General features: G+C 28.7%; 6 protein-coding genes and 1 long non-coding RNA gene across 15 annotated transcripts in view; 4 read left to right on the top strand and 3 right to left on the bottom strand.

The window, feature by feature from the left end:
• LOC114126877 (ceramide transfer protein) overlaps nucleotides 1-8124 on the top strand; it is a 12199-nt gene extending 4075 nt beyond the window's left edge. The window contains exons 3-9 of the mRNA XM_027990920.2: nucleotides 4512-4636; nucleotides 4699-4851; nucleotides 5845-6045; nucleotides 6170-6395; nucleotides 6483-6691; nucleotides 6876-7008; nucleotides 7907-8124. Of these exons, the coding sequence (XP_027846721.1) occupies nucleotides 4512-4636; nucleotides 4699-4851; nucleotides 5845-6045; nucleotides 6170-6395; nucleotides 6483-6691; nucleotides 6876-7008; nucleotides 7907-8034 (1175 nt within the window). The 3' untranslated portion in view covers nucleotides 8035-8124. The remainder of the gene's footprint in view (nucleotides 1-4511; nucleotides 4637-4698; nucleotides 4852-5844; nucleotides 6046-6169; nucleotides 6396-6482; nucleotides 6692-6875; nucleotides 7009-7906) is intronic.
• A 359-nt stretch (nucleotides 8125-8483) lies between these two features.
• Nucleotides 8484-17800, top strand: LOC126554663 (tubulin polyglutamylase complex subunit 2-like). Of its 2 annotated transcripts, none has more exons than XM_050209724.1 (5): nucleotides 8484-9035; nucleotides 9302-9555; nucleotides 12334-12501; nucleotides 15914-16389; nucleotides 17509-17800. In XM_050209724.1, exons 2-5 carry the CDS (start codon nucleotides 9474-9476, stop codon nucleotides 17686-17688), a joined length of 906 nt encoding a protein of 301 aa, XP_050065681.1. In that variant the 5' UTR covers nucleotides 8484-9035; nucleotides 9302-9473; the 3' UTR covers nucleotides 17689-17800. The 2 variants fall into 2 exon arrangements, with proteins under 2 accessions (XP_050065681.1, XP_050065677.1); XM_050209720.1 differs by having other exon boundaries at nucleotides 15896-16389.
• Nucleotides 17801-23061: 5261 nt separating this feature from the next.
• On the bottom strand, nucleotides 23062-33251 carry LOC114126879 (uncharacterized protein DDB_G0283697-like). Its single transcript, XM_050198166.1, has 4 exons — nucleotides 32343-33251; nucleotides 29782-29886; nucleotides 24513-26125; nucleotides 23062-24448 (listed from the first exon to the last, which is right to left on the bottom strand). Exons 1-4 carry the CDS (start codon nucleotides 33136-33138, stop codon nucleotides 23321-23323), a joined length of 3642 nt encoding a protein of 1213 aa, XP_050054123.1. The 5' UTR covers nucleotides 33139-33251; the 3' UTR covers nucleotides 23062-23320.
• Nucleotides 26161-35186, top strand: LOC126549331 (uncharacterized). Of its 4 annotated transcripts, none has more exons than XR_007603478.1 (8): nucleotides 26161-26297; nucleotides 26538-26709; nucleotides 27190-27324; nucleotides 27565-27804; nucleotides 31519-31998; nucleotides 32478-32717; nucleotides 32958-33077; nucleotides 35086-35186. It is a non-coding gene; the product is annotated as an uncharacterized LOC126549331 (long non-coding RNA). The 4 variants fall into 4 exon arrangements; XR_007603475.1 differs by lacking the exons at nucleotides 32958-33077; nucleotides 35086-35186 and adding exons at nucleotides 33489-33728; nucleotides 34208-34276; XR_007603476.1 differs by lacking the exons at nucleotides 32958-33077; nucleotides 35086-35186 and adding exons at nucleotides 33489-33728; nucleotides 33969-34069.
• Nucleotides 35187-35206: 20 nt separating this feature from the next.
• LOC114128176 (uncharacterized protein MAL13P1.304-like) lies at nucleotides 35207-42529 on the bottom strand. Its single transcript, XM_050198243.1, has 2 exons — nucleotides 42368-42529; nucleotides 35207-39292 (listed from the first exon to the last, which is right to left on the bottom strand). The coding sequence occupies exons 1-2, from the start codon at nucleotides 42428-42430 to the stop codon at nucleotides 35207-35209; spliced, it is 4149 nt and encodes a 1382-aa protein (XP_050054200.1). The 5' UTR covers nucleotides 42431-42529.
• An 11794-nt stretch (nucleotides 42530-54323) lies between these two features.
• Nucleotides 54324-77550, bottom strand: LOC114126372 (uncharacterized). Of its 2 annotated transcripts, none has more exons than XM_050197298.1 (10): nucleotides 77296-77550; nucleotides 72045-72193; nucleotides 71635-71831; nucleotides 68834-69021; nucleotides 68306-68535; nucleotides 66341-67021; nucleotides 62729-63398; nucleotides 59714-59935; nucleotides 59116-59309; nucleotides 54324-55135 (listed from the first exon to the last, which is right to left on the bottom strand). In XM_050197298.1, the coding sequence occupies exons 1-10, from the start codon at nucleotides 77441-77443 to the stop codon at nucleotides 54680-54682; spliced, it is 3135 nt and encodes a 1044-aa protein (XP_050053255.1). In that variant the 5' UTR covers nucleotides 77444-77550; the 3' UTR covers nucleotides 54324-54679. The 2 variants fall into 2 exon arrangements, with proteins under 2 accessions (XP_050053255.1, XP_050053254.1); XM_050197297.1 differs by having other exon boundaries at nucleotides 54324-55144; nucleotides 77296-77543.
• A 10788-nt stretch (nucleotides 77551-88338) lies between these two features.
• LOC114128982 (uncharacterized) lies at nucleotides 88339-113445 on the top strand. Of its 4 annotated transcripts, none has more exons than XM_050202831.1 (6): nucleotides 88339-88652; nucleotides 88866-89007; nucleotides 91219-91306; nucleotides 91407-91527; nucleotides 99313-99546; nucleotides 107330-113445. In XM_050202831.1, exons 2-6 carry the CDS (start codon nucleotides 88881-88883, stop codon nucleotides 108020-108022), a joined length of 1263 nt encoding a protein of 420 aa, XP_050058788.1. In that variant the 5' UTR covers nucleotides 88339-88652; nucleotides 88866-88880; the 3' UTR covers nucleotides 108023-113445. The 4 variants fall into 4 exon arrangements, with proteins under 4 accessions (XP_050058788.1, XP_050058794.1, XP_050058781.1 ...); XM_050202837.1 differs by having other exon boundaries at nucleotides 88835-89007; XM_050202824.1 differs by having other exon boundaries at nucleotides 88829-89007.
• The last annotated feature ends 20015 nt before the right edge of the window (nucleotides 113446-133460 follow it).

The following is a 133460-nucleotide window of genomic DNA, read 5'->3' as shown; positions in this document are numbered from 1 at the left end:
ATAACATGAAGCTTATATAATGTAGATATTAATTTGTTGTAAATAATAAAAATTGATGAGTGTTATAAAGTATGTATAATTAGAGTAAGGCAATAACCATTAAGGAAGTAAATGTGTTTATAGGAACCTATTGTCTTAATCTTCTTATTGGAGTTTCATTTATTATTTTTTTAAATAATGTTAAATGATTAAAATAATTTTTATAATATAGTATCATAAAATATGAAAACCCGATTTCTGATATAACTTTAATAATATAGTGTTTAAAAGTTGCTAACTAAATATTCAAGCATTTTGAAAAAGAAGTTAAATATTTTTATTAAGACGGGTATTTTTGAATATGATGAATCAAAAAATGCTTAATAGTTAATAAAAAAATATTTGGTTTAAGTATACCAATAAATTGTTTCATCACTTACCTATTTACTTTTATAGTAAAATGTTTTTTAATTTTTCATGTGTACATATCTACTAATGTAGTATGTAGGTATATTTAATTAACATTTTTTAAAGAAGGTAATTGAAGAGTAGACTTTGTATACCATTAATAATGATAGCCACTATATTTATTATATTATATCGAATACATGATATAAAATACCAAATTTTTTAAAAACCTATCCAGATGTTTAAAATTAAACAGTAATAAATTATTTCTCAAATATATTAAAGTTTAAAATAATTCAGTTATTTTTTACTAACGATAATAAACAATATTGATTACAAAATAAAATGCTATTATAGTATTTTAATTTATAACAGATTTATAATTAATGGTAATTATTTGAGTAAATTTACTAATTAAAAAAAAAAAAATGGATTCATTTTCAATTAAAAGAGTGATAACTTCTACTTCTTCAAAAATATTGATGCTCATAAATCATTTTTACTTACTCTTTGATAATCTATCAAGAAAAACAATAAATAATTTAAATAGTTTAAAGTACCATTTATGCTTCGATTTTTGATCTTTTAAAATGTTACAGATTTAAATTAGTTTGACCATATTATAATTTATTCAAAAACTAGTTAACTAAAAAAAAAATATTATTGTTAAAACAAAATAATATATTCCTTATTTTGCTCAACATTTAAAACATGTGATTATTTAATTGTAATTAAATAATAATTATATATTTATTTTATCAATTAAAAATATTTAATAATAAAAAAACATAAACGAAGTCTACACAATACCTCCTCTCTAATGATGTAGCATGTGTTTAATGTGAGGGAATTCAAATAAAGACGAAAAAAATAAGTTAAATATGGATGACACAATTTTCTGAAAAATAAATATAAAAGTAATAGGTACATAAAAAAAAATATATATATATATGTATAATTGTTAATAATTTGTAATATATAGATTAGTATCAATACATTATACTGAGAGAATATAAAATTTTATCTTTTTAAAATAGTTTATTAACATTTTCTTATTCTTAAATTGTGTTCATTTTACCAAATTATTTGTTAACTTTTATGATATTTAAATTACTTTTAATTTTTTAACATTTATTATATTTGTGTTATGACATAAATAGAGTAACATCTATTTTTAACAAATGTAAAATTACATTTTTATAATAAATAGCTATTAAATCCTTATATAAATTGTTCGTTGGGCAAGACCTGGCTTCTTAAGTATAATTTTAATTTATATGTTTATACTTTATAGTAACCTCAAAGTTAGTCAAATATATATTATAAGTTTTACCCCAAACTTCTATACCGTAACTAATTATAGATTTAGCAAGAGATAAATAAACCATTTTTAACATTTGTTAGTTGACTTAACAATATAAAATAGTTTTTGAATTGGAGTTGTAATATGTTTAACATGATTGGACCATTTAAACTTTTCACTAACAATAATGCCTGAAATGAATAATCACTTATTGTAGATAGCAGAACCCATTAAAAAGAATACTATTACCTATATTCCTTTTATATTCTTTTGCATAAAATAAAGAATTTTATAGAATTATTAACTCATGTAGACATTATATTGTCATCATTTTCAGCTGTATTTATAAGTTATATTTTATTCTTTATGATATTGTTATGTATTATTGCTGGTATTTATTTTCATGATATATACTACATAGTACTTTTAAATAGTTATTATCAAACAACATATTTCAGTTAAATTTTTATTTGTGACCTTTTTAAGTTAGAAATGTTGAGCTCTAATACAATAATAGACAATAGTATTTGTCATATAGAAACATTATGCTATGTAATAATGTTAGATAATATGCAAATATAGTTTGTTTACATGTCCTTAAAAAAATATATATATAAATTATTCAGTAACATAAATTAATTTAAATACAACGGTATTGTTACACTAAAGTTAAATAAAAACAGTTAAACATTACTAAATATTTTCATATTAAGTAAGTATGTATGATGATTGATTATTTTTAAATGTTTTATTTTAATTATTCTACTATTACTTTGAAAGAAATTTGGTTGTTCAGTTTCTGAGAACTTGTGTAATGAAGTATGAATAGATTAGATAGGTTAAGCCTTGGTTATGTAGGTAAAAACTCTTGTTAGTATTGCACTTACCTGATATTTAATATGTCATTCGGTTTATTAGAAATTTTTTCTTATTCTTTTATTACTAATTATTTCACACAAATTGAGGTAAGACAATTAATAATTCTCACCATTACTATGTTTTTAGAAATATTATGATCTAAATACATTAATGTTATCTAATTTATTTATAGTTGGTTTAATTTAACATTAAATTTAATGGCCTATTTGTTATATTTATAAATATAATTTAATGATTATTTCCTTATGAAATTAACTTTTAATCTACTAGTTTTATGTTTTAGTTTTTTAAAATATTTGGTTTAAATAATTGTAGAGCTATGATAGTTTATACTAAAAGCTAATAAAAATAAAAACAAAAAAAATATTTGGTTTTACTCTTAATTGTTTATATTTAAAATTTTAAATAAAGAACTAATTAGTTAACACAATATAGTGTATTAGGTATTTATATATTCATTTTTAAACTTTTAACTAATTATTACCATACATGTTCTGCTGGCCATGATATTTTAAACATATTACAATATTTTAATTATGCGTTAACTGTTTATTATTATGGAATATATTGAATTTAACTTAAAACTCCTAATCTCTTATTTAACTTCATATATATATATATATAATTGAAGTATTTAAAAAGTAAATAGTAAGTATTTTGTTGTTAAGATTTTGTTCATTTTTATTACAATTATTTATTTATGTAACCAATGGAAAATATATTTTTTATATAATTTTCAATCGAAATAAAACAACATTTAGAAAAAAAAAACAACTATATTTTTTATACTTTTGATCCTTATATTTTATATTTTATTTTTTGAAAGCCAGCATACATTTTTAATTTCATATTCTGAAGCTGAATATTTTATATAGACAAGCAAAATTGTAGACCAGCATTTTGCCGTGAATCTTGTACTATACTCCGCTCACCCAAACTTACTGATAATTTATACTTATACTTATAACTTATAAATTACTTTTGAATCTTAAATTTTATATATCAAAATATTCCAAAACATATTCTGCTTCAGAATAATAAATTAAAAATATATGTTGTCATTCAAAAAAGTAAAAAACTTAAAAAATACAATAAAAATATAATTTTGTTAAAAACTGTATAAAAAATGTTTTATTTAGATTGAAAATTATGTAAAAAAATATATTTAAAAAATATTAATAAATTTTGAAATAATGGGTAGTTCATGATGAAAGAACCACTTTGTATATACTTTATATACTTTCTACATTATACAATTGTCATTAGTCACATGCAGAACAACTGATTAAATTATTGTTACATAAAGATAAACAATTATAATATTATGTTTTGTTATATATGTTCAAAACTAAAATTATTATTTAAAAAAAAAAAAAAAATTGTTAGAATCCACACAATATAGGTCAATGGATATTACTACAATTATTAATGAGTTATTATTATGAAACAAAACTACTGATTAAATATAAATTAGGAAATAACGTTTAAATATAATTGTTGAGATGTTTTGCTTTTAGTAATAGAATAAAATTGTTTTATTAGGTATTAATTTTAAAGTATTAAAATAAAACGATTATCAAAAAATAATTTTAGAATTTCTTGAAAATAAAAAAGTGCTTGAATAATTGGTGAAATAAAGCTAAACAAATTGTTTTACTGCTTTAAAGAATTTATAGTACCTATTATAATTTATTTTATAACACGTTTCAACTCATAAACAGACACAATCCATTTTGTTTAGGCATGTGCATTATATTTGGTACCAACTTTATATTCTATTCATTCAACTTGAAAATTTAGCAACAATATTCATTAGTTTGTTAGTATACTTATTCATGTGTACACGTATATCTACTGTATGTATCAATTTAAATGTTTATTTTATTTATGTTCTTAATACTACTTAAAAATAAATATTTTTTATTGTTTTTTTTTTTTTCAGAAGGTGTATCAAAAAATGAAGCCTATCAAAAATATACTTGTGAAGCTTTAGATTTTAAAGGTGAAGCAGTAGCATTTAAAGCAACATCATCTGGAATTTTAGAAATTTTAAAACATTGTATTGAAGTATGCAATAAGTTAAAAATAAAATATCTATTTCATTTTTTATCAACTAATTATTTGTTCAGGTTATGAATCAAAGAGAGACAGCGTGGGAATCTATGTTGGAGAAAGAAATAAACAACCGGAAAGATTTAGAAGAAGTAGTGCGAACATTATCTCTAGTTGATGGGCTCACAGATCAGGAAAGAGCCCAAGTACTTGCTGGAGCTGATTTAACTGTATGTATAATTAGCTGCTTACCTATCTGTTTAGATTTTCCACTATTTATTTATAAATCATACATAATTGCATTATAAGTAAAATTATTCAAATTATAATATATTGTAATGAATGGGTATCAGAAAATTAATTCCATGTTATCATAATTATAAGGCTTAGAAAAATTTCTCAAAAAGTTATCCATAACAAATAATGTTTACAAAAATAAATCCATTATTAATTATTCATAATGAACTTGTATTTTAACGGGGTCATATTTATTGAACTGGTCATAGTCCAAATATTGTATTATCAAAATATGATAAAAGTAGATATGGAACAATGTTAAGATAAAAAAAAATGAATTGCTTCTTCTATAAGTTAGTCAATCATTAGTTATTACTTATAATCAGTACCTAACGTAGACTTAACGTTAACTGTTATAGACTAAATTCAACCATTTAATTTTTTTTAAGTTGCCGGTTTTTGTGTAAAGTTCATAATGAGTTCTATTTCTAAAAAGGTAATATTATAAATTAAAATATTTAATATAGTTTAAGATTAATTTTTATTTAAGAATAAAATGAGTATTTGCAACAAAAGTTTGAGCATTTTTTCTACTATAAAATATCTAGACAAAAAATATATAAATCTCATGTAAAACCAATACTGTTTCATTCAGTTAAACTATATGGATTGACACAAAATGTATTAATAATAATGTTTTGTTAATTATATAGTATTAAATTAAAAATAATGTAACAACTTTAGTTTATAATTTCCTAAGAAAAAAATTATAATTTATATATTTAAAAAGTTAATAAACTTATTTTATTTCATTAAATTTAAACTGTTTTTTTTTCTGATTTATTTTAAATTAAAATTTATTAAAAGAATCTATTACACAATTAAATTATATAAGCTTTGTCATATATTATTTGAATGTTTTGGTTTACAAATTTGCAATTATTGTTTTCTTAGCTCAATAATACATTTTTTGTTCCATTATACAGGAACATTCAACTTTGGCTGAAGATGAATTTTATGACGCTGTTGAATCATCTAATGATAACTCTGCTGAGGATGCCAAACAAAGAAAAGATCAGTTATTACAATGCACTAAAAATAATGCTCAAACAACTCAGACCAATTGGGGTGAACTGATTAGAGCTGCTGCTACAAATGCTTCTTTGAAACATACATATTGGCCTGAAGTAATGTCAATTTTTGATATTATACTTATACATTGATAAATGTATATTTTATTTATTTTTGTATTAAATTTTAAATTTAAATTTAATTGTACAATTAAGGTAATCTATAATTTTATGTAATAAGATTGAGCGGGTAGTTGCCGAACAAATTAGATCAGCTCGCATGGGTCTTGGCAAAGGAGCTTGGCAATTATTTGTCGAAGATGGAGAAATGAAGATGTATCGGAGAGAAGTTGAAGAAGATGGATTAGTTGTCGATCCTCTGAAAGCAACTCATCAAGTGAAAGGAATCACAGGTCGAGAATTGTGTCATTACTTTTTTTATCCTGAATACAGATATGATTGGGAAGGTATTAAAATATTTCAATTTATACATTTTCTAACCAACTAAAAATGTAAGATTTTTAAAACTAAAATATTTTATCTAAAATCTCCAGGTACATTAGAAACAATGAATGTTGTTGATAAAATTGCTGAAGACACAATAGTATTCCATCAGATACACAAACGTATTTGGCCAGCAGCGCAACGTGATGCTACGTTTTGGTCACATCTTACACATGTTCCTGATGAAGAGAATAAGTCTGAAGACAGCCCTCATATATGGGCAACTGTCAACAGTTCAGTAGAATTGCCATCACACCCTGTATGTTATTAAGCTATTAAAAAGTTTCTTGTATCACATTTCTATGTAATATATTTTTTCTTATCAGTATTAACTTGTTATATTACTAAATTTAATATAATATTTTTGAAAACAATTTAATTTAATAACATGACATTCAGTAGGTTATTGAAATTTTGAATACTCATGTTTTATTTATTTTCAGCCCAATGGAGGTAAACAAGTTCGTATTTATCTGACTATTATTCTTATGGGTCAAACAATCATATCTCCTGCAGCAAAGGGTCGTGAGTTAAAACGAGATGATATTACATGCAAAATTACCTATTGTGCTGTTGGTAAGAACATAATATTTTTATAATAATTTTGTAGTTAAAATACAATAGATTTCAGTGGAATTGTAATTAATAGTATTATTGCTTAGGTCTAAAAGTACAATTTTGACTCGAAAGTCTTGGCTATAAAAATGTATTTTGTTTTTGGAATTTTCAAATTTTCTTTTAAATGTTAAGTATATCAAATCAAATCAACCACATTTAAATTAAGTATCACTTATTTATTGAGTAAATTTTTCATTGGTATTAGTTTTAAGAGAAGTCATCATAATTAAGAAACTTATGATTGATTATCTACCTCTAAATCAATAATATCGGTTTGGTCAGAATACACGTTTTAAATTAAATAATATACTCAGTGGAAAACTTATGTGTGGTAGTAGTACATAGCAGGCGTACAGAACACATATGGTTTATTTGGGAGGAGTTAGTTTTGATTATTCTTGCTTATACTTCTTATTTTTAATAAAGTATATAATAGTATATTTTTACATTATTTGATCAAAAAATAATGTGAGCCAAGAATCTTGATAACAATATTGTAAGGCAATTTTCAGCTATTGATGGTCAATATATATTTCCAAATGTTATGTTATGTATTATTTAGTATTTCCATTTACATAATATGTATATTTTTATTGTTTAGTTAATACAATGCTAAAATTAACTCTGTTTTGGAAATATAAGAATAAGAAATGTATTTTCATCTATTTTTAAATAATTTTTAGTTTTATACAATTATATTTATATTATATATATATATAATATATTATACATAGGCCTTGAACTTGATTATTCCGAAAAGTTAAATCGGTCATTTTTAATTCATAATACAGCATAATACCAAATATTAAATTGAATACTATTGCTATAAAATTGTGCAAACTTTTTTTGTTTACAGTGAATCCAGGCGGTTGGGCACCATCTTCCGTTCTCAGGGCTGTGTACAAACGAGAATATCCAAAATTCTTGAAACGTTTTACTGCTTATGTGATAGAAAAAACAAAAAACTTGCCCATAAAACTTTGAAATGAGATAATGATCATATCATTGAACTATTTTGTTCTGCAAATCGGTTGAATTCTTTATTTATTTATTTATTGTTTTATTACTAGTAATGTTTTTCTATTCTTGCCTTCACTGTGTTGTATGGTATATTTGTATACATATATGCTATATAGTATTTACATTCTGTATATAATATGTTAAAGACGAACCCGGGATTCATAATAAGCTATTATGTTATTAATTAATTATTATAAGCATGTTATATTGTGGCTTCCTAATTATACCAAACACCATACAAATTATTTAGTTTATTTGAATTTTAAGTTTTGAAAATGCAATTTTCATTGTAATCTGTTTTTTTAACAATGTATTTACTACATATTCAATGTAATATTATTATAAATTTTTTTTTATATATATTAAATATAAATATAAACAATGTCTCGTAATATGTTAAAGATGAACCCGGGATCCATTATGAACTATTATTATTTTATTAATGAATTATTGTAAGCATACAATGTGGCTTCCACATTATATCATAAACCATTCAAATTATTTAGTTTATTTGAATTTTAAGTTTTTAAAATACAATTTTCATTGTAATTTGTTTTTTTAATATGTATTTACTACCTACTCAATAATATGCATTAAAAAAAAAAAAACTTATTACATACATATATATATTATAAATGGTGTCATATCATTTTAACATGCGTCAAATGAACTCAGTCGTTTGGATGATCGACAATGGACTCTTGTTGTAAATTACATATAATATTCGATATAAACATAACATCTTTGTAAACTGCTATTATCTTTATGGTGTTTGTTACCATAGAAATGCTTGAACATGACAATAATGTCAATGAATTAGATATAGGACTTAATATTGTTTTCTAGCTTGTTTAATTTAATTTTTTGTTATTCATTTTTATATTTATACTGCCTAAAAATGTGGATAATATGCATAATTGCGGTTTTGACTTGTGTACCTACATGATAACTGAAGATTTCCTGTAGTATGTATAATTTATATCCATTTTTTATAATAAAAAAAAAAAAAAATAAATAAAAAATGTGATTTGGATCACTTGCTATGAATAATAACACTATTGTCATCACTCATCAGTCTAATATACCTACCTACCTACCTACCTACGTTTTAAATAATAAATTCACACGATGCGGTTATCCAAAACATCACAAGCGTGTATTTTTTTTTTTTTTGCCTTTATATCGTTTCTTCTCACATAATACCTATTATATTAACAATAAAGTGTTATAGATTTTTATCACGTTTAAATGGTTTTGTGTGTGGTTGGGGTTGTTGATAACGATTAGTATATTTTCGTTGCCCTAACAACCCGCATAGCGGATAATAACTAAACGTCTATGCGTAGCTGGTACCTACAGTAAAGCTGTGAAAGTTGTTGCCGTCTCAGCAGTTCGACCACGATATGGCCAATAATAATAAACTGGATTTGGTCACTTCAGATTTGTTCAACGACCAGGTCACCTTAGGTCTGTTGACCGTTCTCGGTGAGTAGAGTCCAAAAAAACATATTAAAATAGGTACCTACCTACAATTTTCGCTCGTTATATAATTTACTGTTATTCATATTTTAGCTCTCATATCGGCAGCTCCGCTCGGACGTACGACACCCATCGATTTTTACGCGTATTTTATACACACATTGCACATATTATTTACTAATTGTTAATAAGTTAAATAATCAGATATCAATTTCTGAATTATACTTTAAAGTCTTAAAAGGGCGAAATAGTAAAAAAATAAATTATAAGAACATGGTTTCGTACTTCAACTGCAGTTAAACTACTTATTATAAAAAATGTAGAGGACAATTTTATTTAGAATCATTAGAAATCCGATTTTTGATATTTTTATTAATTCGTTAAATAATTAAACAATAAAAAGTAGGTCAGCGCATTTCAGTGGTGGATGTTTGTTCATCGTCCCTTCGGTCCTCGGACAGGATATTGTAATTTTACTGTAGGTATTCGATTTGAATGCAATATGATTGCATTCGATAAAAAACGATTCTGAGCGGACGAGGGGATCTTTTTTATTTAATTTTATTCGTTTCTATGGTGATAAACAAAGCCGTAATTATTTTATATTTCCTACATAATCGTGAAATTGTACATTTTTTCTCCTTTAACTGCTTTTATTTCGAGTAAAATTTCGAAAATCGAAAAATGACCTGTTTAAAGGGGTGATCTACTTTTCCGCCAAAATCGACCTTTCCGTTTACCGCCAAGTCCGTTTACCGCCAATACAAAAATATATATTTCCTTTTACCGCCACCACAAATTTCAGTTTCTATATTTTGGTAACCCCTTGGTAATGATTTTTAAAATAACAAAAATAATCAATTTTTAATTAAATATATGATTTTACAAAAAAAACATTCAAGTGATACTTATAATTAAAATTATATAGAATATTGTATAATATATTACAAAAAAGTCAATATTACGACGTAAAATAGTAAAATAAAATATCACAGTCAAACATTTATACTATTTATTTATTTCTCATAGTTATACGCAATTGTTTTACAAATGTATATCGACATATTTCTCCTCTTTCATACTTGTCAATTAAATTCTGGTTTTTTATTTGTCTTCTTAAAATTTGATATTTGAATTGAATTTTGAACATAATCTTTCCTCTCTTTTGTATTAATAGAGAAAAAAATATGATTGTGAAAATGTTATCTGCATGATAAATATACGTAGGTATATAATATAATATTTTAATTCTTTCAATCAACGGTTTGGTTAGGTTTTAAAAATCATTACCAAGGGGTTACCAAAATATTGAAACTGAAATTTGTGGTGGCGGTAAAAGGAAATATATAATTTTGTACTGGCGGTAAACGGACTTGGCGGTAAACGGAAAGGTCGATTTTGGCGGAAAACGGTGACGCCCGTTTAAAGTACCAGCTCAAAAACATTACCTTTCAGCCTTCAGGAAATATGCTACACTTGTACTTTTGTGCAAGTTCGGGGGGAGAAAAAGTGTTTACAGAATAAAAAAGAAATATACATCATTGTAATACCAATACATTCTTCGCTCCGCTCAGAATCTTAAAGTAAAAAAAAACTTGTTCATTTATCATGAAATATTAGACGATCGGAATACGATATCAAAAAATAGGGCCTTTTAAGATTTTAAAATAAAATTTTCCCTCTGATTTTCATAGTAGGTATTATTACTGTAATTCTCGTCTATAAGCCATATTACTTGAAGTATGAAACAATGTTTTTCGGTAAAAATACGGTTAATTATTACGTCTGACATGTACTGCGCTTGTAAAAAGCGGCAGCCTTCGATACTCGGCGTCTACATACCATCACCCCTCGCGTGACAACAACATTATTGCATCATAAGTCAAAACAGGTTTGCTATCGCAGCCGTGCATAGTTAATAATAACAATTTTTATTTTATATCGACTATACTTGTACTACCTATAAAGTCTTGTCAATTATACATCACTTCTTATTATAATGAACTATAAAGTATTATTTTCATTAAAAAACAAAATTAGTTTTATAGACACTTAATGTCTACGACATAATAATATAGCTAATACTATAGACGTGTCCAGGCTGCATTCGCAGGTCGTGCACAACAGTATCGTAACTATTAGAAAGTCCTGAGTGGGTTACAGACCCCCTAAATAAGTTATTGTTAAGTCATGTAACCCCTAATTTTCGATATAAGCTTTATCATATAATAATTAAATCAATTTTTATATTTTTTATTAGGAATTAAAACAATTTTCCTTTTATTAGATAAATAAATAATACTTAAATAAAATTGTATTTAGTGTTTGAAAACAATTTTTAACGATGAGTACCATTATAAGGTACATATTATAGAATTTTGGGTATGTTTGTATCAATTTCGGGGATATAAAGTACCCTCGAATTTTTCCTTTTGTGTATACCTTGTAGGCAATAGAAGATAAAACAAAATTGAATTGACTTTACATGACTTGTGCAGTACTTATGAAAACTAATATACTAATAGTTAAATAAGTACTATTACTTAATATTTTAATAATGTACCTATCTAATATGTTTTCTAAGCTTTAAAATTATATAGTATCAAATTGTTGGTTATCCATTGGAGCACCTAAACCAAGATTTAATTTTTGGTAGTCAGATATGTGATTTACCACAATATGTGTGATTTGATAATATGCCTTATATTATGTAGTATCGCCAATTAAACGAATTTTGTTTGTTGCAGCAGGGTTAAAACTTAATTTGTTTTTTTTTTTTTGCAGAGAACACTGCTGGCGTGAGAAACTTGACGGTCAAACAGAGTTTACCGTGCGATAAGGCAAAAATAAGTCTATGGGAACAACGGAATGGGTGTCAACTACCAGACGACGTCAAGTCGTTTTACTTATCTTGTGATGGATTCAAGTTGACTTGGTCGTATAGAGTTGAAGGTATTTAATCTTAAATACGGTTCATGGTTGAGTATTTTTAATTTTTTTTTATTTCGCTGGAAAAATTATTACTTGAATGCGTACTTAATTAAGTATTAATAATATTATGTAAGTACATAATATACAACATTCTAATATGATAAATTCATATTTTTATATTATATATAGCAGGGGTGGACAAACTTTTTTTGGTCACTATCTTCTAAAAATATACTTCACTTTTAAGAATCGACTTCCATAGAAAATTAAAATTTTTTTTATTATTGAATAACTATAATTATAAGGAAATATATAATTAATTATAGTATAATAGACTTTGAAATTGTCCGCGATCAACTATTTGGCCGCCCTGATAATATATATGAGTAGTATACTAATATAGCCATATGGAAACACGATGTGTATTACCTAAAATATATAGTTTAAAATTTCAAAATTTCACGTATACGTAATAACTAATAAGTAATAGTTTCTATAGGTAATCTAAAACTAATTCATAATATTGCCCTGCCCGCCAGTGGCGCTATTAGAATTTTTTTTTTTTTTTGGGGGGGGGTTACATTATTATTTATTACAGTATATATTAATCGATAGCATTGCTGTATTATATAGGTTATTAAACTAAGCCTCGGAAAAATTTAGTATTTGTGGAATATGAACTTAAACTAATAAAATATTAAAAATTTTAATTCAATATATTAATATTATTATTACTATTATCGTCGATTTTAATATAAGATTTTAAAATACAATATAGTGATGTGCACATTCCCAGAAATTTATTAAAAATATGATCTTAAGTATTCTTTTTACGTTTCAACTTTTAATTTTCAGTTAAATGTAATGTCATTTTTCAATGAATTTAAGTATAATTTTCTCATGTTAATATGACCAACTCTCCAATTTTATTTTTATCACCAGGCATTTCAAAACCACCTGATTAGAGTATTTTCCCATTTATAGTAAAAACTAGTGCTCTAATACAATATTATTGAAAGCAGGTAAACCCTCCAAAGTATCTTATGAACTATCATTCCACTTACAAGTTTCAATCATTTTCGAGCATCAAAAACTATTTGAATCTTTCAATCCAGCTATCTGTAAATTCATCTTTGATAGAGGAGCTTCATGGGTTTCGACCAGGTCAATTAACTGTTACGTGTAATCTGGTTATCAACTCATTTATTTTCAAGACGTTCGTACAATTGTACAGCACGATCAAGTTGATACTATATACACAGATTTTACTAAGTCATTCTACCAAATAAACCATAATATTCTTATTAAGATTTTATCTAACACCGGATTTTGTGAAGTAATTCTTTCTTGGTTATAATCCTATTTAAAAAATCGGAAATAATTTGTTTGATTACATGATAGTGTTACCCAACATCATTAGCCCATTATCTGGTGTGCTACAAAGTGCTATTCTTTCATCTTTATTGTTTTCTCTGTTTGTTAGTAGTGCTTAAACTATGCATATTCACAATAACAATGATGCTACTTTTTTCCAATCAGACCTTAACCGGTCAGCATGTTAAGGTGAATTCTTGAATCAGTCACTCAATATTTCTAAATTCTTCAAAATCAAAATGTTTTACTTTTGTACGGCCTTTCCAATTACGTAATCTAGGCTTTCATTTTCTCCTAAATGTATCTCCTATGATTTATATTTTGGAGATTTGCAGTAAGGCGCTAAAAGTACTTGCATTTAAAAACGCATCTTCTGAATTCTAATTGGACCGTTCATTAAAGATTCTTTTTTGTTCCTTAATCCGATCTATTTTAGAGTACAGATTTATTATTTAGGTTATTCAGTTATCTATAGACGATTTAAAGGTAGAAAGAGTTCAACTTAAATGTTTATCATTTGCTGAACTTTTACTCCATCACATGATTACCTGTTTGTATTGCGTTAAATTTACCCAATCTTACTGATTGTAGATTAGCGCTAATATTTCATTTATTAAAATGTCATTTAATGTAAATAACACTCTAATTCTACTTAACTTCTTCAAATACATTTTGAATGTCCATTACTTCCCATTAGAAAAACTCCTTCAACTATATACTCTTTTACGCGCATTTCTAATGAAAACTCCACCTTTAATATTATCCTTTTATTAATTCGTTCAACGTAAAATTTACTAAGATTATTTATAATTATTATTATCATTAATTTATTGTTAATATCTATTTGTTTCGGCTACAGCCTGTATCTTGTTAAAAATAAAATAAAATATCAATTTAGTTAGAAATGTCTGTGAAATATGAATAATGAACATATAATTTTTAACTAAGAAAATAAACAATGATACTTTCTATAATTAATTATAAGTTATAACCTAATATATTTCTTATCAATATTATGTTAATAACTAGACACATTTTTAAAGAGATAAATTAGTGTTTTTATTTGGATTCATCTATTTTAAGTGCGTAATTTGTGTCACATTATCCTAATGATGGGTCACGAGATGGGAGACACTGGTATATAGGCAGCTGCAACCTAGGCAGGTGCATGCATATTGTATATGTGTTTTTCATGAAAAATGTATTTTATTTAAAATTTTATTATACGTTGTATTAGATAAAATGAACGAATATACGACCTCAAGAGCCCTTCGAAGATTACGGAGGACGTCAATGTAGGAATTTTAATATTTGTATCTGGTAGGTGATAATATTCTTTAGCACTTATAAATGTAAGGAAGAATCTTCTAGGGCTTACAAAATTAATTAATAAACGCCTCATTATCTAGTTTTAGTAATCTAATATTCTAGTATTGGTTTTTGTACAATCTGAAGTAAACCGTTGACGGCTTGATATTCAGCAATCGTACAACTTTGGTCGAGAAAGTAATTTCGATTTTAGTAGTTTATAAAGGAAATTTATTTGAACATTCGGACCAAATTAGTATGTTAGGTTAGGTACCTTTAAACCAACTGAGAACAAATTCGGTAATTCTTAGGAATCAATGTAAACGCATCAGATTATTCAGGTCAATGAAGACAATTTTGTTGTTTTCTGGACTTCCCTCCCCCCCCCCCCAAAAAAAAATAAATAAATAAACAACTAGATTAATATATAACTAATTCAAGCAACGGATAGCAAACAATATGCATCCATATTATTTTTAAGTTATCTTTGAGTTACACTACGAAAATCAAGTTATTACTTATTACATCATATTTACACAATTCTTGCTGTAGGAATAGTTATTTTTTTAAATAAAAGTATAAAATATATTATGAATTTTAGAATTAAATGTAGAATAATATTCTAATAATATTATTTTATACCTTTTTAAAAAAGGCTTTTTTAAAATAAACTTTAACTAACGAAAACAAGTGACTCTGTTTACTACTCATCTTGTAACATTTGTAATAATAGTACATCTAATGTACCCAGGCATCACGTCTGATGTGACAGCTGCTGCTGTTGGTGGCGCGTCCAATTTGCCCATTGGAAACATCACCGTGAATCCGCTGTCCGACCTGGTCCGGCTGTGCGACGTCAAATCGGACACGGTCAATGTAAACGTGATGCGTGACCTGCAGTTACTGGACCGTCTGTCCGACAGGAACACGCCAGACTTCACGGATAACTCGAAGATATTTGAACTGGACTCGAGTTCGGACGTAGGCCATGTGTGCCTGGTGTACTTGGATAGCCGGGAGCCGGTGGGGTGTGTGGCGGCGAACCGGTCGGACGTTCATCCACGCGAAGAGAACAGCAGCGCGTCAATTTGGCTATTGGACACCACATACCGCTGGCACAAGCTCGCCCCGAACTTCAGCAACTATTTCAGAAAGGCTCTGGTCCACATGGGCCTTCCCCACTGGCAACTCAAGTTTACCGACATGGGACTCACGTCCATCGGTGAGGTAAGTAATTGTCAATTATTATCATGTTATAAACATCTACACGGCAAACTAAATCTAAAAAAAAAAACAATTAAGTTGAAACGAATTCACGAGATTCAGGCTGATGTTCTATTGGACAACGACTGCAACGCCCGCCTAGAGGTCGGGATACTGCCTCACGTATCGTTCAAAAATGTTCTGTGTTCATCAAATTTGGAATTCGTACCTAGTGTCTCGTAATTTTTTCAATATTTAGCCTTTCGTAAAAATATTATTAAATTTAAATTAAAAAAAAAGTATAACAGTTTTGTAGATATACCATATTATACACTCGTATTAGTAGTAGTTTAGTGGTTAACAATAATCTATTAATTATTATAAATGGCTATCAACCGTTCACAGATGTTTCTTATTTATCTTTTTAGATTCTGAATGGAGTGATGAATGTATTAATTTTACAATGATGTGTTTTTTCTTTTGTTTTATTTTTGTGTCAGTGTACACCATAATTTGTCGAGATATTAATTCAACTTTTAACTTCTTGGATAGTTTCCGGTGAAAAATTAAATATTTTTGGTGCATTGTATAGGTCAAAAGTAAGAAGTTTCCAGTAGTTTTAAAAAAAAAATCGATGCTTTTTGAGCTATTTATAGACAAATGAAATTTTCGATATTTTTTTTTCAAGTATTTTTTTTTTTTTTTTTTGAAACGTTATTAAAAACATTGACAATTTAATACAAGATTTCTTATAAGTCGTTATTATTGTGGTTAAAAAAAAAATCAAAAATATCAGTCACATTTTTTTTAAGCGTTTAAAGTTCAATTTTTTTTACGAAATGTCAAATTTGCAAGTAATTTTGTAGTTGAAAATTTTTTAAAATTTTTAATACTTATTTTTAAGGTTAAAAAATTCAACACAAAGCTTACCATAAGTTTTTCTTTAAATAACTACCTATAATAAAGAAAACTCGAAGCATCTACAAAAATATTACGATAATTAATTACCTTCATGATTATTTCATTCCAAACATGGAATAACAATTAAGATATTATATATTCGCAATTTTAGCTGTTTACGAGTATACTTGAAAACTGTACAAATACGAGTAACTCAAAATAAAATGGCTTTTTTATTTTCAGTTTTTCATGAATTTGGTGGCCCCTCAATTGAATGTGACCGATCGAGTTCCTATAATCGGCCAATTAGACGATGACGAGCAGTCTACCATAGATAACGCTGCACCGCTAAACCACTTTGATCCTAGTATTTTAAAAACCACGTTCAAAATGTCCAAAAGTAAAAAAAATGCAATCAAATAAGAGTTCCTACTTGAATTAAGTTATTTATTTTATTTAATGGACAATTAATATAAAACAAAATTGTTTGAAAAATCATTAATTATATTAAGTTTAAAATAAAAATATTTATTTATGCTTGGATTTGATCATATTATAGTACTAACTATAGTCACACCGTCGCTGACTCGAAAATGAGCACTTACTGTTATGCGTGTTTGTTACTTAATAATAATACTAATTTTATTATTATTGATTACTTATTTAAAAATTAATAATTTTTAATAATAAATTTAATTTAATAATATATTGAATTGTTGAATGAAATATTTACTTAATATATCGAAATAAATAAACAAGATATAATATAATAATATAATATAATCCTGACACGAGAAAAAAATATAATATATACGAATATATAGTTATCATATTTATTCGGTATTATGATACTATAAACCTTCATAAATTTAAAAACCAGATCCACGCAAGTTTTCGCAGATGATGCTACAAGAAGTAATAATCATAAACGTAAACTTATAAGCTTTTGGCATAAAAGCTTGTTTTTGTATTTCTAGGAATACGTGTACTGATGATAAGGGTACAGTAAAAATATAATTAAATAAATTATTAAGAATTATCTAGAACCGTAAGAAATTTGATTTTTAATATTTTTTTTAAATTATTTAAATGAGTAATAAGAAAATAAAAAATAAAACAGGAAATTTGTAATGAAATAGGTATTAGAAATGAAAAGCAGGATAGCAAGACAGACTTTTTACGAATCTAGAAGAAAATATTCACCTACAATTTTTATAAAAAGCAGTATTCATTGAAGACCGAAAGGGTTATGTTTAAACCTAGTTATCCTTTAGAATAAAAAAAAAGTTTAATGATATATTCCACATATTGTTTTGCATCCATGTTGATCTATATTTACTAAGGTTGGAATATGGCTTCTTATTCCAAGAAACGATGTAATGAACTAATGACCAGTTAACAATGCTAGTGAGTTTCATGTTCACGTGCATTTTAACTGAAATCTGAAAACTTAGGACTAAACCATCAAACAAATATGCATCTAGAAGCGAGCTGAATATAGTTAATTTCACGGAAAATTGGAAAATTACGGGTAACTGCAGCGCTCCCAGAACCCCAATGGGAGACTCACCCAAAAACATTGGTTTTCATTATTTAGTTAGGTATCAATAAATGATATTTTTAATCATACAATATAAAAAAAATGATGTATTACATACATACAGTTTTATTTAATTTTAATTCAACAATAAATATGATAATTGAAATAATATTAGGTAACAATCTCACATATTCAAGAATCCCGCTAATATTTTAATTATTCTAACAACTTCATTCGAATTTTAAGCTTTGTTAGTGCTACAATAATTTTTCAAAAAATGTTCATGAAATGGACTATATTAAAGCCATTTAGGTTCAATACATAACTTTATGACGTATATAACGCGTAATTGTTGTTCGATAGACGGGGATCTTAACCAGCCCCGACAACTAGCTATTAAGGACTCGGGAGAATTATAAATTACATAAATAAAAAGAATGAAACATAAATAAAATAAACAAACCGAAATTAATAATAACAATTGTTAGATTTTGAATATTTATAATACGATCGAAATAACAATATTAAGCAATACAAGTATAAAAATAATTAACAATTTTTGTCAACTGAAGTAATCCTACCACATACCTTCAAACCAACAACCGTTTCGTGACAACTTCATAGAGGGTGTTGAGGCAACTTCCTAGTGTGAGCAACTTCTCTATTGATGTGTTTGACCACAGTTAAAAATATGGATATATAATATTTCTGACAACTGACGACTGAATTTTTAATAATAATTAGAATGTTCTCGAGAACGCGAAAAGTACACACAAAAAATAAAAACGAAAACAACTCAATAATAACAACACGTGACGCCGGCCGTTACATCAACAACAACGCGGCACGATGGGGCTCAGGGGGGGGAATGCAGATACAAACATCAGCACTACCAATTGCTGCGCAGCGAATACTATCTGGAGCGAACAATTGTCGATCATAATATATCTTAGTTTGTTGGTCAATGTAACAATCAAATTTTAAATTTATCAAATCATATCAACATATCATAGACAGCAGCTATAGGACTCACCGAATAGGAAACAATGAAGATTCATAACAAACAAAGATGTGCTGAGAGACTGAATAAGACCAGCTTTAAGTAACACCAGCATGACACCAGGCTGGTACTCGGGTTTGGTGCCGCCATAGGACCGGTATGTATAGCGAACCCCAAACCATCATCCATAACTACAACAGTTAGATTTGGATCGCTTAGATACTGCAATCAATCAATGAGAGTAATTTATCTATATATTCATTGTGTTTTTTTTTAGTGTTATTTTTTTCGTCCATTTGTAATCCCTAAATCTCCTATATTTTGTAAGGTATTTAAAGTGTTGTTCAATTTTATTGAAAAAATAAAATGTATTAGAACTAAATATTAACTCTTTTAAAGTATCATAAAAATAAAAGTTAACAAAGAAAAACATGTAACTTTAAATCATTGTATTTAGAACATGGGCTAAAGGACTTGATAAAAAATACTACAACAAAGATGACAGCATACGATTAGGTTTTAATGGAAAGACTGAAAATATTAACAACGCAGTTTACAACAAATAGAAAGAAAAAGCAAAGCAAAAGAAAATATAGTAAGTTAGGCATAATATAATAATAAAGGTACTTAAAATAAAAAATATCCACTTTGCCATCGGAAACCACCTCTGAAGTTTGAAATTTAAGCATTATTTCGACTAGTTGTGCTGTACAGTGTACACAGACACAAAAACAAAAAAAAAAACTTCACTTTGTTTAAAATCTAAAATTATGGTAAATTAATTATACCTATAATACTATTGATCAAAAAATTCAGCAGAATCAATAAAGACAAATATCGGTTGGAATCTATAGCCAGTAGAATTGATAATAAAACGGCGGAATTGATAAAACCTCTGTCAATAACCCGTAACACAATTAACGTTTGGGTACATAAGTGAACACTTATGATAATTGTTTAAAAATAAAACCAAATGGTTTGAAAAATTAATTTTTCTTGATATACCTAGTATATTTTGAATTTTTGAATTATTGATTTTTTATAATCATTCATTCTAGAACGTCTTCTTTTAGTTCCACAAAATGTTTATTAATTGTATGTTGTGACTTGAAAAAGGTTAAATATTTTATAAGATTTTAAGGTTTGAGATTTTTACTAATAGACGGGTTATTTTGGGTGGGTGATGCGGTCTTTCTTAACTGTGATAGTACGCGGTGTGTATATTGATAAATAGCAAGGAGCACGGTTACAATAATAAATTGTACAATCCCGTAGTTCTGGTGGGCATGTGTGGTGTACTATGTACTATCTTGATCAGCGCTCTCACGTGTGGACGCTAGAACTACTATCACGTACTGTCTATTAGTATAAGGTCCAGTGGCGGTTTTGGTTGTATTTTTTTAGTGAGGCAACTTTTTTATTACTTCCCCTCCCTTCATAAAAAAAAATTAAACTTATATTGAAATCTGTTTCATTAGGCTCTGTGACATTGTGACAATAATAACAGTTTATAATTATTATCTATATCTAGGTATATGTTATTGTTGATAGTGCCGCAATTACAGCTGCAGGCTGACCATATTACCTACTCATCTATTTTTAGTACTCAGAGGCGATGAAAAACGAGCCTCACGATGATCATTGCACATGCGCAAATTTTGCTTATTTAATAGTCGTATACTTACGTGTGTGTGTGTGTGTGTAATTCATGTCAAAAGTAACAATTCAGAGGTGACGTTAAACGGTGCCTCTCCGACGTCATCGGAATATTGCCGCCGATTGAAATATGAGGGTTTGTTTACGTAATAATTATTTCGTATAGTTCTTATTGGTTTTTCACTATTTTTGGTAATAAACACGGAATAATATTATACAATAGTAAAATAAATGATAATTCAATGATTAAACTTCGTAAAGAAGAATTGTTTTCAAATAAAACCATAAATACGTCAAACTTTTTTAGCGAAATGTGTGCTATCGGTGGACTAAGAATTATACTTTTTGAGTATTATTTACCACAAAATTTTAGGTGAGGCGTCGCCTCACTTGCCTCACCCTCTGCACCGTCACTGGTAAGGTCTATGGTCTGAACCCAAGCCTCAACACTTAAAGCATCAATAATATAATAATATACAGCTTTGTTAAGTATTAATTATAATGACCATGAAGTTAGCCTCCCCACTTTGACGGATTCACTTCAAACCAACGCCAATATTTAGCAAACTAATTGCAAATAATTGCACAAAGTGGGGGGGGGGTGACCAAATTTGCAAAAAAATTCGCCAAAATTCCAATTTTGATTTGCAAATTCTAAAAACCAATTTGCAATTATTTGCAATTAATTTGCTAAATATTGGCGTTGGTTTGGAACTGGTGGGACAAAATGGGGGGGGGGCTGCATTAAGTTAGCCCCCTAAATCATTTTTTTAGTTTACGAGCGTGCACTAAATTCGCAAATTCTAAAAACCAATTTGCAATTATTTGCAATTAATTTGCTAAATATTGGCACTGGTTTGAAGTGAATCCGCCAAAGTGGGGGGGGGGGGGGCTAACTTCATGATCATTTAATTATAAACGATTTGATTACGAATTGATGATCACTATCACCGTACACAAATTTTCATCTATTATTATATAGTTTAAATTTATTTTTAAGAAGTTGACTTGAGATTAAAAATATAATAAAGTCATTAAGTTTGGAATAATTCTTATACTATCATACTTGGTATCTATCATTGCCGTTATTCACAAACGTTCAATTATGATAATAAAGAATACTGATTTTATTTATAAATTAATCTGTAGTATTATTCATCACATGCCTGCATATCTTTTTTGGTGAAGTTATAAGTTACCTCTCTTTAATTTTTTTTTAAGATTCATTCTCAAATACACTCATGCGGTGGAGCAACAATATAGACCAAATAATTATTTACATGCAATATTTTTTCTGTGACCATATTTCGACGATGTAGTGTATTTGGTGTACCTTAATTAGTAGGCATTGAGTAACAAGTATTAATTCAGTACAGTGTATATAGGGTAATTAGTTGTCATTTTTTGATTTTTTGATACATAACGATATTAATTTTTTTAATTTTGTTAAATTCACAGATTTAATGAATGTTAACAAGGTGACATAATGGAAAAACAAAAAAACTCATATAAGAGTACTATGAATATTAACATCAACGTTTTAAAAAAATATAAAAATATAATCATTAATAATATTATGGCTTTTTATATTACAAAATAATTAAAAAGCCGCAATATTTTTATTCAATAAAATATCAATTATATAATAAATTGAATTATTTTTCATACAAAAGTTACATATTTTTAACGATTTCATTATGAATTAAGAGTTAAAAATATTCACCATATTAAATACAAGTTTTATCATTTCTTTAGCGTGATAACAACATTTTTATCAATAATAATATAGAAAACATAAGTTAATATTTATAATCGTAAATAATATAATCAACTATTACTCAAATTTTTGATTATTTCATCTACCATTTCTTTTTGGTCATTCCATTTCTTTCAGCTTTTTTCTTCACATCCGCAACCATGGCGTCGATTAATCGTTTACTATTCAATTTTAAAAATTTAGGATGCTTATTTTTAGATTGCAATTTGTATTTTTTCGTTTGGTCTCCAACGAATTTTTTCAGTTGCGATGTGTCAGTAACTTCTTTGTACTCTATCTGTTTGTCCGGATGCACAACAATAACACCTAACGGCTGTCGCTTGTTTGGGACTTTTTTTGGTATGGGTATATTATCGTCTAGGTCAGGTACAGTTTTTAAAAATTCTTCATTTTTCTGAGCAACTTCGTCAGGATCTTCATCATCATCATCTTCGTCACTTTTAGTGGTTCCATCAGAAGGTGTCAAGGTTGGTGTAAAACTATCGTCGTTATTTCGGATTTTTTTACCTGCTTTAATTATTCCAACCGCATCTCTCAATATTTTTGCCCTGGGATGTTTATCACTCATAATTACTTTACCGGATTTCAACAGTTTTAATGTGTCTGCTCCAATTCCTACGGTGGACATTGCGGACAGCACAAAGCAGTCAATATTGCTTATTGCCGTGTCCATGTTCTTTGACAAGTCAATAAGTTTTCTTTGAGCTTTGATCTTTTTCTCTTTCAACGACTTCGCAGTACATGGTTTTTCAAAGATATTATTTATTAATTCATCGACGTCAAACTGTGGAGAAATGAGTCTTAATATATCTTTTGCTGATTCTGGAACGGTCGACTCATTTTCTAGAATGTTTGTTAACATTTTGTGAGTGGACTGCGGACCTCTCTGATACAATTCTTTGAGGTTTTCTGCAGTTTTTAGAAAATCTTTAGCTAACGGAATCACTTTAATTACTAAGTCACTAACAGTTTGTTTCAATCCAACCTTTAGGGAGTAACTTACTGTCCTTAAACTTTGATCAACATCATTGAATGTCCGGGAGGCTTTTACATTACTTATTGCATTTTTTAGTGTTGCTAACATATTACTTCTCATTTCACTGGTATCTAAAACACTTCGATAAGCAATTTGCTTGGCATCTTGTGATGTAACTTTTTTGAATCTATCATATGCATCACGTTTACACTGATCTGAATTGTATTCTTTAAACTAAAACAAATAAAACAATTTTTAATAATTTTATTGTCAATATATAATTATAGGTTATTATTACCAAGAATGAAGAATAATCATCATTATCTGTATTCGCATCAGAATCATTGACATTGGAATCATCAGATTCCAGTGACTCTAATTTATTATTTATATCATCAGGAAATCCATCTGTAGTGGAATATGTTTGATCAATAATTGGTATTCTTTCATTTGTTGCTTTGTTCACCACGTATGTTCTAATGATGCGTCTAATGCGTCTTTTTTTGTTAGGGTTCTTTTGAATGTTATTTGGATCTATCTCAGGAGTTTCAGTTGATTTTTCTTCATTTGGAACCCTACTATTTTCTGCGTCTATATTTGTAGGATTTGTTTTTGTGCTAACATCGTTAGTTTCTATTGGTGTCTTATCATTTCCATTAAAGGATTGTGGTTTTTTCGATTTCCTACGCCGTCTAATTTTACGTGGATTTGGTCTTACAACGCTTCCATTATCATCGGTATCAGTTGGAGTTGTGGAATCTTCAGATAATAAATCTGAATTTTTAGGGTATTCTGATAAGTCGGGTTGATTTTCATCAATTCTTTCTCCATATCCATTGTGTGGGTCTTCTTCGAGTACATCATCATTTTTGTAAGGAATAGCATTGTTATTAACATCATGACCTTCAACTGGATTATTATTGATATCTTTATTGTTAACTTCTATTGGTGTCCTATTAATTTCATTAAAGGATTGTGGTTTTTTCGATTTCCTACGCCGTCTAATTTTACGTCGATTTGGTCTTACAACGCTTCCATTATCATCGGTATCAGTTGGAGTTGTGGAATCTTCAGATAATAAATCTGAATTTTTAGGGTATTCTGATAATTCGGGTTGATTTTCATCAATTCTTTCTCCATATCCATTGTGTGGGTCTTCTTCGAGTACATCATCATTATTGTAAGGAATATCATTGTTATTAACATCCTGACCATCAACTGGATTATTATTGATATCTTCATTGTTAACTACTATTGGTGTCCTATCAATTCCATTAAAGGATTGTGGTTTTTTCGATTTCCTACGCCGTCTAATTTTACGTGGATTTGGTCTTACAATATTTCCATTTTCATCAGCTTCTGTTGGAGTCGATGAATCTTTTGATGATAAGGCTGATAATTCAGGATATTCCGATAATTCAGGTTGATTTTCATCAATTCTTTCTCCATATCCATGGTGTGGGTCTTCTTCGAGTACATCATCATCATTGTAAGGAATATCATGGTTATTAACATCCTGGTCTTCAACTGGATTATTATTGATATCTTCATTGTTAACTTCTATTGGTGTCCTATCAATTCCATTAAAGGATTGTGGTTTTTTCGATTTCCTACGATGTCTAATTTTACGTGGATTTGGTCTTACAATATTTCCATTTTCATCAGCTTCTGTTGGAGTCGATGAATCTTTTGATGATAAGGCTGATAATTCAGGATATTCCGATACTTCAGGTTGATTATTATTGTCTACATCATTTAATTCATTGTGCTCTGAAGTTTCGTCGTATTCTGGTGTATCGATTTTGTTATCTTCTAATGGTGTTTCCTCATCCTGTTCTTCATAGGTATCATATTCTTCAGACACTTCTAGACCGGTGTTCGGATTTCTTCGTCGCCTGTGGCGTCTTTTAGGTTGACTATTTCTTTCATCTTGTTCACAATATCACTTGGTTTAGCTGCTACTTCATTGGTCGGTATTTCTGGTTCATGTTCATATAAATTGTGATCTTCTGAAGTTTCGTCGTATTCTGGTGTATCGATTTTGTTATCTTCTAATGGTGTTTCCTCATCCTGTTCTTCATGGGTATCATATTCTTCAGACACTTCTAGACCGGTGTTCGGATCTCTTCGTCGCCTGTGGCGTCTTTTAGGTTGACTACTTCTTTCATCTTGTTCATCAATATCACTTGGTTTAGCTGCTACTCCATTGGTCGGTATTTCTGGTTCATGTTCATATAAATTGTAATCTTCTGAAGTTTCGTCGTATTCTGGTGTATCGATTTTGTTATCTTCTAATGGTGTTTCCTCATCCTGTTCTTCATAGGTATCATATTCTTCAGACACTTCTAGACCGGTGTTCGGATTTCTTCGTCGCCTGTGGCGTCTTTTAGGTTGATTATTTCTTTCATCTTGTTCACCAATATCACTTGGTTTAGCTGCTACTCCATTGGTCGGTATTTCTGGTTCATGTTCATATAAATTGTGATCTTCTGAAGGTTCGTCGTATTCTGGTGTATCGATTTTGTTATCTTCTAATGGTGTTTCCTCATCCTGTTCTTCATGGGTATCATATTCTTCAGACACTTCTAGACCGGTGTTCGGATTTCTTCGTCGCCTGTGGCGTCTTTTAGGTTGATTATTTCTTTCATCTTGTTCACCAATATCACTTGGTTTATCTGCTACTTCATTGGTCGGTATTTCTGGTTCATGTTCATATAAATGGTGATCTTCTGAAGTTTCGTCGTATTCTGGTGTATCGATTTTACTATCTTCTAATGGTGTTTCCTCATCCTGTTCTTCATAGGTATCATATTCTTCAGACACTTCTAGACCGGTGTTCGGATTTCTTCGTCGCCTGTGGCGTCTTTTAGGTTGACTATTTCTTTCATCTTGTTCACCAATATCACTTGGTTTAGCTGCTACTTCATTGGTCGGTATTTCTGGTTCATGTTCATATAAATTGTGATCTTCTGAAGTTTCGTCGTATTCTGGTGTATCGATTTTGTTATCTTCTAATGGTGTTTCCTCATCCTGTTCTTCATGGGTATCATATTCTTCAGACACTTCTAGACCGGTGTTCGGATCTCTTCGTCGCCTGTGGCGTCTTTTAGGTTGACTACTTCTTTCATCTTGTTCATCAATATCACTTGGTTTAGCTGCTACTCCATTGGTCGGTATTTCTGGTTCATGTTCATATAAATGGTGATCTTCTGAAGTTTCGTCGTATTCTGGTGTATCGATTTTGTTGTCTTCTAATGGTGTTTCCTCATCCTGTTCTTCATGGGTATCATATTCTTCAGACACTTCTAGACCGGTGTTCGGATCTCTTCGTCGCCTGTGGCGTCTTTTAGGTTGACTATTTCTTTCATCTTGTTCATCAATATCACTTGGTTTAGCTGCTACTCCATTGGTCGGTATTTCTGGTTCATGTTCATATAAATTGTGATCTTCTGAAGTTTCGTCGTATTCTGGTGTATCGTTTTTGTTATCTTCTAATGGTGTTTCCTCATCCTGTTCTTCATGGGTATCATATTCTTCAGACACTTCTAGACCGGTGTTCGGATTTCTTCGTCGCCTGTGGCGTCTTTTAGGTTGATTATTTCTTTCATATTGTTCACCAATATCACTTGGTTTAGCTGCTACTTCATTGGTCGGTATTTCTGGTTCATGTTCATATAAATTGTAATCTTCTGAAGTTTCGTCGTATTCTGGTGTATCGATTTTGTTATCTTCTAATGGTGTTTCCTCATCCTGTTCTTCATAGGTATCATATTCTTCAGACACTTCTAGACCGGTGTTCGGATTTCTTCGTCGCCTGTGGCGTCTTTTAGGTTGATTATTTCTTTCATCTTGTTCACCAATATCACTTGGTTTAGCTGCTACTCCATTGGTCGGTATTTCTGGTTCATGTTCATATAAATTGTGATCTTCTGAAGGTTCGTCGTATTCTGGTGTATCGATTTTGTTATCTTCTAATGGTGTTTCCTCATCCTGTTCTTCATGGGTATCATATTCTTCAGACACTTCTAGACCGGTGTTCGGATCTCTTCGTCGCCTGTGGCGTCTTTTAGGTTGAATATTTCTTTCATCTTGTTCACCAATATCACTTGGTTTAGCTGCTACTTCATTGGTCGGTATTTCTGGTTCATGTTCATATAAATTGTGATCTTCTGAAGTTTCGTCGTATTCTGGTGTATCGATTTTGTTATCTTCTAATGGTGTTTCCTCATCCTGTTCTTCATGGGTATCATATTCTTCAGGCACTTCTAGACCGGTGTTCGGATCTCTTCGTCGCCTGTGGCGTCTTTTAGGTTGACTATTTATTTCATCTTGTTCATCAATATCACTTGGTTTAGCTGCTACTCCATTGGTCGGTGTTTCTGGCTCATGTTCATAGTATTCATTATGTTCAGGATTTTCATCATGTTCAGGTATATCTGAATTTTGTTCATTTTCATTGTATTCTCTTGTAGCAGATGGTGTATCCATTTCGAAATCTCCCGTTGGTGATTCATCATTCTGTTTACCCGCCTCGTAGTCTTTGGGCTCTTTAAGGCCAGTCTTTGGTTTTTTGGGTCTCCTTTGACGTCTGTTTCTGATATAAGGTTGATTAACTCCTTCAGTTTGCTCGTCAATCTCATTTGGTTTATCTGCAACTTCATTGGTCGGTATTTCTGGTTCCTGTTCATATAAATGGTGATCTTCTGAAGTTTCGTCGTATTCTGGTGTATCGATTTTGTTATCTTCTAATGGTGTTTCCTCATCCTGTTCTTCATGGGTATCATATTCTTCAGACACTTCTAGACCGGTGTTCGGATCTCTTCGTCGCCTGTGGCGTCTTTTAGGTTGACTATTTCTTTCATCTTGTTCATCAATATCACTTGGTTTAGCTTCTACTCCATTGGTCGGTATTTCTGGTTCATGTTCATATAAATTGTGATCTTCTGAAGTTTCGTCGTATTCTGGTGTATCGATTTTGTATCTTCTAATGGTGTTTCCTCCTCATCTGTTCTTCATGGGTATCATATTCTTCAGACACTTCTAGACCGGTGTTCGGATCTCTTCGTCGCCTGTGGCGTCTTTTAGGTTGACTATTTATATATCATCTTGTTCATCAATATCACTTGGTTTAGCAGCTACTCCATTGGTCGGTGTTTCTGGTTCATGTTCATATAAATTGTGATCTTCTGAAGTTTCGTCGTATTCTGGTGTATCGATTTTGTTATCTTCTAATGGTGTTTCCTCATCCTGTTCTTCATGGGTATCATATTCTTCAGACACTTCTAGACCGGTGTTCGGATCTCTTCGTCGCCTGTGGCGTCTTTTAGGTTGACTATTTCTTTCATCTTGTTCACCAATATCACTTGGTTTAGCTGCTACTCCATTGGTCGGTATTTCTGGTTCATGTTCATATAAATTGTGATCTTCTGAAGGTTCGTCGTATTCTGGTGTATCGATTTTGTTATCTTCTAATGGTGTTTCCTCATCCTGTTCTTCATGGGTATCATATTCTTCAGACACTTCTAGACCGGTTCGGATTTCTTCGTCGCCGCCTGTGGCGTCTTTAGGTTGATTATTTCTTTCATCTTGTTCACCAATATCACTTGGTTTAGCTGCTACTCCATTGGTCGGTATTTCTGGTTCATGTTCATATAAATTGTGATCTTCTGAAGGTTCGTCGTATTCTGGTGTATCGATTTTGTTATCTTCTAATGGTGTTTCCTCATCCTGTTCTTCATGGGTATCATATTCTTCAGACACTTCTAGACCGGTGTTCGGATCTCTTCGTCGCCTGTGGCGTCTTTAGGTTGAATATTTCTTTCATCTTGTTCACCAATATCACTTGGTTGGCTGTACTGCTACTTCATTGGTCGGTATTTCTGGTTCATGTTCATATAAATTGTGATCTTCTGAAGTTTCGTCGTATTCTGGTGTATCGATTTTGTTATCTTCTAATGGTGTTTCCTCATCCTGTTCTTCATGGGTATCATATTCTTCAGACACTTCTAGACCGGTGTTCGGATCTCTTCGTCGCCTGTGGCGTCTTTTAGGTTGACTATTTATTTCATCTTGTTCATCAATATCACTTGGTTTAGCTGCTACTCCATTGGTCGGTGTTTCTGGCTCATGTTCATAGTATTCATTATGTTCAGGATTTTCATCATGTTCAGGTATATCTGAATTTTGTTCATTTTCATTGTATTCTCTTGTAGCAGATGGTGTATCCATTTCGAAATCTCCCGTTGGTGATTCATCATTCTGTTTACCCGCCTCGTAGTCTTTGGGCTCTTTAAGCCAGTCTTTGGTTTTTTGGGTCTCCTTTGACGTCTGTTTCTGATATAAGGTTGATTAACTCCTTCAGTTTGCTCGTCAATCTCATTTGGTTTATCTGCAACTTCATTGGTCGGTATTTCTGGTTCCTGTTCATATAAATGGTGATCTTCTGAAGTTTCGTCGTATTCTGGTGTATCGATTTTGTTATCTTCTAATGGTGTTTCCTCCTCATCCTGTTCTTCATGGGTATCATATTCTTCAGACACTTCTAGACCGGTGTTCGGATCTCTTCGTCGCCTGTGGCGTCTTTTAGGTTGACTATTTCTTTCATCTTGTTCATCAATATCACTTGGTTTAGCTTCTACTCCATTGGTCGGTATTTCTGGTTCATGTTCATATAAATTGTGATCTTCTGAAGTTTCGTCGTATTCTGGTGTATCGATTTTGTTATCTTCTAATGGTGTTTCCTCATCCTGTTCTTCATGGGTATCATATTCTTCAGACACTTCTAGACCGGTGTTCGGATCTCTTCGTCGCCTGTGGCGTCTTTTAGGTTGACTATTTATATCATCTTGTTCATCAATATCACTTGGTTTAGCAGCTACTCCATTGGTCGGTGTTTCTGGTTCATGTTCATATAAATTGTGATCTTCTGAAGTTTCGTCGTATTCTGGTGTATCGATTTTGTTATCTTCTAATGGTGTTTCCTCATCCTGTTCTTCATGGGTATCATATTCTTCAGACACTTCTAGACCGGTGTTCGGATCTCTTCGTCGCCTGTGGCGTCTTTTAGGTTGACTATTTCTTTCATCTTGTTCACCAATATCACTTGGTTTGGCTGCTACTCCATTGGTCGGTATTTTGGTTCATGTTCATATAAATTGTGATCTTCTGAAGTTCGTCGTATTCTGGTGTATCGATTTTGTTATCTTCTAATGGTGTTTCCTCATCCTGTTCTTCATGGGTATCATATTCTTCAGACACTTCTAGACCGGTGTTCGGATCTCTTCGTCGCCTGTGGCGTCTTTTAGGTTGATTATTTCTTTCATCTTGTTCACCAATATCACTTGGTTTAGCTGCTACTTCATTGGTCGGTATTTCTGGTTCATGTTCATATAAATGGTGATCTTCTGAAGTTTCGTCGTATTCTGGTGTATCGATTTTGTTATCTTCTAATGGTGTTTCCTCATCCTGTTCTTCATCTGTATCATATTCTTCAGACACTTCTAGACCGGTGTTCGGATTTCTTCGTCGCCTGTGGCGTCTTTTAGGTTGATTATTTCTTTCATCTTGTTCACCAATATCACTTGGTTTAGCTGCTACTTCATTGGTCGGTATTTCTGGTTCATGTTCATATAAATTGTGATCTTCTGAAGTTTCGTCGTATTCTGGTGTATCGATTTTGTTATCTTCTAATGGTGTTTCCTCATCCTGTTCTTCATGGGTATCATATTCTTCAGACACTTCTAGACCGGTGTTCGGATCTCTTCGTCGCCTGTGGCGTCTTTTAGGTTGACTATTTATTTCATCTTGTTCATCAATATCACTTGGTTTAGCTGCTACTCCATTGGTCGGTATTTCTGGTTCATGTTCAATAAATTGTGATCTTTTGAAGTTTCGTCGTTATTCTGGTGTATCGATTTTGTTATCTTCTAATGGTGTTTCCTCATCCTGTTCTTCATGGGTATCATATTCTTCAGACACTTCTAGACCGGTGCTCGAATTTCTTCGTCGCCTGTGGCGTCTTTTAGGTTGACTATTTATTTCATCTCGTTCATCAATATCACTTGGTTTAGCTGCTACTCCATTGGTCGGTATTCTGGTTCATGTTCATATAAATGGTGATCTTCTGAAGTTTCGTCGTATTCTGGTGTATCGATTTTGTTATCTTCTAATGGTGTTTCCTCATCCTGTTCTTCATGGGTATCATATTCTTCAGACACTTCTAGACCGGTGTTCGGATATCTTCGTCGCCTGTGGCTTCTTCTAGGTTGACTATTTATTTCATGTTGTTCATCAATATCACTTGGTTTAGCTGCTACTCCATTGGTCGGTGTTTCTGGTTCATGTTCATATAAATGGTGATCTTCTGAAGTTTCGTCGTATTCTGGTGTATCGATTTTGTTGTCTTCTAATGGTGTTTCCTCATCCTGTTCTTCATGGGTATCATATTCTTCAGACACTTCTAGACCTGTGTTCGGATTTCTTCGTCGCCTGTGGCGTCTTTTAGGTTGATTATTTTTTTCATCTTGTTCACCAATATCACTTGGTTTAGCTGTTACTTCATTGGTCGGTATTTCTGGTTCATGTTCATATAAATGGTGATCTTCTGAAGTTTCGTCGTATTCTGGTGTATCGATTTTGTTATCTTCTAATGGTGTTTCCTCATCCTGTTCTTCATGGGTATCATATTCTTCAGACACTTCTAGACCGGTGTTCGGATCTCTTCGTCGCCTGTGGCGTCTTTTAGGTTGACTATTTATTTCATCTTGTTCATCAATATCACTTGGTTTAGCTGCTACTCCATTGGTCGGTGTTTCTGGTTCATGTTCATAGTATTCATTATGTTCAGGATTTTCATCATGTTCAGGTATATCTGAATTTTGTTCATTTTCATTGTATTCTCTTGTAGCAGCAGATGGTGTATCCATTTTGAAATCTCCCGTTGGTGTTTCCTCATCCTGTTCTTCATGGGTATCATATTCTTCAGACACTTCTAGACCGGTGTTCGGATCTCTTTGTCGCCTGTGGCGTCTTTTAGGTTGACTATTTATTTCATCTTGTTCATTAATATCACTTGGTTTAGCTGCTACTCCATTGGTCGGTATTTCTGGTTCATGTTCATATAAATTGTGATCTTCTGAAGTTTCGTCGTATTCTGGTGTATCGATTTTGTTTTCTTCTAATGGTGTTTCCTCATCCTGTTCTTCATGGGTATCATATTCTTCAGACACTTCTAGACCGGTGTTCGGATTTCTTCGTCGCCTGTGGCGTCTTTTAGGTTGATTATTTCTTTCATCTTGTTCACCAATATCACTTGGTTTAGCTGCTACTTCATTGGTCGGTATTTCTGGTTCATGTTCATATAAATGGTGATCTTCTGAAGTTTCGTCGTATTCTGGTGTATCGATTTTGTTATCTTCTAATGGTGTTTCCTCATCCTGTTCTTCATGGGTATCATATTCTTCAGACACTTCTAGACCGGTGTTCGGATCTCTTCGTCGCCTGTGGCGTCTTTTAGGTTGACTAAATCTTTCATCTTGTTCATCAATATCACTTGGTTTAGCTGCTACTCCATTGGTCGGTATTTCTGGTTCATGTTCATATAAATTGTGATCTTCTGAAGTTTCGTCGTATTCTGGTGTATCGATTTTGTTATCTTCTAATGGTGTTTCCTCATCCTGTTCTTCATGGGTATCATATTCTTCAGACACTTCTAGACCTGTGTTCGGATTTCTTCGTCGCCTGTGGCGTCTTTTAGGTTGATTATTTCTTTCATCTTGTTCACCAATATCACTTGGTTTAGCTGCTACTTCATTGGTCGGTATTTCTGGTTCATGTTCATATAAATGGTGATCTTCTGAAGTTCGTCGTATTCTGGTGTATCGATTTTGTTATCTTCTAATGGTGTTTCCTCATCCTGTTCTTCATGGGTATCATATTCTTCAGACACTTCTAGACCGGTGTTCGGATCTCTTCGTCGCCTGTGGCGTCTTTTAGGTTGACTATTTATTTCATCTTGTTCATCAATATCACTTGGTTTAGCTGCTACTCCATTGGTCGGTGTTCTGGTTCATGTTCATAGTATTCATTATGTTCAGGATTTTCATCATGTTCAGGTATATCTGAATTTTGTTCATTTTCATTGTATTCTCTTGTAGCAGATGGTGTATCCATTTTGAAATCTCCCGTTGGTGTTTCCTCATCCTGTTCTTCATGGGTATCATATTCTTCAGACACTTCTAGACCGGTGTTCGGATCTCTTGTCGCCTGTGGCGTCTTTTAGGTTGACTATTATTTCATCTTGTTCATTAATATCACTTGGTTTAGCTGCTACTCCATTGGTCGGTATTTCTGGTTCATGTTCATAAATTGTGATCTTCTGAAGTTTCGTCGTATTCTGGTGTATCGATTTTGTTTTCTTCTAATGGTGTTTCCTCATCCTGTTCTTCATGGGTATCATATTCTTCAGACACTTCTAGACCGGTGTTCGGATTCTTCGTCGCCTGTGGCGTCTTTTAGGTTGATTATTTCTTTCATCTTGTTCACCAATATCACTTGGTTTAGCTGCTACTTCATTGGTCGGTATTTCTGGTTCATGTTCATATAAATGGTGATCTTCTGAAGTTTCGTCGTATTCTGGTGTATCGATTTTGTTATCTTCTAATGGTGTTTCCTCATCCTGTTCTTCATGGGTATCATATTCTTCAGACACTTCTAGACCGGTGTTCGGATCTCTTCGTCGCCTGTGGCGTCTTTTAGGTTGACTAAATCTTTCATCTTGTTCATCAATATCACTTGGTTTAGCTGCTACTCCATTGGTCGGTTTCTGGTTCATGTTCATAGTATTCATTTGTCAGGATTTTCATCATGTTCAGGTATATCTGAATTTTGTTCATTTTCATTGTATTCTCTTGTAGCAGATGGTGTATCCATTTTGAAATCTCCCGTTGGTTTTTCTCATCCTGTTCTTCATGGGTATCATATTTTCAGACACTTCTAGACCGGTGTTCGGATTCTTTGTCGCCTGTGGCGTCTTTTAGGTTGACTATTTATTTCATCTTGTTCATTAATATCACTTGGTTTAGCTGCTACTCCATTGGTCGGTATTTCTGGTTCATGTTCATATAAATTGTGATCTTCTGAAGTTTCGTCGTATTCTGGTGTATCGATTTTGTTATCTTCTAATGGTGTTTCCTCATCCTGTTCTTCATGGGTATCATATTCTTCAGACACTTCTAGTCCGGTGTTCGGATCTCTTTGTCGCCTGTGGCGTCTTTTTGGTTGATTATTTCTTTCATCTTGTTCACCAATATCACTTGGTTTAGCTGCTACTTCATTGGTCGGTGTTTCTGGTTCATGTTCATGTAAATGATGATCTTCTGAAGTTTCGTCGTATTCTGGTGTATAACTTGATTCATATGACCTTGAATCTTCTCCCATACTTTCTGCTGGTCGGTGAATTTTTTCATTATCTACATATTTCAATTCTGCGTCTTCTACACTATTTAAGTTTACATTTTCATTCAAATCATCTTCTGTTTCTGGATCTATTTTTTCATCAAAAGATTTTGATTCCATATTCAAATTTTCTTTTGTAGTATCTTCGTTCACCGAAGTAATATCTGTATTGGTATCTTCTTCTTCTATTTCCTGTTCACTATTGATTTCCTCATTAAATGCTGGTTCTATTTCAGAAGTATCAGTAGTTTTTTTTTGTATTGACTTATTTAAAATGTTTTCGTCTTCCTCAAATGTATCATTTACCTCTGATAATGGTTTTCCATCTTTGGGATCTTTTCGTTTTCTACGAAGTTTTGTTTTGGGTTTACCTAAATTATCTGCTTCAGATGTATCTGTTGGTGTACTATTTTCTTCATTTGATTCAGCATTTTCACTTTGTAAACGACCAGGTGCTTCCGCGTCATCTTGATTTTCAGTAGTAACAGGTGACTCAGACTTTTCAGTATCACCAAATGTTTTCTCACCTGATTTATTTAATTTGTTTCCGCCTTCTTCTTCGTATTTTTCAGATATATCTTTTCCATCTTTAGGATCTATTCGCTTTATACGTTGGTTTGTTTTAAATTCATCCGGTTCACCTTCTTGAGTAGTTTCTTCATGAGAATTACTTTCTTCATTTGATTCACCATTTTTATTTTCTGAATGTTCAGGTTCTGCAACTTCTTGTTTATTATCAGAATTAACTAATGATTCTGCTTCGGGTGTATCATTAGACTTATCCTCGCTTGACTTATATGCATTTGTAACATCCTCTTCATCATCAATTTCTTCTATTGTGTCATATTCTTCTGATACATCGTTGGGATCATTGGGATTTCTATGATTTCTGTGGTGAGTTACTTTCCTGGTGATATTCCGTTTTGGTTTATAAGCACCATCATTTGTCGTTTGCGTAGTAGAATCACTATCTTTGTTTTGTGGAATAGATGAAATATTATAGTTTTCTTCAGTTTTCTGTTCACCATTTTTATTTTCTGAATGTTCAGGTTCTGCAACTTCTTGTTTATTATCATAATGAGCTAATGATTCTGCTTCGGGTGTATCATTAGACTTATCCTCGCTTGACTTATATTGATTTGTAACATCCTCTTCATCATCAATTTCTTCTATTGTGTCATATTCTTCTGATACATCGTTGGGATCATTGGGATTTCTATGATTTCTGTGGTGAGTTACTTTCCTGGTGATATTACGTTTTGGTTTATGAGCACCATCATTTGTCGTTTGCGTAGTAGAATCACTATCTTTGTTTTGTGGAAGAGATGAAATATTATAGTTTTCTTCAGTTTTCTGTTCTTCATTTTCTTTTTTAGTGTTATCATTTTCACTATCATCTAGATTATTATGAGTTGTTGGTTCATTTGTGTCGTTTATTGTTTCCTCTTCTTCTTTATTATTTAATATTGGTTCATTATCATCATTGATTGTTGGTGGTTGTATGTCATCTACAGAATCTAAGTTGACGTCAGGTTTTAATGGTTCTGTATTCGTGTCATTATTTATGTTTTCTTTTATTTTTTCTTTATTTTCATCCCTATTCTTTTTCTCAGCATCGTTCTCTTTTTCTAGTAAAATGTTTCTTATATAACAAGCTTTTGATGCCTTTTCCTTATTAAACATTTTTTGTAAATTAGTTGCAGCTAATTTTCCTTCATAGATTTTGTTCATTGCGTATAATGCAGCATCTTCCATTTCTTTCGTTTCGTGGTTCAAATTATGAGCTACTGCTAACATTTTATAATATGTAGTCTTTTTCATGCCACCAATTCCAGTTTTATGACTTGCATCATCTAAGACTTTTAAAATGTACTGATTAGGATCGTACTGTTTTGTTAATAAATAGTTTATACGTTTAATGTTTGGATCATTTTTAAATTTCGTTTCATATCTTTTATTTATTGGTGTTACTTTAGCACAAACATCTTCTGCGGAATCAACTAAATAATCAGAGAGTTTTGTGTTTGTATCAACCATTTTATCATAAAATCGTTGAACAGTTTCATTTTCTATGTTTTGTAAAGCTTTATAATTCTGTGTTACTTGTATTGAGTTTTTCGCTAATTTTTTGATATTATCAAAGTCTGGTAATATATTATTCAATAAACTTTCACACTTCTTTGATTGTTGACTAACCTGTGTATCATCTAATTGTATTAGTTTTTCCCATGGTAGTATTGGGATTTTTTCCCTACTTGTTTTTTTATTTATTATCTTACTTGTTTTATTGTTTTCTGCATTTTTATTTGGCGAAATAAGTGTATCGTCATTGGTGATATCAGGATTAAATGTAATTTCATTATTTGATAAATCTGATTTTATACCATCTGTAAGATTTGTTTCATTATTTGAATCTTTGGGTTCAACTAATAATATTTTTTCTTTATTTTCTTTATTTTCCGTGTTAGGGATTATTGAAGTTTCTTCAATCGGAGAGTTTTTGTTATCAGAAATATTATCATCTGGAAGGTCGTCTTTTATTGTAGGTTGCAGTTTTGTAGTTTGAACTTTATTTTCTGACTCAGTAGGCAATTGTGTTTCTTCAACTTCAGAAACAGCTTTATCTGAGGTAAGACTGTCATTCTTTGATGGTTTTTCAATCTCAATTTGGGTAGATGGAATAGCATTTATTTTTTCATTATCAATCGTGTCTTGTTCCGTTGTTGGCAAACTAGGTTCAATATCGTTTGTAGAATCATCATATTCATTATCTTCAACAAGATTTTCATCCATTGTTTGTGTAGTATCTTTTTTCTGTTCTTCGCTATAATTTAATTCCCCAGTATCAAGATTCCATTCATCTTCAAACTTCAATTTCAATGCTTTAGCTAATTCAACTGCATTTTTTATGTTATTAAAATCATTTCCTTTTTTTATTTCATTTATTGCGTCTTCTCCAATAGTCTTAACTTTTTTTTTCACAGATTTTAGAGATTTCATGCCTTCGAAGAAAGTTTCAAAGGCCTTTAAAGCATTATCATTCACAGTTTTTGAATGATTAGTTAATGAATTCCACAACGAATTCAATTCTTTTTTAGCAATTTTTTTTTTTTCGTCATAATTATTTTTTAACTTTTCACGATCAGCAGATATTTCAAGAACCCTGTTCGCCAATTTATTAAGATCGTAGCGTTTTCCAAATGACCGTACAACACGATTTACAAGTGGTTTTTTACCATCAACTGTTGTTTTCTTAATACCTTCTAATTCTTTATTTACAGTTTCATTATCTAACTCAGTAAATGATGAAAGAGATTTGAATGTGTCTCTAAATCGTAAAGCAGTTTTTTGAACTAATTTTCTTACAGTTACAAGATCTGTAGATGAATTTTTAATTTGAGTTTTTACATCACTTACTAATTTTTCTATATCTTCCGTTGTCTTATTAGGTTCAGGCAATTTTTTGTTAACAGTAGTTTTCGTATTCTCTAATTTTTCATTGAAGCTATTAATAGAATTTTTACACAGTTTTAAAATTTTTTTTAAGTCAATTTGATCTGTAGAACTTTCCAGTTTTGACCACTGATCCTCTGCATTTTGGTCTACAGTGAGTGATATTGCATTCTAAAAATATTTAAATATGGACGTATTAAAAATGATTCAGTATTTAAAAATTATCTATACAATGTATTTTATTAAAAACCAAAATTCACTAAAATAATGTTGTTTTATTGTGAATACATTCATATAAATGTACAATATATTTTTGGTTCGATGCGAAACAGTGAATTTAAATCAATTTAAATGATATATGTTATTGACTGTGTGTAGTATTTATCTTTATGTACCTACCTTGATCAAACTTCTAGAATATTAAATATAAAAAACGCTACACTCGAAAGGTATGGTAACATAACTATGCAATTAAAATTATAAACATATTTAAACCAGTAAAAAGAACGCAGTTCCCATTGCGCGAATTTAATAAAACAATTATAAAGATTACACTTCTCAACGTGGACAAGTCGTCCTCAGGTGTTTATCGGAAAGAAATGGATTGACTAGAATATCAAAGTTTTACTAATATAGTAAGACTTCTTTAACTTGATTTATACAGAACTCTTGAATGGTAGTCATCAGATTATTAATGGTTTGATCAAATAAAAAAAACAACGTAGCCCATAGGTACCTATTATTATTGTAAAATTTATTATTTTATAATTGTATTTATCTTGAATATAATTTGTAAATAAAAAAGTAAAAAATGTAAACCTAATCTGAGTGACTAAGCAAATTATTGATTAAAAATAAGGATTTAAATAAATTAAAAATTAGCGTAAATATTATAAATTAATGACCTTATGAGATATTACTATTTTAGTTTCATTTTTTGGTAGTAAATAGTTTTTTTTTTTTTTTTTTTAACTTTATTTTAAAAACATACAATCTGTAATTTAAATTTACAATAAGCATGTATGCGGATATACATTGATTTGTTTGACATGCGTCGCTTGAAAAAAAGAAGCCACCCAATAGCAGCACTTTATAACAGTGTTTGCCGATTAAGTAGGAGAGGGATTTACGTCTAGCGTTTAAGAGAACTCGTTTGCTTTTAATGTGGTCTGCCCAGGTTAGACGTTGGTCCAGAACTAAGCCTAAATATCGAGAGTTATTAACTTTTGGGATGACAAGACCATTTAAAGTGATAGGTGGTACAACTCCTTGTAGGTTATAACCAACAGTTAAAGGGTTTTCATGTGAGGTGTAAATAATTTTGTCGTCCGCGAAATCCGCAACAGAGGTATGATGTGTCGTGGGTTGGTCTGCCGAGTATAGGTTAAACAGAATGGGAGATGAAATGGCACCTTGGGGTACTCCTGCTGCTAATGGGGCTAAAGTTGAAATTTCACAGCCTACCTTTGTTGTGAAGTAACGGTCTTCGATGTAAGATTTAAAGAATAAGTAGTAAGGAGAGGGTAAGATTTTTTTCAATTTGTACAGAAGGCCGGGATGCCAAACCTTATCGAATGCTTGTGCCACGTCGAGGAGAACGGCTGAGCAATATTCTTTTTTTTCCAGGGAGTTAGCTATTGAGTCTATAAGGTAGTAAATAGTAAGATTATTTATTTGATAAATGTGTACCAATCCGTTCCATCTTTAAACGATACCTAGTTTAATTATTTACTTTAAGTTTTATATTTTAATTCCCGATCTTGAACTAAGATAATTTGGATAAAATTAAATTTGATAAGATAATATATACCAAGCACCTTCAATACTTTAATCTCTATTAAGTGATCCCATAAAGTAACAAGTAAACTATAAAATATGCTGCATATTTCAATTACATTAATTGTTGTGAGGATCTTCTAACTTCTTAATATTTTGAAACAATGCTAGCCGTAAAAAATATTCACATTGCTAAAAACGGTTTATTAGTTCTACATTTTTACGTAATTAATTGAAATATATATCCTATTTGTGAAATTTAAATATATATAATCTTAGTCTTATTAGATTGAAACACGACTAATATCAAAAATGTGATAGATGCGTTTAAAAATAATAACATAAATAATTATACTCGACCCTACCAACGTTAGGAAATTTAATCATAATCAGTTTCTTTTTAGAACTTTAAAATTTCTAACAAATATGGTTTAGATACTTATTTACTTATATCTTTCATAAGAATATAAAGTGTAACTATCAAATTTTTTGGAACCGGGATTTTGATTTAAATTACGAAAACAATTTTTTGTAGAGGTTACAATATGGATAATTTTTTTTAAATTTAAGATGATTTGCAATCTTGGACTTTAAATTCCAGATTGACGTTGATTTTTAATCAAAAAATAGGGATTGAAAAAAACCTAATTACATAACATAACTTTAGTGAATATATATAATGCATATATATATATTATATTTGTCGTAAGCCATATGGAAAATTAGTTTTTTTGCGAAAAAAATTAGGCTATATGCAATGGGGTAGCCTGTTTACGAACTACACATTTTCCCTGTTTTTCAAGCTTATTAAATACAGTCTAACAGCATAACAGCAGTTAGGCTTTTTAAGAACTACATTCATTTTATGGTAATAACCATTTTAATTTGTTTTTAGTTCAAGTGTTATTTATAATAATACAGTAGGTACATTATTTTTTCGGCATGCGCATCTATTTTTTTTGCTCGATGTTTTTCATATGCAACATGTAAACTGAACTGTTATATTAATGTATTATAATTTTTTTTTTGTCTACAACTTGGTCACTATTGTAGTTTGAGTGTCTAATGGTCAACGATATATTTTTGATAAAATAAAATAATTAAAATGGTTATTACCATAAAATGATTGTAGTTCTTAAAAGGTCTAACTACTGTTAGTTTGTATGCAATGAGCCTGAAAAACAATAGGGTATCTGGAAAAATAATAAGTAGTTCACCAAATCGCAAAGAGCCTAGTCTTCTCTCAAAGCAACAAAACAACTAATTTTCCATATGGCCTACGCATATTATATACCATCATTAGAATCAGTTTAAGCCTTGAGCTATAAAAACTAATTTAAAATCCATGGTATAATAAATATAAAAGTTACTATTCATAGATACTGCCTATCTACTGAATTTAGATTTTTTTTTCAGTGATAAATATTATTAGATGTATATTTTCGTTTTGTAACATAATATTTCACTTACCTGTATCATACAGATTAATGCCACCGCTATGTATAGACTCGACGACACTTTTAAGTACCACATTTTAAAACTATTGACATGTACAGTATCGACACGAAGTCTACTAAACGTCAATAAAGTGCGTATTATTTATTATATATAGATGGGTTAACGAGTAATTTTAGTTGTCGGTTCGAATAATTATCGGTTGTTATTGGTTCTTAATATTTTATATTAGCCATTTTTAGTGCACAAGAGAAACAAAAGGAAAAAAAAAACAAAAATTGAATATTTACTACAGCAGTTGTTGTTGCTTTTTTTTTTTTGTTGAAATTCGTAGAATAATTGGCAACTTGCGCAATCGCCCGCGATTGAGTCAAACAGACAACTTTTACTAATATTAATAAACCGTAAAAAACAGTGTTATAATGGCTGCTGTTGTTTCAATCTGTTTCAAGTGCGCAATGTTAATATAAAAACATATTATACTGTACAGAACGTATACAATTTCAGGCTATTATACTATTTTATTCTGATAAACCTTTAATGTTGAAAACGAATCACAGTTTTGTTACGTTTTAAATGAAAAACCTGTGCCGGGGGTGAGTTCTCATGTGATGTAATAAATGTTGCTTGTGTACATTATCATTTAAAAGTACACTGCATTCTAATAGTTGGAGAAAGGCTGAGCATTTTGCAGTAAATCGTTTTTATTGTTATGTAATAATATGTCATACGTAGGTATACAATTTTAACGAAAATATCTATACCAATGTATCGGTAGATTATATTATTATTTGAAAATTTAAAAATAAAAACAAAATAGGTACTTTTGATAAAAAAAAAAAAAAAAAATACTTTAATGTGGCTATGATATTAAATTTAAACTAAATATAATAAAACATTAAATGTAAACTAATTTATCACGTAATTTCAAAACAACCATGCGTTTTTAACATAGTTGCAATAATTAAATTTTAAATACAAAATTGCAATTATATTTATAATTTGCAGATAGTTCTCCTTCAGTCTGTACCTACTTAATGTAAATAAAGATGATATAGATATGTTAAAATTTATTAAAAAAAATCCATATTTTTATTTAACATAAGACTTAAGTATTATTTTTCTTTAATAACAATTGAAACTGAAAAAAATCTAATTGAATCACTTTTGTTTTTTACTCAATTTACATATAACTTTAGAAATATCAAATAAATAATATTAAATTAACGTTAACTCAATGAATATACTTACAATAAATTATTAATATTTTATACCAACATTATTGGTTATATAAAGTATATAACATAATTACAAAATTTTAACTTACAATCAAGTGACATTAGGAATATATGCAGTTTAAAAATACACTATATTATTTTGATAGTTACACTACAAATATAATAATATTTATTACGCCAACATATATAACATCTAATAATTAATATTATAATATAACATAAACCATATTAGGGGCACTTTACTGTACAGAATAATATACCTAACTTTAGAGTAACATATTGCTTTATTCTCAATCTAATATTTAAGTCTGCTAATCTCACTTAAATATTATTATATCTACTTAGAATAAATCAAATTTAATTAACATTATTAATATAATAATATCGAATCAAATCAGCTAACTATATTATATTGTTATAGTTCTTTAGAATAAATTTTAAATTTACATGGAATACATTCATGAATAAATCTACAACAACGTTGTATTTTTATTTCATGATAAGACTCTTAGATATGAATAGGTACCTAATTTTTTTTTTTATATAATATATAAAACCTCTCGATTATATTAAAAAAATAATGTTCATCACGAAAACGTCTACTCGTTTTTCACGCGTACGTTTAATCTATAGCCAATATAAGTTTCAATTCGAAAGTCGAGTTTTCAAAGAAATCATCGGATTATGTACAATTGCAACATCATGGACCGAAGTGAACGGGGTCATCGCGTCATCGTGTCCGGCAATATTAGATTTTTAGAAACATCGTAAATCTCAGTATCTAGACTAATATCTATTCGATCTCGTTTGTAATTCAGAGATGTCCAATAAGTATAATATATTGTGTCTCCGTTTGGAGGAAATTTAATAGAGATTTCGACGTGATCTTGCTCTAGACATTATACATTTATTCGATTTTATCAATGCAATTGATCGAGAAAAAAAATTTACACGTTTAAATAATATCAGAGCTCACACACATGATGTTGATAACAATATTATTTTTTTTTGTTACTTATAATATAGTTATACTCAGTACGAAAACACATAAGTTAGAAAATATTTTTGTCTTAGTTTACTTTTCATTTGGATTATAATTGTTAACATTAAAAAAAAAAAAAATAAATCCGATATTACCATATTAAATAAAATCATTATTAATATTATAGTATATTATACTAAGATGTATAGGTAGGTACTTTCTTTTATTTCGTTGAAGGCTTTAGTTAAATATTTTTATTGCGAGCGCACAAAAAATAAACATAGTGAATTAATATTTGGTCATAATTTAAATATTTTTTTAGCTATTCATAGTATGATAATAAATTAAAAATATCATCAATGAGTAGGCCACTGTAAAGGATTTATTAAATTTGAAATTAATGATCAATCATTGAATACGAAAAACAATTCTGAGTGAAGACGCTGTGTCAGCCTATTATTATATGAATATATAGTAATGGATTTTACGAGTAGTGATATGTATGATATACACAGGGATACTAGCATAAAACTAATCTAAAATAATATTCTGTATACCTATAAAATAATAATAATAAACGTAAAAGTTTTAAATTCCTACAAATATATTTGAATAATATCAAAATAACTAAAATCGCTTTTCTTTGATTCAAGAATAAATAACTTATTTTTAACCTTGTATCAAATTTTTTGATTAGAGAAAAAAAAACTTTAAAATATCTATAAATATAAGAAATTTTAATATAAACATTTGGTAAAAATGGTAAATACCTATTTACAGTTATTTATTTTGAATTACAACAATATAAGAAAATCAATTTTATCAAATACCTACCTACTGGTTTTGCATAAAAGTTACCATTTATTTCATTTTTTATATTTTTTTTTTATCTAAAATTATTAAGATAGGTGGTGACAATTTTTTACGTATCATTATTGTAAGATCAATACATTTATTTTTTCATTTAAAATCAACAGTAAGTAAGTATTATATATATTTTATCACTGTTAAAAATAAAAAACAAAGTGCCTTTTAAAATACATTAATATAAATACTGAAATAAATAATCATAGATTAAAATTACGTTACTTGGTTTAATAGTATTTTCCTAACTACTAATTAATTTTTAATATTTAATAAGATTAAATAGTTAAATTTTTATTTAAAAAAATCAAAAATGTTTACTTAAGACTGATTCCTTAATTCTTTAAATTTCAATAAAAAAAAACAAAAATGCGTGTCCAGTGTTTTTGAAACTTATAAATACCTGCAGTGAAATATATAATCAATAAACATAAATTATTTTAAAATGGACAATTATTATTATAAACCGAGATTCATTTGTGCAATTCAAACAAATCTGACGTCAATATTATATTTTTATACGATAACGTAAAAATATTTTGAGATTACGTTGATCATAAATCAAATTATTATTAAAACGTTTTATAATAATATAATATAATATTAATTACGATAACTTATCAACTCTAATTATAACTATTTTTTATGATATAAAACATATATTATTTATTATGAGTAGGTAATAGTGTCTGTGAGGTTCAAGCCGCGTTGATATGTAGTAATATAATACATTTTAATAAATATATGATTTAAGTTCTTAACGTAGCTTACATAATTTGTAGCCGCTTATCTGACAATATTATTATCGAAATATCAGACATTAATTACAATAACGACACTAAATTCGAATCCAACATAGCTATATAGCTATAATATAATTTATTATATATCTATACCTAATTTTTATAATTAAAAAGATTCGAATTATTATGAACAGTATTGTTAACATATAAAATAATTTGTCAAGTGTTGTAAAAAGTGTTGTAGGTACAATAATACTAATCGTCCGTACTTTTAAAATGTTGTTTTCCAAACAAATTGTAATTTTATGGACAGATTTCTTGACTTTCAGGCATTCGGTTGTAATTTACTATTCAAGTATTATTTATGTTTTAAAATTAAAGTTGCTCAATGTAAAGTAATATGTTAAACCATGTACAAATAAATGTAAAAACTTATAGATTTTATTTTTGAGCAAGTTTTTTATATTTTTTAGAATTAGGACCGCATTTGCAAAAAATAAGTGCGTAGCAATAATACCTAGAATATAAAAATATACCTGATATTCTTATACTATTCAACACAAACTAAAAACTATGCATTCTGTATTACTGGTTAACTATTGATTATTGTTACTTAATATATAACATTTTTATATTTTATCCCGGGTACTTTTCTTCCGTAAAAATTTCGGAAATTGCTGCTCAAGTTTTTTTTTTTTTAGTGTACGCGTATACTTATTGCGGAACAAATTGTAATAATTAATTATTTTTGAAATATTAAATTATATATTCTAATCTTTTCTCACTATACTTCGCATTTTATTGGCTATTAGAAAAAAATTAAAACACAAACAAAGAATTCAAATCCATAAGCGGTGACGTTCTTAGTGGTAGAAAAGCGAAGACTAAAGTGTAATTGATATTTTGGGTATCTACATTGTGCTCTGATTATTGTACAGTTAACAAGTTATCAACTAAGTTAAAAAATTATTGTTATATAATGTTATACACCTTTATTATGATTGCTGACTATCGTTATCGTCGAATGGATAACGATAATAATATTAGGATGTTGTAAAAAATTAATTGGACCACATTCAAATTATACTTTTTTTCCTCGATAGTTTTGGGACGCAAACTATAAAGTATGCAGCCATTTTTTTCCGTATATTTTAAATAATAGGTGGTAAATCTATGTATAAATATTTACACTCCATTGCCTCATCACAGTTAATGTTTATAGTATTATGTAGAACAATAAATATTGTCGAATGATAATCATTTAATTATGTAAGTATTGTAAGTTTTAAGAAGTAGCTGCGTAGAAACAGTACATTATATTATGCACAACGCGCACTCGGCGATGAAACTATTTAACAAGTATCTACCTATAATTATTAAAGTCAACGACAGCTGGCTTATTGTTCAATCGTTACAATATTATCATAATTAAGCGACGGTTAACGAATTATAAATGGACATTGGTCGTTGTTTCGTGTCACAATGTTTTGATTTTTAACTTTTTTTGAAAATTTTATTACGCATCTTCTTTCACTCACATAACAAAAAAAAAAACCCACACAACAATATTATCCAATTTATGTTATTGTAGCGTTAACAACGTGTATTGCAAGTGTAGAGCTATAAAGGTGTAATAGTTACGTAAAATATAACTGTTTGTCGTTCGATATCATAAATTCATAAGTTCATAACCGTAAAGTTGTCGATCACATGATCTACATAAAATATATTACTATACGACTAGCTACACCCACACGCGGTGGTAAGTAATATTATGTAAATATCTGGTTATAACGGTGGCACTGTATTATGCAGGACGGATTCGTCCAAAATGAATAAACTATATAAAGCCACTGCGTCGGTATAAATGCCGACAATGAAGGCGATGGCGAACCGTTCTTTGTCTAGACCAGTGACAATAATCTGGTCACACACACGAGTAGGTAAGCGAAACGATTTACATAATATTATAGTTAAAACCAATAACCAACCGATATAGATATGGATTATGGCCTGCGATTTATATTTTTCTCATCTGTGAATGATAAGTTGGCGATCAATTATAAAAGTGGACTGTGTTGGTTGGGCGTGGACGACTGATATTGACGAACACAATGAATGCTTGTTTTGATAAATTATATTAATACTTACACCAACCTACCCGACACTCGTATATTTATAATTTGCGAGACCCATTCATTACATAAAAGTCACCAACAATTTTCTGTCGATGCGCCTTGTCTCAACTGTTTTAAGACCGCAATCGTGTATTTTTTTGTAATATTACCTACATAAAAACTATTGAAATAAACCGAGTTGGGTACAGAATTTTTTTTTAACCGTATTTATAAATACATTTATCTCATTCGGTATAGTTGTAGTTTAATGAAAATTGATAATATTTAAAAAAAAAAATAATGAAAATAATAAAAGGAATTTTCTCGAAGAATAACGATACTATTATTAGTTATTATCGTATTGTATAGTACCTTCTTTTAAATAATATAGGTGACTACTTTATAATTTTATAAAAGGAAAAAAATATTCGGTCAGTATAATTTGTGGTATTATCCTACCCAAAAAGAAAAAACTCAACTCTGTCAAACGTTACTTATACCAAACTAATTTATCGGTCTATCGACTTTCGTTTGTAGATGATAAGGTGTATTAGCCATAGTATAGTTGCCGTTTAACCGACTGTCGCAGTGGTAGTTTTATTTTTTTCTTTATCGATATGTATCGTTCCATTGACAATTCCACAATTTATGTAAAGTTTCTAGGTAGCTATTTTTTATTTGTTTTATATTTTATTTTGAAGCGCGAACGTCCTTTGGGTTTTACATAAGTGCCGTTTTGCTGTTGAATTACGCGCGTCGTAGAGTCACATCAATTTTTTTTATTACCCTATCGGAAATATTTAGGTACGAATAATCCACAAAATTCTTTTAAAAATATTTATATACAAATTTTAATAAATAAACACCGTTAAAAATATTCACTTAAAATATTTACATTATAATATATATATATACTATACAATATACATTATATTATTGTATTATATAATATATTATATTTAAATAAATAGGTATACTTTACGTATTTGCGCGAATTGTGTAAGTACAAGAGATTTAACTATGACTTGGCATAATTAACAGTGTTATTATATATTTCTATAATAACTAATAAGTAAAAACATTGTACATAAATTAAATGTATAGTAAAAAATATTATAACTACATAAAGTAATTGCTATTTTTAATTGCGTTAATAGTATTTTGATGAAAATTGTACAAATGTGACGAGTGTAGTGTTACTAACTAAACGAAAAACTCACATACAATATATTGTAGTCGGTAAATTATCTATTGTAAATATTAGATTATATTCGGCATTTTAATTTCAACAACAATTTAGTTAAATTATTCGACAATTGATTTACAAGTTTTATATGAATACCAACTGAAAAGTTAAAAATATAATACAATAATTAAATATCAAAAATAATATGAATACGAATTTAATATAACCCATAAAGTATTATTTGTGGAGTAATTTTTAAGAAATATTTAGTTAAAAAAAATTTCTCAAATATATATTTAAAATTTCATCTTAGAATAACGCATTAAAGATTCTAGAATTATTTTAGATATTTAAAACAAATTCATCAAATTAACTCAAGATTGTATTAGTACTTTATATTTGATTGACCTACTAAAATATGTGTTACGAGTAATAACATAGACAATACTCGTTAATATGCATTATTTAGGATGAGTCCTCGGGTACATATTTTATTTGTACCTACTCCAATTATTAATAGGTAATTAATAATAAGATAAATAAGTATTCGACTTTTCCCCCCGCGACAAATTTCAACTGATAATCCCATTATTGTTGCTTTTATGATGATTATTATAAACCATTGTAATAAACATGTGTACAATAGAAATGAATAGATAAAATAATTTATCTAATCGCAACATTTTGATACATTACTGCAATTGTATATACTGAGTAAATGCATCAATCGCAAATCGTAATAATTGACAACTACACGAAACAAATACGGTCAGGAAAACACACATGATTATGATAATATTATAATGTATAGTTAGGTATGTAATATACCGAGTTATAAAAATTTGAGGAGGAGGAGACCAAACATTGTATATAGTTTTTATACAATAGTAGTTTTCAAAACACTGTGATATTCTATTAAATTTAGTTGTGTTATTATTTTAACAAACTTAAGTGCCAACAAAAGGTGAAAAATTTAATAATTTGGCGATAAAAATATTGAGATTTGTGGTAGGATTAATTTTATTTTCACCATGTAGTCTATATTCTGTAAAATAGTATTATTTAATTTCTGTGTACCTTTCTCTACATTATATAAAAGAGAGTGGTATTTTCGATATACTACGAAACCTCGAGACTACGTAATCTATGAAGTTTGAAATTTGGTAGGTAAGTAGTATATACTATATATACTATATAGGTATAAAATGTCCACTGAGAACGAGATTTACGAAATGCAACCCCTAAGAAAGTTAAAAGGGGTAAAAGAGGTAAGAAATGGAAAACGTTTTTTTTTTTTTTTTTTTTGGTAAAATTTCTAAAATCGGTTAGGAGTGGTATGTTCAAAATGTGATTCCTTATATTGGTTTATACAAATACCTATATATAACTTACCTATTACATATTTATTACCACCACAATATTATAGATACTTTAAGTATGCCGTGTTAAATTATGCTGTGTTTCTTATAAATAAATTCAGTCGGTTAATTTGTAATAGAAAACAAAAATAAAATGTCCAACATTTTTCTAATATTCGGCCTCGTAGGGTAATTCTGCTATAATATAAAATTAAAATACTACCTTTCAATATTAAATAAATATTAGACATTTCGTTAGTTATTGTATGATACCTATACATTTAATGTAGATTTGAATTAGATATCTGTAATATTAATCGGAGTATTTAAGAGGCTACGACCTACCAAATACATAACTGGTGTAATTTAAGATCAAAAATGGTATATTATTAATTTGTTTCAATACATTATCTAAAATTCTAAATACATTTTATAATTTTTAATTTTCATTAACCTTACACAATTTACGTTTAACGTTTAATGTGTCGTTGTGTGTAATAATTAATAAATAATAATATAAAGCTAAATATATTATCTTAAAATTATGAATACGATAACTGACTTTAACTAATCATTATTTAGGGCCATTACTCTATTTAGTAGTCAAGAAAATTTTTATAAAATATAAATATTAGAATAAATAAATAATGGAGTAATCAAAATAAATACAATTGTATTATTCCAAATTAATATCTGAAATAGCAATATAGTTTTATTTTTATTTTTTTTGTTATTACGTTCATTGCTATATTTTATTTTGAATAAATTATAATAACAACTAACGTTTAAAATGTTTTAAAATACCTTTAATTGTATGCGAGAACATAAAACAAAAAAAAATTAGACTTATATAACTGTAATAATTAACAATAAATTAAGTCTTATGTTTTTTAAAAAAAATCAGAAACATACTGTACCATTTAGTTGCCAAAATGCTGAAATATGCAAAAAATAAATGTTGTATTCAGTTAAATACTTTAATCATTAAATTTAATTATCTTGATGTAGCTTATATACATTTTGACTATTCAGTGAAATAAAAACTTGCAATTCAACATGGACTCGTTTGATTCAGTAATAAGAGTAGGTATCAAAGTTATTAAAATAAATTCTAAATGTACGAAAATTGCTATAAATTATCTTAAACCCTATTTATTCCGTTTGAGAATTTTGACCTTAGTTTAAATAGCTAAGTAATTTGTTTCACAGTTATATGAAAAATATTATAAAATATAATATAATATTAAATTAATAGCATTGAGTCTGATGGTCTTTACCGTGAATATTACTATATTATATTATTATATACACATATACTCGTATACTTATAGTTAACACACAATAGGTAATCATAATTTCACTTAATTTTAAATATTTTAGTTGATTCTACTGACTATTTAGGATGTAAATCTAGATATAAAGCAAAATATAATAAAATTACACACGGGTTATATGCATTAAGTTTGAAATTTTAAATCACTCATAATATTATATACCTATTTCACTTAAATTGAAAAATAATTTTAAATTAAAAGATTTTTCTTATTTAAAAACGACTTTATATTACATTATTATTGAATTATGGTATAATATTTGTTTGATACTTAAAGAGAAGATTATTAATTTTAATCGTTTAGAAAGTTTTAAAAATAACTATATCATATATTTATTGAATTTACAGAAAAGGGGGAATGAAATAAATAATATATTAGATTAGATTATAAAACAAAAATTTAAATTTAAATAAATCTCATATGACACGTTTAAATTCTTTACTACTAATAAAAATTTATGGAATATACTTATTATAATGATAATAATATTTAGGTACTTATTATTATTATATATTTGTACTGTAATAATGTGAGATGAGTATGATAATGGAGTATTAGAATTTTTTTTAAATATTTTAATTATAAAATTATTATATGAATAATCTATTAAGATTTATAACTTATAACATTGACATTTAATGTTTGAAATAAATTTGTATGCAACTTAATTGGCTTTGGACTAGATAATATGATTACAATTTTTATTTTATTTCTAATGCATAAATTACAGAAAAATAATTAGTTGGATACAGTTTTTTTTTCTTTACTAGCTTTTATTATTTATTAATTTTTAACCAAGTTAAATCATGACTGAAAAAATAATTAATTATCAACAGATGCATTTGCAAACAAATAACACGTAATTTGTTGCTGTTTTAAAGTTTTCATAATTTTTTTTTATAGATCTTCAGGTCATTGAACTCTGGGTTCTAGTTATTATTTACTTAATCGGTCATAATAGATTTATCTTAATTTGGATGATAATAATATATTAGTCATTGGTATGAGATTCGAACTATTGAACTTAAGGAATTAAATTAAGACACCTCACTGCCGTCTTATCATCTCTGTATCAATTCTACGAACCTTAGAGGATTCTAAAGTTCATATCAATACTATCCTCTTAAGATGTGGAGTGTATGATCGAGGAGATAATGCAACTGCATCATTTATTATACATATTATTCATATTATATATATTATACACATTATTGTACTTATATTGAATTATAATTAATTATTAAGTTGTAAATTATACATTGATTTCTATACATTTTTTTAAATTTCAAATATTTTGTATTTTAATAAATTAAAATTCGTCAAAAAAGAACATTTTATTTTGTATATTTAAGTAAATTACTTGTAGTTAATGATTAGAGGAAGTTATACTGAAGAATACTCGGTGATAAAGTCATTTTTACATATTTGAATTTTTAAATTATCTAATTAAATATTATGTTAAATTTTCGTTTTTATCATAGCCACTAACAATTTTACAGAGATATCGGGAAGAAAATGTATGGAAAAAAATGTAGATTAACTAAAAACTTAGAAAAAAACATAAATACTTGTAAATTAATAATGATTTAAATAGTATAGCTTTTTAGAACCTCGTATATCAGGTGTATCCTACGCTCTATAGGAAATTTACATTAAACGTAAAACGTTAAAAAAGCAATCACATGTATTTTTTAACATTTTATACTATTGACATTTTCTGTAATTTTCACGCACACGCATTACACGCTCCGCGGACATTGAATTTGAAAACGCGAAAGCGACAATGCATAATTGGATTGTATTATTTTCCAATTATAACATAGTAATGATATTAAAGGTATTATAGTATTATATTTAACCCTAGAGCACACACATCACGGTCAAAAGGATCGAGCTTTTAGAATTTTGTTCATTGCTTCAAATATATGAAATATTAATCTAACCCGACCTAGGTACCTTCTAATTTGGTGATAAACTAAAATTAGATACAACTCCCAATTGTATACAATTTGATGTCTGTTGAAAGGTTCAAAGTTCATTATCCATTGAAAAAACTGTCTAAAATACTGTGTGCGTGGTATCCTGCAATATAACCTTATAATATGTAATAACATTTATATGAAGGTTTAATTTGAGTATATCAATAAAAGCATATTTGACAATTTTTATTTATTTAAGAGCAATAAAATGATAATTATTTCAATTTATCGAGTTTTAATTATGATATATTTCAATACACTGTCAAAAAGACCGTGAGCAAAGAATCTCGTGATTATTTTTAACGAGAATAATAATTTAGGGTTAAGGTGCATCGTTATTAGTCATTAAAATATATATAGTCGAAAACATTTATTATATTTTATTTTCACGATCATATATCGCGTACGATCTCATTTAGCCGCGACCTGTGAAAATATAATATTCTTACACACATATTACAATAATTTTGGCTCGTCGGACCGTTTCCCCGCGCATCGTCGTGGTGATTTCTTAGCGCCGAGCTGGTTACTGAGGTTCCGGATCCGGATTTCCGCCGCCATGCAGACTGAACCCGTTTTCGGGTGTCATGCGCAGATACGGCTGGCCCGCCGGGTTGATGGCCGGCAAAGCGGCCACGGGCTGTGGAGGCTCGTAGAACGCCGGGTTGTAGACCACCGTGGCCGACATGGACTGTCTGCGCCTGGCCGCCCGCACCGTGGCCATCAGAGTGCCCGCGTCGGCCGTCCGCGGGCCACTCGCCCTGTGGCCGTCGCCCTCGTCGGCGGCCGGGGCCGGGGCGTACGACAGTTCGGACGTCGACCGGTAGACGCCGGTCAGCTGGTCTGTCGGTGACCGGCCGCGCAGGGCCGTCGCCGCGGACGTCGGTGCCGCGACCCGTTGCCGCCGTCTCTCTTTGCTGATCTTTCGGATGTCGTCCAGCACCGGTCCCTGCTTGTCCTCCGGCAGCACCGAACACATTTCCTGCAACACCTTCCGGTCACAAAAATATAACATTATACTGCCACGTCACTATACTCATTATAGATTTTTTTTTTCTTAAGCCGATTCGGTTACACGTAAATATGACGTATAAATCAAACTTACGTTTTCAAAACATAATAATATTATACTATAATCATAATGTTTATTTATTACAGGAGTGACCGAGGATTTTCGTTATTGGATTAATTATAATAATGTGTGTTATTTTTTCTTAAAAATTTTATAAGCGGAAAAACATGATAATATTATATTGGTTTTACAGCAATGTTCAATTTTTTTTTTTTTGTTATTATTATTTTTAATTTAGTCTATTTTCGTGCTCTGAAGCACTATCTTGTTCTTGCAGAAATTAATGAATTATTTATTTTTTTGTTAATAAATATACGATTTGTAAAAGACTTTATTTACACTATAAATATGCTCTAAAATACAATGGCATATGAGTTACACCAGAAAAAAAAATAATCCAGAGGTTAAACTTAATATTTATTATGTTATATTATTTTATCGACTATTGTTATTGTTATTATTATTTATTTTTAATCGAAACGAAAAGTTCATATTGTAAATATTAAAACAAAAATAAGTTATAAACAGCTAAAAAGTCGAAAAAAATCATCAAAATCTTGATTAATTATTTTGCAATTAAAAATGTAAAGTTACAATTTTTAATATTACTGAAGATAATTTGAAAATTTAAGAAAATGTATTTCATAAGTTTTACTTATACTAGTTAAAAATATCGAAAATACACTGTTAATTTTTTTTTAGTGTTCAAATTTCAAAATTGTACGTATATTTAAACGAAAAATAACAAAGTTTTAATAATTAAGTTAAAATTCAAAAAATATTAATTGTAGAGACTTTACTCAATGAGTGGATTTTGACCTTTTTAAAAATGTATGTTTCACAACATGTTTATGATACCTACTTATTGTATTTTAACAACAAATAAAGTTTAGCTGTATTACAGATGTAATAACGTATTAAACTGAATAACTATATCAACTTTAACTGACTGCTTATAAGCTTTACAGTATGAGTAAATACCACACATGAATTTTATTAAAACAAGAAATACAATATTCAATAAAAGATCGAATGGCGCATCTTTGTATCATCTCATGATGTTTTTCTTAGAACCACAAAGCGTTATAATACTCATCAAACTCGATTTAACGTTTTTGGTTTCAACCAAATAAAAATATAATAACAGTTTCAACGATCACGGAAAACGATTTTATGTATAATAATCATAATATTATTTTGTAAATATAAGTGTATACAAAATTTAAACAAATTTTAGCTATTTTATATTATAGGTACCACAAAATTATTTATATCACTCTAATAAGATAATTCGAAATTTTGTAAAAAATCGTTCAACTTGGCAAATTAAGAAATCACCAATTATAGTTTTATATTAGAATGAATTAAATGAATTCTTCTCTCAGAATCGTTTTTCCGTATTCAATGATTTAGCAATAAGTACAAATTTATCATATGCATTAGAGTGATACTCTTAATTACGATGCACATAGATATAATATATTATATAGGTATTATGCTCTGTAAATACACTATTTATGTATTCAATCATTAATAATACGTATTTCCGTACTTTCGCGGTCATAAACAACAGCTATCAACGACCTAGTTTAAAGTTAATCTCAAGTAAAACTTTGTACTACTAAAACAGTGTTTGTTAAAATTCAAATGTTTTTTGTGTAGTATATAAACTAAAATATACATATTACTTAATTGTAATCTTTCTAAGTATGTGTTTACATGGTATAACACTAAAATTTGTGTTTTAATTTAAAACAGATACGGTGGTTTTAAACTGTATAGGTACAATTATTGTGATTAAAAATCCATTTAAAAAAAAAAATAGGTCACACTATACGTCTGCGCGATGGGTCTACGCTTTTTGTCAATTGATGAATTTTATTTCATTTATTTATATCTCTGAAAGCTTTTAATTGAGACTGTTTTGTAAAAAGTAGAATATCTTCATCGGCGAACGAATTGTTTGTGATTTTCTTTGTGTTACTAGTGTTTTCTTCTGTAGACACTATTTTTATTTTTAATTAAAGGATCGAAAATTCTTCACACCAAAATCTCTGTTTTATGTATTATCTATTACAAGTAATATACGTTTATAAGTTAACTAAAGTTGCTAGCTTTTAAAATTTCAAAGTAAAATCTGAATGAAGAGAAATAAGAGAATAATTTTCTATCAGTTTTATAACTATTATATAACACATACATTATAATTTGCTACATTAAAAATATATTTTTGAAATCCGTAGAAACATTTTCCTACATTATACTATTTAAATAATTATTTATTTATTTTATAATTAATAACACGTTCTCGGAGTATACATATGAATTATTAAAATACATTTATTTTACAATATTTTAAATAATTAATAAATAATAAGTAATATAATGTTCAATGATTGGATGTTACGAGTATAATATGTAAAATTATTATATCAAAAGTCACGAACGTGAATAAAAACATAGGGTTTTTTGTTGTATTCCTATAAATAACCATATAAAAATTTAATACAATATAAAACATATTTATACCTTACTTTTTTATCATAATATTTAAACCTAAAGCGTGATAAGTAGTAAAGTATAAATTAGCATTTCGAATAATCATAAGAAATTTATAATGCCATTACGATTTACGGAGTACCTATTTCATATTCAATTTAAAAACACAAAGGTTTACCACGCAATCGAACTTATTATTTTTTTTTTACCATTATTGCATTTTAAGAATATTTATAAGAATGCATTTTATTGGATGAAATTTTTTTTATTAGATTCAACTGGATTTAAATGAATGCAATATTGCAGTTGCATTTAATATTTTTTTTATTATTTATACCTATATATTTATTGTTTAAATGCAATTATAAATCAATTTGAATTTGAGTTCTCTATGATGATAATATAGGTTAATTTAAAAAATATAGCAACAAATAAAATATAATAGTTAAAATATTATATTTTTAAATTTACCCGATGATTGATTTTTATTTTAATTATCAAAAAGTTATTCAAACTCGTTCGCATGAGTACGACCTTAATAACGGTGACATTGAATTATGTTATTTTACAAACTATATTGACATACTGTGTTGTTCGAAGTATTTCAATAATTGAAAACAAGTGTTTCGTTTTTTTTTATATATATATAATATATTATATTCATTATACATTTTACAAGTTACAAAAAAAATTAAAAATATGTTTTGAGACAATAATTAAAATCCATAAATGCAGTTATTGCCAATAACACTACATAATAATGTGTAAAATTGTATTTATATAATAGTGTTCAATAACCAGCATGGCTATTTTTATAACATGTAATGATTATTATCAAATTTATTGAAATTTATACAAAGTATATGTTCTTAAAATAGCTTATTTTCTTTTAAATATAATAAGAAAAAGTTGTCAAGTAAGATTGCTAATACTTTTTTTATGTCAAACCCGTCCCCTTCGTGTCTGAGTGGTATTCCATAACGATTTTTTTAAACTGCTTCATTTCAATAATATTTTATCAATCTAAAGTTTCTTAACGCTTCAATAATTATACAATCTATTGTTTTTATTACGTCTTGTTCTTAATATTTATTTTTAACATAATATGTACGATCACCTTGTGAACAATTTACCGAACACATGCAAAGTGTTTTAAGATGAGAATTCCTTTGACGCATTTAATTTTTTTTACAATTTTACCTCACATGGCAATACAAACAAGAAACGTTCAATTTATATACAGAGCGATTTGAAATTATCGCGGAGACGCGAAATAGCTATAATTCACACATTTTTCTATCATGCCAGTTAATGTTCAGTCAACTGCAGTGCTGTTACCTGAACACTAATTGCTTATGAGGTATTAATTAGGATCACTATACAATACTCACTGTGTACTTTTGCAAATTGATCAAAGAGTTGACGATGTTTCCCAGCACCCGGTGGTTGCTCCTGTATCTGTTGGACGCAATCGTCGCGGTCATGGGGCTCTGCCACTGTAGACGTGCGTACGAGGTGACGGTGGACTTTGCAGGAGAGTTTTTCTTGTCGTTTAACGAGCTGTCGGCGTCCAAAAACGACATGCCTGTGCCAGAAGATAATACACATATTACCTATATTATACAAACACGAGAGACGAACCAAAACAAAAGGTCGTGTAGAGATGTTCAATATAAATATAGCTATATATAATATTATATACATCTGATGTTCTCATCGCACATAATATTATATGCTATACGAATGGATTAAACATTTACAGGTGTGTGTATGCGTGTATGCGTGTTTCAGAGACAAACATATAGAGCAAATACGATGTTTTTTTTTTTTTTTTTTTGAATTTTGTTACGGGTGGAAAGGTTGCCCGCGGCAGTCGCTATGCCTGGCTGCTCGTCGGAGATAATCGTGATAACGCGGTGAGGTGGTCGGCGGGAAGGGTTCGAGTTGGAAGGATTGTGATTTAAAATGTGAAAACCGTAATTCACCTACCTCGAACCGTTTTGAATTTATTGGATACCGTGTCCGCCCGAGCGGAATACCGTTGTCTGTCCGCGGCCCGGCCCAGGCTGCGGGACGCGAATATTTCCTGTTCGGGTTCCGAAAGCGATATACTGAAACGTTGCACGTCCCCCGGACTCGGAGTACACACTATGTTCACGCCGTCCTGGAATTCGACGGCGGCCAACAGCAATTTGTCGGCCCACGACCAACCTGTGGAATTTTACGAAAGAGGTTTAAAAATGTTTTACGTTTTCCAGATATTGAATTTAATTACTACTATATTATACAGTGTAAATAATTGATGACCGCTACATTTGATTACAATTTCATACGACCGACGATTGAGGTTATGGATAAATTATATTACCTAATATATAGCGTTATATTATTATTATTAAAGGCAGTTCCAATTATCAGTACTTAGTTGTGTTGAAAGGGACGTATTTTGAATTTTGCACCCCGGAGCACTTATGAAACATAACTATTATTTTAGAGAGTTGGTATAGCTTTGCCGCGTTTTATTTTACTTAAACCAGAACAAGCATTGTTTGCATGTTTTTATCGGGAAAAAGCTAATGCTTTTCCATTGTTAACCAACAGTTTTAACATATTATTTTTCAGTAACTGATACATAGTACTCAAATTGACAAATATATAAGAGTCAGTACTTTACTGATGAGTAACCGATAAAATTATCGACTAACGAAAAGTGATAACAAAAATTGTGATTACAAAACATTGGAACACGAAAACAATGAACGTTTTCGTCATTCGTTAATAATAGTTATCAGTTTTTGCCAGCCTGGAAAAATAACTTAGAGATAAAAATGTTCTATCAATTAAATAATGTTGTTTTATATTACTTATTGAAACCCAATAAGTCAGTTAAATAAAAGCAAATTATAATAGAAAATTATCTTACTTTAGATATATAAATTGTTCCTATTTATAAAAATTAGGACAGACATTTACAAGAATTTCTAGTTTATACCAAAACGTGTTCCATTATAATACAACGATTCTTTTTGTACAATTTAATTTTGCATATTTTAACATTTTTAGGGCAATGTTAGTATTTTATTTTTAATATAATATAAACTATATAGCTGCTTTAAAGTACTATTTTTATAACTCGACAAATCAAAAACTACAAAATAAATAATATTTTTTTTTTAGATATTATAAATATTCATATTTATGCTAACGGGCAGACGTGCTAATAACTTATGTAACCCATAGGTTATACAGGGTAGCAGAAAAAAATCGATGACAGTTTCGAAAAACATGTGAACTTGTTTCATACAAAAAAAATATATATTAAAATTATCAAGTTGAGTTGTATTGAATAGTTTAAAACAAGACTAAGATGAGTACTAACGAATTTGAGGTAAACAAGGTAGGTACAATATATTAAAAAAAAATTAATATTTTTACAGTTTGTTGCTGGGTCACTCTCTATACGGGTCTGTGTATTAGTCATACTTATACTATATCTTCACGTAGGTATGTTTTATCTTCAAATCATTCAAATACGTTATTAAATTTATTATTTTTATTCGTACATCGTGATCTTAATGCTATATGTTTTTTGTATGGCAGTTGGTACATAAAATACTAAAGTGTTCTATCAAAACATACGAAGTAAAATAATATGTCAATAATATCCAGAAAAAAATACTCAAAAATTAAAATATCGAATATAAAATTTAATCAAATTAAAAATTGAAATTTTTTAACTTTTTTTTAATTGATAATATAAGACAAAATTAAAATATTATTGGTATACAAAAATGTTTTATAATGTAATTTAATTGGTCGCAATTCATATTATGTATGATACAATATTAACATTTACTGTACTGTTGCTCTTCGTGGGAGTAAATTATGTAAATAAATAAAACTAGTATCATAATATCATATAAAATTATATTATAATATGTAACCTTACTACATATTTACACTGTAAGTGTTATAAATATATAAAATTCAATTAATGTAGTTAAGTTTTTAAATATTTCATGAATAGGTTATTACAATATTACATTTTAAAATATAATATTATTATGTGCCATACAATTATATAATTTAAGTTAAATATTAAATGGTAATTACAATTTTAAATATTAACCAAACTTTACGTAAAAAAAAAATTAAATAAAAATTACTATACTATTAATTCTATACATAATTCTATTTTTTAGATTCTGAGTTTTCCAATAAATGTATTGGTTTTACAATAATATATATTGTATTTTCATTTGTGTGTGTCAAAAATAACTTTTGGTAAAAATTAAATCTAATTTGTACTAAATGAGATTAAAAGTACACATTTATCAATGCTATTGAAATAATAGAAACAAATAAGAAAAATACAGACAGTTTTTACTTTAATATTATTATTAGAATTATTGATTGGTTTAACCATGGTTATCAAACAGTTAGACCGTTTCCGCTCAGAATCGTTTTTCATCGCATACGATTATTTATAATTTATAATATTGAATTCAAATTTAACACGCCCATTTCAGTGACCTACCTATTCGGTGATGAGGTACACTCAACACGTCCTACCGTACAGCAGAGCATTTACCTACTCGACTGTTTTTTAAATGTCATACTTGATTAACGGACAGTGGTCAACCTAAGTCCGAGGTCTTGTTTATATAGGACAATTAGCACGATGGACCTGACCTAGTTCGGACCACGAGACCACATCATATAGTTATAGATTTTAAAAAGTATAATAAATAATAACGGTCGATGTAATTTTTTTTATCTGGTACGTATTTTTCTAGACATTTTTTTTCCGTATTATAAAAATTACCGATACTTAAATCCAGTTTTTCCAAAAAATCGACTAGTATACTGTTCTACTTGTTTTTCAAATCGTATTCCAAATCACCGAAATTAAAATAATAATAATAATATATTACAACCTAACCGATATTATACACTACGCAATAAATAATAATATTTAATGACCCCGCACTATAATACGAGTACCTTTCTGTATGGCGTCCAACAGAGCGTCGGTCGGTCGCACTTCGTCCCTGCACAGGAGCCTCGCGAACGCGCCCAACGAACGGAGCTCGTCCCGGTCCCACCGTCGTCGCCACTCGTCCAGGTGCCAACAAGTGCTGTGCGACACGTCGTACAGCTGGCGCAGGAACAGCGACAGCGGCGGGCCTAGCGCGACGCGGCGTCTTCCGCACCACGGCGGCCGGAAGTCGGCCGGAGAGACGGCGGCGGCCGCGTGCAACCGTCCAAGCACGAATCGCACCAGGTCTGCGTCGCCGGCGATGTCGGCCACCGTGGCGTCCGCGTACACGTCGCACAGCAACCGGCGCACCGCTTCCGGCCCCCCTTCGGCGGAAGACGGTCGCCGTATCCGCCGGCGTCCCGCAAAACACCGACCGCGCCGGCCACCGCCGACGACACTGATGCTGTTCTTTTTTTCCGCCGCCAAACGCGACGGCCTCCGCTTCCGGCCCGCGTCCTTCTTGTCCCGGGCGGCCCCGTAGACTGCCAGCGCCTGTTCCGCGACCACCGACACCAGGTAAGCGGCGTCCAGCCCGATCTCGTCTCCGGCCACCAACCCGGTGCTGTACCGCGGGATCTTTTCTTCCGTCAGGAAGTGCCACGCGGACGACGATTCCGCCGCGGCCGACGCGACCTAAAAAATAAAAATAATGATTCGCCGAACTGTACGATTAATATTATTTATTAATCACGATTTTGCCGCAGTAGAGTTAATTTTCTACTCCGTTTCGAAATCGTTTTGTTATATTTCGACCGAGTTCATATTATATTGTCTTTCGTGCAATACGGTAAAATAATACGTTTTAATTTTCTCGATCCGAATTTTTTGTCGGTCAAACGCATTTCAGTGCTATATATTGTAATATAATGCGTTTAAACCTTGAGTACCTATTCGGCACACGGCCGGTGCTGCGATTCGGTCATATTATTTGTGATATTATAAGTTGGGAGCTAGTATAATATCATTTTCGTACATTTTACTTATTGCCCGAAAAAAGGATGTACATATATACGTATCGTAAGCATTATAAACGTAATACCTCTCAATTCCACAATTCGTGATATTTATAATAATATTGTGTTTGTACAGTGTACACCTACACGAAAATAAAATATAATTGCATATCAATATTTAAATATTCACTTAGAATTTCTATAGTTCTACATTATGGTTGAGGGCGGCAAATGACGGTACGCAGAGCGGAAATAACTAAACCACCAAAAATATATAAATATTTTTTCTTAATGCTGGTTTTTCGCACACAATGGATATTTGATCTACGTATTATTTTGAAGTATTAAGAAATTTTAAAGAATAAATATTATCTAATCACCATCTTTAAGACACTCTATAATTATTTGTTCTTTTTAAATTTTTTTTTCTTTTTAACTGGCAAGAAAGGACAAGAAATTTAATTTCTTTCAAAAAAACCTTTAATCATAAAAGTATATTATCATTAGTATAAATTACATTACATTAAATGGTTCGCTAACAGCTTAAACTATATTTTTAACATAAAAATAAAACATACATTAATTAATATTATAAAAGTTTTTTCTAACCATCGACAATTTTTTCCAAACTATCTGGATCGCCATAGAATTTAATTGCCGACGGCGTAACGGGTATGACGAGCAAATGGCCTATTCAGTCATTTTTTATTTTTTCAATCAAATATACTTTAATATAGTAATGTTAAATAACTACCTTCATATATATATTATATGTGATGTGCCATCCTTAAAAAAAAAAAATCATGGTAATGGATTTCGACACTCACAATGCGTTTGACCGCAATACGTTGATGTATGGTAATATCCCAAATAAACAAAAAATAATAATAACATTATGATCATGTGCCATGCGTATCAGTGTTAAAAATATCGTATAGGTTAATTTAATTCAGACCGTCTCGATGTAATTTGTAAATAATTATTATTGTGCCGTGTTGTGAACTGGTAAATGTGTGTATTTCGAATTGATTCGGCCGACGTTTCAGTTATTTAGCGTATTACTTGTGTTCCGATACAAAATAACGCAGCCACTAATAATCGTCACATTTAAAAAATTGAATATTAACATTACGGTCACGGTTAAGGATATACGGTAAGGGTTCCGCCTATATACGCGGCTCTCATCGTGTTATGCATAGTTAATAGAAACCGTCAGTGACATTGCGTGTGATTTCCATTACCGTAATAATATTTCGGTACGATAAGCGATACGTACGACTATATAACCGTGACACGGTATACGAGTACGACGCATATTGTATATAATATTTATATATTGTGTTGCGAACGATGTTTGCCCATATTATACCGTTGCCCACAGTGGCAGTTCTAGAAGGAACCGGTAAATTCAATATGGGTAATAAATAATCGGATAATAAATTGTAAATTTGTTGAACAAAAAAAAAAAACTCTAAATTAATAGCCGAATACTATAACGCATTTTGGATACCGGTTACGCCGTCGAATTTTCAGATTTGCCGCCGACGAATAACGATTAATTTCCATTTATAATATTAACAAACTCGTTAGGTTCAGTGGCCATTCAAAACGCTTGGTCCGATGTTTGGAAATTAAACAGCTAAATATTACATTCATTGTATATTTCACACAAAATTTATAGGTACTTGAGCGTACATGAATAAAATTAAATAATATAATTTATATAAATTAGTCTCAGGTTTATAAGAAGTAGATACTCATAAAGTCATAATAATATACATATCTATATAATATATTTATAATTTATTAGTATAAATGTAATATCGATAGTATGAGAAGATCAATTGTCATAACTTACCCGTTAGTCGAAAATAAGTTTTAACGAAATATTAAATTTCGTATAATGCTCTTAATTAGCTTGTGAATCTTAACCAAGTATATAATTCACAAATAAATATTTACCATACAATTATTCTTCTTTTTTTTTTTTGAGAATGAAGTACCTAATCCAAATATATATTAAGAGAAAAATAAGAGAACAACATTTAAATAGTTAATTTTTAATACCAATATAGATTAAAGGCTATTAACATTTTTACTAGCTGTTTCCTCGTTTTTTTTTTAAATTTTTCGTAATTTAAAAAATTGTCGTACGAATTTCTAAACTAAAAATTCATATTCACTGGTATAACGTAAATTATATTTGCAGAAAAAATGTTTTTTGGAAATTTTAATTTTCATAAAGATAAGGCTTGAAATACATATTTTTAGTTACTTTGTGAGATTTTAATTTTAAAATGAAAGGAGTTTCTCACTAATTTAAAATGTGAGTTTGAATGATAAAGGGAATAGCATACTTTATACTTCCAACAATACATTTCGAAAAAGCTAATTTTTACTCTATCGAAGTATGCTAGTGACACGTGCATAAATGTGATCATTTTAAGCGTGTCCTGTAAAATTAAGTATGCCCCTGTGAGAGCTATGCCAGTGATCCTTTTAGCTTTCGATATAACTCCCGCCGTGGGCGCGTAAATGCAGCTGTATATCGGACGCAGTTAAACGGCTCGGAATACGTGATGTCATAATATATTTGTTTAATAGTCGTCAAATGATACTTACGCAGTGCCTGGTGGCCAACATCCCCTTGAACACTTCGCCGATGTATTCCACTTGTTTCCTCGAGTAGTCGAACCTCCGGGGTTTCGGGTCCATGGTCTCCAGCACCCGGTACCACTTGTGCAGCATGACCGACTCCAGGTTCTGCCAGTAATCGGCGTCCGTGTTCTGAAACGCTTGTCCGGTGACGATCGAGTCGCTGCCCATAGACTTCTCGAACAACCCGTACATGTACGCCTCGATGATCTCCACGTCGTTCTGGTAATCGTCCTCGGACACCATCGTCCGGCAGGCCCGGGGCGCGTTCAGCACGATGTTCGCGTACGGGTAGAAGTACGACCTGTGGTGCTGGGACTTGAGCGCGGCCACCAGCTCGTCGAGCACCGAAAGCACGTGTTCGGCCACGCGCCGGTGGTCCCAGTCCTCGACGCGGCCGCACGCCTCCAGCCGGAACCACAGCAACGTCTTCAGCATGTAACCGCTCGCCACGCACACGCCGTTGTCGCCCTTTCGCAACTTCGGCACCTTTGTCCGGAGGAAGTGATAGATGTTGCTCACCACGCTCCGTTCCGAGTAGTGCGTCTGGTACAGGCACTCGGCCGCCGGGAATCTCAACTGCCACGTGGCCGGCCGGTCGTAGCACCGAACCGTCAGATGTGGCGCCACCGGAACCGCGTAGTATCCCTGTAACATAATGATATTATAATCGTTCGGTGTACTCACAGGACGAACGAGACGATAATCTTATATTCGTCCTTATAACGGCACCGATACGTGCGAGGAAAACATGAAAATCTACCACGTATAGTGACCGAGTGCCCAAATCACGCCGAAGCACGAAAAATCTTTACCGACGCGACTACACTTCAAATAACACTGAATGAAGAAAACACTCAAGCAATTTTTATAATATTTTTCAATAGTATTAACTCAACCAAGAAATGTCAAGTAATATTTGTAAATCTTTTCCACTTTTTTTTTCGTTCACAAACTTTTATATTTCATCTGAAAGTAGGCTAATAACCATTGACGTCGAAGCCTCAACAGTTAATTAAAATGTATATATAAATATTCGGTTTTAATCTAACAGTATTGTGTATTATATATCTATCGGCTATCGTGCTACGTGAACCATTTTTATACTCGTTATATCATTTTCGATTCAATCGTTAACTCATTTAATATATTTATTGTAGTCGTTAATAATCGCTCACCCATTAATATGAGCTAAACAGGGTACGGAAGAGATCCACTCCGTGTTCGTACTCTTGTTTATATCGATTTTTATTTTTTTTTATATTTTTTTCGACATAGGTATGCTGCTTTTGAAAAACCTAGACTGGTTTACTAAATTATAAGAAAAACACGCAACTGTATTATAATGTTCATACATATATATTATTGGTTATCTTAAGTGTTTGAAAAAAAAATACATAAACCTCATTTTTATTTTAAATATGTTTAAATAAAAATAAAAATAATATATATAATGCGGTTTACATATTGCTTTTTTTTCTAAACCCAAGATAACCAATTTATAGATCTAATCTATCATTATTTGGAATAGTCAAATTACCACGAATTCCCATTACGCAATTTAGTTTATAGTTATTATGTGAGTATATTATTATGTATTTTATACAATTAAATTTGCATGTAATTAAATTTATAATATACGATGCACGCGTGTTTCAGTCGATTCAAAGTATTCGCTTATGATATATAAAAATAATAATAACTGAACACGATGACGAGAGCGTCATTTCGAGCTAGCTTCTGTGTATGATAGTAATATTATTATATTTATACAACATTTGTGTAATCGAATTTGGTTTTCCGAACGGAGTGAATTGTTAACACTATACGTTATCTATAACAGTCGTCATAAATGATAATATAGAATATCAATTACAACGAGATCAACCGTTCGTTTATAGTGAAAAATATTCCTAAATTTTATACGCTCACCATTGTAGTGGCCCGTTGGTGTATGAGAATGTCTGGATGCGTAAGCGGTATTCTGGACAGGATGTCTGTGTACTTAGGCCAACCTGAAAACTCGATGGCGGGCAAAAGAACCACGGAGATATCGCCGGACGTTTTCGGACCAGATATGCGCAACTTGACGCACTGCGCGTCTTCGACGACCGCGATCCTTAAATCTCTAGGGTCGGGAAACTTACTGGACCCGGTGTTACCTGCGTTTAATTACATTACGATTCACGTCCATCAACTGTAATATACAGGGTATTCAATATGTTTGGAAACGGTCATTAGTCTAATAATTATTGGGACAGATGCACGATAATATGATATCGTTAATGAGGTCATTCAATATTTTGCATTATAAATGTGCATTGGAGTTATTTTTTATTGTTCCTTGCTGCAGGTATTTGTAAATATGTATACAGTAATCAAGAGTTTCCAAACTTATTGAACACCTGTTATACTATACATGTTATGGTAAGCCTGTACGGATAATTATCCCAAACTTACCCATTCCAAAAAACACTTGTTCGTCGGCAGGACTCTTTAGGATCTCATGCAGCAATCCGGCGTCTACGATCTTACCAGGACACCCGCACAAGTAACTTTCATCCACGTCTTCAGGTCGACCAACGAAGTCACTCTTGCAAGAAGCGGACTTGGCAAGCAACTCAACAAAGCGTAATTTCAGTTTGTCACTATAATCGCATAAAAACGAACAATACATTCTATATTAAAATTATTACATAATATTAAAATAGGGACGTATGAGCTATTAAAATAGTTTCTCGTTAATAAGGCCAATAATAGAGTAAGATCATGACTTGAATATTTGAATAAAAATGGGTAATAGTAGGTATTAGGTTTTATAAATATGGCTGGTTCAAGACTTTATTACCAAAAAGACTAAAAATCCAACTGTATGTTACTCTGATGCAACAATCAGCAGTTTTGTACTGACATAATCACCGGGAAAGACTTAATAAACGAGGTTGGTATGAAAAATTCTACGAAGATAAATGATGGACTCTTTATTTTACTTCAACTTTGTTTAACTGATTAAACGCCATGAAAATGAACAGAAAAACTATTTTTACCACCAAACATATCAGAATAAATTACAAAAAGGCTGCTGACTGGATTTGCGTAGAGAAAGAATGTACATATTTTATGAAAATAGTTATCAAGAAAAATCAAATGGAAAATATAGTTAAACATACCATGCTAAAGGTAGGAATATTGAGTTTAAAAATATATCAAAACAATAAAATTATAAATAAAATGAAAATAAGTGAGTAAATAATAAATATAGATGGTAAAAAAAGTGTTTGGAGTGATGGCGCCTTGAAGGCTATAATTCACAAGAAAAAACAAATACATTATATTATATTGTCACATGGCGTTTGATTTCTGTCTTTTCCAGTTTAGCAAAGATCCCAAATTATTTACGACTCCACAGCAAAATATTGTTGACTGCATATACAAAACTATAATCGATAGATGTCATTGAAAACGACATAATTTATATTTCGCAGAAAACCTAGGGTTGTTTTTTTTTAATAAAATTTATTGTCTACAAATAAGATGTGTATTTTAGTACATGTGTTGAACTTAAAAAAAACTTTACTCCAAATAACCCTTGTCTTAGGAAGGGTCAATAGTATAAAAAATATATATATATTTTATTTTATTAAGTATCTTCATGTACGATGTTTAACAAAATATGATTATAAGATAAGTGTCAGGTGAAAAATTAAAATTTTGATTAATGGTGTTCCGTACTGTGCGTTATTAAACTATAAAATCTTTGGATATGTTAAGAATTGACACGTTTCATCAATTTAAGGTTATGCGCTTTTAACCCGAAATCGATCATTAAAAGCTTGACATGATACATTGTAAGTGAATATTTGTGAAAAATTGAACGCACAAGAACAATACAAAAACATTTCGCGCGCGCCTAACCAGTTTTGAATAATATAACAATAAGTATTATTCGTGTTATTATTACTGGTAGCATTTTAGGAAGCGTTGTTGTAATAAGTCCCAAATGATAGTCAATAGCGGAGATTTGCATTTAATAATCCCAAAAGCCTACCCTTTTGTTATCCTTTTTGGCTCTCTGTTTTTACAGCAACTCGAGTAAAATATATATCACCATTGACTGTAAGTTATACTCAAACAAACGATATTACCATTTATAGTTGTCGTAGCGATTTGGCTAAGCATAATATGATGAACATTTTATTTTCATGCTCATTGTATTTTTCGTTTGACAACCATATAACTACAGTGCAATAAAATTCGTATATGAGTATTATTTTCTTGATATTAGTATGTATATTGTATATAATACATAATATAAATTATTATATTTCATTTTGATTATGCTCAACAACTTAATTTATATAATATATACGTTTATGGTACAATAAACATTTTCTTTTAACAAATAACAATGGTATATTTTAAATATTATAAAATACTCAATTTATTGTCATATTGAATAAAAACTAATTTGAATATATAAACGAATATCTTATACTATCATAATATTTTTTAAGTTCAAAGCTCATTTTAATATATATTTATATATATTATAATGTATATATTTTTAAATATGATATTGTTATAGAATATAAAATTTTCTGAAACAAAATATGATATAATTTATCAATTCATTAATGAGTTGAATTAAACATTATTTTATCGGAGTGATTTTAAGGTATACATTGACTTTTTATGGACAAATAATAAATAAAATAAATGTATATTTCATATGTATAACTTATATCGAAATATTACTAATAATTATTTAATGATAACATAACTTGTTGTTTACATTTAACTGGGAATATTATTGTATTGTATAATAAATTAATAATAAAAATATTATTTATTTTCACTGAATATTAAACACTTTTAAAATATTTCAAAAAACATAAACATATGGACAAAAAATTAAATTAATTGAATAAATAATATTTTTTTATAATATTTTGTTGAACTGTAAACGGATATACTTTTTTAGGTGGAACTATAAAGAGGGATCATAATATTTTTATTTTTAATTTAATTGCTTTGTTCCGCTTTTCAGTTATAAAATAAAAAAAAAATAGGTTTGGATCAACAAAAAATACCTGCCAACATAGTTAATACAAAACAAATTAATGAAAAATTGCAGTTTTTTTGTTTATCGTTCTTTAAATACTTCTATTTTCATACAAGTATGGCTAAGTAACAACTTTTACTACTAAATTACAATTAAATATATACTAAAATTATAGTTTAAAATGCTTATATTATTTTACCGTCTGAGATATCCGTCATTGTCAATTAAATCAGCCCATTTCTCTGGTTCATTGGTGACTAGTCGAATTTTAGCAAATCCTTGGGGTACGCCGTCTTCTTCCACTACACATCTTACTTGGTAGTCAAAATCGTCTTCGTAAATTTTTGGTTCAGACAATACGTCAAGCCTTATATAATAACTAAAGCTTTTGGACAACTGAAATTATATTAATTTGATTAAAATAATTATATTTGTATGCCTATATATTATATCTACTTATTATTAGTTATTCAAAATTAACTATTATTGTATTATATTATAATATTATACGTGTATTATGCTTAGAATTTATAGAATTTTTTATTTTATTTGAAGTGGAATTTTTCGTTGGGAAAAAGTTAGATTAATTATTTTAATTGTTGACCAGACCTTAATTGAAGATGACATAGGTTCTGCGGTGACTAAAAACTTGCAGGCGAATCGTTTGTCCAACTTCCCAATTCCACACAACAAACGTTGTATAATACGATTAACTATGGCTTCAACATTTAGTGACGATGAACTAGTAGGTAAATCATCTACACATAATTTTTAATGATAATAATATAAATTGTTAAACACAAAATAGTAAAATACCCATATTACAACGCATTATAAAATTAATCATTAATCATATTTAATTAACTTTGAAACTTTAAACTTTCAAGCTATATAGAACATCAGTTATTATAAAAATGATATCACTTATTTAAAAAAAAACTCAATAAAAATAAGTGTTATAAATTAAAAAGCTTTAAAAAAAGTAGTATAATATATTTTAAATACAAAAAACTTATAGTTAAGATCATAGATCAAAATTATTAGAAATTATTTAAGACATGATATTTTATGAAACTAGAAGTTATATTTGATAAAATAAAGTAAATATAATAAATTATGAAAATAAATAACCGATAAGTTAATTCTTTGTGCGGTTGAGAGTATATCGTTTTAAATATTATCAGTTATAATAAACTAAATATAATTTAACTAAGGTTCTAAAAACTTAAAAGCAACAGCTACATATGGTACTAAAACATAATAATATTTGAAATTGTAAAATGGGTTAGGTTAATGATAAAAAAATGTCATTGCAATAAAATGTAAATAAAATATTATTTTTTTTTTTTAATTTTGTAAGTGTTTGTACAAAAACAATGTACTCAGTATTAATTTTCATTTCACATGATGGTTTTTTTAACTGAATATACCTATTTGTTATCAATTATAAATTAAAATAAGATTTCAAAAAATACAATGAAGAACATGTTTTTCGTTACAAATCTGAAAAAAAATAGAATACTAACCATAAATTGTTTCTTAAATGTTCATAAAATAAAATAAAAAAGTTAATAGTCGAAATTAATGAGCTATTTTAGTAGTTCCTAAGGAACTGTTCCTTAAAACCCAAAAATTTGAATAATGTAATTATGGACATGGTTAAAAACAAAATAATCAATTATTATTTATTATCATAAAAAAAAACAAGATAAATTAATTTTACTTTGGAAATTTCAAACCCATCTTTTTATGTTATTTTGTATACTTAAAATTATTATTGCTGTAAAACTGAATATAATCATTTAACTATCAACTAATTTACTAATCCAAGTATATATTGCATTATTTTTTACAAATTTTTAACATTTATCTACCCTAAATAATGATATAAATACATATTATATATAAAATCAACTAAAAAAAAAAACAAAGTACAACGTAGTACAAGTATATTACAAGAACACCCGTAACGCAAAAAACATTGCATCAGAAACTAGGGTGGCCTCCTTTTCGGCCAAAATATTCTCTTCCTTTTTCAGCCAACACAGTTTTCTTTAAAATTTACTATTATAACAACTTAACTGAACTTAATATAATTGTATCCAAAAATGTGATGTTTTTTATAAAAAATATTTATATATTAATTATTACTTACATTTTTTTTGAAAAAAATAATAATATAATAAAATAATTGGAAATACAATAAAATGTTATGTCAAATACAAATGAATAGTCTTATAATACCTAAATAATAATAAAATATAAATTTATGAATATTGTATCAAAAATTATGATGAAGTTTTGTTTTTTATAATTGTATGATATTTGTTTGATAAATTTGTCGAACAAAAATTAATTTTTAATTTTACAAACGTAATAATATGTTAAATCATATGCTTAGTTATTATAATTGTAAATTTGAAAGAAAACTGTGTTAGCCGAAAAGTGAAGGGTACATTTTGGATGAAAATACTGACATCTAGAAACAATAAATATATTTTAAATAACCTTCTTTATAAAATAAAAAAAATCCATGGCTTTGATTTAAATTTAAAGTGGTAGTAAATATTCTAAGAAAAATCTGAGTACATTATATTTAAGATTTTAAAAAGAAGTTAATTAATCATTAAATATAAATAAAAATAAATTACATTTTTAAAGTAAATTATATGATTTTCATAATTAGTCAACACAGAATATAATATTATGTACCTAATTCAAATTAATTTTTAAGGTTATGTGTTCTATATTACTTTCATTTTTTACCTACAACATACACTAGTTAAAGAAAAACAATATTTTCATTCAATGCTGTATATAAATAATACAAGATAGTTTTTATTTAACATAGAATGTGTTTTTCATTTAGTGCGTGAATTAATTTTTCAAAGGAAGAATAATTATCGCTGTGTGCGCAAACGTCAAAATAAAAATAAATATATAAAACATCTAAAGTGATACCATTAGTTACGACCCTCTGAAATTTGAAAGTTTGAAACGTATTCACTATTCACACTCTTTCTCGCTACGTCTTGCACTTGATTGATTTTAAAGATTCTTTTTGTTATTATTTAAAAAGCGCGAAGCCCTCTATATTCAAGGACTTTATGAGAATCTTTACACTTTTATACCAAACGAAATGAAAAAGATCCCACTTTTTGAAGGCGCGTAATAATATTATATTGCGCGTTTGCACCATTATAATATTGTAAATTAAAAATAATAAAACGTATAAGACATATACACGTATTTATTTATTCATGTGTAAGTTTACATATTGTAATACCTATTATGTTTGTATAATTTATACATCATGGAATGTTAATGCACAGTAAAATATTTAAAATATTTATTCTAATAATATATTGGTTTTCGTACAGAAAAAAACTCAAACAAATTAATGTTATTGAACATTTTTTATTCAATCTGCCTGCACGAATCTGATCCTCGTGATAAAGTTACCTATTCATACCTATAGCAGTCGACAAGAGAGATAGGAAATGAATACAGATTACAAATAAATAAGACAACTACCTATAGTCTTAAGCTTGTTTATTTTATTGATGTTAGATTAATTATTACACAGCGTGTATAAATACACATGCTTTATCGATTTAAGTACAGTCAGTTCAGTAAGTGAATTACGAAAGAATATTGAGTATCAAGAAACGAACAATAGATCATTGTTAGTATAGGGGATGAGTAATTACGCATGAATGTATTATAGTGTTTATAAATTATACTTCATATTATACTATTTTATCATTATTCAATGGCGTTATTGATAAATAATAGTTGCAGTTCAGTTAACTTATTCATAGATGAGCTTATATTTTCTATCTATCATTATTTAAGCTAGATATTATTATTATTATTAAATAAATAGTACTACCTAAATCACTTGATACTATAGTAAACAGTATTAGTTTAAATTCATAATTTCTTAATCATAAGATAAACACTGATAAGATTAAAAAAGTTCTATATTATTATAAATCTTTTCGTTACATATATATATTATTCAATTCAAACATATAAGAAACTTAAGGTGTGATTACGATGATATCTATTATATTTTATTTTTTGTTCAAATGTTCGATGTGTTATCTACTCATAAAAAGCTATAATTTAATCAATTTGTAAATATAATATAGTTAAATACTGCTCGTACAGTTGAAATAAGTGATTCACATTAATAAAAGTAATAAAAGACAACAGGTGTTTGAATGGTCGTCCAGATTCCGGGTTTATTTATTTATTCTTAGAACTATTGAATTCCTTCAATAATTTTAAGAATAAAGGAAATAATCATAATTATGATATCACGTACAGGGGTCCTGAATGTTTGGCTCGTGCTATTGAAAAAGGTCATATTTTAGAATGTCTATTAAAACAAAACTATATAAATATATCCGATGTAATATTTTGAGAGATATTTTACCACATAATTTTTTTAATAAATTATATAAAACATTTTCGTTGTTACTTATATACGTATGTATATGTCGTAGTCATATAGTAAAATCGGGCATTTAGTCAAAGAATTTGATTTTTATGGAATTTCACTATCCGCCTAGACTTTAATTAAATGCCTATTTCAAGTTGAGCTAAGCTGGGTCACGTTAACTAATTAACCTAACCATAGTTTCTGTTTTATATAAAATAGTAATAAATAATTAATGGAAAATATATTTTATTTTCAAAATAATACAACAATTTTCATTTTTATTATTTGCCTGACTTAAAACAGGCCTTTAGTCAAATGCCTAGTAATTTAATTAAATGACTAAATATGATTTTAAAATTAAAAAAAAAAATGTAATAAATTATTAGGTTAAGTTATTTAGAAACATCCCAAACAAATAATTAAAAGCGGTGATCAATATGTGGTAAGTGATAACCAAAAAATACATTTACCTATTCATAACCATGTACGAATTTACATTCCTATAAATGTGTCACTATAAATTATCTGTTCAACTTTTGTAAACAATATTAATTGCCGTCAATAACATTATATTGCTTGGTTTTTTTTTATATATTTATTTGAGTGTAATTATGAAACACTAATTTTCAACTGTGCTGTTATATAGTTATAAATATCGTACACTTTTTAACATCATATTATTATTTGCTTTTATTTGAAAGTTTTGTGACGGTACATGCATTGAAATAATGTCTGAGTACGACGGACGGTCTCTGACACACCTGGTGGTGAGGTGATAAATTATACCTACGATAATATGTGTATAGGATTATACGCTATGGAGCGATAACAAACAAGTACCATAAAAAAATACGCTTTTAATATTATACTGAGCAGATATAATATCTATCCTCATAAATGTTTAAATATCAATGCATACATCAAAACTCCAGTTTAAAATTGCAACAACTCAAATAAATTATTCGAGCTATATTTACTTAAATTTAAAAATTAAAAATTAATATAGTATAATTCGATTTTGATTTATATTGTTACAAATACATTACAAGCGTGGGTTTTCTTAAACAAATTATATATATATATATATATGGTACCTACTTGCAGTAATTAGAAAACATTTAGTTTTTATTTTCTTACCATTATTATTAGGTACTGAATAATATTTTTTTCGAGTTTTTATAGTTTTGAATATGCTTAAGTGTAATAGATTTAGTATGCGCGCTGCGTGTAGCCTTCAAAAGAAATCGACAATCTCGGGTAGTCCGCGAACATGCCTATCGATCGCGTGGCGGATAAGTCCCTTTCGGAGATATCTCACGTACAAACACTATGAGTTAGGTAGTTAGGCTCAGTCGTTAAAGTCAGTGGTGCAGGCGCGTTCGCTGCGGTGCAGGATTTGCCGCGCGCACGTACCCGAGTTCTCGTAACCGCGCAGGAAATTGTCGTTGAGCCGTTGCATCTGACCGGCGTTGAAATGCAGTTCCGTCGACGGCAAGTACAGCTCCTTTTCGGCTCGAAGACGGCCGCGACCGGTCGCCGTACTGCTTGTCCCGCAGCCCATGATGGCTACTCGACCGTGTGCAACTTTTCACACGTGGTGACCACCGAAAACGGACTGACGTTACGGCGGCCGGGTCTATCGGTCCGTCGACTGGTTGCGGAAGAACACTTCCGGTCGCCATCGCCGCCGATCCCGCGATATCGTCTCCCCCCGCCCGCGACCTCCGGCAATCGCCCATCTCCCGTGTAAGCGGCGTCACAGGAGTTCCGGTCCGCGGAGCTCCCGTTTTCCGCGTCCGGCCCGCGCCGTATAGCAATATACTATACGTATAATATTATAATGACATGTTTTATATTATATCATCATCGCATACAACACACGAGTGCCGCCCACGCACGTATATTATTATTATGTATGACCTATTACCTTTACCTATATAATGTACAAATGTGTATACGCATCGTGCGCGCGTTACGTGCCACGCCGTCCGAATTCAAACACCATGACGCCAATACGTGTACCATACGCGTTATACGCAGCCACAGTGCATTTACAGTACAGACGTCCGTCGGGTCGAAATTGATTTTCGTACACGGGCGTCGCGTGTATAATAACGTGACGGGTTTAAAAATGTCGGTTCCCGTTTTTTGCTTCGTTTTATTCGTCCGGTGAGATGATTTCAAAAAAAAAAAAAATCAAATCCCACTGGAGCCCCGCGAGACTGTACGGCGCACCTGAAACCGTGTTTCGAAATATAGTTTCTACACTATAATATTATATAGTGCAATTTATTGTGTAATGTACATCGGTAATAATACCGTATTTTTTTTTCGAATTACGATATTATTATTATGAGTTATATGGATTATTATTGTTGGCACTCGAGGTGATAACGTGATATTTTAATTGATTATCGACAATATACATTTATGGTATTACGATGACATCGTTGTCGTTTTACTCGTTTTCATACTATAATAACGCACCCGTCTCCGGTAGGTACATCAGTTATAGTGACGTGACGGCTTAGGTCGGGGTCATCTATTGCTCGTCGGTTCATTTGTTTCACTACGACGCAATTAGTATTTTATAATATTATACATTTTCGTACACTGTAAAGTATACAAGTTTTTCGTCGTTTAAAAATCGATAAAAAATTTAACACATATATCGTACTAATATATTATTTTTGAACGATTTGCGCTTACATTTCTTTGTGTGTATATGGTAGTCAATTAACCACATGTTATACATATGTTCGTAAACCGTTCAAATAAAATGAAAATGAGTTTCCTGAGAAATTCACTCGACCCCCTAGCACTACTGTAAAATGTATCGATTATATTTCACTATGGCATATTCATATGTATGTATTTATAGTCATACGTTCGATACGTCAAACCCGATAACAATTACGACTCGTTACGGTTTCCATAAGGGAAATCTGTAGAAAGAAAATAAAAATGAGATAATTCGTGGCATGTGAGTTTTCCCGTGCAACTTTATGGTTGGGACTTTTCATAGGATAAATAAATTATAGTTGAAAATCACTATTCTGCTTTAAATCAAAGCGCAACCTAAAGGAATTATATAATATTAGATTATATGCGTATAATAATATAAAAGAATAGTATTTTTTTTCTGTCGGAATTATATTCTTTTGCATATTTATTTTTTATTTTTAGTCTATGCAGTTATCACTTATAACTTGAGTACTGGTGCTCATTATTTTTAGGCAAATAATAGTATAAAAATATTTTTGTCTTCTGTTTGTCTTAAAATGTTTAATTGTTCACTATAGAACATAATATTTTAACGATTAATATAAAATATAAAGCTAAAAATAATCTGGGCATAGTGCAGGCTAATTAATTTATAAGTGTTTTAAGGTAGAAAAATCAAACTACGAAGTATAAAGGACTAACACTTTATTTTATTGTTGAATAATAATATAAGTATAGTGTAAGACATACGCTCATGTAGCATATACACATAATTAATCATTTTTAAAGCGCCTATCAACGTCACGATTTCTAAAATGTCTATTTTCCACCTGTGTGTTCGTGTAAACTTAAACGGCTATGACTTTAAAACCATCTGCATTCGCATCGGAATCATCATAAATTATATTATATCTATGTACAGACAGAATTTGACAAAAAATAATCAACCGATCAATAATATGCACACAGCCTACTAAACACGTAGACTATTATACAATTTTAGATTAAAATGTATCTTAAACAATACATTAAAAAATATACTAAGCTATTATGTTTAATTCATATTTTAATATAGAACGGTAGTATTACAATAAAAAAATGTATACAGGTACCATTTGCTATTCGAAAATACAAATTAACAATAATGCTATTGTTATACGCAACATTAATATTATACCTATATTGTAATAGTATTATGATTTAAATTTATGCAATATAGCTGTTTAATGTATAGGTATAGTATAAGTAGATAGTTGATATAATACCAAATATATTATTATAATGGAAATTTAAAATTAATTAAACGTAGGTACTTTATAGCTTACATTCGTTCAAATGCGTAATTTAATGTCATACAATATTATGTTTGAGTAGGTATATAAAATTAATATTATATTATTATATTGTTTCGTTCGTTTTAAAATCGGAAAATATATGTATAATATAAACATAAATTGTGGTTTAGCGGATGTCGCTAAGGGAAAGGGTGGGTCGGAATAAACATTGCGAGTGCGCTAGTGAACCCAACGTACTATTATATACCTTAACAGGCCTGAACAACTGTTTTTGTAACACTCGCTGTGCAATGTGCATGTCAACTTTAACCAATTAAATAAATTATTGTAAACAACTTATTTTCTAAAGCGTAAAACACATTCAATTTTATTGAATTATTTTAACCACCTTCGACGGCCTTATGTTTTATGTCATGCTTAAAACCAAACAACTAATATGTTTATAAATTTACAATTTTTTTTTTTTTTTTTTTTTTGGCATGTGTTCAAATACAAAATTATCGTTACATGCATACTTCATGTGTAGAAGTAACAATTATATATAATAAACATAGAATGATGTACATTATAGTCGTATATTGACTAGAGTCATTTTATCTTAAAACACGCGCAGGGTTGACAGAACATTATGCAAAATTATATTTTAACAAGACCTATACGTTTTTTGTAATACCATAACTTTTCAAAGTATAAAATATCAGTAAATTTAATAATTAAACTATTAACTTATTTAAAACGCAAAGAATTAATTATTTATGTTCAACGAATTGCCGATGTATTTGAAATACACGGTTTTTATAAAATGAGTTAAAATAAATTTAAATTTTATATATTATTTTGAATTAAATTGTTCTTCTTTTTGGCGTAATATATATTTATTCCATCGTCTAACAGTCACATACAACTGATAATAATTCGTATAATCCAACTATGATATGCTTAATGCTTATACAGTAATTGCACTTAGAGTGCTCGAATTGTCGTTGTTCGTTTGTTAATATATTATTATATAATTTATTTATTTAAATAAATACTAATATTATAATGTATCTTAATAATATTATTTAAATAAATATACTATATACAAAAGAATCAATAGTTTAGAGAGACATGGTGTAAATACACTCACAACAAACCATTATGGTGATATAATTAAGAATTCGTTGCGTTGGATTTACTGTAAATTTAAACTCAAAGCAACCGAGATCTGAATGAAATTTAAATACGTAATTTATTAAAACAAATTAATATCTAAACAATATTATTACTTTGGTTACTTATAGGTTTTTAAAATTACAAAATTCAATCATTGTTCACCAAGAAAAAATCAATCGAACATATAATAACTTTTACTTATACATTGATCACAACATTAATTCTATACTAAGAAAATCATGTCATAATTAACATTAAAATTATTAAACTTTTGTTGCGAATTCTTGAGCTGAGTATACTAAATAATATAACAAAGCCGAAAATCGAAAGTATGTATACCATTGCAATAATATTCCTGCGATATCAAGAATTTATTTATTTTATAACCCAATAACACGGCAAACACGGCATATAAATACGATAGGTCAAGTGTAAATTTGTTGTCGTAGAAAAGTATATAGGTCATAGATTTATCTATTCACGATAACTGTTAGAGATATCACCATTGTCACGACATGCGACTATTACAATGATACAATAACATTATAAACTTTTTTTTGGTGTAGCGTCTCTAAAATAGAAATACTTATTAGATTTTTCAATATTACATTTATACACACAAATCTTAATAAAAGAACTTAACTTATAACATTCTAATAACATAAAAAATACCAATGTCTATATTTTTATTTTATCGAATGCAGTTTCATGTTTATTGTGAAACGATATTACTGTTGTACGGGCATATTATACATTTATTGTACTGAAATTGAACATGATTATAGAACATGTTATTCAGTATAATAAATAATACAATTTATCACGACGATAGTGTATATCTAAACATCAGAGATGTTTAACGTTAGAATGCACGCCGCACTTACAGTAATCCATTAACCTTCAAACTTTGCGTAAGTTTTGAATGCCACTTAAATATCGACCAATCAGCGCACGGTTCCAAATAATTTACCGAGAACCCGATTTTGGTATAGTTATATAGTAGCATATGCAATACTTAAAGTATATCGGCACAGTTACGCAGACTTCTGTTAGGTACATAATTAATTAATTAATTCTATAATCTTTCAATAATTATATAGTTATATACATTTGAAATAATATAATGATAGATTATTCTTATTTAATTATTATCTTGGGACAATTCATACTTCTAAGCATACTTTTTTTAGATTCTTAACGAAATTATGAATGCATTGATTTTATAATTATATGTGTTATTTTTCTTATGTATGTATACAGCATAACTTGTCGAAATAATACTTCAATTTCAAACTTCGGGGGTGGTTTTCGATCGCAAAATGAATATTCTTGGTACGTTATAGAGATCAAAAGTAAAAATGTTCAAGTAGTTTTAAAAAAAAATCGGGAAAAACAAAAACCGATTTTTTTTTATATGGCGTAACTCAAAAACTAATCACTATAAACACTTTAAATCTTTTCCAAATGTTTATAATATAGTGTAATCTATATATAGTTAAATTTTCAAAATATTTTGGCTTTTTTTAACTCATTTTTAGACAATTAAAATTTTTGATTTTTTTTTGTTTCGAAATTTTGATAAGGTAAAAAACTTGAAAATGTAATACAACGTTTCTTATAAGTTTTTTTTATTATAGATAAAAAAAAAAAAAACAAAAATCTTTAGTCACAATTTTTTTTTATAAGTGTTGAAAGTTCGAATTTTTACAAAATATATCAACATTGCAAAAATTTTCATATAATTTTGTGGTTGAAAATTCATAAACTGTTTTGTATTTATATCTAAGATTAAAAAATCCAACACTAAGTATTACATTAGTTTTTGTTCAAATAACTTAAAAGAAAACTCGAATCTTCGTTATAGGAAAAGTGTTATGAGCGTTTGAGTTTTACATTTTTACAAAATCGCGTAGCGATAACGATTTATGCTCAAACCATTTTCAGTAGTTGTTATTATTCATAAAGTATAAGTCGTAGATACATGAAAATTTTACCAGTTATTTAAATTGAAATTTTCTTTAACTAATTTAATTTTGAAAATATTTCAATTTTTTTAATGTTATTTATGCTATTTTTAGGCATTTGAAATATTCGTTTTTTTTTAAATATTAATAAAAAATTTTTGGCTGAGTCAAAATTCTTGAATATTTATTACTAAGTTCCTCATAAGATAGTTCTATAGTGATTCAAAAATTATAAGAGTCCATACTAACAATTTTTTTTTATTAGTGTTTGAAGTTCAAATATGAACAACAATTTTTCAAAATCATGAATATTTATATAAATTATAAAGTTCTAATTTATAAATAATTATGTATATGCAGAGTTAAAAATTTAGTACAACATTTTCCATAAGTTTGACTTACAATAATTATAAAATAGCTTAAATGTTGGGGAATTTAGGTCATTAAAACATAAATCACTTTTTTCACCACCCACTGGAAAATAAATGATAGGCTGACAAATCATTTCCATTCAGAATCATTTTTTGTATACAATGATATACCTAACATTTGATTCAAATTAACCACATAAACAATAGTAACCAACTATACAGTAGAGTGGTATCCACTTGACCATGCTTTTTTTTTTATTATTCTTCTTTAGGAACATTGAATACCTTATGTTACTAAAATCGAGAAATTTTTTTCTCAATTAATATCAATTTAAAAAATTAACATATTTTTTTCTACAATCAACAATAAATTATACTTTTTTAAAACATATTTTATTTATAATATTATGTTATTGGGTTAATTTTATTTTCACGGATCATTACCACACTATTCTTAAATAATTTGTTTTCTAAAAATGTATTATACAAATATTAAAACAGGTATTTTAACTTGTCAACATATTGTTGTACTATATAATAAATATTATGCTAATATTTTAACAAAACGTTAAAGTTAACATTAGTAGTGAGCACACAAAAACGAAAAAAATACCTAAAAAACCTTAAATGAATAGTTAAGTTTAATAAAACTATAATAGTTATGTATTGATATGTATTTGTTTTATACATGAAATATTCAACGATAACTCATTTGAATTCGTATTAGAATCTGAAGAGTGAAAAGCAAAATAAAAATCATAAAATCATACAAAATATAATTTAAATAGAAAATTGTTACAAATAAATATGCCAAAAGAAAGCTTTAACCTTGCGTAGGTTGTGTGTCCGTTATTAAATATTTTTACGATGGAAAAACTCGTACAAGTACTTGTAATAGTAAGTGTCTATACCTTCTTTTTATATTGATTTTATTTCTTACCAATTTCCCGAGCAATTTAGTAAATATTTAGAAAAAAAAACATTACAACGCATTATTGAATTTTCTTCAAATACACATACAAACATACATACAATTACCAAAATACTGTTATTTGAATAGAAAATATAAATAATTATCGTTGCTTACATTTACTATTTAGTAGCTTACAATGATATAAAACTACATCAGCTATAATAATACGATGTACATATTAGATATATGTTCCAATTTTAAAACGTTTGATAAACAACGATTATATTAAATATATGTATATATAAATTATTTTATATTTATATTTTAAAAATATAATAATATAATATATTTTAATAATACAGCTGCATATTCTAATTATTTTGCAACCCCAAACTTTTGGTCTCTAAATACTAAATTTAAATCTAGACAATTTACTGTCTGTATAGTGCGAATTTTATGTTGACTCAATCATTTCAAACTCATATTATGAACTATTGTTATTCCACATTTATAAATTAATATTTGTTAAATAAATAAGTGATTATCACGGGCTATGAAAAACAAATTGATAAATTCGGAGCTCCAAATAAAAATAATACAATTATTAGATATAAACATATAATTGCTGTTGTATATGACGTATTATGTTGAAATTACAACAATTTTATGCTATATATTTAATAAATTTTCATTTTAAATATACTTTTTATAAAATTATTCTGGCTATTCTTTTTATATCCATATCTGAACCAATAATACCTAACAATATTACTATGCAAGTTATTAAGTATAATTATATTTGTTGTTAGTTTGTGACATTATGAATTTTAAAATAATTTATGTACTTAAGCCATACTGTTATGTTATTTTTTTGTTTTAATTATTTTACGTCAACTATTGTTTTATTTAGATGATGCAATACTCTATAGCCTTTGTTTATGTGCCTTGTTCTGCAAGTACGATACTATGTACCTATGCATTAAACTAATGTTTTAAAGAAAATTAATTTGATTTATTTCAATTTTAAACTAATTTTTTATAGATTAGTGGTCGTAAGACGATAATATGAAACTATACATTTTATGTATCCTTTGACATACTTGACAGTTTCCAGTAATTTAATGAAAATAAATCACTTATATTTTATTATTGAATTATTAAGGTTTTTTTTTTGGTATTTATACTCAATGTTAATGTCTATTATTGTCACATAAAATCTATAATATGATATTTGTTTAAGTATACATTTCGTTATTTAAGGTTATGAATTAGCATTTTAATATGAGAACTTTACTCGTAATAACTCGTACAGAACATAATTTAAAATTAATCATTTTTTTGACGAATCAATTTATTTATGACTACTGTTAATATGCGCATTGATATTTAATATAATGGTGAATAATTTAATTTCCCATCATATTTAAATATGTTTTTGTTTTGTACTGCATCTACTGCTCTTGTATAGACATGTGTACAGAATAAGTTGAAGTACGTGTACTATAGTAGCTGTTAAACGATCGTTATAAGTTTATAAAATAAAGATAGCTTCGTTTCAATTATAATATTATAATAAGTAAAAACCACTACGGATAAAACAAGTTTTAAATTATACAAATGTGAACCACTTCCCACTTATGTAAGGTAGCTAAATCACAATTATTATTTACCCAATTAAAATATAAGATAATTTTTATCTATATTATCCATTTCATTTAAAAAAAGAAGTATAAGCTAAAGGTTTTTTTCAATCGATTTCACTATTTTTTTCGTCCATGATAGAGAAATATGTGGAAATAGTTTATACTTAACAAAATCAATCATACAACGTTTTTAACAGAAGTTAAAACTCATTAAACTGACGTATGATAACAAGACAAAAAAAAAAAAAAAAATTCTTACTCTGCAAACTATAACTATTTGAAAAAAAGTTTATAAAAATGATTTATTTTCACTGACTTTTGGATATAATTTGATGTCTAATACAACGTCGTTTTATATAGCACAAAAACTATAAGTATTACGATGTCCATATTATTATTTAGTTGAAAAATCGAGTACCGAATATATGTTTTCAATTTCAAACTTTATTATTTTGACATTTTTAAGATTAATGTATGTATTATGTATGTATACATTGAAAATCAAATAATTATAATAAATAAATCACATGACCCATCACTTTGATCTACCTAAGCCATTCGGTTCTATAATACATTACGGCGTACACCAAAAATCTAGTTTAATTTATTTTTTTTTAACTTTTTGAATAAAACCTCAAAAAACTTTTTTTATTCCAACCTTCGGGGTAAAGGAATTGCGTACATATTATTACTATATTTTTTGAGTCTGAAGTTTTGACGTCTCCCACGCACACGATATTTCCAAAATTATTATACATGAAAGTATTCAATCAAAACCGAACAACATTCGACCGTCAATCGAAATATTTTTGAGTTTCAAACCGTATTACATATGGCTGGCTGGGTTCTTAAGTAACAAGGACTATTTAATTTGGCGATTTTCCAAATTGTTGGTACCTAACAAACAGTTAAGGGTGTGTTTGATTATAATTTGTATATCAAGAACGGTTTTGTACAGATACTATTCAATTAAAACGTATTGTTCCTCGATAAATATTTACCTAAACATTTATTTACATATATCATATACAGGTATACGCTAAGTGTATACTAATATTATAATATATGAGTACAATACTTAAGTATTAAATAATATACTAGACATTCATAAAGCATAATATACCTACATACAGCTTTAATCTTTTATATCAATCACATTCTAAATATCTTTGAACGGTCAGAAAATCTATTAAACACATAATATTAATAATATTTCGCTAAATTTAAAAATTATACCAAATAGTATATACATGTTTGATGACATTTTGTGTATTCTAAGAATCCATTAAATTATAATCAAATATATATTTAATGTTATTATAAAATGTAGAGAAGAATAAATGCATAATATTAATAAAAAATGATTCTATTGAGTGCCTTTTGTATATTAATGGTGTTTTTTGAAAATAAAAAGTTGCTTAACATTTCTTCGTTTATAAAGTGTTCCACCGCAAGTATTATTCTTTTTTTAATAAATAAAAAATTGCACTTGGAACAAAATAATATGATATAGAAAAATTCTTCAAAATTCCTAAATAATAATTTTTACACATCATTATAATAGTAAAATAGTTAAGATTTAACCAAATGTGATTATATAATTATAATATTGTATTATTACGTCTTACATAAATTCACATAATATTATGATCTTTGTAATAGTAGGTAGTTATTATCCTCAAAATTAGATTTAATATGATTTGCTCTATGGCTGTATTCATGTATTACATTTCACGACTAGAAGAAAATTATTTTTGATCCATTTCTATGATATAACAGACAAAATAAAATGCATGTACCTATAAGACCGTTTACCAAAATATCAGAAATCAATTTTTTTCTATTATTACTCCGGTGATGTGATTGTTAGTGGAGTTAAATAAACAAAAAGGTATTTTTACGAAAAAAATACATTTATGTATTATGTATAGACCGATTTTTTTTTTTTTTTTTTACATATTTTTACGTAGCGTAAAATATATATTGTGCACATGTTCTCAATGTATTCCCATCGAATACACATTGAAAAACAACGCAATATATAAAATATATCCGTGCCTGCGTAATATGTATACGTATATTATGTATAGGCGTGTCGTAAATGTACACGTTTTATTTTTTTTATTTATTTATCATACTGTTTTTGTGTGTTTTCTTTTTTTTTTTTTATTTATTTATAGGCATTTTTGTTTAGTGTCCAAACGTTATGTACCGAGCGGATGGTTGCGAAAACGGCGTCATAAGGATGCGTGTGCAGGGTGTGTGTGGGTGGCGTGGTCGGCGAGGGGGTGCGTGGTTGCGTGTACGTATATATGTATGGTTTTGACGAGATTCCGTCCGGAGCCGAAGTCACCCGATCAGCGACCCAGGGCGCCGACGGAGGGGCATAATCAATGAAACAGACTTTGTACCGATCTCTCGCGGTATACCCGGAACTTTTCGCCTCCGTCAGATACGTCCGAATAGCACACGACCAGTAACCGTCCCTCGAAATACTACGCGCACGGTGTTTCGGTGCACGATAACGTGCGCGTGTACGATTCCATTCCATTATCTCATCTCAATTGTTTTCCTCGTCTCTCGGTCGTATTATAAATATTATTTTGATACCTATAACACTGTACGCGTGCGTTGTGTGATCCGCATCACTGTTATGGTGTTTACGAGATACGGGCCACGTTCCAGAGGACCAAGCATCATAACAAGTACATATCCATTTTATATACTGTTAGAGTTGATAACGAAAAACAAAAAACAAAAAATATCACTCGCCAGTGATATTATACTCGTGTCTCGTAGCATAGGAATGAGGGTGTGCAATAGGCGTGTTATTAACGCGCGTAGCATTACAATACCATATAATATTATTAAACCGTAATAGCGGTAGGTAACGTTTTGTTTCCGATCGCGGTTCACAGAAGTTGACAAGAAAAATGAACAGCACGGAAACGGCGCTTGAACACACCGAAATATCCGAAGATGCGGACTGGGCTCTGGTGGACATCGCGAACAGCATCAACGCTACTGGACTCCTAGCCGAAGACTTGGAAGAATACGGAGGTAAATTACTAATTAATCATTAATAATGCTAATAGCTGCAATTATCGTCGGTTTAGAACACAAGTGACTAATGTATACTAACAGTGACCACTACCATTGCAAACACTATAATATAAGTATCTACAAAATGTCATTAGAAATTCAATATGAAAACAATACGCGATATCGATTTATTTGTTTCGCTTAAAAGTACATAAGTGTACAATATTTAATGATATTAAAAAATCCAAGTAATCGAACTCTTTCCGCTCAATTACCATCAATATAACTCGTGTGTACACTAAGTCTTATAAAAGCTTAATTTGTTTTATCGAAATTAGGTAATGCAAGCAATGCTATCATGTTTCTCTATATACAATTTTATGACATTTATCCATTGTTTTCCGTCATATAATACGTGGTTATACGATTCCATAGTGCTCTCGTTCACAGCGGTGTCTAGAATATAAAACGTAACAGTGAAAATTAAAACGATCGTTTTCCCGTTAAAAAAAAAAAATAATATGGCTATAGCTCTTAGGTCTCTTTGAGAGACGAGCTCAATAAAAAATAACGACGGCGTTTGTATGACATGTATTTTATTTCACTTCACTGCACTGTAGGATATTGCGAGCATTGACCATTGAAATTATCGACCACTATCGTTGGTATAAGTTTCAACACATAGATATCTATTATAACTATGATTAATTGCTCTGGTTACTCCAACTAAAATACAACAAATTATATCACATAATAAATATATATTATTTTACTTGTCACTATAATTAAATACATGGTTTACAAAAAAATAAAGAAATATTACGAAATTCAGCGATAAGAATATTATTTTTATTTATTCTATGGAACTATGACACTCGCCGATATTGGTAATAACATTTTCTAAATGTGTAGAAAATCATAAATATCTGATAGAATTTGGTAAATTATTACTGTTGTTGATTTATTCTTAAGGTTTGTTTTCGATTTTTATACTAATTGCACCACTTCATTTTCATCCAAATTGTTTGTTGTGTGGGTACATTTTTATATATCTAATAACTAACACTATGGATGATTCCTACAAGACAGTTTGTAAAAATAGTAATAATCTCAATATTTTCATAAGAATTTAGGCAACCCTGAACAATATTTACAATTTAGATGTACAGTATGTTTCAATCTCATTACTACTTTTGTGTGTCATTATTTATTTTATTACATAAACCTCTCATCATAAATCATGGATACGATAATCTCCTTAAGCTTAGAATAATACTATACAGTATGAGCCGTTGCAGTGTTATTTTGTTTTGCTACAAAGCCATTACAAATATACAGTGGTTCATTCAATGTTGCACAATACACTATTTAATATTTAAAATTTGATGACAAAATTATAATTGTTTAATATTATATTGTTTTTGAGCGTACTAAAAGTTAAAAAAGAATAATAATTTATGTTGGTAATTTGAAATGAAAATGTCTTATTGTTAATTAATAATACAAATTACGTATTATGGAAGTATGCATTTTACGATGCTTTAAAAAAAAGATAATTATATAAAATAACTTTTTTTTTAATTTAATTTTTTTGTTTAAATCATATTTTATTTTTTTATTAAATTCTATAATTAATATTTCTGTTTAGGTATCATTTAATAATAATACCAAACTTTGCCGATTTAGACACAATTTTCGGACAAAATTTATCCATGAAACAAAGTGATTAGTGATTATTTATTATATATTGGCTAAGTGTATACTATTAATGGAAATACCATGTCCCATAATTTTATACTTGTAAACATTTGGAAACTAGAAAAGTTTTTGTTATTGTAAAAAATCACTAGGAAAACATTGAACTAGTACATCAAAGCTTTGATAAATACATCAAAAGGAAATTTTGTGTATAGTAAATGTTCAAATTGTATTATTTTCGACATACAGCATTGGTAATTGGGAAAAAAATAAAACTTGTTAACTTTAACAAATTTAAAAGTTCTCATTTAAAAAACTAATTTACACTAAAAGCACACTCCTGTTTTATTGATTCGTTCCATGGTCATTCCGTACCAATTAGATAAATTACATGTACAATTATAAATACTTATAAGGCGTATATGTGTGTGTTTTTGAGAGTTGCTTTCAAAATACTGGAATTGTAGTACTTTGTATCATATTTGTAAAATTTGTCGAATAGGAGTTATCCGGATAATATTTTGTTTTCAGGTTTGACAGAAGTACAAACATTGATTTTAGCATGTGTAGCCACAGTCATACCTCTGTTCTTAGGTCTACTGCTCGTTCTTGGCGTGAGGTAAGTTCATCGGCACTGAATGTGCGTGTGTCTGACACTCTGACTTGAATAAACAGTGATCAATTTAACGACTTATTATTTGTTTTATTTGCATTTCTAGAATGGTGTGGAAAAAATACAAAAACCACAATACCAACAGCGGCTATGACAACGACGGACTGCGCCGCGAAGACAGTTGCGATGCCGTCAAGAGTTCGAGCTTCATGCAAAGCGCCGAGGAGGTATGGAAATTTAATATTTTTTTTCTCTATACAAAGGACGAACAAAAATACATCATTCAAGTACACGTCTTTGTCAGACGTAACGTCTAATACATTACTCACTGATCTAACCGAGTTTGGGTTGCATATTGAAAAATAGCATCGAGTACAACACACTAATAAAATAATATTTACAATAATATTATTCGTATTATTAAACGTACGAGTTCTAAAAACTAAACACGGCGTCATGTATAGGCAAATTAGGTGTTCCCGTGCGTTCGGTGAAAAACGCACCGACGTCAAAAAATACATTAGCTCTAATTATTAGTGACTTGAATTTCGAATAGTTAGTATGCTACGGAGTTTGAGTAATTATTATTACGATTTTGCGTTTAAGTGCTCTGACTAATTATTATTGTGTTACATGTTCCAACCAAAGTTAATAATACTACAAGTTTAAAATAGTTGAGATTTTTGAAAGCATAATGACATTATTATTCCTATGTATTGATTGATATTGTTCATTTGTTCGTAGTATTTTGGTGTTCAACTTTTAAAATGTATTACATTCGAGTGTTTAACTTTTCATGCTTGAAAGCAAAATGCAGCATGATTATAGTGTTTTAGTTTGAAAAAAACTATAAAAGTAAGAGGATAAAAAAACTTTTAGGTCGTTAACAATTTTTAAAAACAAATTTCACAGGTACTAAGCTTATCTGTTAACCTTTTGTAAAGTACGCCATCATACCAGTTAATGTTTTTAAATGAGTTTATCTATATATAACATATTTTTATTATGTTATAACATAAGACTTAGTAAATTAAAGAAATGACTGTCAATAAATGAAAAATACAAACTTGTACAATATTTTTAATTTGATTACGATATGACACAAATCTTTAAAAAAGTAAAATGAAAACATTTTTATTTTAACTTTTTGTTAAACACAACGTTACCTTATTTACTGGCTAACAACATTTATTTATTGTATAACAACAATAGTCATTATTACCGTGTTCTTCTAGATTTACAATTTAGCAAGTGAATTCATATTTAAATTTAAGTAGTAACTTAACAATTAAAATAAACCTTAACTAGTGGATTTTTCGTTGTACTATATCAATATGTGATAATTTATGTTTTATTAGTGGTTTTTTTGTTTTTATTTTAAACGTACTACAGTATTTAATATCAACAATTTATGTTACCGGTGTAACATTCAACATGTCAAATTTTTACTTTTAATTCTATTATGTTTTTATATTTAATTTAAAATTTTTATATAAAATAAATTATTTTTAATATTGAGTTCAAAGTTTTAACACTCACTATCTCTCTCATCCATAATATTATTAAAATAAAAATAATATGTATTTATAAATAAAATGATAGTTGTGATTATTGAATAGATTTTTCGTGCTTTAATAATAAATCAGTATAAAATCAGTGTAATTTTATAATATGTTTTGGACATCCATCAAGAAACCTATCAGCTTAATAATTTTAAAATTATGTACACAATTAAATACTTCCTACAATGATGTACTACATTTTATCATTATTATTTTAGTACGTATGTTGTACATATACGTTTAACAGTATGATAGATTTAAAAAAGTTTAAAAATTGAAACAAGTGAAATTATATCAAACTTATCAATATAAAAACAATTTAGTTCACTCAACATTTAAAATTGCAAAATGATCATTTTTACAATTTATACATAACGTGCATTTGATGCACTTGTCATACAATATAATTTAAATAATTTAATATGTATTTGAATGAACAATTCATTTTACTAAAAAAAAAAACGAATTAACGTTGCATTACCTTCACCGTTGCTGTCAACTCGCTAATTTCAATAGCGATAGACGTCGATATTTAACAATAAAAAAACCTTATTTATCACTAACAACAAAGGTTTATCCACTTAAACACTTGTAGTTGGAAAAATAATAGAACATACTGATTATTGTCACCTAAACAAGGCTGTTTGGTTTTCATAATTGTATTACTTAGTTTGTAGAGCTCATTATTATTTGATTATGATGCACGATGCCCGTACAATGTAGACTTTTTCTTACCTCGCTCACTGAAATCGGGTGTTTTGAAAGATATCTTTATTCCTACTTTGCCCTTCGCATATACAATATAATATGTATATAGATTATAAATACATTATGTATTATATATTAAAAAATAAAAGATAATATAGAGTACAATATTAAATATTATATTCTTGAATAATTTAAAAATTTAAATTAAAAATATACATCCATACATTTTTTTTAAAATATACGTTTTTATATTTTATAATGTTAAAAATAATAAAATATTTCAAATATATAACCAACTACTCAAAAAAATGTTTTATTCCATTAAAATTACAATTTATCATGAATAATTATGAATGATTTTATAAAATTGTATCTTCAACATTTTTGTGAAACACCAATTGTTTATAGTACCTACCTTTATTCAGATGAGTGACCACCCAAGTATTTTTAAAAATCGTTGAATACTCTCTTCTAACGATCCAAACCATGCTTAAGTGAGCAAGTAAAAGTGTAACCACACACATCACATACCTTTTAAATGTCATGTAATATGAAATATGCTTTTTAAATAAAATACCTAATAAAACTTTAATGTATTAATATTATAAGCAACTAACATTTTTTATTATTATTATAGTTTGCACGTATATTATACAAAATACATAATTTAAAAATACAATTTTTAAGTGAGTAAAATTTAAAAACAATTATTTAAACCATTATAGAATACATATTTTATTATAAACGCGTAAATTACAGTATAATATTTCTTTGTAAAAAATGAACAGATTATTATAATTTAATAATACGGCGAATACATGAGAAAGGTAAATCGTATAATATTCTAAATTTGTATTCATCTACTGCCTTTTGAATAAAAATATAACTGTAAAATACAAATTGCGCGTTTCATATAACAACAATTGTATTTGGTTGAGGTAATACAGGAGTGATGTGAATTCATTAACAACGTTATAACATATTATATAGTATTTCTGCGTTTTACCAGATTATTTTATTTTATTTAAGTTCATAATTTTTTTAGAATTCATTTAAATTTATAAAAATTCAATTATTCTTTTATATTTTCAATAACTTACAACAATCTTAAAAAGCTTAAAATATAATAAATTAGGAACTATTAAATGACATATCCAATAAAATCAATGAATGTGTTCATAGGACTACTTTTATACGAAGATATAGATTATACTCGTCAATAAATTTGAATTTAATCGAAAGATCTTTTAATCTCGTAAATAATAAAACGTTAATACGTACCTAACTTTAAGTAAGTGAAGGAAAAAATAATAGTGAACGGACAACGACAACGTCCGTACATTTTTTTATCTCGGCAAAAATGTTGGAACATTACGCGCCGCCATTAGGTATTATATAATATCCACCACCTGTCTCCGTTGCCATCGGTTTTTCCAAACGTGTTTACTTTATCGTTCAGAATTTTTTTCTTTTTCCCATTTTAAACGTAATTCTTTATTTAATGTAACACCATACGTCAATAAAAATATTTCTTTTATGTTTTCTTTTATAATATTATTATTGCAGCTATATATTATTTTTGTTAGTGTTTTTTTCTTTACTCGTTGTGTACCGTATATTTATGTATGAATGTACATTAGATAAGGTTCGTAAAGACACCGGTTATAATGACAAGCCGGGTATAATGGCCTTTGATTGGAGGTCTCGGTAAAACTCTAATATCGGTTGTTATGACTAATTTAAGTCCTTCAAATTTCATTATTTACGTTTTCTACTGTGTTTAAATGAAACATTTTATAATACTACTTATTGGTTAGAAAGAGAGAGTTATTATTAATGGTGGATTGTAGTTATCAGATTTTACTAGCGAAAAGATGTCAAATAAGTGTCAGGTAGAAGAATAAGTCTTCTATATAATAGAAATTCTTTATACGAGGTAGCGATCAATAAATTATAAGACATACGACCAATTAGCCATAGCAATTGCTGAAATTGAAACTTTAGTGGGTTTAAGTATTAAATGTCAATGAATTTCACGACTCAACGATTATGTTAATACTGTAATATAACTATAATGTAATGTACATAATTGAACTTCAACGGAGACTATATACACAGATACACAGTATGACGTTTTGCGAGCTAATGCTTTACATTCGTCGAAGGTCCAATTTATATACTACCGTTGATGTCATTTATTTATACCTACATTTGTATAACAATCAAAAGTTATGTCCAGCTTAAGTTTAATATTAAAACATACAATTTAGACGTTTTTACGCGTGCTTACAATGTTAAAACACGTATAATACTAATATTGTACATTTCCACAAGAATAATACAATAATATAACAAGGTTATACTATATTATAATTAAAATCACTTGTTAATACATTATCAAGTGAACACACTGACATAAATATCTCCACAAAGGTGAGATGTAATTTATATTATTCGAGGGGGAATACAAAATGACGTGTACGACCTATCTCAAATCAAGTATATCAAGAAAATCGTAAAAATCTAAAACTAGTCTTAAAAACAGGTTATTTACCCACGAAATAGTGGTACACTAAAAAATCAATTAAGTGGTTTTTAAACTTTTTTAACATATATAATATTTATCCGTAACTCTATTTCGCAACCAATCTACAAAAAAAAAAAAAAAAAATTGTTCGTTAAATCTTAAAATATATCTATAAAAAAGCGTATGAAAGGAAAGTCAGGATATGCAAATTAATTTTCAAATAAAATAGAGCTAATAATGCACCATACCTTGGTTAACATTAAAACAGAAATGGGCAAAAAATATTTTAGATTATTTAGTAATAAAGTTTTATTAAAGAAATTATTACAAAATTGTTAACTATCAATAATCGTAGTTTTGCATAAAGCACATAATATATGCATATGTTACATATAGAAATTGAAATTATTAAAACTTAATTTAATGCCTGTGCAATGGTTGATAAATATTCGGTCAGAAAAAAACGATGAATATCAAGTTTTTTTGAGGACTGAGAGGTAAAAAGTAAGCAGATGGTGGATAACAATCTATATGTAATTTAATATGTATTCTGGAAACTTTGAACAGCAGGTGGGATCTCACATCAATATCTCACAGTGATGTTGATCTTGCCTATTTTATTGTGATTATAGGAATTTACATGCGCATGATAAATTAATTGGCGTTTAGTATCACATAAAACAGAAGTTATCAGAACAATTTTTGCAAAATAAAAATGGAAATATTGTTCACATTACAAATCATACTTTAAATTCTGAACAGAGTGAGGAATGTATTGATTCTACAATGATGACGTGTGTTTTTTTTTTAGTGTGTGTACAGCATAACTTGTCGAAATAAAGCTTCAATTTAAAACTTCAGGGGTGGTTTCCGATGGCAAATTGAATATCCTTGGTACATTATAGAGGTCAAAAGTAAGAAGTTTCCAAGAGTTTTAAAAAATCGATTTTTATTTTTTTTATATAGTTGTAACTCAAAAACGAATCACTGTAAATACTTGAAATGTTTTTATGTTAGCGTTATCTGTACACAATTAAATTTCTAAAATATTCCGGCCTCTTTTTGACAACTAAAATGTTCAATTTTTCTAAGTATTTTTTTTTTTTTTTTGAAATGTCGTTAAAAAACTTTAAAATTTAATACAAAATTTCTTACAAGTTGTTCTTCTTTCAGTTAAAAAAACTGAAAATCGGTAGTCACAACTTTAATCACATTTTTAAGCGTTTAGAGATCAAATTTTTACGAAATATGTCAAAATCGTGAAAATTTACAAGTAAATTTGTAGTTAAAAATTAATAAAATTTTTAGTCATTAAAATGTTAAAAAAAAATTTGAAAAATTTATTACAAATTTTTCCATAAGTTTTCCTTCAAAAAGCTATAGAGAATACTAGCGTCATTATAAGAAAAAATGTTATGATTGTCTAAATTTATACGATTTATTATCAAACGATTTTCAAAATTTGTAATTATTTAAAAAGTATAAATCATAGATATTTGAAAATATTACCGGTTATTTAGAAATTAGATTGGCATTTTATTTTCAAAATATTTCTTTTATTTTAAGGCTATTTATAGACATTTAAAATACTCGGGTTTACAATTTTTTTGACTAATTTAAAATACTTTAAAATTGAATACAAAGTTTTTCATGAGTTAGTCTTAAAGTGACTAAAAAATATAAGAATACACAGCCACAACCTTTTTTATTAGTGTTTGAAGTTCAAATATTGATAAAAATTCGTCAAAATCATGAATTTGCAAATTATTTTGTAGTTAAAAATGTATAAAAAATGTCATATAAGTGCTAAGAATTAAAAATATTATAATTACAGGGTTTTCCATAAGTTTGTCTTACAGTATAAAAAGAAGTTGAGAATTAGTCAATTAAAAAAAATGTATCTTTGGTTTAAATTTTTACAAAATTAAAAATTCGCATGTAAAATTACGATTTTTTATCAAATAATTTTAGATTTTTGTTATAGTTAAAAATTACTAGAGGTAGAAACATGAAGTATGTTAATAATGTAATTTTATAAGAAACCACGCCATAATAAGTCCACAAATTCGTTATAAGATTATATACATATTTTTAAAATGAACATTTAATTTACTCTCACAACAAGTATTTAACTTATTTCTTCTCATATTTCTAATCTTTATACTGCCAGCAACTAAAACTGTATAAAATATAAAATTTAATACATTGATAAAAATTCTTTATGCTCAATCATAATAACAAAATATAATGACTTTATTATCAAATAAGTAATTTAATTTTTAAATGACGTTAGATAGATTCATTTTCTGACAAGATGTACAATGTACATTGTATAATAATAATAAAATATAGGCAATGTCATATAATTAATTTCAAAAAACATTTTCATCGTATTTTGGTATACATAGGTAGCAAAACTGTTTAAAACTTTAATAGTTTTTTTTTTCAATTCAAAACTAAATCTTGTAAATACATTCGTTACTTTTAAAATATTCAATTTAAATCTATCGTCATTATAGTTGAAATTCAATATAAATGCAAGGGTGTTAAACATATTTGTTATTTCTACTAAAAATTGAAGCAATAGTAAATAATATATTAAAAAATATAAATTTAAAATCTTCTATAAATAAGGAAATAATTGTACTGAATAAAGATTGTATTCCTAAACAACTATCTAAGTATAATATAAAATAATTATTTTCTAGTCAATGATTATAGTTTTTTTTTTTTTTTGAAAACTTATAAATTTTATAGGAAATATTATGATTAATTAGAAATCAGTAAGTTATACGAATATTTTTTTTTGTTTATACGCAAAATATCTCTTATAAAATGCTTACATAGAAATGCAATTATTATTGTTATAAACGTATTATAATAAATCATAGCTATCATAAACGCACGTCTACACCGGGATGGTGAGATGTACCAATATGATTTTCGTCGTATCTATATATATATAGCCATATAGGTAATATAATATTATAATAATATTGTTTTATTAATTAATTGTTTTAATATTATAATAATACACGTCATGTACACTAGTGAGTAGAGATCAAACAAATACTCGAACTGACAATTCGTCTGCGTGCGTCGTCGCAGTCGTATTCACCACACATCGGAAATAATGATATGATGATAATAATAATAATAATAATTATGGTAATTCACGGATGTTATATCATTATGCTTTTGTGTTTTGGACTCAGCTGAAGACCAGCGAATCGCAGTATTCCGTCCTGATGCCAGATGATGCGGCGTCGACGGCGGTGTGTTGCTACGCTGCGGCGAACGGTGCTTCCGCGCCGTTGCCGCCGCTGTTGTACAATAGTCCGCCCAACAATCGTTTTGGAGACACGAACAAAACGAACCTGAACGGGAGCATTATCACGTTGACGATGAAAAACAACCATCTGATTGTGGAAACCGAGGAAAGAGTGCCGGTAATTAATTACACCGTACAATAATACTGTTATTTTATTGTTATAATAATAGCGACTAAACTCTGTGCGTCTGTATACTGTGTCTTTATAATCCCCGTATACGGGTGTACTATATTATTATCATATTATTGTCGTTATGTGTGACCAGCTACGCGGGTGACTCGTGTTCTATTAACAGAAAAAAATCATCCGCGAAACATCCAAACCGAATTTCATATTATCGTATTTTGTCCACTGTAGATTTGTAACTAATTTGACAATTTTTGCATGACCTACTATAATTGAATAATTATACAAAACGTTATACCTTTTTACATCTGTAATCTAAATTTACTTCGCATGATTGTAATTTTTAACTAGTTCTCGCATTAAGTTTTTTTTTTTTTTTTTACGAAAACGATGAATGTTTTGATGTCGATTCACGATTTTTAACGTGAAAATATTATTAATAATTATTTTACAGCGGTGGAAAACCGTTTAAACGCATTACAGCTCGGTATTCGATTGGCCAGAAGTTCCACAGAAAGGCTTACCTTAATTTAATAAAAAAGTAATTAGTCAATGAGTTTTACATAAAAGAAAAGATTTAATACAATTTACAGAATGCACAAAACATACTGCAGAAATTAACCTAACCTACAATGTTATTTATTTTTATCATTATTATTAATTAAACCAAGTTATTTCATGTGGATTGGAGAATTTCTTAATCTTCTAGAAGCATTCTGCAGTCAGGCATGACAATTGTCATGCTAAGCAGTGAGAATCTCGGCAACATATAAGGCAAGTCGGTTTCTCCACGTTTGTTATCAAATATTTATCGAATAACCTAGTATTCTAAAATAAAAACCTAAGGAAGATGCTAAACGAAGATTGATGATTTTAACTTATGAAATTTTGTGTGAAATGAGTTTTGAGGAAGGAGATGAAAAAACTTGATTGGCGTGATAGTCAGCCTTTTCGTTGACATCTAGAAAAGAATGTTCAGAGATCCACATAAACTTAATCAAGTTACTCTTCTTTTAATGTAGGGCAATATGTTTTTGTTTGAATTAAGCTAAATCTATAGGTTATACGTATACTTTAAGCTGACTAATACGCTTAAAGAGTCACTTGAAACAGTGAAATACCTGAATACTTTATAGCGAACGATTTTTATAGTACTTTGTTGTTAAATTTAAAACATTGTGAAGTGATTGTTCATCGCAAATTATGGTTTTTTCTCCATTATGGAAGCGTAGTAGTTTGTATTTACTTCGATGCCGTGTGCATAAAAATAGAAAAATATTATCGTTTTACCATAATAATATAAGGATAATATTTCTAAATATTTTTAGCTAGCGGGAATATAGAACTTTTAGGAGATTTACTCGACTGAGTCGATATTCATTTTGAGGTGTCATGGAGATGTATAATTTACATTATCCACGAAATGATAATGTAGGTTTTAGTCAATTTTTGTTCTCCAAAAGAATAAGTTGAATAATTTTGTACGAAAGAACTATACGGAACGACATATTATTTCCATCGAGTTTCGCTTGTAGATTTATAGCTAAACTCGTTGCGGTTTATACTGACAACCGAGTGGCATTATTTTACTTAATACTCTGAGAATGCTCTATCTACGAGGACTAGATCAAAAAGCGCCAGTAGCTGTTTCGACTCCCGTATTGTTTAGTACGCGCAGTATATTCAAGGTTTGTTCATATACGAGCGTATACGAAATACAAGTTGTTTTCGAGTTATTAATACTTGTAATGCATTACATTACGTTGTTAGCCACGATCAACCTTTTGTAGGCAGTTGTTATTATATTCACGTTGAACATAACATTATACAAACTCCGCCATTGTGCATCTACCCGCGTAGAGTATAACTAACGACAACGATGCAAATGTTTTTGATGTCCCGGTTACGCGTATTACATCAATGGCATTTTTTTTTTTTTTAATATATATACATGCCTTTTCCTATAGTAATAGATATCCAGGTTCGGACCGTTAGGTCGATTAACACAGGTATAGGCGGTATGCGTATGTGTATCGTGTTTGTGTTTTTGAGATGGACCGTGCTCTAAAGGTCAGCGGAGATGAAAAAACGCATGCACGCTCCACCGTTCTAGTACCATTTATTATACATGGCGAAAGTAAATCAATTAAAACTTGCCAATTTTCGACTTGAGTCGTGAACACGAAAAAGTTATATTATGCTTTAGGCGTATACGGTTTTTTTTTTTGTCGTTATCTATCCAACACGACTTTTTTCCAGAAAATAATGACTATACTTTCAACTTTACTTTAACAGTAAAGCTCGAAAAGATTAGCGTTTTGTTGTCGCAACTCTCTATCTTTTGTGTACAGTATATATTTATATACACCTACACGCACTGTTAAATAATAATATCCTGAATTTTTTCACATGGCTGAATTATAGAGGAAGAAAATCGTGCATCTTCATTTTGTTTAACTTCTCCGAGACATTATTTACTCGATTAAAATATCTGATAGTAGCTGTTTCTTTTGTTGCCCATTTCATTAATTATATATATTGTATACAAAATTCTTATATCATTTTTAATCCCACACATTTCGTTATTCATTTACTGAAAAAATCCATTTACAATAGTAACATAATTTAGTGTTGCAGTATAACGAAATATACGATGAACATTAGTTTAGTGATTACATATTATTTAAAACATGAATAAAGTACAAGAAGAGTTTCCAAAATATCAAATATAATTATAATTTAAGTGAATTAAAACTGAAAAAAAAAACATTTAAAAAAATCATACAGTAAATGCTAACTTAATATTATTTATAATACAAAAACAATTAAATATGTAAGTTAATTGTATATGCATTGGACATCAACAGCTATTTATACCTAGATAGAGAACGTTGAGTAAGTTAAATAAATATGAATAAATTACAAAAATTAGGGCTAGAATTTTAATGTCATAAAAAAATTTAAAAGTTAAATTATAAACAATAATAAATAATTATTATTTTATAGAAAAATAAAATTGACTTGAATTAAATTAATACAATTGACATATTATGTACATAATTAACCGGTAGCTACTAATCCGGTAACGACTTGTAGTAGGTATAAAAACAAAACAATACATATTTAAAACTTCATTAAAAAGATTATATTTTCATACCCCTATAATAAAAACAATTATGTCCTAAAATGTAATTATTAAAAGCATTAATTTTTGTTTTACATTTCTTTTGTCACTTATGGCGTGAAATCATCTCTATCGTTACAAAATGTTATAAATTATCAAAATACATTTTTTTTATGTAACCTAAGTTGATCATTTTTAAATTAAATGTATTTGAATATTTATCTCATTATATTAATATAATACATTAAAAATTGAATTATTTAATACTATATCTATAATTATTATTATTATTAATGTATAGACTATAGATTAAAGAGAAAATATTTCTCTAAGTAAATACGAATCATAATAATTAAATAATGACAACTGATACCTAATTGATTACAATTTCTGTTATTCTAACATTATTTTTAAATGATTCGTTACTCGAGCAATTCTAAATAATCAAAGAAGCACTTATGTAAGAAAATATTTCACCACACGCAACCAACAGTCAAAAGAAAAAAATCGTTTCTAGAATAAATTTATTCTTCAAACTCATTTGTAAGTTGAAAATGTCATGTATTCGTGTCAGGAATCCCCACTTAAAAGGCTAAAAAATTTAAAATTAAAATGAATTGAAATCCACAAACCCTAATATTAAAATGATGTTATGGATATTAATTTTAAAAATATATCATTGTTTCATTAAACACACGAAGTTTAAAGTTTGAATACGTGTTGATATAATTAAATTAAACACGAACAGGGATCATTAACTTCTTTTTAATCTCTCACGCCCATTAACTCAATTATTTAAGCCCGTCACATGTTAATCCGATCATAATGATACGTATTCCAGTTAAACCTTAGTGTTTGCTGCCTCGTACATAATGATTAATAAAAACATCACATATCCTTAATCGGCAAAATGATTCACTTAAAAAATTCACTATACTATACTATACTTTTTATACTATTACACGTGTAACTAGATAAGAATTTCCTCTTATTCGAATTCATAATAAAACTGAATTATTTTATTTTTTAAATTACTTGTTTCAATTTGAATAATAATAATGTTTTGGGTACTTGGCTGTAAACCAAGAATTAAATCTCCATGTGTTCACTATTTTGGCACTAATCTGCCTCCACGCGCTGATTTGACTACCAACGTTTTATAGTAAATTAATAAGAAACTATCAAGTGGGTAGGTAGGTTATTGTTTTAAGCCATTAAATACAAATTCTAACGTTATTTAGTTTTTGCAATCATTTAAGAGAAGATATAGAAGAAGCGTTCATTTATATTATTTACCCAGCATAAAGTTGTTAATATAACATATTATACCATAGCGTGTTTTTGCCCTTTTATAATACATTTTGCTTGTGTTCATATAGTTGTTTGACCCTAATCCAAGTCACGTTTAGAGACGTTTAAAAATTAAACATAAGTTGTTTCTAATTGCCGTCCAATTTTATTTTTTCATTATACAAATTAAATTTGTATTCGTAGAGCTGGCTGCTTATGAAAGTAAAAGCAATTAATTATATGCTTACCTTTCCATTACGGGTTTTTTATAAGGATAAAATTCATACTTTACACTTTTGATTCCATCAAGATACTGCAAAATAGAATCTCAAACATAAATATTAACTCTTTTTGTATTATATTATTATTATGATTTACGGTAGTCTTTAAACTTTAAAGATAATAATAAGAATATATACCGAAGAAAAATGTATTACCTACCGTAGGTATAAGTACATTATGCATATTTCATATATTTTCATTGGTGTAATCACAAAAAAATATATTTTAAAAGTAGATTATAAGTCCATTCACATTTACAACGAAATTTATTAAACAAGTATTTTTCATTTGTATTACATTATAATATAGCTTAATCGAATTACTACCTAAAATACATTTTAATATACCTATTATAACCTCGTTAGCTTAATTTATTTATAACTACGATATGCAAATATTATTCTGGTAAATTAACGATTATAATGTTTGATTTATTACTAGTATTAATAATTATTCACCGAATATATTTAGTTGGTATATAGATAGTGAACTGCATTATGTAGGTCATATATTTGTATTCGTAATACATTTAGTTACAGGTAAGAGACACATAAACGATTTATTAAGCATTACGTTTAGTTAAGAAAGTTTGATAAAGGATTTGAGTGAACCAATGAAGTGGGTGTTTTGAAATTTGACAGTTAACACAACAACCAACAACCATTAGTAAGTCAATAGATTTGCCAAAAATCTAACACTATGGTTCGTATAATATTGATCTCTTATTCATTATTCTCCTACACTTTTCACTGTTTTTTCGGTACTGTTTTACTGTTTCGATGTGTCGAATTTTCACTTTGCAGAGAAGCTTACAAAACTCTTGCAACACTCCTTTTATTCAAAAAAATTTTAATGGACGTACAAAAAAAGAAATACTATTGTAAAATCTATAGAACTCTGACGCGTACCGTGTCAACTCTCGCTTTTCAGTTAGTATAGAAATAAAGAATACAAAAATCTACATACCATTACTACTCGTCTTTTAGTTGGGTTTTCTACGTAATACGTACTATATTTTTCAACACTTTGAGTCAAATATCATGTTCGAAATAATAACACTTTTATCATTATGAAAAAAAACATAATGTGTTTATTTTTATACTTAACGGAGTTATTACAAAATTATATAAATATTTTAAAATGATAAAATAAAATTATCAAAACTAAAATATTAAAATTCCTAGGCTACTTATTTTCAATTTTTTTGAATAGTAAACTATTAATTGTTTATTATATTTACTAAATTATTGAGAAATGATTACGTATAATTATACGCATGGTAACAATTATTGGTTATAATATATTCGTATTAAAACACGCTTTTGTCAAGTTTTAATTTAACTTAGAGACGCGCACGTCTAATATTTTATTCAGTTACTCGAATACGAAATGTTTCACATATAATATCAAATATTCGCGCAACTAATTACACTTATACCAATACAAACGTTCAAAACAGTATAGGTGAATAACTACATAGACTATATACATATAATAGAAACGCTTAATGCTGTTGTATAAATACGGTGTTAACGTTCAGATACAAAGGGTTTACAAATTAAATTTTATTCGATTTTCTTGTAAAATATTATAATTGTATCCTTGTAGGTAGAGCAGCCAACAGCAGTTGTTGCAGTATCAGGATTTTGTTTTATTTTTATTACTAAAACCGCCATTTCATATTGTAATAGTGCATGATATATAAAATATATGGAAAAGGTATAAAAATAGTTATATTCGTCGGTTAAACAAAATTATGTTTTTTAGACTAGCATATTGCATAATTATGTAGTTATACTTAATGTCTACAGATGCTAATGTATGGTCAATGCCGTAAGTGCTCACGCACCGGCCGTAAATCAGAAATAAAAAAGCATTTGAGAGGGAAGATTATCACTCTTTTGCACGTGTCTAAATAAAGTAGAAAATGGGAGTGCATTTTGATGCTTCGCCAGACGCCCAATATTTGGTCACTATTACTAATACTTGTTTTTAGCATATTTATCTACGTGGTTGTGATAATAATACACATTGACTTAGCATTAAAAGAAATAACTGTCTACAACAATCTTAAATCCCTATATAACATCTCATTTTACCGTTTTATATTTCGTAACTATATTATACTTTATACGGTTTCAAGTCATAGATTTTATTCTCACTTAAGACCTAAAAGTTTAAGAATTCTATACAATATGGTAAATTTGTTGGTAGTGTTACAACTCTTCTTATCTACGAGGACACAGCATACACCACACGTTAAAAATGATTGCGTTGCGTCTATATTAGATGTTATTATAATGGAATTATTAGGTTATTTAAGGTATTATAACGTACCGAAACAGTCATACTGCTATGAGATTTATTATTTATGTAGTTTGATGCTTTTTATATACTTTAGCATGTCTTTGGTTAGCAGTTATTTCTAATTCGTTGGTCCATACTTTAAAGTGGGTAGGTAATTGTCAAATAAGGATTGATATTTTTATTTTTTTTAATAATACGCAAGCATATCACGTGAATCGAACGAATTGGTTTATACAACTAAAGCGTTAGCAATATCCACCCTGACGCGTATATAAAATACACATATATACCATAATATATTTAAGACGATTACGAAAGTCTTTAGAAGTGTCTATAATAATAATTTATAATCGATACAAAAAGTATAATATATTACTATAAATGTCCTTACCACAATATATTTGCCGGGTTACCGGTTACTATTATACAGGGAGGAGTATCCATATTTTATACACGAGTCTTTCATGTGTTAAGACTCAAAGGCAGATACGACGAAGAGTGGGCGATATATGGCACATTCGCGCCCACTCTCGGGGCGTGGTTTTTACACGATTCTACAGTTCTAAAGCTGATGTCGCTGACGTAATATCATGAAAATTATTTTTCGAAAATCTATCCCCCCCCCATCAAACCCTACAAAAACTAAATAAAAAATCATAAACAATAACGATGACTCATAATTATCATAAGTATAATTAATTAACACAATAATATTGTATAATATTATTATAAAAACGTGTTATTAACGTACTACGCGTATACCCGTTGCAGGGCGTTTGCATGGCGTCGTCGGCCGGCGAGGTGGCGGCGGCGGCGACGGCTGCTGCCGCCGTCGCCGAAGCGGAGGCCAAATCGATGGACTACGAGTACGACGACGACGAGTTCGACATGGAGGCGGAAATGTTGCGTCGCGAGTTTCGGGAGGCGTCCCTGTTGGCCAACGGAGGAGGCGGAGGCGCCGCGTGCGGCCCGACCACCGTGGCCGTCGACCCGGCCGTGCTGGAGCCCAGCAGCCAGACTCAGGTGGACCTGACCGCGGACCGCCGGCCGACCGCGTCCGTGGCCCAGCTACAGGTGGCGGCCGCCGACCACTCGAGCGGAGGTTCGTCGTCGGTGGACTCGCGCGTGGCCGAAATGGCGTACGCCTATGGCAATCAGTGCGAGTACACCGTCGAAGACGTGGCCAGCAAACACGGCGGCAAAGGACCGTCGATCGCCGTCGTCAAGTCGGCTGCGGCGGCGGCGTCGACGGCCACCGTCAACAACAACAACAACAACAACGACGAAGAGTACCTGGTCGAACAGCGGTTGTTAGGAAACGGTGTGGACGGCGGCGGCGGCGGCCACACCGACGGTGATGGTGACGATTTGCCACCGCTGCCGAACGCCGATAATTGCTCACCGGGAGATCGCGGCCTGGCGACGACCGCCGCCGCCGCCGCCACTGCCACCGTCTCCCAGTAAAATAAAACGTCTTCGTTTATTTCATTAGGTATCGTGTTCGTATGTGTGTTGTGTGTGTGTGACTTTAGGTGGTTTACGTTTTCGATTTTTCTTTTTTTCCAAACCCATTTTCGACCGAGTTATGGGTTTCTTCGAGGTCTTTCAGAACGATAAACGTAGTGGCTCGAACGACTGCGCAGGTCGTGCGAGATCAAACGGAAAACGAATTGTCCGACTAGCCCTTTTTTAAACCGTCCGTCGACTCGAGACTATTACAAAGTCTGACGTTACAATTATAATATACTGTTTTCAAAACCTTCACTACAGTCTTCACGTCAGCTTTTTTACTCGTAACGAATATTTTATTGATTTTTTTTTTCAACTCGATTAATATGATAGTATAATGATTTATGACCATCATTTTGGATATTTACATTGATAATTGGATCCAAAAATAATTTTGGAATGTTAAGTATTAACCGTTATCTGGGCGCTGTCGTTTCGATCGCAACAACGTGCAAAACTAGATACCTAATATCTATACTATTTATACCTTGTGTGTTTAATATTTGGCCAGTCCTGACGATTTAATATTATAAGATTGAATATTGTTATCTTAACGTACTTATAACACCTAAACACGTGTACCGGACGACCCGCGAAAACTGTTGTCTCCGTTTTACAATAATAATAATCGGCAGATGAATAATGTTATGTAGGCGCTATATATATGCTAATGTATTGTGATGTAATTGTTAATCGATCGAGCCAAATAATATGCAAATATATGTTATGCCAAATTTACCAAATCATATGTACCTGTGTTAATCGTACATAATATGTTACTCAAATGACCCTACGGCGTTCAAAATAAACATTTAAAATGACCATTGGTTAGTTATTTCCGTAAAACTTATTAGGTTATTGGTGGGTACCAGTATCTCAAAATATCTTTCAGTCATTCGGTCGGTTAGCTAGGTAACAAAAATACACTAAAATCAATACGAATTATTTAAAATATTTTGCGTCGCATAATTGATTTTATGATTTAATATTTTAAACTCATAATGCGCGATTTATAATATACGACATAATTCGAAAGCCGAAATCGAGAGCTATGAGTAATTAAACATTATGATATTGATGCGACGTCGGGATATAGTGCTTTTTAATTGTTAAATAATATAATAATATGTCAAAAGCGTTAGTGAAAATCATAACAGACTGTTCTGGGAAAAATATTGACTGGAAAGTCTTTTGGCAAAATCAAAAGTTTATCTCTGAAAGACAAACGCCATAAATTTGTCGTGTTTATTTTAAAAGTACACCGTATCAACGAAAAGTGTACAGTTACTTCCTTTTGATTATTTATTTCCGACGCCTTTGTCATTATGTCTATTATTATTATTATTATTTTATAGTTGCCGTTGTTTTACTTTTGTGAAGTGCCTGCGATCCGTAAAAGCAATTTAAGTCAGAAGTATATATAAATACATAATAATATGTTGATCTCGAAATTCGTCGGAAAATTTGTTCTTGGTGGATTACAAATACCTTCGAATTCGACCTGTATATAACTTGTGTAAATAACTCTTAACGCGTCCAAATACACAATCGTATAGTGTAATATGTACTGTTTCTCTCGAAACTTAATTTACCCAGTTTTACTGTAATACGTAATGATATAATAATATGATAAATATACAAATGTCTATGTCGAGTGTTCTAGTTCCTACATAACGTAATGTAACTAATAATAATATGATTTTAGAGATTCGTTTATCCGAGTATATATGTATACGTTTATAGTTAAGTCTGATGGCCATTTATTTATTGATAACATTATATTAATTCTATCTATATATGTATTATGTACATAGTATAATATTAACAGTCGGCACAGAAATACGCGTATCGATCTTATAATCATTGTGATTAACAATTCATTTCGATCGAAAAGCTGTCGTATTTAAGCAACAATGATCCATTGATTGCTAGTTCAAATCGTATAAAGTCATACAAATATACTATATATACTATACGATATAATACAACATTACTTTAAATATTTTCAACAACACTTAAGTAGATTACAGGCAAAGTATGTTGTAAGTACAGTGAGCCGGTTAAGATTGGGCCCCATTGTTGTAATAATAAAAGTATAAAATACAAACGTTGTTGCCGTGTACAAGATTGGTAAATCTCGATAGTCGATGGGCGATGTATGTCATCAAATACCAAAATACCAATGAGTAATATCGTTATCGTTTCGTTAGTCGTCATCTAACGATTTATGGCTAGACATGAATGAAATATTATGGTAGTGTAAGGAATGTAATATCCTTTTAAGTGTTGAAACCAATTTAGAAAAAAAATACTCATCTATCGTCATTTTATCTTATCTACAAAATTATTGTGCCAGTTACCTAATGGTTATATTATATAACAAATTTCCTCAACTAGGTAAACTTAATTTAAGTAATCTTAAGTAATATATATACATACTATTAAAATTGATTTTTTTGTAGTACTATCTAAACGGTTAGTACATGGTGTATTGTTGTATTGTGTATGACCATTTTTTAATGTCAAATAATTGTACATAGTTAATACTTTTTATTTTATTTTACGAATTAACTAAAAAACAGTAAAATTATAATTTCGTCCAATCCGAGTTTTTTATTCCTTCTTAATTCTAAAATTATATAAATTCTTAATTATATAGAAAATAACGCCGAATTCGTGTTTTATAACTATAATAAAATCAATAGATTTTAGAATTTTTTTTTTCTAGATTTAGAAAATAGTTAGTTTTAGATTTCAAGTCCTGAACATTTAATATGATTATTACTATATTCAAATAATTTCAATAATATTTATACACAAGTTGATTTTATCTACCCAATCGCCTAGATAAAAGTGATATATTATTTTGTATCTTGATAAATATATTATGACGTACGCAATAATATTATCTGTATCCTATTCTTGTAATCTATTCTCAACACTGTATGAAAGACTCATTCGTAGATAAACTAATATACACACTGATACTTATACTATCATATCCGGTATAATGCACATCATCGTCCACCGGGTTTCCAGATAAACCATAATATTTTGATGTCGACTTATCCATTCCATAATTTATGTTCGGAAACAATGACCGGACAGTGGAAATATTTCAGCTGCAATTCACGTCGAGAAAAAGTTTAGGGGCGTTGTATACGTATTATTCTTCTATTCCATAGAGTGTCCCGTAACGCACTATATTTTATAGGTCTTATGCGTCTTTCGCATACGTGACATGGGGTACGCGCACACCGCTCGAGCTACTTTAAAGTAAATCGATGTGTTATTATCTAGATCGGTATATTATGTGTCCTTTATTTGTACACCCACATCAATCCACTAGCAACTCCGCTTGGCAGACGAGGCCGCACGTAACAACGCGTAACCCGACGTGCCACACACATGACAGAACTGCGCTTTTTAGGATACAATACGTCAATGTACTTTGCGTATCGTCAACACTACGATACACCTACGATACTGATCGATAATTCCCATACGAATAATAATAAGTGGGTACACGGGGCGTTGTACAAAACACGATTTTTTTTTCCCCCGAGTCCTGGCTATTTTTTTCAACGGTTTTCGGTAACTAGTCGACGACGAATCGAGTAGAGCCAATCGAAAATCGAGTGAAACGGTCGTTCCGAGGGTATTTCTCAAAGGCGTGTGCGAACGAATATTATGACTTTACAATACCTGACAAAACGCGCAATTCTGTCAGTTAAAGTTGCCAGCTCTCGGATTTCCTGGAAAATCATATTGTTAATACGAATTTCTTTCGTTTTTTTTTCCAACACAACGAGACATAGTTTCAAAAAAAAGTGACAGCGCGTATGTGTGTGTGTGTGTGTATGTATGCGATGTGCCTGATCGCATCAATAAGAAGTAAATATACACGTATAATATATAATTAGTATATCAATTTTGTCTAGAAAAAACATAACAATACAAAATACACAGGCATATCACAACTTATCGTTTTAAGACCTCTACGCCTACTCACCTGATAATGAACAATTATTATAAATTCTATCATATTTTAATATAATTTGTAATAATAATAATACATTGGCCACATCAACTTGACTTACTATTTGAAACTAGAGTAATTACTAACTACATGTCATTTTTATGAATAAAATATTATTACTTTTATATATATTGTTTAGCATAAATTAGTATCGTATACCTAATATCGTATAAGTCCCATACATTATAATTGTAATTATTTATAATATTATAATGTAATATTGGAATGTGAATACAATAGTACGAAATTCGTCGCGTAACCAAATTATATTCTTACGGTTTGTGAATTTTTTTCATGATATTTTTAAGTATATTATTTTTAGAATTTTACTAACATAAATAAAATACATTTTTACTATATCATAACAGATTTTGTAAATACCCAACATAACAAAGTGTATATAGACATTTATGTCCCGAAAAACCTCCTAGACCCTGAATAAGTATGTAATATACAACAAATACAATTTGTATTGTTTTGTAATTTTTTTTTTTTTTTGTACTTTTTATTCTTCAAAAATGTAAATATGGATTTTTTTAGATTTATGTTATACGCTGGTCGAGCATGATGTTGTAATACTATAAAGTATAATTGATTATTTCTACAAATGTTTTTTGTATAATTTTCGTTACTGAAATTAATTTTGTAATTAATAACCGTTTGTATGACGTCCCGATTTTGAGTTTATATATTTTTACCGTCCAATATTAGTTAAGTTTGTTATTTACCAAAATATTAGTGAAATGGATCGTTGTGAACTATTCGGATTCCTCCTCGACATTGTGCTAACTTTAAAAGTTGCATTAAAATCTCGATTTATCGTTATTATTATTTTTACTTATTTTCTGAGCTGTACTCAAAATTATATAAAATTCAATCTCAGTCGCGTTGTTGTCGTCCGTCTAAGTGTATCCGTCCAGTTGTTTATGTTAAAGCAGCATATGACTGTTTCATAACATGTTTTCTACCGATATTAATTAAGTATCGCTGAAAATAAACAGAATACTCTTTGGCATTCGTGTGGTCCTTGCTTTGTATCATAATAATATTATACATAGATTTTTCGTTTATTTTTCTTTAGATCTGTGTATTTCAATAAACAAAAAATTAAAACTGTGTATATAAAATATTTATTAATTTATTACCTATAGTATAATTATTTATATAATTAAGAATTGATGAATTATACTCATATACGTGTATTGTCCACGCACGCATAACGATTGACGACTGAAATCGATAATTATTTTACACAGTAAGTTGTATACTGTATACATATATATATATAATATATTGATATTGAAACAGTCATTTACAATATTTGAAGTTATAAGTAATATTGTTTTTTTTTTTTTTTTTTTTAATTTCTCATATTTTAATTATTCTGGGTTGTTTATAATAAAAAAAAAGGTATTTTCCATATACTCATAAGTACAAAAGTAAATAGTTATAAATATCGATAAATCACATCACTAAATAAAATTGTTTTATAATTATTGTCTACTACTACTTACTTAACTGTTAAATTATTATACCTATGTTTTTCAATTGTTTTTTTCAACTTGAGATTTTTTACTATACTTTTTTTGTATGTATGTACAAACCATGAAAATAGTTTTAATCTTCATAATACTAACTATAAAGTTCAAAACTTGTGGTTATTAAATTATAAACATTATAAATTATGGAAATACATATTTTTAGTGCATAAGTTATATTTTAATATTTATCTATATTTTTAGATACAACTTTAAATATCTGTATTTATCTCCTGATTACAAAATCTACTAAAACCTTAAAAATTTTATTATACATTTATAATAATAATTCTATACGTTATGTAAATAGTGAGACGCAAATTTTAACTACTATCTTAACTGTAACTTTTTTTAACTTATGGAATGTAAACTATAATTATGTAGATGCTTGAAGGTCAGAGAAAAAAAAATAAGATAAAAAATAATTAATATTTTGATTACATTTTCAAGTACATTTCGATAAAATCGATTTTGATGTTTATGTTTCTGTTGTAATTTTTAATTATTTTAGAACACTTAATATTATTTCTAAAAATTGTTTGAAAGAAAATAATCATCAATGTGTTAAATATCTTTATTTATAATTCACTGTTTGTTTCGTATCGAATAATTTTCCCATCATTTCTATATAATAATTATTTATTTTATTAGTAAGAAACATTATTACAAGCAATATTATTGCTTTGTCTTCTAAATTTTAACATTAAAGTCTAATAATTATAAGTTTGTATACATTGCAAGACATGTTTAATTCTATATTTAAGTTGTTTATCATTTCGATAAAACGTAAATATGTTGTCTACTATCTTCTTATGATAAAAATTATATTTGTATTTAGGTAATTCTGTAATAAACATAATATTAGCATTTTTTTTTTTCATAGTAGAGGTACAGTTTCAACTACCAAGATTATTAGCTTTCAAAATAATATTATATATTATAAAGTACTTAAATTGAGTGGATAGTAATAACCTGATGTTCATATAAAACGTATTATTTGCTTTTGAGATAATATTTCCTATTTTAATTCTCTTAGATGATATAGCATAATATAGTCTATATTGCTAAAATAAAAATTGTATTTTAGATTATTAATTACACTGAGTGAACCAGTACAGATGTTAATTGTAGGTTTGGCTATATGGACTCTTTAGAGAATAGTTTAATAACATATCACTATATAAATACTATTCTAAATAAATATTTTAAAATATGTAAGATGCTGATATATCAGATATAATATTTTTTTAGAGTGAAACGAAAAAAAACATATTTGATGACTATTTGATGTTTGTCATCTATACCTATTTATAAAAAAACAATCATTACATTGCCAGGATATTAATTAAAGTAATAAAATATTATTGAAATTGTTTTTCTCGTTTATTTTTCTAACAATTTTATGACTGTATTGGCATTCAAAAAAATTTAGTGTACTTGGAAAACACCTTTCATGCATAAAAAAAATAGATTTAGTGATTTATTCTAGTGCAAGTACTGCATAACAAAGTGTTATAATTTAAATATTTCTTAACTTAAATGAAATTTTCTGGTTTTTAAATATTTTTTCAATGTAAATATTATTTGTTGACTGTTGATATTAAATGAGTAAGTAATAATATTTTATTTAAATATTAACTAAATTTTGTAGAACATTCTTAAACTTCTTTTCCAAAGGTGTAAAAATCGTATTTCATCTCTAATGAAACTTATCAAATTCCATGTTTCTTTATGGATTTTGATCGTCAAACGAAACCGTTTTTTTAATATTTCTAAATTACCTGTATATATTTAGCTTTTAATAACATATTATACCAATTCATCCTGTATATAATATTAATTTATTTTTTAATAATTTTATATTTCTGTGCTTGGTATGTCAAAGAAAACTTCTATGATTATTGATTTTTTTATATAATTGTATGTAGAAACTCGCATTCAATTTGATTTAATTGCCTATTATAAAGCAGTAGGTAACAATTTAAATACTTATTGTGTCTGTGCTTAAGATTTAAGCTAATAGTTATGATTATAAATATAATTTAGTCATGAATAAAATAATAAGTTTTACTATATTAGGTTCTTCTCCGGATTAATATTAATGTTTGGATTTATTACTTGAATTTGGTATTTAATAAAATTATGCCAATAAATCACTATCATATTTTCGCTATAGGTATCCAAGCACTTTCATTGGAAAGCTTGTAATTATATTAATACTTAAAAATGAAAATGTATAATAATAAATAAAAATACATTTAACAACAATGACACAAACATGAATTGTATTTTTAGGATTGATATACAATCAAAGTTATAAAAATTATATATAGTTGTCAAAATATATTGAAACTGGTGAATATAATAACAAAAATATAGGTATGAATTATTGACCATCGTTTATATTATAATAATGTATGTCTATGACTATATATTATATATATTATATATGTACCTATTAAGTAGGTAAAAAATCAGACGTGTTAAAATATTTTTTCCTTGAATAAATCCTGAAGATAATGAAATTTAAAAATTTTGATCGAAGTCAAATTAAATTAATGAAACCTATATTTTCATCGTAAGCCTAAAAAATATTTATTTTTGAAAAAAATGATTTGTAATCAAATAATTGTGATTGCTTACATCCACAAAAAGCATATCAACAATAATAAGAATTTGTATATTTTCAAAGCTCAATCAATATTTGACTAAGTAAAAGTGTATAATACGTGTCTTTTGGCTCTAAAAATAATGGTACTATTTGATTTATTTCGTATTTGCTTAACCACGTGAAATGATATTCTTTGACTGGTCAATTCATATTTCATATTGTTATCGACCAATAAATACCACCGAATACCATTTAATTTAAGTTTTCCAAGTTGACTGATTTGTGATTAAAACGTCTATCGATAACCAATGGCTAAAATGTGTAACAAAATATACTAAATCTAGATTAATAGAACCACAAAACGGGTAGTTCGCGTCGTTGCGAACACGTCCCACGCGATAAAACGATAATAAAATAGTGTTTTAATGCTAAATTTCTTGTAAAATTTACATTATTATTTATCACGCAATAAATATTTAAGCACTAATTATATTAATCAGATCATAACGATGTAATTCCGTATTTATAACTTCCAACCTTTTTTTTAATTACTATTTACGATACACCCACATGTCTCCGGCAAAATTAAATTCTACGATTTCAGAGAAAACAAGCATTCAAACAAAAACTTAACATAAGCATTAACACAGTATAAGATATTTAGAGGATACAAATTAAATGAGGAGTTGAAGTTTAAATTTTATCAATGCATCGAACACTTGTTTTTTATTGAAATTCAAAAATGAATAGTTTGCAAAGACTTGAATTTTTCATCAAATATTTATATTAGCATACTGTGGATTTTATGTACATTTAAAAATGATGTATAATATTTGTAGATAATTGATTTTTTAATATTTTAGTATTTCTGCGATGATATTTTTATTTGAAAGTAAAAATTTAAAAAACGTAATACAAAATTACCAGAAAGTTATTCTTACAACAATAATTTCAAGTTTAAATTATAAATGTTAATGATTTTATAAGTTTTGTTTGATTTTCAAAAATATTATTCGTGGGAACAAAACCTCATATTTACGTATATTATTATTAACTTTACTGTTAAGGTAATGATATTATCAAATAAAATTTGAAAGAATATAAATAAAAAGAATAACAGCTTTAAATCGTTAATACCAAGTGCATGACCACATAATATTAAAAACTGTGTAATAAAAAGCGAAATCAATGTTGAAAATTTAACAACATTTTGATTATTTTGGATATTATATTATGAGCTATGACACAATTAAACATAAAATACCTTTTTTGCGACACGATTGAGCAAATTTGTTGGTGTATCAAAATATGGTTTCTATAATTTTCAATCACATTACGTGTATTTATACATGAGAAAATGTTTGCTGAAAATTTATTATTCTTAAAAGATTATCATTATTTAGTTCTCCAATTAATTAATTTATACTTGTAAAAAATTAAAAGTACTAAAAGGTTTTTAATAAATCTAACTAAGACTTTAAAAAAAATCCCTTCAACAACTTTATTTTTATGAAATTTTAACTTAGCAAAAAAGTTAGTGAAAATTATACTAAAAATTACTAAAGTGTTTATCAGAAATTTAGTAATTATTTAACATAAATGTAATGTTTTTAGCACTGAGTATAAAATTTAAATTAAATTATTATTTCTTAAACAGTTATATCGGTAATCTATATTTATAACTGATACATATTTTTTTAATAACTCATATACAAAGAATAAATTGTTTCACCGGGGTCTTGAAATCCCCAAGGGCTTGAAAGGAAAAGATAATTCCCCTCGACGAACTTTATCGTTTATTTTTGAGTATTCTGTGCGTTTCTGGTCTGATTGTGGAAACAATAATATAGTTTTATGTATGAAACGTGAAATCTGTGTTTCAATAGTTGTTCACTAGACAGCGACACCGTTTCAACATTGACTTTGAACTCCTATAAACGACTAAGAGGGTGTACATCCAAAATTGTCGAGTTTTTCAAATAATTGAAAAATAATTATTTTTAGCTGCGAATAAAATTTTGATTAAAGTCTTATGCATCATAATATAATATAATTTATGACTATCCCCTTTTCCCTATCAATCCATATAATGTTTGTCTCGTTTTATCGTAAGAATAACGTATACGTAAAATGTTAATCGCTGTCCAAGTTAAGTAGTGTACGTATTGAATACATAGATTTTAATTTATTAAAACCTCATGTTTAGATGAATTTAAAAATTTACAAAAAAATTACACTATTTATCGTTGTAATAGTATTCACTTTTTCTATCAACCCTTCAAGAGCTTTTGGTACCTATATACATAACTAATCTTAAAACATTCTACTTCAAAGTATTTTAGTAAGTACATTTTTTTTAATTTAACTATTTTCCCTAAATTAATTAATGTATAACTCTGATTTGTTTTTAGTTCCTCCTTTGGCTACAGAGCCGTGGGGGGCCGGACGCATGGTTTAAATTGTTTAAACGGGGCGCCAAAAAATTTTTTTAGAATATTAGGAGGCTAATATTTTTAATTTTGCCCCGGGCGCTAAATCTTAACGGTACGGCTCTGCCTGACTATGAAAAATGTACGGATAATGGCATATTATGATGGACACTTGCTCTTCTATAGTTTGTATGTAACATGATATACTAATAATGCAATTGTTTGTCTGGTATTTTATTTGCCGGTTTATAGCGATCGGCTAAACAAATTAATATACTATGAGGTTTATTTTTTAAGTCAACCTATTATCAGCAGACGATACTATGATTAATCTCTATCATATTGTAAGATATTATGTTGAATGCTTTCAACCAAAATAGGTATTTTCCACCTATAAAATGACTTTTATATAACCTATATAATAATATAAATCAAGTGAAAATTTAAAATACAATCTATTATATTTATCGTAGTATTTTATTTTCAATTGGAATCCTCGGCCGCTTGAAAACGAAAACTGATCGTCATTGACGTACCTATTGTTTTAAATTTCAAAATAAATACTGCTTCTGTGCATGTTTACAACCATAATTTAATATGCGAGATTTTTGGCAATTTCTTAACAAAGTATAAAATCTTAAAGTTGCATCTAACATCATGCCTTTGACCACCGTGAAGATTAGAAAATCTCCAAGCCAACACATATTTAATATTTAATGAAATATTGAAAAGATTTATCGAAATTGAAATTATAACAAAAATAGTACTATTTAATTTTCATTAACTGCTCTTTTCTCACTCTCCAAATTAGTTTCTAAAGTTAATTTATTGATATTACTTTTGATGGCTATAATTTCATAATTATTATTGTCTTATACTGAAAAAAAATTATTTAACCAGACCAAAATCATACAATGTTGTAAGCATATCAATTACAGTGTTTTAAATTTTTGATTATAAATACCTATCACTTTTTCTTAAAGACTAGAGTCTTTTAATAAAATTTAACTAAAAATTACAATACCACAATCAACTTATCACTTTACATGATGTCCATCTAATAAATTATAAAGACAACAAAAATATTGCTTAAGCGAACTTGTTAGAGATACGAGTAATATTCCATAAGTCACACGGATGTGTCTTCTGAATAAAATAATAATAATCATGTTACAAAGACAAGATAATTTTAAGATATATTATTGTTACTTTAAGACAATGACATTTTCGGATGGTCCTAACAATTAATTTCAGAAATTATTTTAAGCCTATAATAAAAAAATTATAATTTTGGTTTATTACGTAATTTAAGAACCAATCCACTAACAGTAGTTTTAACGTTTAATTTATTTATACCAACTAGATAATATATCTATACATATTCTTAAGTTCTTTGAACTCATAACATAAAAAAGGGGAAAAGTTAAGCTATAAAATAATTAATGCAGGAATTTTGTTTAGGAAGAAATAACAAAAATAAATCCAAGAAATATCTAGTTTAAAATTTAAAAAGCGTATTCATAAATATTATATAATATTTACAACAACAAAATATGAAAAAAAAAAAAACTCAAACTATGCTTTTTATTTTATACAAGAACAAAGTTAAATGAAATCAATGCATAGTTCTTAAAACTAATGATTCCCAAAATATTTCATAAGGCGCAATAAGTTTTTATTTAAATTTTACATCATTAAAAACAGTTCCGGATAAACATGGTTCCTGTTACCATAGTTACTAAAAATAATAATGCGATCACGTTATCAATAAATACAATTCCAAATTTAGTTATTGAAAGTGCCTATATTATAATAAATTATATTATACACGGAATGAGAAATATACTTTAGTCCAGTTGTGCATTTACGAGAGAATAAGGAGTTGCACAAGATCCATGGTGATCATTGATATCTAATACTTATAATCATATTCAATTTTGTATTTTTTCTTGATAAGTGATTACTTCTTTATGTAAACATTTTCCCCACATATCTCTTATATATTTACTACTTTTAAGCGGCTTATATTAAATATAAATATAAATTAATATTTATTTATTTATGGTTTTTAAATAAACAAATGTAAATTACATATTTATAAACTTTAATAATTTTTTTTTCTGTTTTGTCTTAAATTATATATTTTTCGGTCTTAGCCGCTATGACACCCTTACCCCAATCGCATTTATTGTGATGTGACTGAAACCCTTGTAGCATTGTATTGCAGGGATAATTATTTGAACCCAGGATACTATAGATACCATAACAAACATCGAAGAAAATACAATTATTATGTACTTACACTTATTTTACAAACAGTTTTTAAATATTTAATAAAAAATTATTGATGGCTTTTAATTTAAACACTAGAGCACTGCAAGCTCTATAAATATAACAGTCAAAATATTCATCCTTATATCTACAATCTACAAACTTACACAACGTATAAGAATTTAAGTATAAATGTTAGAATGAACTACCTACCTAACTGTTCAAACTCGTATACAATAATATGGTGTTGTTAAAACCTCGGAAAAGCCCGTTGGACCAGTTATTAGGTTCCTCACATATATGGGTTTATGTCAAGAATATTTCACTAACAGTTTCATTTTTTTTTTCGTATTTTTGGATTGAATTTACAGATTCATATAGGTTTAAAAACGCGGTTTTTGCCTACTAGTAACTAGTAGAAAATACATTTTGAGACACGATGTTGATAATAACCCTGCAGTTCTCTCTCAAATGACTACCTACTCATATTGCGCCTCATTTGTATTGGAGCATCTATATTTTAGGACCTTCTATAAAAAATATTCAACCAAACTCCGAGTATAATATATTCTATCTATTGATAAAAAATATAATTTTATAAGTGTACCTAACTTTAATACGAATATGACATTTGCATTTCTAATACATACGTAATGCGCGTACTTACATCCAACAATACTATATTAATCATAGACTGAAGTTGTGCGGTATATTTGTAGTTGACATATCGAAATACTCGTAATATATTAAACTTGTCATGTATTCGTACCATATTATTGTGGCGTTTCTGCGCTGTATCAATCTTTACGTTGACTAAAGTGGTAAAAAACAGTTATAGTTACATTTTGTGTTAGTAATAAATATTACATAAAAACATGGCAACATGAAGTAGTAACACAATAATTGTTATACTTTTGCGTATAACAATATTAGAAATATATAATGTGCATTCATTTTTTATCATTACTATTATTTGTTTAAATTTCAAAAACTATAGTTATATATACTTACTTAAAAATTAAACACAAGTAATGTTATTGATGTTCAAATACATATTTTTTACGTAATTGCAGTAAGACATAAGCATAAGATATTTTTGAAGAAAAAAAATGCATTGTTTTATTTTTTGTTGTAAGCAAGTGTTTATAGATAAGATAAGAATAGTGAAATTTTGAGAGACACCTTCTTGTACCACATCGTGTTTTATTGTGACGCTTAGTGTTTTCCAATTTATATGTGTCTACATAATAGATTAATACGTATATTATAATAACAGCGATATCCATTTTACTAAAAAAAATAATTCAGGACAAAAAATAAATTTTTTTTTAATTTTTTTAATTTTCAATCATATAACTTAAAATTTATCATCACAGTGTCAGAAATTGTATCACATTATATATTTAATAAATATTAACAAATAATAAACTTCCCGGGCTCTGTTAAATTTTCAGAAACTTCAGCATCGCCACTCAATTATTTTTTAATTTTAATTTTTAATCATCCTTGTTTTTGATTTATGGACGATATATTTATGTACAATGTACGTATTGTATCGAAATAATAATAAATGGATAAATGGTACACCATGTATGTGTCACACGGGTATTTACCTCGTACGCCAACTGTAGCAATATAGTATTATAATAATATAATACTACTTTATTCACCTCCTACTATGAATCTAAGTCTTAAATACCCGCGTTAATATTTGAAAGTTGAATAATTACTATGGAAATTATTAACGATTTAATTACTTTTGAATATTAACATAAATTGACTGTATGATAATTCTGCTATCATGTTTTTTGTTAAGAAACAAGAAATGGTCGAGTCTATTTTTTTTTTTTTTTTACTATAAGTTCACCTTAAAAATATTACGGGAAAATTGTATCGATCATGGCGCTCTATATATAAATGAATATAAAAGATGTTAAAATTATTAAAAATCAAATCTAAAAAATATTAATTGAAAAAAATAATGTGGTAGCGAGGTGGTCAGACGCGATATTTTCATTAAGCATTGACAGTTGTATCGGTCAGAAAATTCAGCATCACAGAATGTTATTACGGAATTGATATTAAAATAATTTTATGTTATAATAATATACAAACAACCGTACAGGTAAGATACCTATGTATTATTATTATTGTACCGACGGAGGAGAAACGATAACAGTAAAATCCTTCGCCACCGCGCACCCTAAACAGACAATGCCGAACGAAATAATATTACAATATATAATGTACGTGGGGTGGAAAAAAAACCATAGGTACGCCAAATAACATATATATATATATTATGTAATAATCGTTACGAGAAAAGCGTACAACGTTCTACCAAAGAGAGGACCGTCTGATTCCGTAACGCCACCCACCTCACAGTTATATACACAGTATATTCGTATAATAAAATTATTTAGTGTATAACCTTTACCCGATTAAAATATTGTTGTATAATTTTAACGGCGAAGTCGATCTTCCGCAACTCATACACATTCTATATGACGTACGGTGTACAGAACGACGATAAATATAAAAGCGTCCCATCTCTTTTGTCGGTAGTTTTTTATTTTTTTCAACCGCAAACCCTCGACGTGCATATAACGTTAATAATTATAATATACAGATACCTACGCGTATTTATACAACATAATTTTTATACGATTTTTAATTATACATAAATATATATATATATATTATATATGTGTGTGTGTACTATCGTCGTCGCAACGGAAACGGATCGGAGGAGAGGCTGCAACGGTAGATATAATAATACAGATCGGTTGTGCTTATACCTACAAGTTAGTGTGTGTGTGTGTATGTGTTGTCGGTGTTCCTTGGTGTCAAATATGTAAATACCGAGCCCGCATTAACATAACAAAGTGCGTATACACTTTTCTATATGTATATACATAACATTATAGGCCGCCGTGTATAATTTTTAATTCAGTCGTAATAATGTTTATTATTTATTTGCAGAATATTTCGCCGGGGTGAACATCAATATTTGAACACGGTGAGCGGAGGAGAGCGCATTAACGTCGTCCAATCAATAGTCTTAACAACGGGGTAAAAAAAAAAAAAAAGGGAACATAAACAAAAATAAATTATACACACAATATTAAATATATATATAAATACACACACTTGCAGTTTATATAAATAGGGAGGTAGGTATATGGTTTTATTTTAATTCCATTTATTTCATATTTTTATTTTTATTTTTTTTTTTTGTTACCTCCGTTTTCCGAACGAGAACGACGACTACAGCATATTGCCCGCTATATAGTCCGTGCGTTATATAAGTACCTGTACATTGTTATTACCATTATCGTATTGTTATGGTATACACGCGCACAAGACGGCAATTACACTGTTTTCTCTTTCACGAGGCACGTCGCGGGGTATTAGGTCTTCATTCGTGCTTGTTTTTCTTTTAATTTTTTTCCTCCCTTTTCGATTTTCGCCTTACCGTTTATGCGCATCATAATATTATTATAATATAATATACCATAGCCCATAGTTTTTAACGCGTGCCGTTTTGCTAGCTATAAGTGATATAGGTATGCATTTATTTATAAGACCGAAATCATATCGGACAGTCTTCGAACCTGATAATTTCTCGAAAATCTTTATTTATAATGTGTGTACAATATCGTGTATCAAGTAATAGAGCAATAGAAGGAACCGACTCGGGCATAAACGCATCGCGATATCATAAACACAATGATTTCAGAATTACCTGCAAATTGAAGCAGTAGCGACATGTGCGTTTGCATACGTTAGAACACGACTGAAGAGATTTTCGGGGTTGTTTACCAACATCTCGTTTAATTTTAGCACCTAAATTCGCCGGTACCGAAAAGTATATGTACATAGCGTTTACTTCTTTTTATAAAAAGTTATAAATTGTTAACATATCAAATTTCATTACTATATCTACATGAAAAAAAAACTATCTAACCAATAGCTGCACGATATTACGTAGTATTTTCTATACGGTTTATGTTCTGCAGACGTTCTCGCATACATTAATAGTCATTTCCTATGAAAATATAAAATGTCACTCTCGTTATTATTTAATATTTCAGCACAAATGGTATATTATTATAACTTTTTTTAAAAAAAAAAAAACTCGTAAAGCTCTCTGGATTGCGCCACCGTATAAGTATAATATTATACACGATGGTACACACCATCTTCATCGTGCGCCGTAGAATAATGTATTATATTGCTCCTCGAAATATTATCCAAGTTAATTTACTTTATATTTATACATATACACGCGTTTACAAGGTATATATTATGGAGTAAACGCGAGTTATTCGTTATATTATATTGTTCCAATTATTCGGTGCTCGTCGTATTTGTTCTCACAGCCGTTATATATAGATTCTAAGCTCTCCGGGGGATATTCGCGTACACGTATATAATGATAATATGTTATGTATATTATATACCGTGAAACATTTACCGCAAATCCGTCTTTTAACGATTTCCCGCAACTTAAGTATTTCGAAGAGACGGAATCTATAATAATATATGTAAGTTGAGTGCGTCGTATTTGTCTAGTCGAATAGTATATAACATATTATGTACATAACATAACGTATATAAATACCTAATAAATGCACCACGCGCGTCTTCTCCGCGATGCCGTTATCGCGAGTTTCGTTATTCGGTTTGTTCTGCTTTTATGCAAACGGTTAAAAATTAAATAGATTTGTATATATCGTATACCTACTCGAACGTATAATGATTATTTCAACACATAATATAATACATGCGATCGCGTGTTTATTCAACGCTGTATTTTATATACAGAGTGGTTGATCAAGCATGGCCAGCCCTTAGTTTCCTTCAATAATAAAGGTTCTCATTTAAAAAAGAAAACAGAAGTTTGTATACGCCACTCTGTTCATAAGCATGAACAACAAATATCAAGTATTTTAAATTGTGATATTTAAGTGTATCGTATAAAAATTATAAAAATCAAAATTTGAATAAATTCATCGCTAAAGAAAAAGTGAGGATGAGCATTGAGCATATTTGGTGAATCACTCTGTTTATAAATCGCAAACCTATAAAGGCAACCCATAGTTATTATGTTAAATTGAATTACCGATGTTGTATCTGTTTAAAAAATGAAAAATAAAAATCCATTCAACAGTATCACGAACCACACGAACCAATAACAACAGTAATTGAAGTACAAGATACACAAAATTTAGATATTTTGTTTAGGTACGTATAATAATTAATAGGCACATTTTCTGAACCTTACTAAATTAATACACCTTTTTATAACAATTTTAAAATTAAATAATATTTATTTGCAACTTTCTTGTAACACGTGTAACCATGTACGTATATATTATAAATTAATGTAGATCCATATAAGTATCCACAACAGCTTTATCAATAAACTTAGTACTATAAATCTATTATTTAATTAAGGTATAAATAATAAATATATAGGGTAGGTGATATGTTGGATCTTAAATCTAAAATTTAACACCTAATGTTCTTAGTACTTAAGTTAATTTACTGCCGTTTATTGTTCCAATATTGTACCTAATCGTCTTACATAGAAGATTAAGTGATTAAAAAGTAAACATTTTTTTAAACAAACTATTTTATTACATTAAATAGTGATTTTAATAGAGTTTGATGGATTAAAATTGGGAAAGGGTTTTTTTTTTTTAATTTGAAATCATTGGCAAACTCATTTTATACTCTGTTTACATAAAAATTTTGTGAAAACAGGTTTTATTTGAAAACTTCTATATAATTTTAGCATTAGTTTAGTAAAATTATTTAATTTCAAATCTATATAATCTTTGTAAAATGTCTATACAGAAAACTGATTTTTTTTTTTTAAATACGTAATATTGCAAAAAAGTTTGTTAAATTTTTTATGCATAAAATGTGAATAGTTATAGAAAAATGTACTTAACATAGTAATATAATATGATATAAAAATAACGATTATGGTAAATTAACGAAGACAAATATTTTTTTTTTTAATTAAAAATACTAAGTGTTGGAGTAAAGTAAATGTAATACAAAAAAATATAAACATTCATATACACTAAAATTATCAAAGAAATGTTTTCCTTTTATTTAAACTTAAAGGGACCATGAAAAAAAAAATAAGGATTGTTGCTATGTTGTACAAATTAAAAAACTAGTTAATAGTTAAGTTAACTTAACTATTTATATTATTTATCTTGGATCTTTGCTCGTTTAGAATAATTATACATACAAATATGAAAGTTAAAAAAAATTTAAAAATCAAATACGGTTTGAAAATTGTTCATCCAAATTGATTGTATTTGCAAATTTTCCTATAAAAGGAATTAAATTTACTTAACAATTTTGTGTACGTGGACAGTTCGATCTTCTACAGCGCTAATCTCCGATCGAAAACGATCGAGTATTTAAATATAAATATGTATTTAATTTTAATATTTTATAGTCTTGTTGAGTGTTCGATAGTTAAACGTGAAACCTACGCGAATACTTAATTGTAATCACTGCAAATTCGTTATCTTTTACGGCAACGTTATAAAATATGCAAGTATAATTTCGTTCATTCGAAGTATAAATATACTTTTTTTCCTCACATTCACGCTAGTCAAACGCTTTAAAATATTAGACACGGAAAACAGCTGAATAAATCAAGTGCGTTGATTATTTATAAATTACATTATTAATGGCAATAACAAGAGCGGTTTTATTTCAATAAAATTTTATTACGCGTAGGTGAATTACTGTATGCCGCAGACCGTATTGATGCCTCATCGTCACGGCACTGTGATATTATACACAAAGTGACATTATTTTAATCCAGCGTGGGATAAAACTCGTTTTTTATACGACAATATACGTAGAAATTATATAAACATTCTATTTATGTGTTGTATGATAAATTTATGATACAAATATAGAGAGAGGGAGACACAGAGACATCAATCCCCTCGATTCACCGGTAGAATTTCGATTCGACTTCGTTCAATTCCAATGATGGTTTTAGCTGGAAACTTTTGACACTCGAAGCTCCCCTGAAAAACCACCAGAGTGTCCATTGCGAATACAAATCAGTTTGGATCGTGTCCGGGCTCCGGTGCGCTAAGTTCATTAGTTCAAAAAATAAAAGTTTATTGGCGGTGCTTGAGCATCGATTTAGTGATATTCAAATCATTCGATTTTTCCGCAGCAGTAAGTATAGTGGAACTATATTAAACGATTTCATACTAATGAATAACTTTAAGTTTATAAAAGTTTAAACGTATATTTTAAAGTTTAAGAACACTATAGTGTATAGACTATACAGTGTACACTGTATACGAATGCACATACTATTTTAACTGTAAATAACGTATATTATGCAGTTAATAATCAGTATAGTGTCCGGAAATATAAAGTTATACGCACTTGCATATTTTTCCTTTATCAGTATAAAACAGTAATTAAGTAAGTTAAACTCACTAATGTATATTCAAATCAATAATGCGTTTATGTGTGTACAATTTTATTTTGAATATTTTTCCATATTTGTAATATTTCTAAATACTACCTATATAATATAAAATTAAGCATTTTTTTAAACTATAATTTATATTATAATATAAAAAAAAAACAGAATAATAATAGTATTAAGTTTATACCTTTTATAATATTTAATACTTACTCAATCGATACATTTTTATCGAAAGAGCTCGGATACATGTTTATAATAAGATAACATTTTCTATATCTACAAAAACTATAACAAACAACTAATGTAAAACCTATGTGATGATATTCAACGATATTTAACTGTAATTTTCCATGTAATACATATAAAATATTATAAAAATTTATTCATTTTTTAATTTATTCTACTTTATGACTTTTTAATTTGGTGAGTGAATACTCGAAATATATTAAGCAAATGAGTCTTGTGAATTTTTAAAAGTTGTATGTACACTTCAATTATTTTAGTACACGTTTTATATATTAAACTTTTTTCAATTTAATAAACATAAACATTTTTGTTTTCATATTTTGCATATTTCTATTTCATTTATTATTGGTTTAGAGCATATAAATCCCTAAATAAATAAAACGTTTGCACTTTATAATAGAAAAAATTCTGTGTACACATAAAATGAACATAATCATTTCATAAGGGATGTAATATATAATATTATGTTTATTTGAGTTAGTTTCGTAATTTATTTCATCTTCAAGTGAGTTTAGTCGATTAATGTTAATCGAGATCTCTAGAGAGCTTTATGATAATATATTATATAAAGCTTCAGAACCGTGTAGTATCGTGTATACTTGCCATGAGCAATATTCGTCCCCTAAGTTTAAAATATATTATACTCTTACATAAAATTAAGTTAAAGTTTTAATTGTACTATAATAATATTTTTTAACTATCTATATTTACTGTTTTAATGGTTTATAATATATATATATATATAAGATAAAAATACACAAGTGTAATACACGTACTACTCTTATAAATGTCTAAAATTTTCTATAATCGTTACACTTATATAAGTATATCTGTTGTAGTGTTATAATGTTCGGTATACGTTGATTATATTCGTTTAACATTTTAAATCATTATTAATATTATTTATTTATCGTATTTATAAATACATTGCCATCATCATACGTACGCATACCTGTGTGCTTAAGTATCACCACCATCCGCAAACTATGAGTAACAACTGCCAACTTTGTCCACACCCACTTACTTTAAATTATTATTATTAGTCATATAACTTACTAGCTTCTTAAAAATTTGTTCAACGAACGACGACCGGCTAACGCCTGTCTGACTACTCCACTTTGGTTTTTTTTTCTACTATTCATCATTGTCGTGTAATGAGTTTTATTTTACAATTATTATAAATTATTATTGTTACTTATTTCCATTTTATACACTTGTATTTATTGTCAAATTCATGATGCTGCGGCCTTTTCAAGTTTCAATTGCGTGGTTGAAGTCCAAAGTGACAGAAGGCGACAATATGACTTTTAGTACCCCGAAATGCGTTAAATCTTAAATATTATTTTTCAAACGCCGTAGAAGTCATCACAAACAATTGCATGTAAACTTTGACGAAAATATTTTTAAGTTCACGTAAAAATTTCGTATAGCCGCAGTAACTATCTTTCGACATCTCGTTTATGCGTTTTTATACTTATGTACTGCCGAATAAGTGGTCAAAGGCAATAGCACACATTACGCATTAGTAATATAATACTAATGCGTATCATAACCCGTATTACATCTGCAAAAATTATTTTATACTTGATGCATATTCTTACGTCGAATAGATAAATAATTTTTATTACAATTACAAGATGTACTATTTATTTTACTGCAATATTATTTACGTATACGATTAAAATGTAATAGTATATATTTTTTTTCATTAATCAGATAACATTACAACAAAATTACTCTACTTTTTAATATAAACGAAATTAAATATTGAAAAAAAAAATATATCTTATACAATAATATGTATAACGTATATAGTATATACATATACATATATATATATATATATATTTGTATGTACAGTGTACATATACCTACAACGTTATTGTAACCCAAATCTCAAGTTGACCGTAGAAAGTGCTTTTATGATGGTTTGAACAAAATATACAAAAGAACTTAGCTATATTAGACAAAATAACTATATACCATTTTTTTAACTTTTTTTTGTGAAATTAAAATACGATCGAATATTTCTACTGTAAGTCCCTTAGTACAGTTCGTAGATAACCGTAGGTAATCTAACCAACCTACTCCAAACAAATTTACTACCTAATCGTAAAATGATATTTTATTTTATCAATGTTTGTTTTATAATAATTGACTATTCTATACATACACAAACTTTTAAACTTAAAACTTAATTTTATAAACTTATTATGTGATAATCAAAAATATTTACAATTAAAACAATTTTGATGAAATACATTTTTTTTTTTTTTGAGCAATTTATTACTTCATATTTATTTTTTAAATACGCACGTATAATATTCAACGCATATAAACCCTTAATATTTCAAATAGACAATTTAAATAAGTACCTCTTTGTCTCTTAACTTTTATATCAATATATAAACCGTGATAGACGATTTACATTTAATTTAATTTCGTTGTTTATAATTTCAAATTGAAATCATAAAAATCAATATTAAACACGTCATGGTGAATAATAATTAAATTCATAGGTATACGATTGTCGATTTTTACATATAAATTTCAAATACTTTCTAAAATAATTTTCTTATTAATAACGATTATACATTACATAAAAAAAAATAGTACGCCATGATTCTGTACATCATGAGCCTCACTCGTAAGTCCTGTTGATACTTCCTAACAATAATAAAAAAATAGTAAGTATAGTAAGCAATTAGATTTTTTTCAAAAACATATGACCACAAGTTTTAATTTATAAAAAAAACACAGACTATGATTGAAAGCGTTATGTTTTATTTAGAAAATGCTACACCATATCATAACAAATTGTATATTATACTATAGATATTAGATACTTTGAACAAATATTTCACAGTTCAGACGCATTAAGCTTTGTGTCGAACATTATAACACTATGCGAAATATAATGAGCAAACCTTCTAGAGAATCTTTCTACCGTACTTCACATATATTCACACATTTGCATTGTCTAAATATCTGGTAAACACATAGTGCGTCGAGTAAATAATACAAGTTGTATACACAAGTAAATAACGCGAAACTATTCCTAGATACTCGTACTTTACCAACAAGTTGAGAAACAATAGGCATAGGTACTGTAACGAATACGCATATGGCGCATGTACGTATCGCTACGCGCCGCCACCAATATCGCACAGTTTACCCTAGTTACGCTAAAAAGCGATAATAGATAGCGCACGCGAGATAATCATTTTCAACATCCGATCATTCCCTCATCAATTTTTAAGTCAATTAACATTAAAATATATTTATGTGTACGGGTAATTGATTAATCGCCTCTAACATCAGTACAACATAAATATATCCGAACAATCCAACAACCCAGATAGGGATCGCAAGATATACGGTCATCGAAATCAGCCATATTACTACGGTCGTCAAGGCGTAAACACGCAGAAAAGGGGAACACGCAGTCGCTGAACGACACATTCCGCAGTACAGTTCAACAGCTGTGGGTATAGGTAACACTATACTGTCCAACTGTTTGAGCTGTACTAGCATACCGACGCCGACGTGAAGGCCGCCGCCGAGAAGGAGACGCCGCCCGTAAAAGTCGTGGGTACAGACATAGGTCTGTACTGGCCGACTAGTCCGCTCCGTACCTCCGCCCGCCTTCAACCATACCGACGCCGACGTGAAGTGCTGCCGCCCGTAACAGTCGTGGGTACAGACGTCATAGGTCTGTACTGTCCGATTAACCCGCTCCGCGTACCTCCGCCCGTTTTCAACCACACGCCGACGTGAAGTGCCGCCGCCGAGAAAGACCGCAGCTGATCCCGTACACCCGCCCGCCATCAACCACACGCCGCCGACGAAAAACACCGCAGCTGATACCGTATCCCGCCGCCGTGCATAAACAAGCTGTTATCGGAATCAGTGCAGCCAACTGAGACTATTATCATTATCAGATTACCTACATTCACCATTCCTAGACGCGATTATCACGTGAGTTTTACATATCAATACTCTACGATAACTGATAATCGGGTAATTGTTCATATTGTATTCACTATTCCATTATATATCAAAATTGTAACGTTTTATGTTCAAATATATTATTATAAAATCATAATGTTTATATTATATTCAATTATAGTATAAAGACCTGATACTTTATTTTATATTCAACTATATTAATTATAATTAAGTAATTTATGTTATATCAATCAAAATTGTAACGGATTTAATTATAAAACTCGTAATATATGATATTACATAAAAATTATATATGTTAATGAATTATAAATACAATAAACACGGTTCATTACATTTGGCGCCCAACGTGGGGCTCGATAGACACGTAAAACAAGATACTACATACTACATCTATAAACAGCTACATTAATTTATTCAAATGGCTCCAAGGAAGAAATATGAAGATGAAATAACAGAAAGGATGGAGGCATTAGAAAATTTTTTCAAAAAGAAATTAAAGAAAATCGAAGAAAAAAATGAACAAGAAAAAAGAGTGGGAGATAAAATGTAACGAAAAATTAGAAAAAATAAGAAAAGAACATGAACAAGATATGAAGGATATGAAAGAACAAATCAATGAAATGCAGAAAAAATTAGACAATTCCACTAACGAGTATAAACAAACAGCAAGAAATTCGAACATTGAAATTTCAAAACCTACATTCTATGGGAACGATAGAGACATGCACCCGATAGATTTTCTGAGCAAGGTCAACGACTATTTTAAAGTTAAACAAATTACCAGAGAAGAAAAAATGTTAGTAA

Source organism: Aphis gossypii, chromosome 1 (assembly GCF_020184175.1).
Source record: "Aphis gossypii isolate Hap1 chromosome 1, ASM2018417v2, whole genome shotgun sequence".
In the NCBI taxonomy this organism is placed as follows: Eukaryota; Metazoa; Arthropoda; class Insecta; order Hemiptera; family Aphididae; genus Aphis; species Aphis gossypii.
Note: the sequence above shows the minus strand (reverse complement) of the source record. Positions and strands in the feature narration are given on the sequence as shown.

Excerpts from the sequence above, each read along its gene's own strand:
- LOC126554663 (XM_050209720.1), top strand. The coding sequence starts at position 9,474 with ATGGCCAATAATAATAAACTGGATTTGGTCACTTCAGATTTGTTCAAC. Across the intron at positions 9,556-12,333 it reads AGGTCTGTTGACCGTTCTCG|AGAACACTGCTGGCGTGAGA; the intron begins GTGAGTAGAGTC and ends TTTTTTTTGCAG. Across the intron at positions 16,390-17,508 it reads GACTCACGTCCATCGGTGAG|TTTTTCATGAATTTGGTGGC; the intron begins GTAAGTAATTGT and ends TTTTATTTTCAG.
- LOC114126879 (XM_050198166.1), bottom strand. The coding sequence starts at position 33,138 with ATGGATACACCATCTGCTGCTACAAGAGAATACAATGAAAATGAACAA. Across the intron at positions 29,887-32,342 it reads TACACCAGAATACGACGAAA|CTTCAGAAGATCACAATTTA; the intron begins CTTCAGAAGATC and ends AATACGACGAAC. Across the intron at positions 24,449-24,512 it reads ATGATTATTCTTCATTCTTG|TTTAAAGAATACAATTCAGA; the intron begins GTAATAATAACC and ends TATTTGTTTTAG.
- LOC114128176 (XM_050198243.1), bottom strand. The coding sequence starts at position 42,430 with ATGTGGTACTTAAAAGTGTCGTCGAGTCTATACATAGCGGTGGCATTA. Across the intron at positions 39,293-42,367 it reads CATTAATCTGTATGATACAG|AATGCAATATCACTCACTGT; the intron begins GTAAGTGAAATA and ends AAATATTTTTAG.
- LOC114126372 (XM_050197297.1), bottom strand. The coding sequence starts at position 77,443 with ATGGGCTGCGGGACAAGCAGTACGGCGACCGGTCGCGGCCGTCTTCGA. Across the intron at positions 67,022-68,305 it reads ACCAACGGGCCACTACAATG|GGATACTACGCGGTTCCGGT; the intron begins GTGAGCGTATAA and ends ATTATGTTACAG. Across the intron at positions 59,310-59,713 it reads TAAATTCAAAACGGTTCGAG|GCATGTCGTTTTTGGACGCC; the intron begins GTAGGTGAATTA and ends CTTCTGGCACAG.
- LOC114128982 (XM_050202831.1), top strand. The coding sequence starts at position 88,881 with ATGAACAGCACGGAAACGGCGCTTGAACACACCGAAATATCCGAAGAT. Across the intron at positions 91,307-91,406 it reads CTGCTCGTTCTTGGCGTGAG|AATGGTGTGGAAAAAATACA; the intron begins GTAAGTTCATCG and ends TTGCATTTCTAG. Across the intron at positions 91,528-99,312 it reads TCATGCAAAGCGCCGAGGAG|CTGAAGACCAGCGAATCGCA; the intron begins GTATGGAAATTT and ends TTTTGGACTCAG.